General features: G+C 41.0%; 2 protein-coding genes across 5 annotated transcripts; both read right to left on the bottom strand.

The window, feature by feature from the left end:
• Positions 1-15835: 15835 nt before the first annotated feature.
• On the bottom strand, positions 15836-24154 carry AMER2 (APC membrane recruitment protein 2). Of its 2 annotated transcripts, XM_032314995.1 has the most exons (2): positions 23165-24145; positions 15836-22786 (listed from the first exon to the last, which is right to left on the bottom strand). In XM_032314995.1, the coding sequence occupies exons 1-2, from the start codon at positions 24042-24044 to the stop codon at positions 21918-21920; spliced, it is 1749 nt and encodes a 582-aa protein (XP_032170886.1). In that variant the 5' UTR covers positions 24045-24145; the 3' UTR covers positions 15836-21917. The 2 variants fall into 2 exon arrangements, with proteins under 2 accessions (XP_032170886.1, XP_032170885.1); XM_032314994.1 differs by having other exon boundaries at positions 15836-24154.
• Positions 24155-88974: 64820 nt separating this feature from the next.
• On the bottom strand, positions 88975-128011 carry MTMR6 (myotubularin related protein 6). 3 transcript variants are annotated; one of them, XM_032314662.1, is made up of 15 exons: positions 127752-128011; positions 114087-114203; positions 110337-110499; positions 108686-108843; positions 108025-108153; positions 104546-104680; positions 103789-103902; positions 102283-102415; positions 100974-101083; positions 100435-100560; positions 97700-97749; positions 97080-97280; positions 95003-95134; positions 94791-94917; positions 88975-92330 (listed from the first exon to the last, which is right to left on the bottom strand). In XM_032314662.1, the coding sequence occupies exons 1-15, from the start codon at positions 127773-127775 to the stop codon at positions 92070-92072; spliced, it is 1980 nt and encodes a 659-aa protein (XP_032170553.1). In that variant the 5' UTR covers positions 127776-128011; the 3' UTR covers positions 88975-92069. The 3 variants fall into 3 exon arrangements, with proteins under 3 accessions (XP_032170553.1, XP_032170555.1, XP_032170554.1); XM_032314664.1 differs by lacking the exon at positions 97080-97280; XM_032314663.1 differs by lacking the exon at positions 103789-103902 and having other exon boundaries at positions 127752-128009.
• Positions 128012-140546: the final 12535 nt, after the last annotated feature.

Below are 140546 nucleotides of genomic sequence, written 5' to 3'. Positions count from 1 at the left end.
TCCCTTGATTGGGTCAAGGAAGCGCTGAAGACCCAGATGGGTCTCGGCCGGGCCCCTGCCAGGATTCAGGCCCCCGTCCTGGAGGAAACCTCGGATTTTTTGTTGCGCTTGATCCCACGAGGCGTCCGTTGTCAGGGACTGGGCAGTGCCATTTGAGAATCGGAGCCAACGTTTACAGAGAGAGGGAAAGAGACCAAGCCCTGATGGCGTTGTTTGAACTCCTCGACGCGGCCCTGTCCTTGGACTTTTCACTGCATGAACCGGGCGTTTCTTTTTTGTTCCATTCGGTTTGAGCAAGGTTTTTTGTCACCTGCTGTTGGCCGAGCCTGACACATCCCAGTGTCTTTCTCAAGCCCCGAAGCGGCCTTCGTGGTTCATGCAGAGACCCTGTGAGGACCCTGCTCCCGTCGGCAGGTGGTCTGCCTCCTCCTCCATCGAGAGAGAGAAGCCAGCCTGCCCAGAGTCCACACTTCCTTCTGATTTCTCAGATATCTGCAGCTCCGTCGCTGCTGGAATATTCTCAGAGGAGGACGTCCTCCTGTCCACAGTGAGCTGGACCGCCTCTGCTCTGGATGCCTGTCCCCCGGCCCTCCTCTGGGACTGGGCTTTCTCAGTGACTCCCTCTTCCTTTTCTCTCCAATCTCTCTGCTCCAGTGGCTCTTATCTTGAGTGTATGGATTTAAAAAGAAAGAGAAGAAAGAAAAACAACTTTCCTTCTTCCTGAACATCAGTCTGTCATCCCCGTTCTTCACTTGACAATGGGTTTGCCTCCAAAAATATTCTCTACTCCCTGTACTTTCTTATCATTCACTCACTTCTCAATTCACTATGGCAATTAGAATTCTGCCCCTCTGCTCTCCTGAAACTGCCAAGTGCAGTGGCCTAATTTCAACATTTCACTCCTCTGCAACAGTTGATCCTACTGATTTATCCTCTTCTAAATGGCCTGTTGAGCTCTTCCCTCATAGATCTTACTGCTCCTTTTCAGGGGTTCTTCCTCCATTCCCCAACCCCCACCCCAAGCCAACAAATGGGTTGCCTTTTCTGGACAACAAAACCTGTTGAAAAATGGACAAAGCTTATGGTTTGTTTCCCTAGAAACATGTACTTTGCATGGTATGGATCAAGGCTGTTCGTAACAGACTGGAGAACACACTCCAGCTAGGAGAATCAAAAGGGGCTTTTCCTAAGAGCACAGACAGTTCACATGAAGGTTGGGAGCGCGGAACTTCCAGGAAGCCTAAACATAAAATAGAATGGCTGTGCCCCTGCCGGGTGAGAAAACTCCCAAATAAAAGCCACCACCGAGCTGCTGGCACCAGAACTACAGCAGCTCCAGCAGGGACTTGTGACAGCAAAGAGGTGCACTGCACCCCAAGCTTCTTTCTCCATGTCACTCCCTCTAGGTCAAGTCCCTCACAAGGTCCTCTGTCTTCGGGTGACCCGGTTTCCAATCAAGGTCTCTCCCTAAGCTTGTCTTCCTGGCAGAGCCTAACCTTCATGCAGAAGCCTGGCTTCAAAGGGAGTGGGACATGTCACTTCTAACTTTCCAGCTCAGCACCGTGAAAAGGGGGGTAAGCAGGATAGTGTCAGGCTAATCAATCTGCTGCATCATCACGTGTTTGCAAAATTTAGAGCCTGAAGTTTAAGAAACATATCCTCAATGTCAATGTGAAGTGCTTTTATCATGATTTTTTTTTTAATTGGTCACAAACAAAATTTTGTGGTCACAGTTGTAATTGCCTTTAATAGGAGAAGGAATTTATTGGCTCAGACAAAAAGTTCAAACACAGAGCTAGCTTTGTCACAATGTGCCCATGGTCTTGGGTGCCAGAGTTTGGTCACTCAGGAGCTATCTCATTCTTGTAGCTCTGTTCCCACTGCTCCTCTCTCAGGCAAGATCTCCCTGCAGTGACTAGTTACCAAGAGCAATTCCATGCTCATATTCCCACCACGACAACACCCCCAGCAGATGGAGAGCCCCTTTTCCCAAATGCTTTTAGCAGAAGATATAGAATGATGTCTCATCGGACCAGTGAGACAGGCATTCCTCCTTGAATCCACCATTGTGACTGGGGTGCAGGGCTCTGGCAGACCCTGTTTGAGTGGTGTGCCCAATCCTGGGTCCAGAATGTAGGGCCATCTCTATATGAACAAGCTGAACTGAGGGATATTGGAATGGAGGTGCCCTCAGAGGAAGTAGTATGTTGTTAGCCAAAGGAGAGAATGGATGCTGGAAAGGCAAATTCAAGGGCTGTCCCTTATACCAGAATTCTACTTCCTGCCTTCTGTTCAGATTCCAGATAATCTCACCTACTTCTATGGCTTCAACTACTCACTTGGCTTAGGACCCTTGGGTCTGGCAAAAACCTTACCTTGATTATTTTCATCCAAAGGAATAGAAAGCTCAAGTCAATAAAAGATATAGTCCATTTGAAAGGAATTTTTTTAAAGGGATTTTTTAGAATGAGGAAGTACACTGTCTTTTTTCTTCCCTGTCTAAAAACACGTTAAACAACATTCAGAAATGACTTGCATTGCTTCTGGTCTCCTACTGAAAAAGGAATTGTTCACTGTCAGATAATCCAACTAATTTTGTCAAAATGGTGGGCACGGGTATTTTTTATCCACAAAGGAAATATTTTAAAAAATATATTTATTAGGGGTGCCTGGATGGCTCAATGGGTTAAGCCTCTGCCTTTAGCTCAGGTCATGATCTCAGGGTCCTGGGTCCAAGCCCTGTATCTGGCTCTCGACTCAGCAGGGATCCTACCTCCCCACTTTCTCTCTGCCTGCCTCTCTCCCTACTGTGATCTCTCTGTCAAATAAATACAAATCTTTTTTAAAAAATCTATCAGGGCGCCTGGGTGGCTCAGTGGGTTAAGCCGCTGCCTTCGGCTCAGGTCATGATCTCAGGGTCCTGGGATTGAGTCCCACATCGGGCTCTCTGCTCAGCAGGGAGCCTGCTTCCTCCTCTCTCTCTCTCTGCCTGCCTCTCTGCCTACTTGTGATGTCTGACTGTCAAATACATAAATAAAAAATCTTTAAAAAAAAATCTATCATCTATCTATCTATCTATCTATCTATCTATCTATATTTGTTTTTCTTCTTTAGGAACAGATTCTACTCTTTATTCTTGGGATCTTCAGTTGAGATCTTCAACAATCCATTTATTTCATCTAAGGAAGTTTCAATAGTTTTATCTAATCTCAATTGTCTTAATTCCCAGCAAGCATGATTTTGATCAATTCTGTAGAGGTTGTATTTTCTCTTCTCTTTTGTGTAGTTTATCTTCTGGGAAAGAGGCACACAGATTTAAGTAGGTGACTATCTTACAACCAGTTTCTTAAGACTTGTTCTAGGGATAGAGGAGCAAATGAATTATGACCTAGTGTTATCTGCTGGTATCCAAAATGTTCTCAAGCTCTATTCCCACCCAGACTGAGTTTCCTATCTTTAAAGGCATTTTCATCTCAAGGTCCTGAAAACATTACAACTCAACCTACCTCAAATGAACTCATCTTTAATATTTGCTTTTGGGAGGTACCTGGGTGGCTCAGTTGTTAAGCATCTGCCTTCAGCTCTGTCATGATCCCAGGGTCCTGGGGTTGCTCCCCACATCAGGCTCCCTGCTCAGCAGGAAGCCTGCTTCTCCCTCTCCCACTCCCCTGCTGTGTTCCCTCTCTTCGCTGTCTCTCTGTCAAATAAATAAATCTTTAAAAAATTAAAAAAAATTGCTTTTTGCTCAATATTGCCTTTTATAATGAATTACTTTATCTTTTAACAAATCAGAAATTCCTGAGTTGTCTGTCATCTATCTCCCTCTCTCTCTCTCTGTCTTTCCTTTCATACCCAATTGGTCATCAAGTATTGCTACTACTTCATGAATCTCTCTTGAACCTGTATCTTTCCATCCTCCCCTGCACCTCCTGAATGAAGAAGACCCTCTCCAGGAATTGTGGATAACTTACTCGGACTCGTAACAAAAGCCTGAAATGCTTTTCTCCATCCATCCATCACTGGAAAGGAGAACCAGACAAGCACCTGACTTCAGCTCTGGCTGTAAACCCGTCCCCTCCCTCACCACGGAACCTCACTCACCAGCAGGAGATCATTTTTCCATCTTTGGACCTCAGTTTCTTCATTTGTAAAATAAAGGGGTTAGACTACATTCTCTCCGAGGCCTTCCAGCTTAAAAGTTCTGGAATTCTAGCTCCAAAAACTCTGTCCCCAGCCGATTTAGCTCACAGGGTTAGTGTGAACATTAAAATGATTGTACTTTCAGTGCCAGTTGGCAGTGACGCTGATGAATTCGTAGTAATGAATCCTATGCCTAGAGATTTAAAACCTCATAAGTCAGAGGTTTCAAACACAGTCACATATATTCAGCCCAGCGAGCAGGGCTATTGGAACCCTCTCCAGCCAATAGCTTCCAGGCAGGCCTGGAGAGCTAGTGCCAGTCTGGCAGGCAGAACTTCAGAGAAGGTTGTGGATCTGAGTCATTATTAGCCTCACAGACACAGACTCCCGGGGGACCTGTGTAGGGCTCTGCTAGCACCTGCCACAGCCGCCCTCTCTTCGCTCCTTTATTGTTTGCTCTTCTTTAATTATTTATGTAGCGGGGGTGGGGTAATTGTTTTATAATTTTTTTTAAGATTGTATTTATTTATTTGACACAGAGAGAGAGAAGACAAGTAGGCAGAGAGGCAGGCAGGGGGGGCGGGGAAGCAGGCTCCCTGCTGAGCACAGAGCCCAATGCAGGGCTTGAATCCAGGACCCCGAGATCATGCCCTGAGCCGAAGGCAGAGGCTTAACCCACTGAGCCGCCCAGGCACCCGGGAAATTGTTTTAGTAGCTTGCACCAGATTTCTAACAGAGAGACACCTGTTTAGGAAGACCCTTGAACCGGCCTCTCTGGGGATGGTGGGAGAGCGTGCTCTTTGAGAAGGTGGGGGAGCCAAGGGGCAAACGGGAGCAGGTAGTGTATAGAAAAAGAAACCCAGATGGCCAATGAATACAGAAAAAGCTGCTTGGTCTCCCAGTTAATGGCTGACTAGTGAGGAATACAGAAAGCCTACTGGCCTCAAAGTGGGATAGACTTTGCAGTGAAATACATTCTCTTGAGTCCCTTGTGGGATCAGGCTGAGAGAACTTTCTTGAAACTACTTCCTTGCTTAACTGGATTTCCTATCATAGGAAAGATGGCATTTAAACTTGGAGGACCAGGTGACCCCAGGTGTCACTTACATTATGTTAGTAACAACACAACTGCGGGGCGCCTGGGTGGCTTAGTCGTTAAGCGTCTGCCTTCAGCTCAGTCATGATTCTGGGGTCCTGGGATCAAGCCCCACGTGGGGCTCCCTGCTCAGTGGGAAGCCTCCTTCTCCCTCCCCCACTCCCCCTTCTTGTATTCTCTGTCTCTCTCACTTTCTCAGTGTGTCTCTCTCTGTCAAATAAATAAAATCTTCAAAAAAACAAAAAAAAACAAAACACAACTGTGTTGCTTTCTGACTTTTTAAAAATTAAAAATGTATCAAACCTGTATATTGACCTGTGTTCACTGCTACATATCACCCTAAGATCCACTGAGATTTATTGTGTTGGTGCTATTGCTCTGATTACCTAGCAGCTCCTGGGGAAGGAAACATACACATTGATTTTTCCTAATGTAAACCAGGGAGGACAGCTGAAATTACTGGGTAGTCTTGAGTTTCCCTAAAATACCAGTGAATTTCGTGTGAGATTCATGGGGCCTTCATGACCGTGTGAAGAGCTGGGGCCCCCAGGCTCTTCCTCTCATGGTGCCATGGGAAATGAGATATTCACACTGCATGTGGAGCTAAGCAGACGGGAGCCAGGGACAACTCTATGGGGCTTGGAAAAACATGACATTTTCTTCATATTACATCATACAGTTAGGTCAAGAAAAATACGATAGGAAGTAACAGACAAAATATTTAATGCTGACTTTCCAGAAAACTCTTCAATAAAACCCTTCTAAGAACTTTATTGAGAAATTGGAGTGGTCTCTCCTTGTACATGGCGTGCCTCTCTCAAGGTCTACACCTTAACCATCCCACCTTCCTTTTCTACCCCTTGATGGTCACCAAGAGGAGGAACCGTGTTCACCCAAATGGGTGATAAAAAGTTGAAAACCGTTTTTGCAAATCTTTCAAACATTTTTAACAGTTGAAATTAGGTTTAAAGAACCTTATTTTCTTTTCTTTCATGGTGGAAGTTCTTTTCATCAGGGCAAATGCTCCTTGGACCCAATTGGACTTTTTGACCCCAATGACTTCACAAATGGAAGGTCTCCCTTGTGTCTCTCGCCTATACCAGAGCAGTCACTCAGAGGACAGCGAGTCTGCTAAGCCTTTTCTTGGCCAGAAGTGGGCTAACTGGGACACCAGACATGGCAACCCAGCCAAGCCCTCCCCTGCTCCACGCTGGGCAACACCTGGGGTATGGAACCCTCCCTCTTTCCAACACAGACTCCACTCACATCTCTACCCTTTGTCCATCAGGTGGGCAGCAGTGGGGGAGCTGTCTTTCCAGGTGTTGGATCACCTTGCTTGCATTTTCTAGCATGGTTGGGAGTCCCAGGTTTTTTCATCTCTTCTCAGGCCTGTGAATACCATGGGGTGATGTTAGACCCTCTCCCCTCTGCCCAAGCCACTCTCTGGATCCCCAAACCAGAGTATGGCCAGCCACTCTGGGCCCCGTAGGAGATCAGCCCCTCCAACCACACCTTCGAAGAATGTCCAGTTAAAGCCACAAGCAGGGAGTGGGAAAGTAACTCTTTAAAGGTTCAGAGAAACAGCCTCATAAAATAAGTAGGAAGCAAGTGTAGCTGGTAGATCAATGGGGCATGTAAGTTATGAGATTTTGTATCAATTTTTATTTCTTTATTTATACACTATAACATAAATAACTCTTTTGAAAGTGTTTCTTGGGCCTGATAAGATTAAGCCCCTCATTATTGCATCTCTGCAGTGCTGTAATCCAATTTTGATGCAAGCAACTCCCAGCCAGCATAGATTCCCCACGTTAAGAGCATGGTCCCCCGCTGTCCTCATTTCAGATGCCTGCCACAGCTTTGGTCACCTGCACTTCTGACTAACTAGCTACCAGTTTGGGGGAGGGGGTTCCCAAGAACCTCTCAGGTTTGATAACTCATTAAAATGACTCATAACCCAGGAAGGTGCTGTACTTACAATTATGATTATGAAAAAGGATACAAATCAGGACCAGCCAAGTGAAGAGTCACATAGGGCAAGGTCTGGCAGATCCTAGGCACAGAGCTTCTGTGTCCTGTCTCATGGCATTGGGGTTGTCACCCCTCCCAGAGCAACACTGTTTCTCTGGTGGTCTTCATCACCAGGAAGCTCCTCAGTGTGCAGAAATTTTATTGGGGTTTCATTACTTAGATGTGATTGATTAAAGCATTGGCTTCAAACTTGAACTCAATCAATCTCCAGCCCCCTTCCCCTCTCTGGAAGTGGGACCTCAGGCTGCTGTCACAAGGCTTGGAGCCCCAGGCTTCTGATCACATAGTTGGTCTCTCTGGCAGAACCAGTACCATTCTGAGTTAAGTCATTAGCATAAGCTCCGGTGTGGAGGAGGGGCCGACCATGAATAACAAAGACACTCCAGTCTTTCGAGAAATTCCAAAGATTTCCAGGTTATCTTTCAGGAAGCAAGACCAGACTAACTCTATCACAGTCCCTAACAACACTAGTTTATTGATGCAAGACTCTCAGGATAATCCTCCCAGAAAAAGCAGGTATTATGTGGATTTTCCACTATAAGATAACAAACGAACTGTTGGGAAGCTAATTCTGGGCTAAATGTCAGTATGAGAGCAGGTTATTAGGAGAACAAAAAACAAAGATGGTAGGAAGAAGGAAAGCTTAAAACCAAAACGCACAGTCATAAAAGAAAGATCAAAAGATGCAAGTCCTTGGGGTGGAAAAACTATAGACCATCAGAAAGAATGGAGCCAAGTGGGTTTCACCTTTCGCGACTATCTAAAGACCTACAGGTTGAGAGATACCATCATGGGAAGACCAGTATTCTCTTGAACAAAATGTAGGACCTGGACTTGCCAGTTGATGGGGCTCTCCACTCAGAAGAAATCTACCTAATACCCACCAGGCAGGCGCAAATTGATGGATATGGTCATGCATCAGGCCTGCTTGCATATCTGTCAGGCTGAGAAAATAAGATGTGACAAGAATCTTCTGAAATGTAGTCCCATGGGAAAAAGAAAGATTTAGAAGCTTGTTAAAAAACACATTACCATCTGGAAGTAAGTGCAAGACATAGATCTATGAGAAATTGGTATCTTTTGGGAAACACTGAGGTGCTAGCAGAGAAAGATCTTTCTCGATTATCACTGTATTCTTGCCTGCCAACTTGGAGGGCCTGGTAAGCAAAGACGTCGGATGTACAGGTCTTCATTTTCTTTGAAGTGGGAGGCTTGAAAACTGACCCAGTATAAATGTGAAGTTTGTTCATGTTCATTTCATGATAAGCATATAATTCTGTGCAAAAAGGAATAAGCAATTTTCCTAAACATTGAGACCTTGATTGTATCTGTTTGATTTGTTGTTCACTAAATATTAGTTGCTTCCCAACATATGGACATTTGATATCTGTAGACCCAAAATTTAGATAACCATATTTTTTCACATAAAGCTTCACTTAACTGGTAAGTGAAGAATATTATTATTAAAACTTTTGACAAATACACCAATATTACACCCATCCTAAGGTGCATATTTTCACAATTTTACATCTCTAAAACTGGGTACATATTTCAATCAGTGGTATCTCACAATTATAATTGCTGGAATTGTTTTTTTCTTTATGACACATAAGAGAATGTGCATCTATAAAAACTTAGACTCAAGGAAATATGGGCAATGCTTAAATAATGTTATTAGACAAAACATTGCAAGTTTTTAAAGAACCCCATTGTCTTAAATGCTTTAAGAACATGACAGGAATTAGGTGTCCAAATTCTAGAATTGTTAAAGAACTTTAAAAAGCACCTTCAGGCAGGTGTATCTACAGCTTTAAGATATATGCTTCTCCTTTAATCTCTTCAAGTGGTAAGTTACAGTAATAGACTTTTTTATGTTGAACCATATTTGCATTCCTGGAATAAACCCAACTTGATATGATGAATGTTGGTTTTACAGACTACTAGATTCAATTTTCAAGTAGCTTATATGGAAATGTTGAATTTCATAATAGAGATATGGCTTTAATTTTCCTCAGGTATATGTAACAAGGAATGGTTTCTCTTTCTTTTAAAGAGATTGTGTTAGATTAGATTATTTGACCATTAGTTGTTTGGTAGAACATTGGTTCTGCCACTTGGTTTTACCATCTTGTTTGGAGTGGAAGAGACAGATTTCATTACCAATTTCATGCCTTTGTAATAGTTTTAGGACTTTCTACGTCATCTATTTCTTCTCAAGTCACTTTTGGCAATTTATACATATTTCGGAATTGGCATATTTTGTCTAAATTTTAAAGTTATTGGCATAGCTTTATAGCATTCTTTATCTTTTTATCTTTGGCACACAGAAGTTGTGCCCATCTTCCCATTCCAAATCTTACTATTACCTTTTCTTTTTCTTAATACATATTACTAGATGATTTTCAGAAGAATCAATTTTTGTCTTTGTTGATCCACTTTAGAGTATCTTTGTTTCCAGCCTCATTATTTCTGCTAATTTATATTACTTCCTACTTAACACTTTCTATGGGTTTATTCTGTTATTCCTTTTCCAACTTCTTACATCTGATTAAAATGGATTCTAAACTCATTAATTCATAGCCTTTTACCTTTTCTGTTTTAAACATTTTAGGCTATAAAATTCCTTCTAAGTAACCTTTAGCTATATTGCATGTTTTTTTTGTTTTTGTTTTTGTTTTTAAAGATTTTATTTATTTATTTGACAGAGAGAAATCACAAGTAGATGGAGAGGCAGGCAGAAAGAGAGAGAGAGAGGGAAGCAGGCTCCCTGCCGAGCAGAGAGCCCGATGCGGGACTCGATCCCAGGACCCTGAGATCATGACCTGAGCCGAAGGCAGTGGCTTAACCCACTGAGCCACCCAGGCGCCCCTTGCATGTTTTAATATATGTCTTCATAATTATGCACTTCCAATTGTTTTCTAGTATCCATTCTCATTCATTCTTTGATCCGTAAGTTATTGAAAGGCTCATTTAAAATTTTTTCCAAATATATGGAGTGGTTTTGGTTGTTTCTACTAAATTCTAGCATACTTGTAGTAAAAGAACATGTTCTGTTTTTTTTGTTTTTGTTTTTTTGGGTTTTTTTTTTAAGCTTAAGACTTACTTCATGGCTTAGGATGTAGCCAAGTTTCATAAATTTTATTTGTACTTGAAAAGAACGTGGAGTCTTTAATTGTTTGATCCAAGATTATATATGTATCCAAATATATAAGTGTTTCTCAAATCTTCATCCTTACTGACTTTGTGCCTGCTTGCTCTTTCAATACCAAAAAGGTCTATAAAACATCTCTTCTGCTCTGATTGTGGATATAATTGTCTTCTCTTTGGCCCCCATCCCATTCTTGAACCATGGAACTGAAAGTTCTAGGCCTCCACAAATCAGTGTGTAATAACATCTGGGGATTTCCAGCCTCCCTCTTGTGATAGCTCAACAATGCGTATAGAGAAATGAAAATGAACTTTGTCTGCCATTTATAAGTGTTCTGTACAAGGATATTTTAAAACTCTATCTAAACTTCTGTATTGCCAGTAATATGTAAGATCTCCAAACCTCATTTTTTCATTGGAAAATGGAAATAATAATGTCTGAGGTTGAGGGTCTCCAAGAAATGAGTGCAGAGATCTGCACTCAGGGAATTTGTTGGGAAGTTTAACTGGCCTTAGCAGAGAGTGCTAGGTCTCACTCATTCATACCTACCAAGCTGAGCATGATCCCAACACGTTAAACAGTCCGTGGTTGTTGAGCTAAACCAAATGTCATGAATCTATTTTCTGCTGCATACAACGGATATAACTTTTTCATAAGATGGAAAGCTGCAGCTAGACTATGACATAAGATGTGGGACCATGGGAGCGCCTGGCAAAAGTTGTCCCTGACCTGCCTAAGAGAACCAGAGTTTTCTAGAAAGTGCCTACATCCCCTGGGCAACAAAGCCAACATGCAGGCAGACTCTGGCACCAAGAACAACCATCAAGGACTCTCAATTACTACTAAAAGGCCACTTTTATGCAGGGCATGGGGAATCTAGAAATCTCAGGAGCTGAGATGGAAATTAAGCTCTCAACTTATAGATCTAGAAGACAAAAAAGCATAAAATCTTAGATGATCTTAAATGGGAACCCCCTCCTTGATGGAACACAAGTACATACTTTGCTGCTTCTACCTGGAGAATAACAAAGATAAAGGGATCCTGGTCCTGGTCCTCATCCAGATTTCTACTTTTTCTTGGGAATATGCTTTTCTTCATTTCCCTGCTGGCTCATGAACACCTGACATATCCTGGAGCGGGCGGGAGTCTGTGAGTACAAAGCATAGGTGGATAGGAAAATTCATTGGCAGTTTTCCATTGCTTTGTTCTCTTGGTTTGGATTTATGACATTAAGCTCTTCCTTCTGAGACACACGTTTTCACTCCCCTTTGGTTCACATTTATTTCCTTGGGATTCTAAACCTTCAGCTTAAAGTTCTTCACACAGTGAAAACAATATAAAAGGAGAAATTTGTGTATGCCCTTGAAACTGTCCTGTGCAGGCTCACAATGGAGACCAATGTATCTCAATATGTTCAGTGTGGCCAACTACTCTGTGTCAGAATAGATGGGTTTCTCTGACTGAGTTTGGCTGCTATGTCATATGAAAATAGTGTAGTCATTAAATCCCAGATTCCCACATCCCACTCAGGGCAAAGTGGATGCTTACTCTGTGAAAAGTGTTCAGGAACTGAGACTAATTCAGAGCACAGAACTTGTTCATCCATTGCTTGCAATGGTAGAGGCAATTGCCCTCTTGCTTAAATTACTTTTTTCTCTCTCAAACCCATATAGATAATTTCCCCCCCAGGTTAAACACATCAATGATCTCTCTCCATTTAGTGGGTATACTAAACCGCCCAGCTACCTGAGGTACCCAGTATCTCAGTTATGGTGGTGATGTCTCTTACAGCCTGTTGATTGGTATCTGGGGGAATAAGCTCGTTTGTGATTTTAGTGCCATTGTATCTGGTCATTGTTGTTTTAGTTGCCAACTCTCCAAAAAGCTCAACAACTCTTCTTGACTTCTTCCATAAAGACTAGGCTTTCCCTCCCTAGTCTCTCCTAATTGTTTGCAGGCTTTTCATTTCAGAATAATGTGTCTCAGAATAAGATACCACCTTGACTCCCATTGGTTTCCTTGTTTGTATATAAGCATACTTCACCACTCTACACCCCCATCCCAATCCAAGAGGTTCATATTTATCTGTGTACATCAAAGAAAGTTCCCTGTTCAAGAATATTTCAACTCCAGCCCTTGAGGTTTTAATTGTTATAAATGCTTTTTTTTTTTTAAACAAGAGGAATTATATGAACATATGCAAAAAAATACTATCTTAGATACCTTTCTTTCTTTCTGAAAGTTAATAATGGTACAAGTACCCTCCAAATTAAATCTTGTTATCCTCATTTTATAGAGTAGGAAAGTGTGGCTCACAGAAGTTAAGGAAATTGCCCAGAGGGCAGTTAAGTCCCCAAACCAGAATTCAAACCCATTCTGTTTGGTTTCCAAGCTTTATACCACAACTTCCTGTTTCAAAGACTTTAGGGTCAGTCTCCCAGCGTCTCTGAGCTTTAGCCTCCTCATTGCCTCATTAAAGGAAAATCAAGTTCAGTTATTTCGAGTTGCTTCCATGTTAATTCTAGGACAAGAGAAGAAGAGAGGGGGAAGTCAAAGGGGCTGGGAGAAAGGGGGAGGTGGGACAAAAAGGGAGTAGAGACTTTGAAAGTTTTTTATCTCCCTATTTGTGGTTCTACTGATGTATATTTACTCTGCTTGCTGTAATGAATCAGATCTCCCTTTGGAATATAAAAAGGCACAACCTCACTAGTCTTTACGTTGAGTTTCAAACTATTATGGATTTAAACCATTAGACATACAAAGTGAAAACATACTTCTGTTCCAAAGAAAATCACAGTCCAAAATGGCAGCACTCAGGCCAAGTCACCAAAGCAGGACTTATTACCTAACCTGTGCCTCCCCCAGAAAGTGTAAGTGTTAACTGCTTAGTCAGGAATTTTCTGATCAACTTCAGAGGTAATCTGCCACATGGGCCCTCTCCATCCCCCAAAGGAAGATGAGGTCAGCCACCTAATAAAACCCACTGCCCTTCCCACTAAGGGAAGGTGACCTTGCCTGAAATAATCCTTTTTATTTCTTTTACTAATAGCTCTTTGCCCCACCCTCCTTCCTATAAAACCCCCTCTATTTTGTACAACTCCTCAGAATATCTCTCTACTTGTCCAAAGGGATGCTGCCCAATTCATGAATTGTTTAATGAAGCCAATACGATTTTCAAATTTACTCAGTTGAATTTTGCTTTTTAATAATGCCACTCACCCCCAAACAAAACAATAGAAGCCAGAAAACAACTTTTAAAAAACTCTGGGGGCACCTGGGTGGCTTAGTTGGTTAAGAATCTGCCTTAGGCTCAGGTCACGATCCCAGCATCCTGGGATCGAGCCCTCAATCTGGCTCTCTGGCCTGCTTCCTCCTCTCTCTACCTGCCTCTTTGCCTACTTGTGATCTCTGTCTGTCAAATAACTAAATAAAATCTTGAAAACTAATAAGAAGAAAGAAATAAATAAAAGACTCCAGTTGGCTGCTCCTAACAATCACAACAGATTAGCTGGCCTCTTGTGCGTGAGCTTATGAGGAATGGAGATTTTCTGAGTAAAAGGCTCAGAAATCTGGTCCACGTCGGAATAACAAGGCTTTTGGAAGTCAACTGCCCAAACCAAACAATAATTTCTCACTTGTTTACAAAGTGTGGAAAGAAATACAGGTCCACCATGTGTTTTTCCACCACTATCATACATACACATCACCTTGCCATTATCACCATCATTAGTGTCAATTCTAAAAACTGAAAAGCCTGGAAATAAAATTCCTCCTGGAAAAATAACAACCAACAGATTTGACTTTAAATGTAAAGGAACAACAAAATTTATTGACTGAATTAAACACAACAGTTAAAATGGCAGTGTTGTATTTGCATTTTAAGATGTTTGAATGAAACAAGGAAAGTGCTATTAGTCCAAGCTTCTTACATTCATTAAAAGAGTGACTATCAAAAACAGCAACATGCACAATGATACATATGCACAAAATGGAATTATATCAACAAATATACAAAATACCCAAAATAAAATATTTACAGGTTTAAAAATATAAACATTGGTTCATTTATCCCATTAAATCATTGGAGTGGAGAAAGGAGAAAAGATCCTATTGCTATTTAGAATCTTTTGTTAAAACAAGTTTTAAAAACATAGAGTAGTTCTAGGAGACCATTTTTGATGTTTGGGGGAATTTAACATTCTATTATAAAAATAATATCTATAAACCTACTAACAATTTTCCTCCTGTGCACAAAAATAATATAGCCAAAAGCTTGTCCTCAAAGACATGCCTGACTTTCAGGAAAACTAATTATAGAAATGGAGTTTCTCATCTGGATCTTCTTTGTCATTATTTTCAAATAACCTGCAATGCCCTATATTACGCTGAGATATTCCATATAAATAACTTGGTCAAAAACCTGAAGTTAGCAGTGAGCCTGGTAGATAGCTGGAGTCAAGTAAAAATGGCAAAAATTTACTTTGCCTGTAACATTAGAACCATTTTCCCTGATATTCTTGATAAAACGACCTCGCTCAGATCCTTCATGTTCAGTTAAATTTATTCTGGAAGCCATAAGAATTTGTCCTGTATTACTTTATGAGAATCTCTCGTCCTTTCTTCAGAAATAATTGTGTAGTGGGGGAAAAATGGCTGCGATGTAGATATTTGAGAAAGTTCACTAATTCCTTCAGGCTACTTAGGACCATTTCAATACTGTGTTACAAGTATTTACTGTGTGTCCACTCTATGCCCCTATGCAGGCTGACCAGCTATTTTTCCAGATCTCTGCCTTAGCTTACTAGATGATCCAGGTAGGTATCTGAGAAAGCTAAGTATGTCTCTGACAACCAGTCACCTTGGCTATATTTTATTAAAAATGTTATCTTCTCACACAAAGCAGAAAGTTACTCTACCGATTATTAATTACCACAAATTACTCCAGTTTACATTTTAATAGAATGACCACCTGTTATTGAAATCTTCCACTGTGTCTCATTAAGATGAGGTCGCAAATTGATTTTAAAAGCATTATACCGGGCGCCTGGGTGGCTCAGTGGGTTAAGCCGCTGCCTTCGGCTCGGGTCATGATCTCAGGGTCCTGGGATCGAGTCCCGCATCGGGCTCCCTGCTCAGCAGAGAGCCTGCTTCCCTCTCTCTCTCTCTGCCTGCCTCTCTGCCTACTTGTGATCTCTCTCTTTAAAATAAATAAATAAAATCTTTAAAAAAAAAAAAAAAAAAAAAGCATTATACCAAGTGTAGGCAGGTCATATATTAGGAAAATAACCTCCTTAATTCTGACCATGATGCAATTTCAAATGGATTTTCCCTAAATACTGGGAGTATTAACAGAATCAGAGTGGGAGGAAACAGAGGTTTCATGCTGCTGGATTCACTACTGAAATTGCTTTTGGTTTTATTATTGGCAAAACAGACATCAGATCACAAAATCTGTACGTAGACCTGCTTATATGTAACTCTAAAGTAATTGATGAATATAGTCCACAATTTTGACTGGCCCAGGTGAGAAAAAAACCTGCTAGTCTCTGAGCTCTAAGCTAGGCTTGCATGTATAAAAGCCATCAAAGAATTAAAAACAAAAACAAAAACAAAAACAAAACACAAAAAAACCCCCCAAAAAACCCCACAAGTTCATTTTTAACTAAAATAGCCTTTAGTTGGACGGTACCCACAAATATACACATCTGGTTTGGCTCTTGCAGTTCAAAACTTTGATCAGTTTCTTACTTAAAACAAGTTTTACAGAAATTGAATCATATGGCTAAAAATGTATAATTGAAGCAGAAGCTATAGAGTTAGGTTTCTCTATTCAGATTCAAATTCTGCCCATTACTTAGGAAATGGGTGACTTGGGACAAGGTATTTCACCTTTGTGAGCATCATTTTCTTCCTATGCAGGATGGAGCCAATACCCACCCTCCATGGTCCTTGTAACAGTGGCAATAACATCATCAAAGAAAGCACAGAGCATCATCCCCCACAGAGAAAACACACAGTATGTGTTAGGTATTTCCCTTCAATATAAAATACTCAAATTCACGATGACTGACTTCTTGGTCTTTAACAAATATTAGTCGAATGAATTAATGAATTAGAAAATATGAGCCAGGATGCAATGGCCACAGACAGAATGTAGGATGCACTACTTTGGAAAGAGCCAGGAGCTTATCTCTGAAGTTCAGAATTGTACCAAGGCAAGGTACCACTCAGCGAGTCGCCATTTAAACAAACCACGTGGAACAGCCAGAGTAAGCCTAGACTGGGCTCATGGTGGAGAAGCAAGGGCAACGTGTTTGGAATGACCGACATCCTACAGGGAAGAAGTATTACCATGACAACAGGAGAGACTTCTGTCTATATTTTTGGTGTTAATCCTGAGAAGGAGAGGACACTGTCAAAGGAAAGCAGAGTGTTTGCCTATTTGTCTCAGACACACACCAATTTTCAGCTTCATGGCATGGGTTAGCTTTGTTTCTACTGCAGGTGAACTGGCCATGACATGAAGCAGTTCCTAGCTTTTATGTTACTCTAACTTACTAAAGAGCTTATGGTACCATCCCAGAAGCTAGAGGAAAAGAGAGAGAGAAAGAGGAAAAAGGAAATGGGGAAGGGGGGAGATGAGATGGGATGGAAACAAACAAAAAGAATGATTTAAAGATGGCACGTTAGGGAAATAATATTGCCTAATCCACGTGGCTGCTAAGAGGACCACGTGAATGTCTGTAAAGCTCCTAGCGATCACTGGCACTTAGCAAATACTCAGCAAATGTTCATTATTGTTATAATTGCTATTATTATTTTGAGAGGAATTTGTGTGGCTTAATCCATACCACTCCTTTTCAAGTTGACCCCCATTCTTCTCCACCTCACAAACCATAGACAACAAATGAAAAAAAAAAAAAAAACTAGGAAAAATAAAGATATTTTTCAGGAATGTTAAGAAAGTCCAATCACAGTATAGCTATGTGTGAGCCCAGACTGAAGGGGTTTTTATGAAGTATTAGAAACAGTATGTGCCTCATGAACACAGGTTGCCTTGAATTAAAGTAAACGTCGGTCGTGAAATGTGCCCAGTTTCCGTTCTGAAGGCTTTGTGACTATTTTAATCTTTCTTTTTTCAGTTTGAGAAAGAACACTTTTCCATAATCATGAAACTATCATTCTGAATCACTCCTTAACAGCACTGTCTGGAGTGAGATAACATTCTTTATAAGTGGCTATAGTTGCAACAAACCATCTCCTTTAAAGAATTAGCACAGTGCAAAGGCTTTTATGAAGTAAATGCTGACCTCTTGCTTTCCCACACAGAGATATAAACCACCGGTCCTCCATGCTAGCTTTGGGTCCCAAACAGTCAGAAGTATTTGTGCGAAAGCCATCAAAAATTCTTAAGGCCGAGTTTCCACAGATAAGAACTGTGCTGTTCATCCCTTGGTCTGTCTGGCAAAGAAGCAAGAGGGAAATGAGTAGGCCAAGGTATTTGGGTTTCTCCTCTTATTTCATGCAGGTACTTTTAACCGGTCATTCCCAGTGGTGATAAGAGGCAACTGTGATGCGTTCTCTTTTGGTTTAAGAGTCTAAAATTCTTGAATTAATTTCTTAAGAATGATAAGGGGAGCAAAGTATCTGTGAAGATATTGTAACAAGCCTTCGTAGAAACCCAGCACGGGGACCAAGGCCAGATTGTCATCATTCAGGAGAGAAATCTGGAATGACTACAATCAGGAAATGTATTCCACTATGCAAGTGTCAGAAGACGCCACCATCCTAAGAAGTGTCCCCTTACGGCTATCTGAGGGCACCAAGCAAACATCAAACATGGTGGGTACAAAGGGAGAGGAGAGAAAGCTACTTTAATTGATCTCTTCATACAAAGTTAATGGTAAAAAGGCTCTGAAAACTAATCTGACAAAGATGTAAATAATGAAAACACAGAAAGATGTTGAAGAAATCTCGATACCTAATATAGTCTTTTTACCTCGGTAACTGTGTAAGCAAAGGGTTATTTGAACATTTGTTTAAAGGCAAATACTTCAAAACTACTTCTGAAATTAAGGAAGAAACACTTTAAACCCAGTAAGTCATCACTCTCATAGATGTTAAACACTTTGTATTTAAATAGGCAGATAATTTGTGGAAAACATATCTAAAGGAAGCCCTTACTGTCCTATATGTCATTGTTGTTATTAGGTGAAATAATAAAAATCTTTTTCCTCTTGCCATTGTTGACAATGCTATAGTAAAATTTCTTCCAGTCGGTGCTAATGTAAAAGCATCCAACTGCCTTTAGTACTGATGTCAGAGTAGTTCAAGGAACATTGTCTGTGTAATGTAGTTATTAAAGTCAGGCTGTCTTTGTGCAAAGCTATTAAACTCACTGATAAATTCATGGTCAACAATTGATTTGACTTTTTCCCCCTCTAATTTGTCCAGCTCTCTGACTAAAGAGACCTAATGAACTAGCATCTCAGAATCATACACACACAGCAAAGGTGTCATCAGCTCATATTTAATCCTTCCCATTACAAAAAAAAATCAGCAAATATGGCCGAATTAGGAAATGTATTAATAATAATTGGAATATAAGTCTATTAAAATGCGGGGGTGAGGGGAAGCAATCTCCAGGAACATGAATGGGAGAAAGTAGCCCTTGGCACAAAAAAAGCAACTGTGAACCCTTGTCTGTGGGTGGAAAAGGTTAAGACGCAGGCTTTCTGCATGGATCCTGATTTCCCAGCTAGCTACCGAGGCCGTTTAATTAATTGCCTGCATCCTTCACTTGCCTGGTGTGGGTGGAATTCTTAAAGACAGAGAGTTTCTTAAAAAGTGGAAAACATATGGAAAAAAGAATGAAAAGAGAAAATATTTTACATCTTGTATAACTGGTTAATTGACAGGTGGGGGAAATGAAAGGGAGCTTTGCTGACATTTCCCTTTACTTGTAAAAAGAAGACACAGCATAGTGGTAAAATGGCAGGAATGAGCCCCCAAAACTGTGAAAGCAAAAAACAGTTTGTCTCAGTGCTAACAAAATAGATTTACCGATAGATTGCATTTACCGTTAGAATATTCTCATCTGTACTTCAGGTACTTTTAACTTTTCTGTACCATCGAACAAATGAACAAATAAAACTCTGTCACGGATTCACACAGAGGAGAAGATAACCTTCACAAGAAAATGCACAAGAAGAAAATAAACATCCTTTGTTTTACGGCCAGAAATAAAAATTTATATTCTGTACATTCACTGGGGGAAGATGAATGCATGTGGAGTCTAAATAGTACTATCAGCATGAAATTAAATTTAAATCCCTTTCTCAAGACAGAAATAATCTGTAAAATATTTCCAAGTGTACAGTACATGCCTTTGTCTGTTAGTTTGTGCACAGTTGAGTGCATAAGCACGTGTGAGTGTGAGTGGCTTTATGAATTCCTGGTGGTGGGTTCAGAGTGCCTAAGGCTATGCCTGATTATAGGACCTCATCTATATAGGAAATTAAATATTAAATCAGTACTTTAACATTAAGGATCTGACATAATGCAATAAAAGCCAGTAATCTGACTACTAAAGAAATTCAACAAATCTCTACCACCTCTTCTAATTGAATCATTGCAAATTTAAAATGGGGAACGATTTGCTTTATGCTACTGGCTCAAATTTGTTTCCCTTTGGGGTCTGTTTATTTTGTTCCCTTTGTACTATTAAAATAGGTTTCCATATACTTAACTTGTCTCTTTCCTTCCTTTAAAAAATAGAAAACAAGCTTAGAAAGCACATAATATTAGCTCATTACTTAGGCAATCTCTCTGGAAAATGGGAGTTATATAGAAATGTTTGTGCCATTTGTATACATGTAGTTTTGCTTGAAAATGTCTAATCTTCCTCATATCATGAATCAACTCCTAGTAGAAGCTGCAGTCTTTTGATTAAACACACTGAACTGCATTTCAAAGAGGATATTATATAATCATTAGATGCTAATAGCATTCTAGGAACTGCTTCAGTTAATCACTCAAACTATCCAGGCATATGGTAACCCGTTCTGAAATAAATGTCTCATCTAAAATAATAGAAAATATACATATAAGGAAACCACTTTTCAAAAACAAATCTTGACATAGAGTGTTTATGATACATAGGCTTGCCAGCATCCTATTCTGAACATACCTGTCTCAATCATGAATCTATAAAGCAAAAGTCAAATAACATGAAAAACTGTATTTTTCTTCTGGATTTTTAAAACACGTTCCTCATTTGGGACTCCCCATGTTGTAGAATGGTCAAATCCAAAATTTGTATAACCAAGATTAAAAAACTCTGAAAACCAGGATTGGGAGTGAGAAGCAAATAGTCTCTTACCCAAGACAAGACAGAACCTATTCCTCTGGGACATCAACACAATAGACTGTTTTTTGTTTTTTCCTGCATTGAGAGCCAGAGAACCCATATAAAACAAAAACAGAATTGCTTTAGGCTACAGTACATAAAAGAACATCAGTGGTTCAGGGACAGTTATCATAACTTGTTATAAAACCAGATTTTAAATTCGAGGTTACTGGCAGATTATAAAATGTTAACAGCTGGATAAACTGTAAAATATGCATTATCTACACATGAAAAGGTTACAGTTTATAAACACTAAAATACTGTGTCTATTGGCATTTTAGTGAAATCTTTCCCTGATCCTCATTTCTTCACTGGGTGGGAAAGAAAAAGAAAAAGAAAAAACTAGCTCTGCTGAGCTTCTTCTTTCTCCCCAAACACATGATCTAAACCAACCAAACCGAAATGCTCCTTTATTGTCCTGGTGGTAGATACTGACCTATAATGCATACCCAGCAACCAAAAGTAGGCAAGTTTGGGGCCAATCAATGATCGCCTCTGCTCATCAGGTAAATACCTGGCTCTTTCAGCTTTGCAGGTGTTTTCCACACAGTGATACAGCAAAGGGTCTTTTTCTTTTCTTTCTCTCTCTCTTTCTCTCTCTCTTTTTTCCCCCTGTAAAGAAAAAGGAAAAGAAGAAAGGAAGGATGGAAAGTGTCATGGGAGAGGAGGGGCTCCTCTGGTGTTGGCAGTGGTTTCTCTAGGCCCTCTCTGGACCCTGGCACAGCCGAGTGTCATGGCAGGATGCTTACTTAGGTTGTTTTCTGCAAAGGCAAGTAAAGGTGACTTCCAAGTGTTCAGCGCATCAAAGGAAAAAAAAACAAAAACAAACAAGTGATTTTTTTTTTAAAGGTAAAAAATTAAAAGTGCTTGAAAATAATTCTCAGGGAACTTATCTGAAGAGGAGAATCCCATGTGTAGCTCCCCCTCTGGTGTATCCTGCCCCTGCTAGCGGCCCAGACACCTCCTCGGTCTAGGCTCTGGAGCAGGGATGGTCCTAAAAGCCTTTCTTTAGGAGAAACAAAACTTATTTGAGTGGTTTCCAGGGAAAGTTGTATTCCTTGACATGGGGTCCATCACCTCGGCTTCGGAGACCTCACAACTTTTTGGCACTGTCATGGCACGCCGCTGCCCGGAGGGTGGTCCCGGCCAAACCCCGGTTGCTGACCCTGCGGACCAGCACTTTGGAAACTGGGATTTTTGTTCTGGGCATCTCACTCCTGACTGGTTGCTGGTGCACTACGGGATGGCTGGATGGAAGGTTCGCGAGGTGCTTGATGCTGATAGGGATTTTAGAGTCCTTCAGCAAACTGCCTGGTGTTCGCAGTGGACAGGTGATGGTGACTGGAGACACGGGCTTTAACCGCGACAAGCAGGACGTCTCCTCGTTGGCGGGAACGGCGGCCGGGCTTCCATCCGGATCCGCGTAGAGATCGTAGAGCGCGTCCCCGCTGTAACTATCCCGGGGGATGCCCGCCTTTTTGCCGCCGCCGGTGCCGTCTTCCTCCGGCCCCGGAGTGGTGGAGTCCCAGTAGCCCTCGTCACTATTGGGGATGCCTTCCTGCTGCTCCTTCTCGGGCGGTTTAGCCTCCTCCTTGGGATGGAGCTCGATGGGAATCCGGTTGAGCCTCCTGTGCTTGCCCAAGGACACGTCCTTGACCCCTTCCGCACACCTGGCGTCTTTGGACGTCTCGGCCACCACCTTGGTTTCCAGGGCTGCTGCCGCCTTGGCCGCTCCCTCTTGGGGCCCTGGTCCTTGGTCCTCAGTCTGGGAGAGCATGTCCCAGAACTCCTGGAGATAGGTGTCGTCCAGCTCCTCCGGGCTCGCCATCTCCTCCCCTCCTCCTTGGTAGGCCACCACGCCGGGGTTCTTTTTAGAGAGAACTGGCTTGCCTGGCCCGGGGGCATGCTTGTCACAGCTGGGACCTGCCTCGTCCTCTTGGTCTGCAATAATATCTCCACAGCCTGTAAGAGAGTCAAAGCTTTTCAGTGAAGTCACGTCAGAAAACATCAAACAAATACGATCAGCCGATGGGTCTGAGGGTGGATCAACAGCGGAAGGGTCAGGGACGGCCGCCGCGCGGCCGCTGCCGCATTCCGAGTCGACAAGGGGGACGGTCTTTACCGGAACGTCACCTGTCCTGGAGGCATCCTCGGCCGTCTGCACCTCCCCAGCGCCCAGCTCGGGGGCTGCCCGGGGCTTCTCGGCGCGCCGATGCCCCGCGGCGTCCTCTCCCCGGGCGCTGTCGGCCTTAGGGACCCCGGGGCTGTGGGCCTCTCGGCGGTCCGGCACGTGGGCGCGATCGGCGGAGGCCGGCTCCGGCTCTCCCCCTCCGAGCTCACCTGCTGGGTCTCGCGGCGCGTCCCTGCTGGGCTTCTCCGGCTCGCCGGCGGGTCCGGGCGTCTCCTCCTTGACGCACTCCAGGCTGGCGGTGAGCGAGCCCGGCAGGATGAGGCCGCCTGGGGCCCCCGCGCGCTCGCCCTTCGCCTCCGCCTTGGCCCGCTTGTCCTTCTTGTGCCAGCGCATGCTGCTGAAGAGCCCCTTCAGCCCTCTCTTTTGTTTGCCGCCAGCCTTGCTCGCGTCCGCCGGCTCGCCCTTGCCGTTCTCCGCTCGCCCGTTCTTCTTCAGCAGGGAGAAGAAGCTGTGCGACTTCGCCACCGAGCTGTTGGCCAGGGAGCCCACGCCCGGCCCGGCCGCCCTGGGGGGACCCGGGTTGGGCCGCCCGCCGCCGCGGCCACCCCCGCCGCCGCCCCCGCTGTCGCCCCCGCCGCGCGGCTCCTCCTTCTTGCTGCTCTCCAGCACCACCACCTCGGCTAAGCCGTCGTGGGTCCGGCTCCTCACCATGCCCGTCGGACCCGAGCCTTTCCCATCCCCTTTGTTTTTGACCCCAAAAATGCTGGGCATGGTGCCACCCGATTTCCTCTTCTTGAATAATTTGAAAGCAGCTTTATTAATCTTCCCCGACGGCTGCTCGGCGGCCGGCGTTTCCGCAGCACAATCACAATGCAAGTCCATGTCTGCCGCGAGGGTCCCGGCCCCGGCCTCCTCCTTCCTCCTGCAGACCCCCGCGGACGCGCGATCGCCGCCGCCGCCGCCGCCGCGCTCGCTGACAGCCTCGCCGCCGCCGCCGCCGCCGCCGCGGCTGCTCCTGCTCGTCTCCATGGAAACCGAGCGGGATAAGCAGCTTTCGTCAGCCGTGGGCTCGCGCCAGGCTACTGTCATCCGTATTCTAAATCAACCTGAGCCACTCTCGCTGCTGCCGCCGCCGCCGCCGCCGCCGCAGCGAAAGAAACACACATAAAAGACCATCTCCCCTCCCGCCAAGCGCTTATATAATACCCTAACCCACTTCGGATCCGACTTGGCTTTGTGCTGCATAGTTTTTTGTGTGTGTGTGGCGAGAGCAGGCAGCAGAGCCTCGAGTCGATTGCAGAAATTAGCGTCGTCTTTATGGAATTCAGATTCCATCCAATCTTCGCCACCTTCTGATTCCTCCTCTAGATAGGCTCTTTCCAGAAGCCCGATCGAGGTTCCCAGGAAACCCCCAAAATGGACAAAGAAATTCCACCCAACACAAAATGGTTATTCCTCTGAGCGCCTATCCTGGACTTCATGAGTCTTTATGTCTTTCCCGAGCCTTTCATGTCTGTCCTTATCATTTGGGCATTAAGCCCGCAAGCATGGAGCTCGTCTGTTTACATCTGTGTCTTGTCCACTACTGAGCACAATCTCCAGGTCGACGTTGGATCCTTACTAATGCGGTTCTGATTCTTGCTGCAAAAACCCCATCCATCAGTCGAATATCAATTAGCAACTCTGCAAGGAAAGTGCAGCAGTTCTGTAAGGTGGAAGTTGACTGGCCCTTGGGGACAACCGTGGTTTTTAATCCCAGTCTCCAGCTCCTGGGACTCAGGTCACAGAAGCCACTCCCTAGCCTGCATTTGGTCACAATGGATGAGTGGAGGACCGAGGACACAGTTTGAGAATCTCAGATCCACTCCACAGGTGGTCCTTGGAGTCCCGGGTCTGCCTTCTTTCCCACTAGGCAAAACCCAGGCTTTACTCCTGTACCCATTCTGCCATCCCCTCTCCCCTTCACTATCCCCCAGGACTTCCTACAGCCCCCTTCCCCTAGGGGACTTGGAAAAGCCTGGCAGGGTCCCTGAATGCCCAGCAGTCTCTGCAACTGCTCTGACCTACATAATCTGGGGAAAACAGAAACTTTGTCCCAGGGAACAGCCCAATCTGGGGATCTTTTCTGTAATCTGATTTTGAAGCTGACTGCTAATATTCTTACCTTGACACCTAATTTCCTCATCCATTGTAATTACTCCATTATGGTATATCCATTATTATTATCATTGCTAATAAACCAAAGGCTTATTAGCAATAAAAGAAGAAATTTGGAGAAGCATGTGCATATATACGTTATATATGTATACGCGATGTATATATGTTTAATATGTAAAATGTAATATTTGATAAAGATGTAATATTAATATATCATTTATTTTATTGATAAGAATTATTTAGCAATATGTGATATTTACATATATGTGAATATCTGTCTTTTCCCTAATCATCTCGAGCTTCATTTTTTATGAGCTCCTTGAGTTATACCCAGAAACTCCATTCTCTCTTGGTTGAAGTCAGAGTTTTACTAATAACATATTGGTCATTGCATGTCCTATAGCATGGAAAACAGTTGGTTTGAATTTAGGCCTGCAGGTTGCCCTTTTCTGTTGATTTTTATTGAGAACGTTGCTTTATAAAATTTAAAAAATAAGGAGTTTGGATTCAGGAGAGGTTTTCATTCTCAGCATTATTTTTTTAAAGATGTATTTATTTATTTATTTGAGAGAGAGAGAGAGAGAGAGCACGAGTGGGGAGAGGGGCAGAAAGAGAGGGAGAGACTCTTGAGTAGACGCCCTACTGAGCTTATTAGAGTCCTACTTGGGGCTCCATCCCACGACCCTGAGACCATGACCCAGAGACCATGACCTGAGCTGAAACCAAGAGTTGGACGCTCAACTGACTGAGCCACCCAGGTGCCCCCATTCTCAGCATTTGAATCTGACCCGGTCTCTGCCACTGTCAGCACATGTCTCCAGGACAGGGTGTAAGACTGAGACCAGAGAGGCTTTGGCTAGTTCTAACTGACCACTTGCCATGATGAATTAGGGTCCTCATTGCCACGGAAGGAAGGAAGATGTATGAAGAGCTTCAAAGATAAATGCATTTGTTATTTCTTCACAAGCTTTTGAAAGCAGTCGAAAATATTTTTCAGTTCTTTTACACACACATACAGTTGCTCTGATTGGTGGGGTACTACTTAACTGTGTCAATCCGAAGGAGTTAATGACTGGGATCAGGAATAAATGAAGTCGTCCAAAAAAAAATCTTCTCCATCCCTGAGCCTGAAATTGAGAGGGGGTGGACTGCTTATCCACTGCAGAGCTCTAACCTACCAGGAGAGGCCACTGTGAGTGAGTTTCATTTACATGAGAATCCTTGCCCTCCACACCCACCCCACTTCCAGGAAACCGGTGGTGAGGACTTTGGGATGAGTATCATTCCTTTGAGACACGACCTCAAACAAAGAGAAAGGGAAAAGCAGTCTTCAGTCTGGGGATGGATGCAGTGTTGGCAAGTCCTTGGCCTTGAGGCAGAAGAAAGCAAGGACACTCAGTATCATCCTCACCCGAAGGCCAAAGCCAAGGAGAGCGTTAGAAGCCGTGGTGTGAAGGGGGACCTTCAAATATTCTCTGAGCCAGGATCCTTGTTTTGTTTTACCGGAAAAAGGAGAGCGTGACCAGCCTTCAGGGATCTTACAGAAAAATCAAGACACGTTGGGCGGGGTGGGGGGTGGGGGGGTGCGGAGAGCACCTCCTTCTCAGGGCCCAGGAGCCAGCGAGGGATGTGGATGGTTAGAGCTCCAGCCCAGCTGCTAGGTGGCAGGCTGAAGCCAAAGGCCATTGTTAGGAACCATCAAAAGTGTTTACTCAAACCTTAAATTGTTCTTCACAGTCGAGAGTCAGCAAAATCTGTCCTTGCACAAAATGGTGACTTTTGAGACAGATCATGACGGTGAATATAATTTTACCAGGGAGGATAATTTTATTCTTTTTTGGGGCTATAGTTTCCTCTTCTGTTTTTTCTCCCCGACTCCACCATGGCCCCCATCTGCCCCCCAAACCAGCCATTTGAGAAAGCAAACAGAAAATTAGAGTAGAAAGGAGCTGAAGAGAAGCGTTTCAGAAAAACGCTGTTTCAGAGTGATAGGATGGTTTGCAAATGTGAACAGCAAGCGGATTTTGCTGGAGACATGTGCATGCTTTTCTTTTTTGGCACAAGGGAGTGTTTATTATTCAGTCAGGGCCTTTCTCTCAGGGTAGCGAGCATCTTTGGAGGAGGATAATCAAAACACGAAAAAAAGAGAAACACAGGAGGAATCATTTGAGAGCTTACCTCCATCATCAGCATCATTGTCATCAATTCCCTTTCCAGGGTGACTTCCGACCAACCTAGCTCCAGTCTGTGCCCTAAGCTTACTGGGTGATGTTTTTTTATCTGAGGGGATTCTTCCAGAACATTCTGCAGAAAAGGCTGGGGGAGCAGCTACCCTTGAAGCCAGGTGCAGCTGCTACTGTGGACCCCCACCCCCACCCCTTTGTCACAGCACTCCCATTAAGGAGGCTGCTGGCTTTACCTTACTATGGTCATTAAAGGGATGATGTTTAGTCAATGACATTCGGAAACAGTATTTGAGCTAGGAGCCACACTGCCCATTTCCAGAGCACTTAGGCTGCTCTGGACCCCAGCCCAACTGGCCATGTTGCCTTCCTGCTCTTGTCCTTCTCTACCCCCACCCCACGCCTCCATGAAGTGAAGACCCTTCACTTGATGGTTATGAGGACCATCAGGAGGAGCTCCAGCTTTGCCAGCCTTGACCCTCATCTTGCAGTTAATTCTGTCCATGTGACCAAGGTCTATCCTTGCCCTCCAAGGGTCTCACACACACTGAGAGCACAAGGTGAAGTGCACAGTTGCCAGGATAGAATTGTGTGAATGGCCCTGGCCAGGGAGCCCAGGGGTCCATGCTACTGGCATTTTTCTGTACCCTCCTTTCTTCGATGATGGCTCTAGGCGAGAACTTGGCAGACGAGGACTCGAGAGGTCTGAGCACCGTCAGCTGAGGCGAGACTGAAATTCTTATGTTCTCATTTGCGTATTTGGATTCCTGATCTGTCCTGAACATCGGCTTTCAATGTGGGATAATAGCTGTTCTGGGTATACGCTTACACAGAGGAGAAATTCTTTTCTAATTAGTAACATGTAATGTAAAAAGCACCCCCCCATTCGTAATTTTCCACATCAACCTCAGAGCACAGCTGAGGCAGCTGAGGGGAAAGAGCTCCTCTCGAGAGGGGACAGAATTCCACCTGGGCTCTGGATTGGCCAGGAAGCTCAGGGGGGTGACATGTTCTGGGTTCCACAGGTCACCACTCCTAAGATGTCACCCTGGCCCAGCCCCCGCCAGTTTGTACCCAGACTGTAGAGCAAGAAGGTATGAAGAAAAGACCAAACTAAAGCAAATGAGCCCTTGTCTGTAATGTCGAGGGGTCTCGGGCGGCACAGGTCTTGCAGAAGCGGACAATGCTAACGGTGGGGTAGCTCCGGGGCCTCTCTCCTGGTTTTTGGTTCTTGCTGGCCATCATTGACATCCCCGGGCTTCTAGAAACATCATTCCCAGCTGCCTCCATCTTCACATGATGTTCTCCTTCAAGGGTCTGTCTGTGTCTCCTCGCCTTTTACGAGAGCACCAAGGGCCCACCCCACTCCAGCATCACCTCATTTTCATTTATATCTTTGTCACAAAAGCAAAGATCCTATTTCCAAATAAGGTCATGTTTGCAGGTATCAAGGGGTTAGGAGGTCAATGTATCTTTGGGGGCCACAGTTCAACCCACAGCAAGCACCACCACGAGCAGAGGTGACAGCGTCCCCTCACCTTTACCCTTCAGCACAGCACTGTGCCCTTGGCACAGACTGTAATATGCTTAGACTCGCTTCCATGGATTCAATCTGGGCGGGGGCTGCTCTAGCAAGTGTGGACCCCCTGCAGACTGTAAGGTCATGGATGGCACTCCTGGGGTTGCCAACAGTAAGGGGGCAGCACCATTGGCAGCCAGAGTGCCCAGGAAAGAAAATGACATCAGCCAAGACTAGCTGTTGGCACACACATGTGAAATCCCTGGGGTCTGTTGGGGCTATCTAGGAAGAACCTCGAGGGCTGTCTGGATAGGAAAGAATAAGAGAAACACTGTGGTTAGTACTGCTCTCCAATTTTCTTCATGTAAGCCGGGGGTGGGTGCTGAGAAACCGGTTATACCTATAACTGTTGGTCTGCGCCTCTCCATAGTTCCCTTTTTTCCTGGCCCACTCTTTGGCCAGACCTACTCTTCGAAAATGTTCCATCTCAGATTGCAGAGTGGGGTGGGGTCCCTTCAAGCTGGCAGTGCCAAGGTGGGTGCAAGGAAGCCAAAACCAGGCAGAACAAGGTTGGACAGCAGAGGCCATGTGGACACGATGCCAGGGCTTTGGGCATGGATGAATGAACGTTAGGGAGCAGCCAAACTCAGCGGTGGGAATCATCAGATCCCAGAGAGGGTGCAAACTACAGCCAGAATTCAAGAGGTGGCCCACAGGTGTTAGTGAAGATGCAAGGCACAGGAATTCAAGAGGGAGAGCCTAGAGGGGCTGCAAGAAATGAATTAAAGCCCAAGCACCTGCCCCCTTGGGTGTACTTTCTCTCATCTAAAAGAAATTCTGCTGTGTCTCTGCTTCTTGACACAGAGCTGCATCACACACAGGGTTGCTCCCAGCAAGTGTGGACCCCCTGCAGACTGTAAGGTCATGGATGGCAGCAGATAGACAGTAAGCATGAACCAGCCCGTGCAGGTACGGGAGGCCCTTTGCTCAGGTATGTCCTTTCCGCCTGGTTTCCAGCCACACGAGCATCCCGCTCTCTGCCACGGCATCTCCTCATCACCACCATGACATTTTCCCGATCGTCGGCTCCATTTCTCAGCTAATTCAAACTCAGTCTCAGAAACGTGAAGAGTTCCCTTGCTTTCCCATGCCACCCTGTTTTTGCCCCTGCCCCACATCCTAACATCTTCTCCTGTGTCCCTGCCATGATGGCATGGGGGACACACATAAGGGCTCCAAACAGATAGCAGCAAGGTCCAGCCTAGTCAGCTCCTAAACTCATGGTGACACGGGGAAGCATGTCTCATGCCCTCTCTTCTGGAGATAACCTGGATGGACCCTGCAGGGAGCAGAGCCCCTTCTTATTAAAGACCCTGGCACTCTTTCTTCCTCTCCAACTTCTTTTCTCCCATCCCCAAAGCTTTAGGATCTAGGCCAGCAAAATATGTATGTGTTCTATTAAATTTATAGCAGAGGCTGCAACCTTGGCTCTTAAAGTTTAAATGACCCTGCTTCATGAATATAGAAAAACTCTTATACCCAAAGATACTGCCATGGGCTTTAAAAGTTTATTTTGTATTTCAAATGTTTCTGTTTTCTTTTTTCTGCATCTCTGCCTATGTCTTCTACTCTAACTTACCACCCCCATCCACCCCCAGCCCCCTACACGCAACACATAAACACACTTGCTCTCCAATCTCTATTCCAACAAGTCCGAGCAAATTCCCTGAATATGTCCCTGTCCACCTGCTTTGTACACACTAGCTATCACTTGGGGAACTATGGCTCCCTCCACGTAGCTCATGTACTCTGTGCATTTCCCCATGTCACAATGGTGTCGCTATGAGGTGCAGCAGATTCCCGTGACACATCACACACGATTAGGCATTTTCTACACAGCCTCCAACATCGTGGTGCCCCAGGGCCCACTTCCCATAAACTGACTCTGATTTGGAAGGACTGAGCATTGTGTTGACACGGAAGAGTAGAGTTCTTCCCCCTGCGACCAGCAGAGCCTCAAGTGAGTAGCTCAGTCATCTTAGAGGCTGATAATTCACTTTCCGGAGCCATCATCTCCCCTTTTTAAGTTGCATGAGATGGAGGGGGTTACTTATCTTGATATTCTAAATGTTACTTAGGATGGTGTTAGCTTCTGTAACAGGTCCCACCAAATAATGACTCAACCCGACAGAAGTCTATTTCTTGCTCACCTGCCAGTTCTAAGTAGGTATCCAAGTCAATAGGGCAAGGGTTTCTTCCATGTGGCCACCCAGGGTCTCAGGCTTCATGTATCGTATCTCCCCTGGGGTCCTGTTACTGTTCTCATCTAGTCGGTTGTTGGGAAAGTGATCCTAGAAGAAGCTTCAACTCAGACATGATGCATATCACTTCCTCTCATATTCCAACAGTGACAACTAGTCATACGGCCACATCTGGCTACAAGAAAGCATGGGAAATACGGTCTAACCATGTATCTGGCCACATCCCTCTTACTATGGAAGGAGAGAACAGATTAGCACAGAGAGTTAACAGAATTTGCTAACAAATCAGCCCACTCTGCAGCCATTTTGGGGAAAGGACCCCCCCACCGTATCCCCCAGAGGGCTGACTTTCCTCCATGCTTCCTCCTGCCACAAGACAGTGCATTTGGTCTCCAGACCTCCACATTCCAGTCTCTATCACCCACTCCCAGCTCTCTCCATTTCCTTTAGCCTTCTCCTTTGGAGAGAATATTTTTTTGGTTAGAGCAAATATATTTAGCAGGTGTTTGAAATAGACTCAAGTCAACGAACACCTGACCACAGCGGCCACGGCCACCACTGGACTATTTTAGGAAGGGCCTTCATGTTGCCTTAGCTGCGTGCATTAGCTTTTATTGAGTGCCTACTGTGTGCTGGGGGCTGTCATGAATAAGCTGTGACCCAACCCTCGATGGCGACTAGGAGACTTCCCAGTGTGAGAAACCTCCAGCCAACCAGACTGACAGCAACTTTGTTTCTTCCCAGGTGCTAGACCAGTGTGATCAGGCCTCAGCAGTTTTTGTTTGTTTGTATGTTTTAAAGATTTCATTTATTTATTTGACGGAAAGAGAGATCACAAGTAGGCAGAGAAGCAGGCAGAGAGGGAGGGGGAAGCAGGCTCCCTGCTGAGCAGAGAGCCCGATGCGGGGCTCGATTCCAGGATCCTGAGATCATGACCTGAACCGAAGGCAGAGGCTTAACCCACTGAGCCACCCAGATGCCCCAGGCCTCAGCAGTTTAAGTGTTTGGTTTTATCTCTTTGGAGAAAAAAAAACCAAACATATATCTATGTTTTCCTCCATGATGGGATAATCCACAAATAGCCAGGCTTACTTCGGTCCCAGTGCCTAACCACCTACTGGGTTTTCTGTGTGTGCTTTAGGTTTGGTCCCTGATCTGACTTCATGCGTTTATGTTTCATTTCCCTCTACCACAACAAGGTTACTTCTTTCAAAAGAGAAATCTCAGCAGATGTATTCATTCTGGGATGTTTCCTGGACACACACCAGCGAGCTCATTAGCCCAAGCTAACCATGAAGCTTTTCTCCCCCTCTTTTCTTCTCCTTCCTTTTTCTTTCTTTTTCCTTTTTTTTTTTTTTCTTTTTTTCAGTTTGCAGCACAGAGCAAGATCATGTGGTCCCCTAGCAGCTCATTCCTGTATGCACAGGGAGCAGGGACTGAAATTACTCCCCAAGAAAGAGGGCTGTGCTTTCTAAACATGCACACTTCTTCAGAGGGTCTGCTTTTGTTTAACAAAGGCTGAATCTCAAATGGGGAATTTCTAGGTCAGCTACACTTTGCTCTAATAAAGGGAGAGCCTAGCCAAAAAGAACAGCAAAACTATGGCCTGAGCTTTCTGCAGTGTCTTGTCTGATTACCCAATTATTATATTACAGCTCAGATTAGGAAGGGATTAGCCCCCGAGGTTGGACAGATGGAGAGCACTATTAAAATACCCCATGTGGGGTTTCAGAGAGAGTAGCAAAGTGACCACCTGTCCCTGTTTCTTGGGTCAGTCTGTCCTCATTTAGAGCCCCAAGATCGCTGTCTTTGATGCCAGTGTGTGGAGAAACTGAATAGCACAGGAAGCGAGCTGGGGCCCCGCCCCCGGCTTGCCCAGAACTTCAGCCCTCTTGTTTATTTCTCCCAGTCTTGTGCCCTGCCCTAGAATGACCTGGCAAGAAACAGTCAGCTGAATTGGAAGTGACTTTGGGGTTGTTATCTCTCAGGGACCTTGGGAGCAGGTCTGGGACATTTTATTAGTTCATAACAGACAGGACAGTTTCTACTGCAGACCTCCTTTTCCTTTGTTAATTTCTGAATGGGCAGCTCCTCCTTTCTTGAACTTCTGTAATTCAGCGGCTACGTGGGGCTTCTTCTTGAGCTCAGAAGCTGGAGAGATGTAAGAGCTGTCCTGTGTCTTTGTGCCTTTTCGCCCCTGTATTGGGAGAGCTCGGGATGGTCTCGGTACCACCTTGCTGGGCAAAGAAACTGAGTGGCTTGGGCCTCATGTTCCAGCCTTGAATTCATAGGCAGAAAGGTGCTCTAAGCAGTTCATTCAATAATTAATAAGCCATTTAGCTTTTCTGCCTCAAGTCCTTCATCTTACAGGAATGGTGATGCTGACCTCATAAGGATGTGTACAGGAACATTAATGGCTGATGAGAAAACATTATGCCAAGTAAAATATGTTGGTAATCTCAAAATTGTAATGATCTAGCTGGATGAGTATGTCTTTCTTCTATATCTAGCTCAAGTCAATTCAAGAAAAGTGTATTGAACACACTGAGTGCCTCTTCCATCAAAAACTTGGCCCCAACATGACAGAGCATAGAGTCATGGGTTGACAGGGTCATCAATCCCCAAACTCTACAAACAGCCACCCATTCATGACTGGAAACCCATTCATGACTGGAAATCTCCAGGGAAGGGGGCTTCACCACATCCCCAAGCAGTTTACTTTATGTTTGGACAATTCTATTAGAGAATTAAAAAAAAAAAAAAAAAGGGTTGAATTATTTTGTATCTTCACAGATTGCCCCCCTTAATTCTATCACTGTGTTAGTACTGACCACTTTTTATGGGCCAGGAATTATTCCAAGGGATCATGCCTTATTTAATCCTCACAAGCATCGTGAGATTGGGCCTCCCTTTTTTTTTTTTTTTTTTTTAAAGATTTTATTTATTTATTTGACAGACAGAGATCACAAGTAGGCAGAGAGGCAGGCAGAGAGAGAGAGAGAAAGAGGGAAGCAGGCTTCCTGCGGAGCAGGGAGCCCGATGCGGGCGGGGCTCGATCCCAGGACCCTGAGATCATGACCCGAGCCGAAGGCAGCAGCCCAAACCACTGAGCCACCCAGGCGCCCCGGGCCTCCCTATTTTATAGAAAAGAAAACTGGGGCCAAAAAAGCTAATTGATTTACTCAAGATGTAATAGCTAGTAAACAGTCTGACTCCACAGTCCACCTTCTTTTTTTTTTCCTTTTTTTTTAAAAAAAAAAATTTATTTATTTACCTATTTATTTGAGAGAGAGAGAGAAAAAGAGAAAGAGAGCACGAGCAGGCGAGAGGCCGAGGCAGAGGGAGAAACAGACTCTCCACCCAGCATGGAATCCTACGTGGGATTGGATCCCAGGATCCCAGGACCATGACCCAAGGCGAAGACAGACTCTCAACGGACTGAGCCACCAAGGTGCACCCATAGTCCACCTTCTTCTTTTTTTTCTTTTAAAGGTTTTATTTATTTATCAGATAGAGATCACAAGTAGGCAGAGAGGCAGTCAGAGAGAGAGAGGGGGAAGCAGGCTCCCTGCCGAGCAGAGAGCCCGATGGAGCCCGTTGCGGGACTTGATCCCAGAACGCTGGGATCATGACCTGCGCCGAAGGCAGAGGCTTTAACCCACTAAGCCACCTAGGTGCCCCATAGTCCACCTTCTTAATCACTGTTTTGGGGATCGGTTGCTGAATACCACTCTTAAACTTAGTGTTTCAAACAATGACCATCTTATTTGCTCAGAATTTCGTGGATCAGATATGTTGTCAGGGCTCGGTGAGATGAATCTTCCACTCTGCCTGGCATCCACTGGACGGCAGTGTGATGAGGGTGCCTACAACTGGACCCTGAAAGCGAGCATTTCAATCAGCAAAGGTAAAACCTTCCTACTGGTAAGGCCATCTTCAGAAGTTACGTATCACCATATCCACCACATTCTATTGGTCAAAATATGTCCCAGGGCAGCCTGGATTCAAGGGAAGAATAACTAAATTTTACTGAAGAGCGGCAAAACCATAGGATAAAAGAACATGCGAGATGAGCAAGCTTATTATGACGGTTAGAGAGAATACCATCTGCCAGAATGGCTGCAACTTCTTTTTTGTTCCAGAAAATAAGTTCATACATACTTCCAAATGACTTGTCTTCTGGAAACTACTTTTCAAGTATCTCCAAGTCTGATTTTTTAGGGTAGCCTTCTTTGTTCTTGAGCTGTTCCTTATCGTGCTATCATTTTCCTGTGACGGACCCGAGAATTTAGTGCCCTATTCCAGGGTGTGCCCAGGCTGGCACAGAGAAGAATGACCATCACTTTCTGTTTTCTAGATATGGATATTGAGTCAAAGAGGAATTTTTGACTGCCTCAGGGCATCGCATAGAAATTCTGTCCCCTGGAACGTGTTGCCCCTCACGCCATCCCTGCGCAATTGTTTTGAGGGACCCAAGTTAAATTCCATTTTATGGAATTTGGTCTGACGCTCTGCTTCATCAGGCCTTTCTAGATCCTGATTTTGTGTTCCACTGTTTTTACGCTCCTCCGCTGCTTTCAGCCTACATTCGACTCCTGACTTACCTCTTTCTTCCTTCCTCATCATCTTCCAAGTCCCTGACAAGACTGTGGGCCCATTTGGAGACCAGAAGGAAGCTCTAAGGAACGTCACTTAAAAAACGAAACAGAACAGAAAAAACCTCTCTCCATGTTAACATCTGGACACTGATCTGCACGTTTGCAAACTGATAGGGCAGATTTGTTCAGCCAGTTGTGGATTCACCAACTTGTCTTGCTTTGCAACCAACCCCCCTTTTCACACCTCATCTCAGGAGGGTCAGAAGAACCGCTGCTACCACCAGGTTCCGGAGACTTCCAGCTCTTCACATATCTCTGGTGGGCCATCACCAGAATACTGGCAGTGGGAGAAACTAGGTCAGTCTGAATGTTCTCACTGAGGCCCTGCTGACGCCTGGGGATCCCAGCGCCTCCCCTTCCGGAATCATTCTGCTGCTAGAATCGGCCCCACCTCCCCTATCTTTGGCCGGTTTCTGAACACCACCACACTGTTCACCCATTCTCAGCCTTCTGGCGCTTCTCTGCTCTCCAGACTTCGCAGTGATCACCTCAGCGGTGCAGTCATGGAATTAAATTGCAACACCCCCCTTAGAACCTGATCCGCTTACGAATCTGGGTCAGGAGACACAAAGCAAGAGTGTCAGGTGCTGCCCTCAGTGTTCGGGCAATGTGGGGGGCTGCTACCGGGTAATATTCACGGTAAGAACGGCAGAGTTTGCCTTCAAACTGCTTACAGTATAGTTCAAGGGGGACGTGTGTCTGCTAACAACAATAATATAATCACTGCCTTGAGGGGATGAAAGTGAAGCGTTAGAAGGTTTATAAGACAAACTAATTCCACTTGGGCAGAAAACAAGGGTTCTTGGAGGGAGCGGCATGTGGAGTAGATACTAAACAGCCGGTGAGTGGCAAGGACAAAGGCTTTCACACTCCCTGTTTGCAGACATTCTGGAAAGCAACCAAGTAAGTGGTGGTGTAACAGGTTCCTTTAAGATGCTTATACCATTCGACCTAGTGCTTTCAGTGTCCCAGGCATTAACCCAAACACAAAGTTACTCAAAATGTTATTTAAATGATAATGCCAGTTAATGGAACACTAGGCAACCATCAAAAGACTGTGAATGTCAACCTGATATCAGCTCGGGACCAGAGGCTCTCCTCTACCGGGAGGCCCTCCCCTAGTCTCACGGATATCTGATTAACAGGGCCTGATTCACGGCTCCACAATTTGTGACAAGGCAATTCTTTCCCACTAATTGTGTAGATTACCAGGAGCTTCCTTCCTTCCAAGTGCTTTTTTCTGCCAATGCTCTGTCAGGGCCGCCTAATTCAGCTTCCACTCTCCCCACAAGCATTTTGGGATTTGGATGATTTACTGTGATAAGGAGCCGTTGGGGGGGTCTCAGAGTATGCAAGTCGGCTCCCCCTCACGCTCACAGGCTTGCTCCCTCCGCTGCCCGGAGTAACTGACAAAGAATGCCCCCTGCTCCTCCCCAGAGCTTTCTTCTCGATAAGGGCGAATTTCTCCCTAAAAGGAATTCTTGTATCAGTTGCTAATAATACACACCCCCCCACCACATTACTGTAGAAAGAATATTTTATGACATGAGAAAATGCTTATGATAACACAAGCTAAGCAGGAAAAAAAAGCAAGATACCATCTTAAAATTCTACCCAGTATCATATCAACTATGTAAAACAATATGCATCCAAGAGCAAATTTAGTGGGACGAGAGCAGTGGCCCTCTCTGGTAATGGGGGTCTGAGGTTTTGGTTCTTCCTTATGTACATTGCTGGATTTTCCGAGTCTTTAAAGATAATGAAAATATTTGGAGCCCACGTTCTTGGGAGAGTAATATCATTTGGAAAAATTAAGGTCAAGAAATGAAGAAAAGCCAGTGTGGGATGGAAAATGCCAGCAACGCCCTCTGCCTTAGCGCAGCTGCTGGCTTCTAAATGATGCCCGGTGCTCCTTGCCTTGTGCCAATAACCTCCAGCCTCCAAGGGAAAGCTTGACTAGTTATCCGACTTCTTCTCATCCTGTTTCAGACAGCCTCTGTGACAGCTGGCGCCCAGGCAGGATTTCTGGGAGGACAGAGCTTCCACCGGTGGACCAAAGGACACTCCGGACAGCAATGTACGGGGTACACCTGCTGGTTTCCTCCTGGGGCTCAGGTGGCAACTTATCTCCCTGTGGGCTTGATGGCCAGGGGTGCTGTAACATGTACCCCGCTTGCCTTCTTTTGTAAGCTTAGCAAAACTAAGGGAGTCACCCAGGAAAACTCCCTCCCTCCCTCTCTCTCTCTCTTTCTCTTTTTAACCTCTGCTAAACATTTAGCTTCTGACTAATCCATAGCCATCTCCCCAGAAGTAAACAAGGAGCCTGTATGCAGCTCGGGCACCTGTTTCCTGGGGAAGCATGAGGATCTGTGAGCACAAGGAAGGACCACTGGTATTTCTGTCTAAAGCCATTTCTCTGAATTTTCACAGAACTACCTCACAGCCACACACAATCTTACTGTCGTGGATGTGTGGGAAGCACACCAGCTATTCACGGCTCCTCCCAGGATAGACGGAGAGCTCGTAGGTGGGCGGCACCTCAATTCCTTTCTCTCTTCTCTTCCTCCCTCCAACAACATGAAGCACTAGAAGAAAATGTTTTCCCCATTAATAATGTGCATGAAATTGCTTGTAGGTGGTAGGAGCAGACACTGTTCTTTCATGCCTTTAAAGCATTACAAGAGGTTGGTTCTCTGCATAAGCTGAGAAGAATCTCTTCTCGCCCCTGTGAGAATGATAGTGCTCCGTCACTCCCACTGAGGGGGATTGTCCTCATTCATGTGTGAAACGCTGTGTTTCCAGAGTACGGCTCCTCTCACTTTATACATAGATCTCCTGAGCTCGCTTCTGCTCCCCGCCACTGCCCTCCTTGCGGGCAGGAGCAAGAAGCCGGGCAAGAATTCTCTTGGACAGACTGAGGGAGGTACTGGAAAAGAAGTGGACGGCGGCTCTGAGTGCAGCCCCAGGAAGGAAGAGGGAGGAAGGCCAGGGTAGCTGCGAGTCAGGAAGGAACCATCACAAAAAAGGGAATGCGGACAGAGCAAGAGGGGGAACCCTCCGGTAGATTCCAAACCAAGGTAGATTCTGCCTCCTTTCTGATTCTTCTCACTTGAAATACTCCAGCGGGGAACCAGGTCCCAGCAGCCATGTGATTTGGGAAATATTTTACCTTTCTCCATCAGCCATCTGGAGTAGCCTCTACTCTTTACCCTGATTTAAAAAGCAGTTTTCTTGGGGCACAAATATGAAATCCAGACAATTCTGCTAGCCTTCCTTTCCAACCAGATTTCTGGCCTAAGCGCTTCATCTATAGAAAGTCTGGAAGGTTCTCAACAAGGAGGTGATGAGAATTGATACTTTCAGAACACCTCCTGGTCAACATATGGAGGTTAGATTTGGAGGACAAGGAGGACATGGGGTGGTCAGTTAGGGGCTATTCAGCAATGCAAGAGGGCTGCTGGTAACCTTAGCAGACTAAGGTGGGGGCAACAGAGACAGGGGGAGGTGGCAACATGTGCTAATGGACTCAGCTCTCAGCCCTCATAGTTAGTGACAATTGCAAAGCTGGATTTGACATCTGTAATGACCACATCTACATTTAGTCACTACTATTTAGTCAACAATTTATTGAGCTCGGTAAAGGAAATTAAGACAAAAGGCCTATCCTCAAAGCTACTTATAAAATCTAGAACCGAAGCATCTGCATCTCACCGGATGTGACGAGCTCCTTGAGAAGTACAGCACAGAGGAATTAAAACCTTCCAACGGGGAAAACGATCCCTACCTGGGACAATCTAGGAGTGTTTTCATGGAGCAGGCCCAGATGTGCTGAACTGTGAGGGATGCGGGTCTTGGTGAGCAAAAAAGGGGAGGAAGCCTTTCTTGGCAAAGTGCTGGCAAATGGGATAGGAACACCAAGGGGACAGGAAAGTATCAAGTGTATTCAGAAGTCACCAGGGGTGGTTTGGGCTGGAGGGTCAGATCCACACAAAGGAGTCCTTTCTGGAAGAGAAAATCTGAAGGTAGATGAAGATCGGTTTCAGGAAGCTATAAGTAGAAGTGAAAGACTTTACTCTGTGGGCTGAGGGTTTTTGAGCAGGAGAGTGTTGGAGCTGAAGAGAGTTAACTGCTATAAAACAGTAGGTTTTACAGGTGGCTGAAGGAGGCAAAGCCAGGACTTGGAGGTGGGTCACAGGTCTGGCTCTAGATGGGAAAAGAAACTAGATTCGAGAACTCCTCTGGGTGGGGAGCCATTATTGTCATTATCTGGTTGAAGGTGAAGGAGAGAGGAAACGAGAAAAGGGAATTAAAATGTGCTGAAGTTTCATGACCAGGAGAGTGGGGAGCTGCTATCAGCTTCTGACTGAATTCCAGGTGCACCCGGCACCCAAAGGTGGAGGTACCTTGCAAGCACATGCAGGTGCACGACTAACACCCAGAGACACCAGGGCTGAGTCTTCTTCTTGGAGTAAGACTCAAAGCACGGGAGTGCATGAAATTGCCAAGAAAGGATAATGTAGAAGCAGAAAGGAGGGACGGAAAAAAGGCTGCCGGTAAGGAGCTATAAGGAAACAGGTTATCAAGATAGTTGGTTGATACTTTGCTTAACTGACTTTTAACTTGCTTGGAACCTGATGCCACCCTGACACATAGCTGGTCTGATAACGTTCCAAATGACCTTCTAGCTCACTTGTCTGGGTATTCTGTCTCTACTTCATTGGATATTATCATGCCTAAGGAATAGAATTTACTGTTGCTGAGAGAGATCTTTGACAAAAAAAATCTGTTGTAGAATTTGGCCCATGAGCTTGCTAAGCCTCGCGTGTTTTTGTTGTTGTTGTTGTTGTTGTTTTTGCTTTTGTTTTTTAAATCATATGATAGCTCTGCATTTTTAGGTTTCTGAGACTCTATAAATGGTATTTATGTTTTCCAGGCTATCTCAAAGTCATTCATTGATAATCAAACCCTAGGGTGGCGTACCTTTTGGTATTTTTTGGTTTGTGGTTGTGTTTTTCCTTTTGTGAATACTACTTCTAGGGATTGTATCATTCTGTATTTATGTATATCAAGATTAAAGAAAGTGATGCCCAGCTGGTCAATAATCCAATCGTGTATGCATTATGCACAAAATGCACTTACAGCGGACCTCAGCCATCATTTCCTGAGTTCAGATCTTTATTCACTTACAGTGGGGTTATGTCCCAATAAACCCATCATAAATTAAAAATATCATAAATTGCAAATACATTTAATATACCAAACCCATCAAGCATTATAGCTTTGCCTAGTCTACTGTAGAAGTGCTCAGAACATTTTACACGATCCTCCAGCTGGACAAAGTCATCTAACACAAAGCCCATTTTATAACAAAGTTATTGACTATCTCATGTAATGTATTGAGTTCTGTACTGAAAGTGACAGATAGCGTGTTTGTCTGGGTTCAGAATGGTTGTCAGTGTATTGGTTATTTACTCCAGCGATGGCTTGCCTGGACAAGGGGTTGTGGCAGCTGCCTGGCATCGGGCGAGAGGATCTAACTGCATATCCCTAGCCCAGGAAAACTCAAATTCGAAAGTCAAAGTCCGGTCTCTACTAAATGCATATTGCTTTCACACCATCGTAAAGTCAAAAATCATTATGTTGAAGCTTCGTAAGTAGGGACCTATCTGTAGAGGGAATGTGAGAACCAGAGGTGGGGGGGAAACACATCCCAGATGGTAAGTTTGTGAACGGTTCAGAGGGAAAGGCAGGGCCAGCTTCTGGGCGTGTCCCACTGCACAGGTTCCATACTGGGCTCAGGTCCTGCTGCTGGGTCTTGAAATGGTAAACACTTTTTGAGCAGGGAGCCCTGCATTTTTATTTTGCACAGGGCCTTGCGGATTAAGCAGCCGTCCTGTTGCAGAGCTAAACACATGTTTCAGTGATAATGGAAAAGGTCAGTGGGGTCTCTGCTAGAAACAATGCTTGAAGTGGCCCTTTAGGTCAAAGCAATGCAGGACCTTAAAGATGCCGCCCCATGGGCTTCCCGCAGTCCTTCACTGAGGTCAGCCTTGAGAGGGCCAGGGGCTTGCCAGGCCACGCTGGGAGCGCTACCTTTGAGGCTGGCGACTGGCAACAGCTGCTCACCCTGAGTGACTGAAGAATTTAGCTGCAAAAATCTAATTTGGGACTCCCTAATTAAGCTAATGAAGTCAGATCATTTTAATCTGTTCTTGGTCTAGCCCTATGTCTAATCCCCAAATAAATAGATAATTGTGACTTTGTGGCATATGTGCCCTATTTTGTAATAGATGAGCCAGGCAACATCTTTCTATGATTTTTGTCAAAGAAAGGAACTGATTTTCCTTAGCCAAACTGAATGTTTCAGATGAGACAAAACTGCAATGCCTTTAAAATAAATCAGTCGTGTTCCCATTTCAGGACCTTTTGGTGACTACTTGAAATAAGCTGTGTCCAAATTGCCCCTTTGTCCTAAGAGATCCTATATGAGCCTAGATTTTTCTTGTTTTATGAATAATAAACGGTACCATATACAGATGTCTCTTGAGACAGGCACAGGTAGATGGACTGGAGACCAGCCCATTTGTCTCCTTTGGTCTCTTGTTCTATAAGCCAGAGAATTCAATACTTCACCTTTAAGCTATATCAGATTATTTCCCAGAGACACATACATCTTCATAACGGTGGGAAAGCTTCTAAAACCCGGAGACAAAAGGGACCGTTCCATTTAATCCGTCCACCTTCTTCTAGTCAAGATTGTTCTTTATGAAGTATTTCCACCACCTTTTCAAAGAACTGAGATAAAGTCATTCTTCTCTTTGGAGTTTTTGGATTCATTTACTGAATCTTTAAAATAGTAATCCAAATATCAGGCTATTTTCACACATCATCTAGTCCTGTCTTCAGAGGGCCTTGTGTTTCACCCATGTAATTTGATTTCTTTTTCTTTTTTTAAGATTTTATTTATTTAGGGGTGCCTGGGCGACTCAGTTAAGTGTCTGCCTTCAGCTCAGGTCATGATCTCAGGGTCCTGGGATTGAGCCCCACATCCGGCACCCTGTTCAGCAGGGAGTCTGCTTCTCCCTCTCCATCTGTCCCTTCCCCTCCCCCTGCTTGTGCCCTCTAAAAGAAGATTATATTTATTTATTTGAGAAAGAGAGAGAGAAAGAGAGCACTCTTTTTTTTTTGATGCGCAGTAAAGCAAAGTTTATTGAACCATAATAAAAAGCTCCCATAGAGGGAGGGGCCTGGAGAGGGTTGCCTTCACGTAATTTGATTCTAAACATATTAGAAAACACAGGCCCCATTTACAAATAGCCTGGTTGGTTACTACTACCACTAATAATGATAAGGGGTAATGTTGAGTGCTTGCCCGGTACATCAGGAGCTATGGTCACACTTTGTTTATATTATCACTTAATTCTTGCAGATGAGAGGCAGGGACTCCTGCTGTTGGACATGAGGAAATCGAGGCACAGCCTGTCTCTGCCTTTGCCCAGGTGTCCAGCTGGCCAACAGGGGAGGATCTGAGCCGGGCTGTTCCAGAGTTCCAGGCACCCCTTGAGTCTTTTACATAGGAAAGATCTCTGTCCTATTGGCTCCGATTTACCTCTCGCTCAGTTACATCCTACATGCAAGATTTCCATTTAAGAGCGCTGCTGAGACAGTGCGATGGTCAGTCTGCACTACCAGAGGGAGAAATCCTCCCAAATCATCACTGAGCCTCTATTTGCTGTGTGTGAGGCTGGAGACTCCATTCAGGGGATACAGAGGTCAGGGGAACACAGACCCTCCAAGGAGAACATACAGAAATCTTCCAAATTTCCTTTGCAGAGGTAGCAGCCAACCATCCTGGTTTGCCTGCAACTGAAAGATGTATGACTTTCCATTTTAAAATCAGGAAAATCCTTGCCAGCCTAGAATGAGTGGGTCAGTTACTGCAACAGAAGAATAAGTAGTGTCATGTGTATTTTGAGACAAAAATACATGCACTCCTGTTTTGGACCCTATGTGAACAAACTGTGGCTTTGTTCACCTTTCTGTGGTACCCCAGGATCACAGAGGCTGACTGAGCCACCTTGATAAGCAGTATGCTCAAGACCCCGCATCTTGAACATTGTGAGTCCCTAAGGATTCCAAAGTGAATATAATCAGACTCAGGGAAAGACAAGCTCAGAGGAAGATGCCACAGAAGCCCTGTGGATGGGAGGAAGAAGAAAACATGGAGCAGTGGTGCCTGCATGAACGGGAGTGCTCTGGGAGGAGCGGGATTGCCCCAGGACCACCATTTTCCTCTTCTCTCTCTCTCTCTGGACTCACCTCTACCAGCCCATAATTCTCCCCAATGACACTTGATTCTTTCAACAGCAGACAGCAGGGAACGGCGCTCTGCTTGGCCACTCCAGTGACTCCTGCCAACCCCCCTTTCTCCTACAGCAGCATTGTTTCTAGTCTTGGCCTATCTCCCCACTCTCTGCTACCTCACATTGAGGCAGCTGGACCAAGTTCAATAGGGCAACATGCTGGAGGAAATACATTTTCTCCCAAGACAGAGGCTACTGTGTCATTTAGGTGGAACATTTAGGTGGAAACCAATATGGTGGAGGATCTTCATGAAGACCCATGAAGGAATCGTGGGAAACTACAGAGAACAGAGAAAGATAACCAACTTTTTCCCCCTTTTCTTTTGATATTTGTTGCTGAATAGCTCCTTGTTTACAATCGTTTGGGCCTGCATTCAGTTCCTATGACAATGCCTATGGCAGAGCCAAAATGTGAACTCAGACTTATTGTCAACCACAGATGTGCTGCCAGAGTCTGGGTGAGGCCATGCAGCGAAGGAGTATGGCATCAGCTGAGCACGCAACCATCACACTAGTCCAGATGGGGAGCTTTTCACTTAAGGTTTGAAAATCCTCAGTGGAGAAAAGAGGAGAAGGCAGTTGAATTCGGGTCACTGAACTTAGTCCGATTTCAGAGAGAGACAATACTTCACTGCTGTCGAGTCATTTGTTGAGCCAAGGACATGTACTTGTGATCAGGCAGTGGACACATAGCAGGGTCCTCTGGGAGACAACAGATGCCCAAATCATATTAACGTGTAAGCTGATTTAAGATTCATATTAGCTCGGGTTAAGTGTGTCACTAGACTAATGATTTTTTACTTCTATTTTAATTCTGAGGTTGAAATGGGAGCAATTGGAAACAAGCATGAAATTAATTTCCCTATAATCTCTCAGTAGGAATAGACATCAATATCATCCCTTGCACTGAAGGAGTATTTGGTTCAATAAAAATTGAGTGTCAGGCGCTACATTAATCCTGTGGAAGGGCGAATCTCCTAGTAAAATAATAATCCCATGTAATTTTTATACCCTGGTCATCTATGTTCATGGCTGGGCTGCAAATTTCATGAGAATAAGGGCCAAGTCTGTCTGTATCTCTTACGCTTCCCACAGTGCCTAGAGAGCATACAGTAGCCACTCAACATATGTTTATCAAATGAATGAACATAGTTCAAGTTAGGCAGGATCTCCATCCTTAAATTGTGGTAAAAGAAACAAATATAATAAAAAAAATTTACACAACCTGACTGAACTAATTGACAAATAGCAGTACCTCACATTTATGCATTTATTTAGCCAATAGATACTTAAGAACAGGGCGCCGTGGTAAGTATTGGGAATGGAATAGCAACAAAGAGACAAAAGGCCTATGAAGCTCTGTGGAGCTTCTATTCTGGTTGGGGAAACTGGCAAAAAGCAAATAAATGAAGAGGGCATAGAGCCTATCAGATCTGAAATATACCATGTGAAAAAAAATCAAGAAACCAAGGAAGAGAAAGGGAGAACTGAGAAATGGGGAGGCAGGAGAGGGTGCCATTTTACAAGAGAGAGCCAAGAAAGGAGCAATTTGACCCTGGGTGGGGGAAGTACCAGGGAAGGTGGGCGCGATGGAGGTGGCCGCGGAGGTTCAGAGGGTTTGGAGTGGGTGGGAGGGAAAGCCCCTTCCAACTGTTGGAGCCTCTCTGCTGTAGAAAGAATGGTTCTGGAGGCAGCTCGAGAAGACAAAGCAGGGCCAGACTGGAGGGGAAAATGAAACTCTTGATGGGTCTTCCCTGTGACTGACAATCTGAATCTGTGTTCTTCCAAGACCTTGGCCCAGTCATGCCCAGCTTGCCCTCCTTCAGGCCCCTGTCATGCTGGTCTGGTATGGTTCCTCCTCAGGGCAGGCAGCTGGGGAAGGGCAGAGGAAGGAGAACAGCCAATCATGATGCTCGCTGGAATGTGTGTGTGTGTGTGTGTGTGTGTGTGTGTGTGTGTGTGAGAGAGCACCAGCAGGAAATCCTCCCCTGCTCGGGCTCCAGCAGTGGAAGGCAGCGCCCTCCCACCACCCACGGGTGATTAAATACTTTTCAACCTTGGAACCCAAATCTTTGTGCCACATCCTGCTGCTATGGTAGCCCAGTGAAACGCCCACCTGGTGCTCTTTCATTCCTTCCAAACTTCCCTTCTGACCAATTGCCATTGTCCTAGATTCACCCTTTGTCTCCAATTACCTTCCTCTTCTCTTCCCACTCACGGTCCACCCCTCCCTCCTCTTTGCCTCCTCTTCGGTTTCTGCTTTCTCTTCATAGCACTGAATATTCTTTCAGACTCTAGTTAATAAAAGACTGGGGCACCTGGCTGCTCAGTCAGTGGAATACGTGACTCTTGATCTCGGGGTTGTGAGTTTAAGCCCCCAGAGGGTGTAGAGATTACTTAAAAATAAAATCTTAGAACAAAACCCAACACCATTAAGGCACTGTATACCAAAAGGAAAAAAGCAAACAAGAGAGAAAGAAAGAAGACAAAAATTTTAAGTTAAAACCATAAAAGTGGGGCACATGGCTGACTCAGTCAGTAGAGCATGTGACTCTTGATCTCCGGGTCATGAGTTTGAGCCCCACACTGGGTGCTGAGGTTACATACATACGGAAATAAATAATTTTTAAAATAAAGTTTTAAAAAACCATAAAAGTACCAGAAAAAAATCATAAGTGATTTTGATTAAAAATGTACCAATACCATTTGGTAAAAATTCTTGAAGAACTAGGAATAAAGGAGAACTTCCTCAATTTGATAAAGAACGTCACAAAATGCCTATGGCTAACGTCACCCCTAATGGTGAGAAACTAGAAGCTTTCTTGATAAGATTAGGAACAAGGCAAGTATGTCCCTTCTCACTACTTCTTTTCAACATTGTACTGGAAGTCCTACTTAACACAGGAAGATAAGAAGCAGAAATAAAAAGTATGCCAACCAGGAAGAAAGAAATAAAACTATCTCATTCACAGATGACATGATCATCTAGGTAAAAAATCTGAAGAAATCAAACAAAGCCTCTTAGAACTAATATGCAGATAGAGAAAGGCTGCAGCAAACAAGGTACAATCAACCCTGTTCTATATATCAGCAACAGACAAGTGGGATTTGAAATAAGGGGTGCCTGGCTAGCTCAATCAGTACAGCATTATGACCGTTGATCTTGGGGTCATGAGTTCAAGCTCATATTGGGCCTAGAGCTTACTTAAAAAAATGAAGTGGAAATGCAATACCACCTCCCAAATGAGGTTTAAATCTATACCCCCAAATGAGGTATATATGTAATAAAATATGTACAAGATCTCTACGAGGAAAAATACAAAACTCTGATGAAAGAATCAAAGATTTAAATTAATGCAGAGATATTCCATGTGCATGGATAGAAGATATAATATTGTCGACGTGTAATCCCAACCAGAATCATAGTAAGTCTTTTTGAGCATATCAGCAAGCTAATTCAAATGTTTATACTGAGAGGCAAAATGTTTATATTGACACAAGAGTCAACACAATATAAAAGAGAAGAACAGAGTCAGAGGACAGACAATCTCTGACTTTGGGACTTACTGTAAAGCTACAATGATCAAAACAGTGTGGTATTGGCAGAAAGAAAGAGAAAAGAAAAGAAAGAAGGAGGGAAGGGAGGGAAGAAAAAAAGAAGGAAAGAAGGGAAGAAACGGAGAGAGGGAGGGGGAGGAAGGGAGGGAGGAAGGACAAAGACAAACAGATCAATAGACAGAAGGAGCGATGGCAATGCAAGGAAGCAAAGACAGTCTTTTCAATAAGTGTCACTGGAACAACTGGACATCCACATGCAAATATATGAATCCAGACACAAATCTTGCCCCCTTCACCGGAAGTAACTCAAAATGGACCACAGACCTCAATGTAAAATGCAAAGCTATAAAACTCTTAGAGACAGCACAGGAGAAAGTTTGATTTTTGGTATGGTAGTGAAACTACTGTGTATGATGGGGGCATTATACCTTACACGTGGGTGTAGTAAATAGATTATACTCTGGATAATGGGGATACATGTCATTATGCATTTGTCAAAACCATTAGAATGCAACACCAAGAGTGAACCCACCAAGAGTGGCCGCTCCTACTCTGTGTAGGTCCTCATCAGACACCCCACCAGGCTGCCCTAGTGTTCAAGGTAGTGGCAGCTGTGAGGAACCCTGACCGAAATTCATGAAATACTGGCCTTGCCGATCCCGGCACCGCAGATACTAGTGTGCTCCCCACCTTCTCCCTCAGCCCAGAAGGCTGGCTCCATCTGCTTCTTCAGGTGTGTAAGAGTACACCTGTCATTTCCTCTCCAGCTCAGTGTGTCCTCAGGCTGGAGAGCCACTGACTTGGCATTTGTTAAGGGTCTTCTAGCTGGCAGTCAAGTCAGCCTTTGCTGTGGAGATGATCACCACCTTCCCTCGTTCTAAGTAAGGCTTGGGATGGTTAATTTTATGTGTTAACTTACCTGAACCATGGTACCCAATATATGGCCAAACACCAGTCTGGATGTTTCTGTGAAGACGTATTTTACATGAGGTTAACATTTAAATCAGTAGGCTTTGATTACCTTCTATGACATGGTGGGCCTCGTCTAATCAGTTGAAGGAGTCTAAGGCCTGATGCTCCCTGAAGAGGGAATTCTGCATCCTGTCTGCCTTCAGATTGAAGCTGCAATTTCCACTCTTTCCTGTGTCTCCAACATGCTGACCTGCCCTACAAAAATCATCTCACCTTTCAGAAGTATCAAAGGCTTTCTGGGACTGGCAGGTATTCAAAGCTGACTTTTTTGGAGTGTGGGGGTGAATTTTATGTTAATATTTAGACACTCTTCTTTGTTGGAGTTCCTTCACCCACAGGTCCTTTAATGTGGACAATGCTCCCATAGGCTGACAATTTGTTATCTCCCCAGCCCCACGGGTTCCAGATTTCTAGCAGAGCAACCCCCATGCACACATACATAGACTGTCTGTTACTGCCCCAATGTCATTGCCTTGGCTTTCTCAGATGAAGTTCTTTTTAAGGTGGCTCCAGACTGGTTCTCTCTTCTGTGTAGACCACCTCTCATTCTAGCCCAATGCCCCAGCAACAAGATATTAGATGTCCCTTAACTTTGGGGCCTCTTCATTTGTTTCCTTTCCAAGTTCTCCCAAGAGAGACAAGTAGGTACATTTGACTGATGTGATAATTTGGAATGGGGTGGGGACAGCAGCAGATGCTAAAATTTCTTGGGGGTGAGGGCTACTGCTATTTCTTAGCAAATGATTATCAAAAAGGAATCTGTTCCATCTTTTCCTATCATCCTTCCTCTCTGCCATGTATGCAACAAGGTTCTCCAGACTAAATTCACCACTGTGGGCCTCTCCCAGAAGGTCCAAAGACATGTTGGTACCTAATATACCAGTCAAGGACCTTTTGGCAGTAAGTAACAGAATATCTGACTAAGAGTGGCTTGAACAGTAACGGTTTAAGACTATATATAGTAAGTAGAGAAGCAGGCTCTAGGTCAACGTCTCTGCATTCTCTTGATATCTTTTTTGTGATCCTCTTGGTCACAAGATGGCTGCCATAGTTCCAAACATCACATTATCCACCATAACATATGAAGACAGGAAGGAAAGGATAAAATCACTTCATATACCGTTGTTTTCTTCAGAATGGAAAATATTTCCCAAAATTCTCTAACAGACTTTCCTTTCATCTCACTGGCCAGAGCAGGGTCACATGTCCCCACTCCTCTCCTACCCAGACCCATTCACTAACAAAGGGAATAGGGTTAGTTTTAGACTAGTCATGTTTCATCCTCTGGAGCTGGTTCTATTTTCCTTTAGTCAGCCAATCCCAGAACAAAGTTGAGACTTCTGTAACAGGGGAAAGAAATGACTGGATGTTGGTAGACCAGCAGATTGTCACCACAGGCACCAAAGACAAATGCCACCTCCTCCTCCTTCCCCGGGGGGCAAATCAGGAGACAGCATGTATCAGTCCTTCTGAGAAACGGAACATGAATGAGTTCTGCAGTTTAAATAGGCTTGTTCCGACATCATATTGCCCCTTTGAAGTCCCTGAACAGGCTGCATCAGAGAGCAGGAGCCATCGCAGGGGCGCCACACCAAAACGCACGCCCCCAGGCTGCAGAACCCTCTGCCTCACCTGGGAATCCATCTGCCAGACCTCTCTCTCCCTCCGACTTCTCTGGCCGGAGGGGGGCGCTGCTGAGGACTCACAGAGCTGCCCCGCGGTTTAAGAGACTACGCCGAGGAGAGAGTGGGAAGAAGGAGGGCTGGGCCAGACTGCGAAAATCAGCCAGAAGCAACGTGAGGGGTGTTGGAGTTCTGACAGCCCAGGGCACTTGGCCCCGGTGGGAGGATCTGTAGCCGGTCGCCATCTATCTGGATGGAAGCTAAAAGGCGGAAGGAGGTGGAGAGCAGGAGCAGGCCTCTTGCTGGGAGAGCTGTGGACGTGACTTCTAGTTCTGCTGCCTCCTCTCTGGCTTCTGAGGAACACTTGAGTAGGTCAGCCTGTAGCTTGTTTTAATTAGGTTGAATATCCATGCTCTGGGTTTGGGGGTTCATTTAATTCTCACCACTGTCAGAGATTATCCGGGTCTACTCTTGGGGAGTTTGAATGCTAAATACAGGAATGGACTTAACAGAAGATAGAGGAAGCCAAGCGCCGGAGGGAAGGCAGGCATCAGGACCACCCGCAGGGCAGGAGCCTGTGAAAACAATGCAGGGGCCGAAAGCAGTTGTTCTGTGATCAAGATGAGTGCTAGTATGAGAAACCAAGAACTGATCACCTGGGTACCCAGGCAGGGGAACGAAACTCAGGGCGTTCTTGCTGCGGGCCAGGCTGTCCTGTTCTGAGAGCTGCTTTTCATGCAGAATGAGACAGCCCGCCTCCCACCCTGTCCTCCCGAGTCCCTGTTGAAGGACACGTACCTGCTTTCTTTACTTCCCTACGTCTACCTTTCATAAGCCCTCCTCACACAAAGTAATCAGGTGGTACTTCTTCTAGCTCATTATCATCGTTGTTCAGTACTTAACTGTTCCTTAACCTTTTTCGATTTATTGTTTCTCAATGTTGACCTCCAAATCAATAAGAACATTTTTCTGATAGTGAGATAAGTTCCAGGTCTCTGTAGATGAATGCTGTCTTCGTGAGGGTTCTGGTAGGAACGGTGTGTGCCTGTGTGGCCAAAATATGGATTCATTCGTTCGTTCATGGCTTCATCCAACACATATTTAATCGGCACTAGGTGCCAGGTTTGAGGTTTTGGGAGGAGCAACATGGCAGGAATATGTCAGCGTTCTACCCGGAGTATTTTATACCTTAGAAAATAGCATAGAAAAACTAAAACCAAAAACAAGTGAACTATAGAGGAAGAAAGATTACAAAGATGTTCACTGGCCTTAGGGAAGGAGAAAGGACCCCAAGGCCATGTGCCTCCTCGTGGGGATCGGAGAGAAATGCAAGGATCACCTGGGGCTGCATGTTGGGTCCTCGAGGGGCAGATGACAGCGCCCGTCCTCAGTGCCACTGGTCTTCTCCAGACAGGCAGCCTGGCCTCAGGACACCGCAAAACTCTCCTGCCAGCACCCCCTGGCCCCGGGCCTTCCAACACATGGCGGCCAACCCCAAACCAAGCTCTCTGCTTCTGGCGGGGGTGTCAAAGGCCCAGGCAGCTGAGACAAGGTCTACATTCTGGACACTGGTGGCCATGTGTTTGGCTTTTAAAATTGAAAAATAATGAAGGTATGTGAGGCCAAGTGCGACTATAACACTGTCATAAATGATTTCTCCAAAAGAGCTGTGTAGATGTGAGAGCTTTTGTGTGCCAGGGTTTCAGATGCATTCCAAGGAAATGAAATGTGACTTCTACAAAGGTGCCAGGATTTTTTAGAATGAGGGATTGTGCCAAAGCATTTGCTGGTTGTATTTTGAATAATCAAGAAGGGTCAGCTGCCGCTAATTGGCTAGCTGATTCAAGGCCAAAATCAAAGACTGGATGCTGTGTTCAAGTGCACATCACTGAAATTATTTTTTTAGGTAGTGGCATCATTCAGAGTCCAATGGATTCATGTGTTCTATCAGAATCCTTCACATCTGACTTGAGAAACATGTTCTTAGCACACCTTCAAAAGGAGGAATGACTTTTTCTATTTTTTGCCCTACATTTTGAACATTACACTCCAAAAATTATTATGTGCTCATATTTACTATTATTATATCACCACTGCCCGGGCTGTTACACACTGCATGGCAACCACCCAAAGACAGTGGCAACTGTAATCATCTGTGAAACACTTTATTCCACACCTCCCTCAACAGCTCCTTGTTAGTACAAGTGAGAAGAATTTTACCCAGCCTGAACTCACTCATGAAGAAACATGGATCCAGGATGGAAAATTCCTGGCAGGAAACAAAGCCTTGACTTCCGACTCACAAGCCTAAAAAGAAATTATCCTAATAATCTGAATAAAACAAAAGAGAGCACAAAAATAAGGCATTTAGATAAAGAAGTTTAAGAAGACTTTATGAAGTTTTTTTTTTTTTTAAAGATTTCATTTATTTGACAGACCGAGAGAGAGAGATCACAAGTAGGCAGAGAGAGAGAGGGGAGGAAGTAGGCTCCCTGCGGAGCAGAGAGCCCAACGCGGAGCTCGATCCCAGGACTCTGGGATCATGACCTGAGCCAATCCCACTGAGCCACCCCAGGCGCCCCAACTTTATGAAGTTTTTTGACTCTCCACAAGGACAAAATTCTCCTCACCACTCTGGCTGAGTTAATCTGGCCCCAGCTTTGCTTCATGTCCTTCCAGAATGTATTATGCACGTGGACAGGGATGTTTCATGAGGGGAAATTGGCCCAGCTCTGTTTTTCCTTATATTTTGTATGTTGACAGCTTGGACACTTCTCTCTGTGAGGCAGAAACGGCCATTGATTTGCAGGGACAAAAGTCACCACTGGTCTCACCCGGAAATTCTCCTTGCCCCCCGCCCGCAACACATCCTAAATGAGAGAGGGAGGGTGTCCAATTATCTGAATGAGAAATGGGGGGAAGATACCCACAAAACAATTGTTTTTTCCCCACTCAGTCATTATGTCATTATGTCACTACCTGCAGGACGGACTCAGTAAGTTGTTGAATGAACAACTCACCATTCCTCATAGATGACTGTCCCAGCCCAGTTAGCTGCAGCCAGTTCCTCTAAGTGAGATGACCTGTATAGGGGGCAAAGTGGTCCCATGGAATGGGCTGGGCTTCCAAAGCCAGGAGGGGTCACAGAAGCTCACTAGCAGCTCCTTCTTTTCTAATTGGTCAGATTCTGGGAATAAAACCCCTCTCCTGCTTACAACCAGCTAGTCATTTCCCAGTTTTCTTAGAACGATCAAGTCTGAAATCCTTAACGTTGTCCATATATCCTGCCGACACGGCCCTCGGCCCTCCTTCCTACCCCACTTTCTGCCACCGTCCCTTTGTCCACTAGGCTCCAGCCACTTGGCCCCAGTGCCCACCCGCTCCCGCCTCAGTCTCCCACACACTACCTCCTCGCACCCTCTCCCACTTCCTGCTTCAGGTGAGTTTGGGTCTCACCTCACAGCTTGCCAACCCCGAGAACCTCCTCTAAGAAGGTCGCTTGCTAAAATCTCTCATGCACCCCGTACCTTCGTGGCATGTCCCTCCATTGGAAACAGGTACTCGGTGGTAAAACAGTCCTCTCCTTTTAGACTCTAAGCATTGTGAGGCACAACCTCATCTTTCTCGTTCATCTTCACCCCCAGTAATTAGCACATGGGCTGCCCAGTGCAGGCGCACAGTGAGTACTGGGCGGGAGGGAGGAGAGAGGAGGGGGTGAGACGCTCTCTCTCTCCTACCCACTGACTTATGGGCATAATCCAGAGGGGCCAGGAACAAACTGATGGCTTCAGCAGATGACTCATTTTATTATATCCCCTGCTCTACAAAGAAATAGTCTTTTTAGGAAATTTTTCTCATGAAACTATTGGTGTTAGCATCTTAATTACATTCTAATATTAGCCTGTGTCGTTAAAAATGAATGTGCTCCACCAGAAAAATTCCCTGGTGTGGACAGCAGTGTTAAGCCTCTTAAATAACTCATTTCTATAAAATAAGTAATTTCCACAAACTGAGCATAATGCTGTAGATTCTCTGAAAAGAGAATAAACATGGGTGGGGCACCTGGGTGGCTCAGTCGGTTAAACATCTGCTTTCAGCTCAGATTATGATCCCAGGGTCCTGGGATAGAGCCCCACATTAGGCTCCCTGCTCAGTGGCGAGCCTGCATCTCCCTCTGCCTGCGGCACCCTCTGCTCATGCTGTCAAATAAACAAATTTTTAAAAGAAAGAGAGAGAATAAACATGGGTCTGAGGAACCTGTTTTCCCCTAGGTTTATGTTCAGAAGCCACCTGGGCTGGTTCTGTGTAGCAGATGAGGGCTATAAAACCAGGAGCTACTGTCCCTACTGGGCCTCACCATGTGCCTGGCACCCTGAGAAGCCAGACGGACCACTTGTCTACCGCTCCACTGATAGGTGACCTCAGGAAGGGACCTCTCCCCCCTGAGTTCCAGGTTTCTCCTTTATAAAGTGAGGATTATAATACTGCCCCTCTTCGGGGGTTGTAAGGATCAAGTGAGAGAATTCATGTCAAATCTTGAGCCCGTGGGAAAGCTCTCGATGGGAGATAACTGGTATTCTTGTTCAACAAACCACTTTATCACAGCCTCATAGCACACTCAGGATGGATGTGTGTGTGGGCGTGCACAAGTGCATCTATTGCTTATACCCCCAGTGTACCAAGGAGGAAAGTGAGGTTTGGGAGTGGGAGGGAAAATGAACTTTCATGAAGTCAATCTGACCCCATCAGATTTTTAGGGTGACACTGGGATGCTCACACAAACTGATTAGTCCACCACGCTCTGTCCTCCATCACTGCAGGAATCTGGAAAGAGAAGAGAAAACAACCCCACTGACAAAGTGGGACATGAAATGCCAGAACCAGCAGCCCCTCAGTCAACCTTGCTATGCCCAGGTGGCAATTTGCTCTCTCAGGAGACGGGAGATGGGCCCCACGTAGCACAGCTGGGATCCAGGTTCATTACTCGCTTCAAACTGGGAAACTGGTCTTTCTGAGTTTTCCATGCTTTGACTCCAAGGAGAATAACCCTTCCGGCTGTACCTAGTCTATAGGATCATGGTAAAGGGGAGCCCTGGGACACCTGTAGCCACCCCAGAACAGGACCTCCATCCAAATCTCAGGACCCCTCAGGTTTTCCTACCCCACTTGCAACATGGGGGTCAGCGCACCCCCTCCCTGGGGGAACTCTGTAACCCTACTACTCTACCTGGAATATCTGACGTCGTTACTCCCTACTGGGGGGTGGGGAACCCAGTTCTGTTGTTCTCCCTTCCATGGCACTGTGAATTGCTTTGCCGTGTGCCCCCAGGGCAGGAGGGAGAACTGGACCTACCCCAGTCATTTTTTCCAGTTCCATTTCAGACTTCAGCTCTTCTGTGCACAATACCGTTGCTGACGGAGCAGAGTGGAAGCCAGGGAGGGTTTCCTTCCTGGGGACGGCTCTCAATGCGCCGACTCCTGGGGCCAAGGGAAGGAGTCCAGCTCCTCCGGTCTTGCCTGTTTCACATATAGTATGAGGCTCCATGCGTAACGCGGATCTCATGAGAGCAATTTCAGAGAGAAAATACACGACTGATAAAATACTTCTGGAATAGTGATTCCTTAAGCTTTGATATAAAATAATATTTATGAAATATTCTAGGCTTTGGGTTGAAAGTGAAACATGAGGGTCATAAATATATCATCTAACTCATTAGGCAAGCCATGGAGCTCATGTCACATAAAGTAGGTCTATAGCTCTGCACTCCATTCATCACATTATTCGGTGATTATCTCGAAAAGAGTGGTGAGTCCCTTTTGTGGGAGTGATGATTAAAGATGAAATTTATAACTCGGAAGCACAGAAGTCCATCTATACTGCCGATACGTAAGGAAGTGCTGGGAATGTGAAAGTTAAAAGAACATGGTTTTGTCCCCCACCTCCCATAGTTGTGACAGAGGATGAACACTATACTGGAATGTACCATCTTTGTAGCAGGGTCCACGTTTGCCCCTCTCCCAAAATGAAACAGAAAACTGGCCTCTGCCTTTCTCCTTTCTTGAGCTGCTCTGCCTCAGAAACCCCCTGCCCTGCACGGAGGAAAGGCGGGGAGCTACATTTCCCCGGACTCCGTAAATTCAGTCTGTGATTCAGTAATCATTTAAACATTACTTTTGCTATATGCTCAGTCTCTTAAGTAAAATGCTGAGTCTCTCAAATATTTCCCCCTCTTCCTGCACTTCTTCAAGACAGCGAGTGAGAGGTGGGGGTAGCTAATGACAGTGTGTGGTGGTGCTGAGGAATCTGATCTCCCCGGGCACCTTGCAGGGCCCCTCTGGTCAGGACTACAAGAGGGGCTAATGGGGCCACTTTCAGATTTGCTGAGGCTCACAGGACCTGTCTGGATTGGGGGTGGGGCCAGGATGTGCCATCACCCTCCACAGGGGTCCTTGTTACTGCCCCTGGTACTAAGTAGGCTTGCACCTGTCAGTTGACTCTCATCAGCTAGGAGGGCATAGCTGAGTCCCCGGCACACTCTCACAGGGGCCGCTGGGCCATGGCCACATGCCATACCAGAAGGGATCACACTGGGGACCAGTAATAATTAGAAAGATACCTTCACAGAAAACGCACCTGTTTCTCAGCAATGGCAGTGGGAAGACCGACATCATTGTAAGCAGCATATCCTATGGCAGATGGCGGATCAAGGATAGTGGTGCAAATGAGGACAAGCAAAGGGTGTTGGGGTTGCTGTCCTGGGTCACTGTTTGGGCCCCTTTCACTCAGAGAGGCAGGTTGAAAGAGAAGATAAAGGGAAGATCCCAGATACGAGCTCTCCCCTGAAGTCTGCCTCCGTCCCCGGCTCAGAGGGAGCACGAGAGCGTGTTCACCTTGCCTGGCCCTCAGCACAGGGCTCTTTCTCCCAACACCATCACCTAAACATCCACAAACAGTGCAACCTTGGCCACAACACTGGCTTTCCTGGTGATCACCCCAGGTTTCCTCTCCCTGGTCCCTCTTCAACAGGTGGAAATGTACTGAGGTTACGACTGTCTTTTGAGCCAAGTGTCCACCTGGGCCCAAAGGGGAGTCCAGCTCCGCCACTCACTCCTGAGTCTGGAGCCAGGTGGGTTTGGGAGAAGACCACCCCCTGCCATACTTTCTAGCCATCCTCTCTCCAGCGCTCTGGTCTCCACTGCTGCACAAGACAAAAATGCCCTCCTTGACAAACTCTCAATCAGTCTCCACAGCTCTCTTTTCAACTGGGCTTCATCCTTGGCCCCTGTCCTTGGTCTCTTAGTTTTGGTCCCTTAGTTTTACTGACGACTCTAGTAATTTTCCATCCGCTGTCTCATCCTGCCTGTTGTTCATAAATCCCCACTTGTTCCTATTGTATTCCGAGTTGCATTCAATCTTTCTTCCCCACTGCAATAGTCCATTCCATTTGCAATTGTTTGAATAAATGCTTTATGCCATTTTCACGTGTCAGAATAATTTTCTCTTTGACAGTTCCTAGACTACCCCCAAACTTACTCTCTGGAAATAATCATTTGATTTTGCTCATAGCACAGGAACGACACAGCTGAACAAATCTGTCTCTGATCCATGGAGAGTCCGTTGGGGAGATAGAGCTGGAGGAGCCTCTTCCAAGACAACTTCTTCACACCCACGTCTGGTACCCAGGCTTCCAGGCCTCTCCTTCACTACCTGGCATCTCATCTCGAGGGCCCTTCGTTGTGCTTGAGGTAGTTTCATGGTTGTCAGATTTCGTACTTCCCAACAGAGGGACATTCTACAAAATACCTGACCAATACTCTTCAAAACCATCAAGGTCATGGAAAGCAAGGAAAGAATAAGAAATTGTCACAGACCAGAGGAGGTTATGAAGACATGACACCGAAATGGAACATAGTCACCTAGATAAGGCTCCTGGAACAGAAAAGGAACATTAGGAAAAAAACTAGTGAAATCAGAGTAAAGTATACAGTTAAATAGTGACACCCAATGTGACTCCCTCGGTTGCAACAGATGCGCCATAGTAATGTAAGAAGTTAATAGGTGATGCTGGATACAGGGATGGAAGTCTCTGGGCCATTTCTGCACTTCTTCCATCAACCCAAGACTACTCTGAAATCAAATGTTTTCTAAACAATTAGATGAGCTTAAGCTCTAGCAATATTAAGTCATTTATAGAAGACTAAGGAATGGAAAATTGACAAAGTCTAAGCCTCACAACACCTGGATCCTGTACCTTCAAAAGTAGTGAAGATGACACAAATGGAATCAACAGAGGATAATGACATTACCGGATGCTAATTACCTCAGATTTGGGACTTAGGATTTTGAAATGATCAGTGACAGTACACGGAGTAATTAATTATAAAAGATTAACTAGACTACGATTCAATTTAAATTTGGAGATGCAGACTTTGCTTCTTTCGCTCCTGGGTAACCCCAACGGAATACATCTCTGAACTGTGAATTGCATTGGCGATGACACCAAAGGAATGTGAGTCAGGATGTTCTCCTCCATGAAGATGACTGCATTCAGGAGAGGAGGGCCAATCAATCCCTTCTCTCTCCTGCCTTCAGGCTACTGGATGAAACTCACCGTAGGCGGCAACTCATCCTAGGTTATGAGAGCGGAAGAGGGGATTTAGTCTTAGAGCTTTAACTCCAAAAGTGCTGGTGGAGATGGTATTGGGGATGCTGGTTAGAGCAGCGACATTTTCCCACAACAGTTTCCCAGTGGAGATGGTACCCGGAGGCCCATCTGGCCATGGCAACGGGGTTGCTGACTTCTAGTCACGCCGCCATTTGAGTGGCAGCTCAGTGGGGAACCCAGCTCAGCACAATGACGGCCCTGCTCTTCAGCGCCAGCTCAGTCTTAAACATAGTTCTTTTCCCAGGCCTTCTGAGGAGAGGAGAGGCCAGGCCAAGGGCTCTGTGAAAGTGCCCCTTCTTTCCGCCATCCCACTGTTTCATTTCCCATCGCTGTTTTTTTCAATGAGCAAGCATTCATACACCAACAGTGGTAATATCATGGTTTTGACAGTGTATTTGGTTTTACGTTCCTAAGAAAGGATTCATGGTGAGGACAAAGGTTCTTTTTATCACATTCTAGCACAGCACGCAAGGAGACAGGCAGGGAAAAGGCTGCATATGCAGTGAGGGGGTCAGATTTTATTCCAAGTGCACTGGGGAGTCATTGGAAGGTGGAGCCATTCAAAGACAGCGTGTGCGGGCGAACTCAAAAGAACTGCCTGGAATTTGGGGAAAGTGTATTGGCTCTGTCTTCTCCCTCATAAATTTTAATGACATATTAGAAAATTGGGGTAAAAAAAAAAAAAAAAACAATTTCCCAAAGTCTTGGTTTCCTGAAAGGTTTACCTTACAAGCAGCTATTTCTCATAGGATCCCACCATAACACAGAATCAAGGCTTAATTCAAGAATAGGATCTTGGCACTCTGAGTCATCATGCAGCACTTTTTCATTTCATCAGTTAGTACTGATTCAGTACTAGCAGTGTGCTAAGCACTGTGTTAAACACCAGGAATAATGATCAAGACTCAACCCCTGTCTTTGAGACACTTAGTGTTGGAGAAAGGCAGGAATGGGTACTTGTTGGGATTGACTCATTCCAATTTCATCTGGCTTCTATACATTCTACAAACTCACCCCAAGTTAGACATCTAAAGAATGATACCCAGATTTTCCCTGGTGTTGAGATCCAGCAGCTTTTTATGTGTCAGATCTTCCTTCAATCATGTTTAAAGTCTGTGTGATTTAAGAACAATGTCTTTGGTTGATGCTAGTAATTTATCAAAATAAACACCCCTCCACTCAGATGCCTAGAAGGTTGGGACACTGATGAAGTTTAACATGGTGACTTCCTGTGCATATTTCTATATGCTTTCCATTCTCTTTAGAATTCCAAACTCTCTCATTGTCCCTATCTCCACTCCAGCCTCTCAGGTGAGAATCTAAAACTTACCCACACTGGAGTTTAAGGAAATGATAAAGCTCAAAGTGTGTTTCAATAGGGGCAAAGTTGTTGTTTTTGTTTTTGTTTTTTTAGTTTTGGCCAAAGATCCACTAAATTCCATGGTCAGTAAATATATGTTGAATAAAGGAAAAAATGAATACACAAGCAAACAAAATAAAATAAAATGAGATGAGATGAGATGTATTGAAAAGAGCAAAGGGAAGAGAAGAGTTAGGCAGACAGAACAGTAGCATTCCACGACTCCAAGTAAGGTCATTAAACAATTAGCAAACAAAAACAAAGTAAAGAGATTGTAACAGCTACAAATGTAGAAATGACATGTTCTCAGAAACAAAGATCATTCATCCCAGGAAAGAGTTCGCAACCTGATCCAAACACATATGTACATACCACGCTGTCCTTCGATCATCTTGTCAAAGACTGAGAAAAACTTATGATGGCCTGAAGCGAGCAGCGGCCCACAGGCTAGCTGGTCTTTGGGGCCACCAGGCCAGATGATGCTCCTCCTAACACAAACTATCTTTTTAACTAGGAGGAAAAAGCAAGTGTGATGTGGAAACAACAGAGTTTTTCACCCAATGTGTGTGCTGCTCTTTTCTTGGAAGCTGAAGCCTCTGATTTGCAATGCCTGCTACAGCACAAGGTAGGGACTGCTAAACTCATAGTCTTCTGATGCCTTTGCTTGGGAAGAGGGTGCCACTCTTTTTCTTTGCCTCATAGGGTTAATCATTTCCAGAGATCAATTAACTTGATTTCTTTTTCCAAAAAGGAACACTTAAAGGTCTTAAATTATTCAACTTGTACCAATTGAAATGGACTCCTTTGGTAATTCTTTTTGCAAGCCACCCTTTCCACAGCGTAAGAACACTGTGTTGTATGTTCACCCCCCTGTGCCTCCCCCTTCTTCCCCGCCAAACACACACACCTCTACTTTATCTAAGTGGCTCTTACCTTTAAGACTTGGAACTGCTTCCTTGGCCTCCAAACTTCTCTTTTAGGGTAGTGGTATGTGGTAGACTTCTTAGAACAAGGAAGAAAAAACAAAACCACAAACAGTGGGGAGTGATATTTTCTTAGTGAAGGCAACTCTGGTTCCACTTGGGAATTATGACAAACCTCTTTAGGCCAGGTAAAGAATGCAACAATTTGCTGGTATAGAAGTAAGCTACCAATTTTTAGATATATGTCTTATATTCAGCCACTTGGCTGATTCTTTCTCAAATGAAATGGGTCTTTAATTGACTATCTGGCACTTTCTCAAGTAGACAATATTGACTGAAATTTTTTCCTCCTTTTAAATAATTATATATCTTAATTATATTTGATATTTAATTGTATTGTCCAGAACTTCCAGATAATGGTAAATGATAGTAACACTAGACATCCTTGAGGTTCCCCCATAATTCTAACAGAAATACTTCTAGGATTTCTTATTTAAATTAACTGTTGTTCAATAGAGTTATATAGTCTATCCCAAATGTGTATCCTCATATCCCTAGTGTTTTAAAGATTTTTCTTATCTCAATAAGAAGAGCCTTGAATTTTACAAATATCTTTTTAGCAGCTAACAAGATAAACTTTTTCCTTTTTAAGTTATTGATTTGTTTATTAATATATTTTAATGTAGTTATTCTTGTATTTCTTAATAAATCCTACATTATCATAATCAATTGTTCTTTAAATGTGCTGTCAAATTGAATTTATTAGAATTTTATGGAGGATTTTGCATCTGTCTTAAAAGTGAGTCTGGGGTGCCTGGGTGGCTCAGTTGGTTGAGTATCCAACTCTTGGTTTCCACTCAGGTCATGATCTCATGGATTGTGCAATAGAGGCCCACACGGTCCTCTGCGTTGGGCAGTGAGTCTGCCTGCAGTTTCTTTTCCTTTGTCTCTCCCTCTACTCACATGTACTCTCTCTCTCAAAGAAATCAATCTTTTTTTTTTCTTTTAAAGATTTTGTTTATTTGACAGAGAGAGACACAAGAAGAGAGGGAACACAAGCAGGAGGAGCGGGAGAGGGAGAAGCAGGCTTCCCGCTGAGCAGGGAGCCTAATGCGGGACTTGATCCCAGATCCTGTGATCATGACCTGAGCCAAAGGCAGATGCTTAATGACTTATGCCACCCAGGCGCCGCAAAGAAATAAATTGTAAGAAAAAAAAAAAAAAGAGAGACTGTTCTACAAATTTTTATTCCAGAATTTGGAGGAAATACATTTTTAACAAAATTTTTAAATGTACTTTTTATTATTCAAGTTTCCCCTTTTTGTCCAGTTAAAAGATTTTTTATTTATTAACATTTACTGCTTTTAAATAATCTTTCAAAATTTCTCTATACTTATTCATTTCTTTCTTCATTCAACAAATAACGGTTGACCCTGACTTTATAGATTCAATTCATAAGATGTCTGCTAAGGAGACTTCACATTTAGGGATTTAATCACTGTGCCTGATGCTGATTTAGCTGCTGGTGACACAGTTGTGAATGTGCCTTGAGAAATCCTTTCCATTAGGAGCTTACATCCTAGTGGGGGAAACCACAGATGAAGTCAACAGATTGACTGCGCTGACACAATGATGCTAAGACCGTGTGATGGACATGGGCAAGCATGCCTGCCTGGAACACAGCAGCCAGAGGAGCTGCGATTTCACAGGAAGCGGGTTTCCAAAGGCCAAGAACCCACATTGCCAAGTCTCCAAAGTCAGAATAAGCATGTCAGGGTAAAGAGCAAACAGAGGACAGGAAGAAAAGGCAGGCAGGTGATGATAAAGGAGGCCAAAAAGGCAAGCACAGGTGAGGCCAAAGAGGCAGGCACAGGTGAAATCACATGGCCATAGCACCATGGGAAGATACTAGAGGGTTTGATGCAAGGTTGGGCATGATCCAATGTATCTTTGGCGGATTTGTTTGGCTGTTATTCAGAGTGTTGGGGCAGGGAACAAGAGTGGCAACTGAGAGACTAGTTAAGGGGTTCGGTGGCTGCCCAGGCAAGAGGCGAACGTGTTGCCATATCCCTTTTCGCAGTGTGTTTGAGATGTCTTTTTCCCCTTGAGTTGTCTACTTCCCCTTGAGTAGATACTCTGGAAGTTTGCCTATTTGATTGCTTTTGTCTAAAAAACAACTCCTGGATTTCCTGACTTACTTTTCCTATGTTCTCCTGTCAATCATTCATTAATGGTGTTTTGACCTCTGTGATTTTTTTCTTCTATTTTTCTTTAACTTCTTGTCTTTTTGCTCTTTTCTGATTCTTAGCTCATTTGTTTGTTGCTTTCTTTAAAATCAAGGACTTTTAGAGATGTCAGTATATCCCATAAATCTGATAGGAAGCAAAATCTTCATTTCATCAGACGCTGCCAGTTGGCATACTAATGGCATCATGTCAGTGGCTCAGATTTCACCAAGTCAAGGTTCCATGTGGACAGTTGTTATTCCTTTTGAACGCTGTCATGTTTGAGGAACTTTTTACCATATGAAACACAACCTGTCTATCCTATTTTAAATGGAAACCCTGGGTACTCTTGCATTAGGACACAGACATTAGACTCTAAATTAGAAGCCAGTGCCAGGAAGTACTGGTGGCTGTGAGAGCCCCAGTGAAACCAGGCAGTGAGGGCCACAACCACATAGAGTGACAGAGGAACTTACAGAATCTGACAGCAGAGAAAGCTCCACGAAGAAAGGATGACTACACATAGTTGATATTCCTAGAAAGCTGGATAAAGGGAGCGATGAAAGCTGTCCATTGGAGGTGACAACATGGAGGTTGGGGGTAGTTGGAAGCTAAAGCCACTCTTTCTGATGGCACCTCAGTGAGCAAAGTCAGGTCATCTCCTGGGAGGAGGGAGGTATAAGGGAATGTTGGAGGTTTGAGGAAAGGTGACAAGTGGGCCCACAATGAAAAAGAGACCATCAGCTACTGTGGTTGGCATCGTTTTGAGATTTCTTGTGCATTTGAAACTCCGACATTTCAAAATTTTTGTAGCAGTCAATCCTCATAGCACGTGTGTGTTTTTATTTCAGAGGATGTAAGAATCAAGCAGAATAAACTGTTTTGCACCCTAACGGTGGTACTGAGGGAGAACCCCAGGTAGCTAGAATGCTCTACCAGATGCCCAGGCTCTGCAGAGGGAAACGAGGATTGCTCAGACAGACAGACTGAGCAGGCTGAGCAGTGGGTCACCCAGCAGGGACCACACTCCTGACATTCCCAGACAAACCAGAAGCCCCCTCCTAGATACAGACTCAACTTCCAGAAGGAAATTGGACTTAATACATTTGGAAATTATATGAATTTCACTGCTGTGGACCTCCAGTATTTTTCTTCTCCCATATATCCCTATAATTGCAAAAACTAGTGAAGCCTATTTTACATACTTGCTTTTGCTTTTACTGAATAAAACATGTTTTTACTGAATAAAACATGTCTCTTCCTTCCTGAGAACACATTTTTAGTGTGCCCCATCAGGGACTTCAACCTTTCTCTGCGGTTTAAATGCTTATCTTTGAATGTACTCCTCTTCTGTGGGTGAGCTGAATAAAAGTCAAGTACATAAATATTTGAGATGGCTAAAAGCAAGCTCTCCCTATCAAGACAACTGTACTTTACCACCCAAAGTGAATCCCAGAACTTAAAAGCCTTCCTTGTAGCCTGTATGCCCTGATCGTCACCTCTAACCTTATCCTTTGGCTTTCTGATGACTGACTGCCACTCTTAAAAGAGTGAGACATTTTCCTCTTGCACATTCCCTACAATGTCAAATCTCTATGACAGATACCTAGTTATGAGTTGAATCTAAAAAGTGAGTGCCAGAGACTAGAATCCTAGATTAAGTGGTTTCACCCCATTACTATTTATGAAAAGACATTTGACCCTCTTTCATTTTCATGCCAATGTGAACTATGAGTAGCATACAATGAAAAAACAGACACAAGAAGTACATATTCCAAGAGTGAGCTACTGAATTTGATTTTGGATGCGAAGCCACACCCAGTGGGGATGTTTGCTGCATTTGAGCCCTGCATTTAATAATTTGAGAATTATTAAAAATAATTCTTTAAATAGCTTATTCCCATCTATTTTCCAAACACACTAGTAAAACCCTTGTGGAGAGCAATGAAACATTCTCTAGGTCAAACATTCTCTATGTTTATTTATGATACCATAAATAAACAGAAGTTGACAAAAATAGATAATTCAAATAAATAAGAGCTCTTTAGAGCTTTAATTTTAACAGGGCCCATATTAAATCAAGAGACAGAAGCCAGAGAGATAGCCTTACCCGAGTGAATAAAGTGGCCAGAGGAGGATGAAGATGGTTTAATTTCAGAATCACACAGGAAATTTTATTCTCAGAAGTTTTTTGTTTCTTACCAAAGCCAGAGGTTCTTTTCGGGCGTATTTTCTTCTGTCGCTCTGTTGCATTTCCCATTGTGGATCATTCTCCTTTCTAAACCTTGCTCCCTTTTGACTTCCTGTATTCACTCTTTCATTCACCGAGTCCCGGACTGTCCACTCTACACCAAGCCCCTGAGTTACATCACACACACACACACACACACACACACACACACACACACACACACACGAGAACATCCCTGTCCTTGTGGAGCAGATACATTCAAGGGAGCTAGCTGAGAGTTTAAGAGGGCTATGCTGCAAAGGCATGCAAATGGATGGGCACAGGAGGGGGCACACAGAAACCAGTGTCTGCTCGCACCCACCCTCACCCTTGCTCCTCAGGCCTAGCAGGCAGCTCCTGCCCCTAGGCCTTTCTACTGATGGCCAGCTCCTCATCCCCTGTCCGTCTTTGCTCCCATGCCACCTCCTCAGGGAGGCCTACTGCTATCACCCTATGCAACCCACAACCTTCCCCTCTTCCTAAGCCCTATTTTTTTCTCATAACGCTTACCAGTTTTTAACCATACAATACAAATTACTTCCAGTGGTTCTAGTTTCTTGAGTACCTCCTTCCCCCCAGCAGCTCCTCCGGGGTCTCCGGCAGTATTCCTTGTCCTCCCTGCTCTTCACATCTTCCCTTGGGTGTCATACTCGGGTCTTTTCAACAATGACGTAGTGCCTGTGATGCGGTAGATATGTGGGCACTGGGGGTACAAAATCGAAATAAGCCTTGGCCCCTGTCCTCAAGGAGCTTATAATATACATGAGGCAGACATGTAAATACTTGGACTGCACAGTGCTATGCTGAAGATAAACAGGGATTTATCAGAATTGCTGGGGGATCACAGGTGAACCTCTCCTGTTTGATCAGGAGTTCAAGGGTTCACTGGCCTCAGAGGAAATTTGAAGGATGAGAAATTAGCTGAGAAGAATGACAGGGGGCAGTAAGGACAAGGGTTACAGTGACAGAACCAATAAACTCCCCCAGTTCCAGGCAGGTCTCAGGTCCCTGGCACATACCATCCTTGAATGGCTGCATTCTCCAATGACTTCTCAGCACGCTTGGAATAAAACCCAAGCACCTAACCTGTGAACTTGCCTCTCTGGCCTCTCTCCTTACTGTACTGCTCTCAAATGTGATCAAGGGACTTTATCATGAGTCACTTTCTTAGGAAGACTAAATTCAATTAGGAAACTATGATAATACAGCTTTTAACACGTGAACACTGTCTTAGTAAAACAAAACAAAACAAAAGCAAAACAGTGACATGAAGGGAAGTTAAAACAAAGGGATGCAGGAAATAGGGGTATTTTCGGGGCACTCAGCCATACCCTGCCCTCTCCTCTCAAAGTCTGGGGAAAGAGCTACATTTAACTGATAGTAGACCCTCAATAATTGTAGGTGCCCTCTCTTTCCTGTATGCTCATGATTCACAAAACTCCCAAGCACAGAACTCTTTCCTAAGCTCCAGATTCTTGAATCTAACTTCCTACTAAGCATCTCTACCCATGATTCCCACAATGCCTTAAATTCTTCACATGGAAAGTAGAACCCATATTCTCCCCCACATACACCTGTTCTAAAAGCTTTATTTCTCAAGTTGTTTAATGACACTACCATCCTTCTCAGTGATTTAAGAGACATCAGAAATCCTTCCTTCTCCACCCCACACACTGAATTGGCTATCGAGACATTTCCATTCTCACTCCTACAAACTTCTCATCTCCTTCCCCTATTTGGCAACATGGCAATTAATATTTTGTTTTGATCCTTTATCATCTTCACCTGAACTACTGCAAGATCTTCCCCTTTGGTTGGCTTCTGTCCCAGCCTGGGTGTCTCACTTCCTGCCCTAAGGCAGAGTTTGATTAGAACCTGCTCAAGGCAGCAGGAATGAGGGATCTGGGAGAGTGGTGAGAACAAAAGCCAATATAAGGATAAGTGACTAAGATCACCTCTGTGGGTAGCTTGGGCTTGATTGTATTCACAGACATAGGCAGACTTGCCCTCAGAATTATTCACTGAGGAGAGAACAGAAGAAGCATGTAGCCAGTGGCTCCCATTCCTCCCCATGATATTGTTAAATCTCCTATTCTTAGGAGCCAAGGTGAGGGGGAGTGGGGCCAGGTACCTATCCTGTTGAACACACCTTTCTTTAAAATGTCTTTCTAGATATAAATCTGATTATGTGAACAGAATATACAGTCTGCATCATCAGGCCACCACAGCCTTCCTGACCTCCCCCCCACCTACCCATTCCCACTAACGCCCTGGGCTCCAGCCCTACCAAAGGGTCCCCCTGGACTGGTCATGATTTTTCTCTCTCCTCATTGTTCCATCTTAAATGTTGTCCTCTACCATCTAAAACCCAACGCAACTCCCGTCTGTCCTGTACAACCTTCTTGATGCCTATCATATATCCCCTGGTTGGCCCACAAAGAAAGACCGAAATCTCCCCTCTTTTCTCCTATAACAGATAATTACAAGGAAATGTTACAGGGGAACAATGTACACACTTAGTAATTCCACCTACCCTCTTGTTATACATGTCTACCCCCCTTCCCCACTGTCTTGTGAGGCCCTTGAGGTCGAACTATTATGCCCTATATAATTCTCTGTTTTCAGTGCCTTAAACAGTGTTTGACCCAAAGGTCATTCACTAAATATTTCTTGAATAAAAACACAGCCACTTAAATAAGCATTTAATGCGTGTGTCATATAAGTACATGGAGGAATCAAAAACTTGCCCAAATACTGTACACCGGAAATCCTGCCATCACGTGGTCAGAGAATGGGTAAATGAACAGAGTCAGATATAAACAGCTGATGGTTCCATCCCTCTACGGCTGACCCTGCTCTACCAGAGACAGCAGCTTGCTCTCTTTCCTTCTTACATTTGACACTTCTCATGTACGGTCCTGTGAGAGCAACTGCTGTCAATGTTACTAGTTCAGAGTCCCCGGAAACTTGAAAATGGACATCAAAGCAGTGGCTTCAGAGACAGCACGGGAAAGGGCAAATGGAGACAATGGCGATGCAGAATAAGAAACTGGATTAAAACGTTCATTGGGAACCATCAGGGAAAATAGCGCCAAACACAAGGTTTTCACAAAGAGGACAGCACTTTGTAGCAGCTGCGCAGGAAGGAGGAGCATTAAACATTTATCAGTATTGCCCATGTTCAGAAACCATTTGGCCAAGAGCCACCTGGCCTGACTCCTGGAGCAGTGGCCCCAGCCCTGCCTGCTAGGAGACTGGCTTCTGAGCACACGGGCCTTCTAAGTGGAGTCTCCGCTGAAGGGCACAGGGTTCCAAGTGCCCTTAGCTCTATCCCTGCTAGAATCCGACATTCTTACTGTCCAGTAGCATTATACAGATTTTAAAATCCTAGCTCACTTCCAAGCTCTAGAAGATACTAAAATATTTAGATTAAATATTCACATGGAATTATAAGAAAGGGAAGGGAGAACTCATTAGAAGAGAGAGGGAGAGAACAATCCTGGCAAACTGGGGAAAAAAATGGGCTCTATGGAAATTAAAAGCATCATTCTTGGTATGTATCAATATTTTAACACAGTTCCTTGTAGTCCCTTTTCTTTTAACTCTATCTGAAATTAGAAAAAAAAAAAACTTAAAAATTCTGGGCCTATAAAATTAATTAATTAATTCTGGGCCTTCAGATCCATCCATCCATCCAATCCAAAAATCTCTCCTGCACAATCGCTGGGCACCCGGCAAGATGCTCACAGGTTGCCGATAAAAGGAGGAAGACACTCCTTGCTATCAAAAGGCTTATAGTCTAGGACCAAAATCCCCTGAGACTTCTTTTTCTTTTTCCATGTACATTCCATAGGATATGTTCATTCAGGTTTTTAAAATCAGTGATCTTTAATATACTTTGATTTTTAAAATAGTTTTAAAATTTTCTTTTTCCCAGTTATAAGTATAGTCTCTAGTCATGGTCTCTACTAGCTCACTCCAATTCAGCCATAAAACCATTTAAATCTGATTTCTGCCTCCACGATCTCATATTAAAACTGCTCTTGCCAAATGACAAGTTCATAGACAATTTCTACTACAAAATTAAAGGACCTCTATGGCATTTGACACAGTAAGTAACTTCCTCAGGCTCTTCCTCCCTGGAGCCTATCCGACTCTTTGGTTTTTCCAATGCTGTCTCTATCTTGCAATTTTGGGGCTTCTCTTCTTCTGCCTCCTTCTCAAGGTCTCAATCTTCAATCTCTTATCTTATTCTAAGACCTCCTGATAAATTTTATAAACACCCATATCTTAATCCTCCACTAGAAACTGGTGGCTTCCAAACTTTCCTTTTCTAACTGAGGTCTTTCCTCTTAATACCAGCTTCATATTCCTATATTTTAAAAATATATTCACTTAGATGTCTCAGTAACATCTCCAGTGTAATATAACTAAGCCGATGAGCATTTTTCCCCCATGTACCTGATTCTCCCTCTCTCTTCCCCACCCAGATGAAGGGTTGTCCCACCCTACACAGTCACCCTTCCAGAGAAATCTGGAAACCATCACCGACTGTGCCTATCCACACACTCAGGGCTTCAGCAACGTATTGGTCAGCAAATCCAGTCTATTCTAGCTCTCTATTCAGGTCCTGCTTTATCCTTCATCAAAATCTTATTTTGAGCCTCCATAACTTCTCTCTTGTATTATCTCAGCAACCTCAACCTCCTTTTGACCCTCTCCTTTTGATTGCTCCCATCCAGAGTAATCATTCTAAAATACAAATCTGAACTTATGTCACTCTTGCTTAAAAACAAAACTTCGAACTGCCTTTCCATCTTCTTCAACATCCAATATCAACTCTTACTACCTTCTAGTTTAAATACTTTTAATTATGATCATATTCTGAACTATTTGGAGTTCCCCACCAAAGCCACATTCTCCCATATTTTTGTGCCTTTGTTCTAAATAGATAACATTCCCCTTTTCTTTACCTGGTCAAACCCTATACATCCAACCCAAGCCTACTCATTCATGCAAACAGTTCAAAATGAAGCCTTTGATGGTCCCTCCACAAGCTGGGCTATGATTTCTCTATGCTATGATGATGATAAATCACAGCAGCAGCAAAAATGAAACATCTAATATTTACTGAGCGCAAACCAGTCGCAGTGGTTCTCAAATCTAAATGTGTATAAGAATCACCTGGGAATGTTAAATGATGGTCTCCAAAGCTCATTCCAGTATTCAGATTCATCAGATTTGGGACTGGAATCAAGAACTTACATTTGTAACAGAATATTCAAGCTGGTTCTGACACAGTTGACCTAGGAACTGTATTTTGAAAAATGCTGAACATCAAACTGGCTTCCCATCAATTGACTTAATACATTGCCACCAAATTAATACTCACAAAGTACCTTTTATAATTTTAAAGCATCAAGTACTTGGCATCAAACACAATGATGTACTTCACACATACCTGTCAATTATCTTAAGATTGGTAAAGTTGGTATTATCTATAGATAAAGAAATAGAGGTTATGGAAATTCATTTGATCAAATTCACAAATAGGTATGATAGGATTTAAGTTTGAATCTTGTTCCAGGATACCATATTTTGAGTCATTCACTGACCTATAAAAGCAATGACCAAATATTTCAATGGAGTCTCCATGACATTCAACTGAATTAAATCCTTGACCTGGGTTTGAAGGCCTTTAAGAGTCCTGCCTCTTGTGATGGTTAATTTGATGTGCCAACTTGACTAAACTAAGAGATGCTAAGATAGCTGGTAAAACACTATTTCTGGGTATTTCTGTGAAGGTTTTTCCAGAAAAAATTAGCATTTCATTTGGTGGACTGAGTAAAGCAGATGTTCCTTCCCCATGTGGGTGGATATCACCCAGTCCTTTATGGATCCAAATAGAACAAAAAGGCAGAGGAAGGGTGAATTTACTCTCCTTTCTTGACCTGAGACATCTGTCTTCTCCATCAGCTTGAGCTTTCACACTGAGTCACACCATCAGCCTCCCTCTCCCCCTTTCTCACATCTTTGGACTCAAAACAAATTACAGTACCAACTTTCCTGGTTCAACAGCTAGAAGACAGCAGACTGGGACTCCTGGACCTTTCCTACTACATGAGCTGCCATAATAAATTTCCATATTCCATATAAATTTATATCTCTCTATATAAACACACACACACACACACACACACACACACACACACACACAGAGGCATAGCTGGGAGATATTACAGGTTCTGTTCCAGACCACTGCAATAAAGTTAATATCACAATGTAAGTCAATGAATTTTTCGGTTTCTCAGTGCATATAAAAGTTATGTTTGCACTATACTATAGCCCTTTAAGTGGACGATAGCATTGTATCTCAAAAAAAAAAAAAACATATACATGCCTTAATTTAAAAATATTGCTAAAAAATGTTAATCATCATCTAAGTTTTCAGTGAATCACAATGTTTTTGCTGAAGGAAGTTCTTGCCTCGATGTTGATGGTGATTGCTGAAGGCTGGGTGGTTGTGGCGATCTCTTAAAATAAGACAACAATGGAGTTTGCTGCATTGAGTGGCTCTTCTTTTCATGAATGATTTCTCTGTAGCTTACGATGCCATTTGACAACACTTCACCCACAGTAGAACTTCTTTTGAAATGGGACTCAATCCTCTCAAACTCTGCTCTTCTTTTATCTACTAAGTTGATGTAAGATTCTAAATTCTTTGTAGTAATTTCAGTAGTCTTCATAGCATCTCTACCAGGAGCAGATTCCATCTCAAGAAACCACTTTCTTTGCTCATCCATGAGAAGCAGCTTCTTGTCTGTTCAAGTCTGATCATGAGGTGACAGCAATGCGGTCCCATCTACAGGCCCCACTTCTAATTCCAGTTCTCACTGTTTCCACCACCTCTGAAGTGACTTCCTCCAAGTTCTCTGTGAGGGTGGGAACCAACCTCTTCCAAACTCCTGTAAATGTGGTTATTTTGTCCTCTTCCAATTTTTTGTAATGGCATCCCATTTCCAGGAAGGATTCAGTTGACTTTGCCCAGAACCCATTAGAGGAATCACTCTCTATGGCACTTACATAGCTTTATGAAACATATTTTATTATTTTACTTATTATTTTTATTATTTTATTATGAAATGCAAGATGGATATTGTGTTGGCAGACATGAAGACAACATTCATCTCACTGTACATTTCTGTTAGAGCTCTTGGGTGACCAGGTGCATTGTCAATGAGCAGTCATGTTTTGAAAGGAATCTTTTTTTTTTTCTGAGCAATAGATTTCAACAGTGGGCCTAAAATATTCAGTAAACCATGTTGTAAACAGATGTGCTATCATCCGGGTTTCATTATTCCATTTATAGCGAATAGACAGAATAGACTGAGCGTAATTCTTACGGGCCCTAGGGTTTTGGGAATGGTCGATGAGTTTGGCTTCAACTCAAAGTCACCAGCTGCATTAGCTCCTAATGAGACAGACAGCCTGTCCTTTGAAGCTTTGAAGCCAGGCATTGACTTCTCTTGTCTAGGTATGAGAGTCCTCGATGCCGTCTTCTTCCAGTAGAAAGCTGTTTTATCTACACTGGAAGCCTGTTGTGGAGTGTAGCCACCTTCATTGCTGTCATAGCTGGACCTTCTGGAGAACTCGCCACAGCTTCTCCCCCAGCCCTTGCTGCTTCACCTTGTACTTTCTGTTATGGAGCTGGTTCTTTCCTTCAACTTCACCGACCAGCCTCTGCAGCTTCAGACTTTCCTCTGCAGCTTCCTCACCTCTCTCAGTCCTCCCAGAATTTAAGAGAGTTAGGGGCTTGCTCTGGATTAGGCTCTGTCTTAAGGGGATGTTGTGGCTGTTATGATCTTTTAGCCAGACCACTCAAACTTTTTCTGTATCAACAATAAAGTTGTTTCACTTTCTTATCTCTCATGTGTTCAGTGGAGTAGCACTTCTAATTTCCTTCAAGAACTTTTCCTTGGGACGCCTGGGTGGCTCAGTTGGTTAAGCAGCTGCCTTCGGCTCAGGTCATGATCCCAGCGTCCTGGGATCGAGTCCCACATAGGGCTCCTTGCTCCGCAGGGAGCCTGCTTCTCCCTCTGACTCTGCCTTCCACTCTGTCTGCCTGTGCTTGCTCTCGCTCTCTCTCTCTCTGACAAATAAATAAATAAAATCTTTAAAAAAAAAATATTAAACTTAAAAAAAAAAAAAAAGAACTTTTCCTTTACATTCACAGCTTGTCTACTGTTTGGCACAAGAGGCCTCATTTTCAGCCTGCCATGGCTTTTGACTTGTCTTCCTCATGAAGCTTAATCATTTTTAGCTCTTGATCTAAAGTGAGTGACATGCAACTCTTCCTTTAACTTGAACACTTAGAGTCTACTGTAGGTTTATTAATTGGCCTAATTTCAATTTTGTTGTGTCTCAGGCAACAGGGAGGCCCAAGGAGAGAGAAAGAGATAGAGGAAGGGCTGGTCAGTGGAGCAGTTAGAACACACACAACAGGGGCGCCCTGGGTGGCTCAGTGGGTTAAAGCCTCTGCCTTCAGCTCAGGTCATGATCCCAGGGTCCTGGGATCGAGCCCCGCATCGGGTTCTCTGCTCAGCGGGGAGCCTGCTTCCTCCTCTCTCTGCGGGCTTCTCTGCCTACTTGTGATCTCCGTCTGTCAAATAAATAAATAAAATCTTTAAAAAAAAAAAAAAAAAAGAACACACACAACATTTATGGATTAAGTTTGCTGTCTTATATGGGCATAGTTTGTGCTATCCCCAAACAAATTACAATAGTAACATCAACAATCACTGATCACAGATCACCATAACAGATACAATAATGAAAAGGTTTGAGACAATGCAAGAATTACCAAAATGTGACCCACAGACACAAAGTGAGCAAATGCTGTGGGTGCCAAGAGACTTGCTTGACACCCACTTGCCACAAACCTCCAGTGTATAAAAAACACAGTATCTGCAAAACAATAAAGCAAAGTGCACTAAAGTGAGGTAAGCCTATATATCCTGTTGGTTCTGAGTCTCGAGAGAACCCTAACACTCACTATTTGGTACCAAAAGTGGCTCTAGAGGAACAGAATTCTAGAGATGAGTTTTCTGAATTGGTATTTTAATCTGATTAGGTTTAAATATGCTAATGAATCTATTTCCACTAGAGTGGTCTAGAGACCACTGATGGTATGAACCATTTATAGGAAGATAGAAAACATCTGCATTAGATCTCCTGATTAACTGGTTATAAGAAGTAAGACACTAAATGACTCCATAGATGATACTTAAGGATATTTTTGGACAACTAAGGCAACAACATTGGTTGGTTGATTTAATGTCACTGGACAAAGTGCTGAAAGAAAAGGATGAGCCATTTAACCCCTCCTATACTCCCATAAGAATGTCTTCTAATAATTTTCTGGTCAACGTTCACTCTCCTGTTGTTTTATATCTCTTCTCTAAATGCCACAGATATTCAGATCTTTCTTAAATAAAATTGTAAGATCTTAGAGCTTTAAGAACACTTAGTGAGCACTGCCCTTTACATTACATGCGAGGAAAGTGAGACTCTGCTGGGAGGAGTCTTGCCTGGGGGGTACAGTGGCAGAGCTAGGATTAGGGCCTGCTTCTCCTGGCCCTTGGGTCAGTGCTCCTTCCACATACAAGACTGTCTCCCTTCATTTATCAAGAAAACAAAAACACCTTGTTCTTAGTAAGAAGGAGCTTTATGGAGTGATGAAGATGTTCTGAAACTGGGTTAAGGCGGGGGTTGTACAACTCTGTAAATTTATTAAAAATCATTGCATGTTTAAAATGGTTGAATTTTAGAGTGTGTAAATTATGCCTCAATAAAGCTATTAAACAATTAAATCTTATCCTTAGGGAATGGAATTTGGTCAGAAGCAGGTTCTAGCACACAACAGACAGCAGTAAATTACAGTTATTGCCTTTACTGTTTCCTCCTCCAGTGGAGGTCCCAATCCTTCCTTTAGTATCAGCCTTCTTGCTTGCTGTTACTAAAAGGTAAGCTTCTCAAGGGCAGGGTCTTTTTATACCTTGTTCCCTTCTATATCTGCAGCTCCTAGAATAATCCTAGAGTAATCTCTGGTACATTATAGGTCTGTCAAATGTTTGCCAAATGGATAAATGAATGAAAAACACGCAAACCTCTATTTTCTTATTATGCACTCTGTCTACTACATAGAATTTAACTTCTTCCTCCAGGGAGGGTTTGACAACCAGCCCAAAGTCAACAGATACCTATGGACTTGGGGGCAGAGCTGGGATCAGCCAGGCTCCAAAGTCTGTCCACTTAATCCCTGCTCTATACGGCCTTCCACAGCAATGAGTAAATGTTAGGTGCTCCTATCACCAACTCTGCAAATAACTAGTTTCCCTACGTCTCAAGAGATAGCCAAATTGGCTTGTATTTTTTCATTTAAAAGAGGGATGTGTAAATTTTTTTCTAAAGAATGAGAAGGGTTTTGGGACAGCAGAAAGTGTGCGGATTTTGGAATTAGAAAGGTGAAGTGTGACTCCAGAGCGTTAACTGTCTGATAGTAGGCATGTCACCTAACTGCTCTAATTTGTTCCCTTCACAAAATGTGGACAATGTCACCATCCTTATGAGGTTACTGAGAGACTTTAATGAAACAATGTCTGTGAGGTACCCAGCATCCTATCTGGCTTGCTCTAGACACTCGGCTAATGCCAAGTGCCAGAAAGAAAAGAAATGGGGAAAAGCATTGAAGTGGGGGAAAGCCATCAAAGGAAAGGATAGAACAAAGGCAGCAGGAGTGAGACAAAGGTAGGAAGAACAGGCAGGAAGAAGCGCTCAACACATTTACATAAATGTAAAACACACACAATTTTTCAGGACAAGAATGACACCCATTAAACACTCTGGACTGGTATTTGGGGAGTCGAACATAAGCAAGGTAAGAGGGAAAAAGTTCAAGACAGGGACCTGTGTGAGTTGCGGCCGCTGTACACGTGGCATCCAGACGCCATGGTCCTGCAGACTGCACGCTCACGTACACATACCTCCCTTTACTCACACATGGGCAGAGAAAGAGGGAAGAAAGGCCAACTTCTCTGCCCACTCAACTTTTGTTCCCAATCTCCCTGATGTTTTGTTCCCCTATCTACCAACTGCTCAAGAAATCTACCTCCTGCTGGATCCAGTGAGCCTAAAATCCTCAACAAATTCCCTTAGGCCCTCACCTGCCACAACTACTTAGCTACCAGACCTCTGTCCCCCTCCACACATGCCAAGATTTCTTGCCAAGGAGTTGTTTCTTGACAATCTGTCCAATGTCGACTATTTCTAAAGAATACGTCATTAGATAAAAACTTCAAGATTGATACCTTCCTACAGAACCACTTTGCAGAAGAGCATACTGTTGGTCTGTTAAGAACAGAAAGCAGAAAAGCTAACACTTACATCTGTCAAGCTCTGGAAAATTAAGCTGAAAAACAGATCTGAACAAGTGAGATCTCACTGTTTAGGTTTTACTGCCCAATATGTTAGGCACATGTGACTACTAAGCTTGTAAAATGTGGTTGGTCCAAGTTGATATGTATTGTAAATGCAAAATATACCAGATTTGGAAGACTTAGTACAAAAAATATGTTAAATATCACATTCATAATTTTTATATCAATTACTTGTTAAAATTATATTCTAGATGTATTGGGTTAAATAAAATATATTAAAATTAATTTCATCTGTTTCTTTTTACTTTTTTAAATGTGGCTCTTAGAAAATTATAAAATTACACATATGGTTTGCATTATATTTCTATAGAAGAACATTTTAAAATATTTTTTTAAAGATTTGTCTATTTATTTTAGAGAAAGAGAGAGAGAGCATGAACAGGGGGAGAAGCAGAAGAAGAGGGAGAGGGAGAGAATCTCAAGCAGACTCCTTGCTGAATGCAGAGCCTGACCTGGGGCTCCACAGACGGCTCAATGTAGGGCTCACCTCAGGGCTTGATCATCCTACCCTGAGATCATGATCTAAGCCAATATCAAGAGTCAGATACTTAATAAACTGAGTCACTCGGGCTCTATAGGAGAGTATTATAGAAGAGTATTAATCTGGACTTTCCTCATAGCTGTTTCTCATTCACAAATTTATCACAGGAACACTCTCTGATAATAACATCAGATGATATGGTAACTTAAATAGCAGCTTCTCACTCACCCAGTTTCATACCCATGTACGCTATTCAGTTTACCTCCAAATGCATTTCCTTTACAATATTCTGCGTTTGCTTTTGGATGGTTATGAGTTTAGAATTTCTCATATATTTTACATGATCCTTTTAGCCACTTTATTAATTTAATTTTCATATTTTTGGTAACCATATCAAACAACAATTTAAAATGAGTTGAAGGATGATGGCTGTTAATGCAGCTAAGAAATGCTTTTCTTTCTTCTTCCTTGCTGAAGTATCAGCTTTTCATGGTGGTCACTCTTGCTCTAGTTTTTCAACCTACAGCCAAGCCAACGCTAGTGAATGGCTGGGCCAAAGCCAAAGACACCATTAATAAAAGAAAACTAGAGAGCAAAATGCCTTATGAACATTGATGTAAAAATCCTCAACAAAATAGACTAGCAAACTGAGCTCAGCAGCACATTAAAAAGATTATAGACCATGACCAAATGGGATTTATTCTTGGAATGCAAAGGTGGTTCAAACATACAAAATTGAATCAATGTAAACCACATTAGCAAAAAGGGAAGAAAACTGCATGATCATCTCAATTGATGCAGAAAATTCATTTGACAAAATTCAATGCCCTTTCATGATAAAAACACTCAACAAACTAGGAATAGGAGGAAGTTTCCTCATTATGGTAAAGGCCATATATGAAAAACCCATAGCTAACACCACACTCAATGGTGAAAGACAGTAACCTTTTCTCCTAAGATCAAGAACAATAGAAGGATGCCTGTTTTTACCATTTCTATTCAACATAGTTCTGGAAGTTCTAGCCAGAGCAATTAGACAAGAAAAAGAAACAAAAGTTATCGAAATTGGAAAGAAAGAAGTAAAATTTTCTCTCTTCACAGATGACATCTTACCTGTATAAAATCCTAAAGATTCTATACACAACCAAAACAGTTAGAGCTAATAAATGAATGTAGCAAATTTTCAAGATGCAAAGTCAACAGACAAAAATCATTTGAATTTCTATATGCTGGCAATGAACAGCCTCAAAAGGAAATTAAGAAGACTATTCCATTTGGGGTGCCTGTGTGGCTTCATTGGTTAAGCATCTGTCTTTGGTTCAGGTCATGATCTCAGGGTCCTGGGAAGCCACATCTGGCTTTCTGCTCAGTGGGGAGTCTGCTTCTTCCTCTACCACTCGCCCTGCTCATACTCTTTCTCTATGTCAAATAAGTAAGTAAAATCTTTTTTTAAAAAAGAAAAGATATTCATTCATAATAGTATCAAAAAGAACAAAATACTTAGGAATAAACTTAAACTAAGGAGGTGAAAGACTTGTACATTGAAAACTATAAAATGTTGCTGAAAGAAATTAAAGAAAACTCAAATAAATGGAAAGACATCCCATATTCATGCATCACAAGCCTTACTACTGTTTTTTTTTTCTAAAGATTTTATTTATTTGTCAGAGAGAGAGAGGGAGAGAGCGAGCACAGGCAGATGGAATGGCAGGCAGAGGCAGAGGGAGAAGCAGGCTCCCTGCTGAGCAAGGAGCCCGATGCGGGACTCGATCCCAGGACGCTGGGATCATGACCTGAGCCGAAGGCAGCTGCTTAACCAACTGAGCCACCCAGGCGTCCCCTTACTACTGTTAATATGTCAGTACTATCAAAAGCAATCTATAGGTTCAATAAAATGTCTATCAAAAACCCCACAGTGTGTTTTGCAGAAATAGAAAAACACATCCAAAAATTCATGTGGAATTTCAAGGGATCCTAATAACCAAACAACCTTGAAAAAAGAACCAAGTTAGAGGACTCACACTCTGATTTCAAAAATTACTTCAACACTATAATAATCAAAACAGTGTTGTACTAGCATAAAGGCAAATATATGGACTACTGGGATAAAATATAGAGCCCAGGAACAAAGAAACAAATCCTCACATATATGGTCACTAGAATTTCAATAAGAGTTCCAAGACTGTTCAATGGGGAAAGGACATAGTTTTGTTTGTTTGTTTTTAACAAACAGTGTTGGGGAAACTGGGTATCCACATGCAAAAGGATGAAGTTGGACCCTTATCTTACCATATACAAAAATTCACTCAAAATCGGTCAAAATGAAAAATATATTAAGTGAAATATACCAAACATAACAGAACATAAACTGCATGATTATACTTATACAAAGTAACTAGAACAGTCAAATTTATAGAGACAAAGTAGGAGAATGGCTGCCAGGGGCACTGGGTTGTTATTTATTAATGGGTACAATTTCCATTTGGGATGATTAAAGAGCTCTTCAAATGGACAGGGGTGATGATTTCACAACATTGTAAATGTATTTAATGCTACTGAACTGTACATTTAAAAACAACTGGAGGGGCGCCTGGGTGGCTCAGTTGGTTAAGCGACTGCCTTCGGCTCGGGTCATGATCTCGGGGTCCTGGCATGGAGCCCTGCATCCAGCTCCCTGCTCAGCGGGGAGTGTGCTTCTCCTTCTGACCTTCCCTCTCTTATGCTCTCTCTCCCTCATTCTCTCTCTCATAAATAAATAAAATCTTTAAAAAATAAAAAATAACAAAAAATAAAAACAACTGGAATGGTAAGCTCAATGTTATGTATATTTTACCATCATAATAATATAAAAAGAAAAAATGGGGGACTTCTGGGTTGCCAAGGGCTAATGATATCTACTTCTATTAGTTTGGGTTCCATAGAGAAACAGAGCCAATAGGGTACACATGGAGAAAGAAATTTATTATGAGGAATTGGCTCACATGATTATGGAGGCTGAGAAGTCCCACGATCTGCCATTTGCAAACTGGAGACCAGGAAAGCAAGTGATATAATTCAGTCCATGTCCGAAGGCCTGAGAATCAGGGGGACCCAATGATGTAAACCCCAGTCCCAGGCCTGGAGAGGACCAGTGTCTTAGCTAAATTACTCAGGCAGAAGAAGGTATATTCTCTCTTCCTCCATGTTTCATTCTACTTGGGCCCTCAGTGGATGGGAGGATGTCTACCCTTACTGGGGAGGACAACCTGCTTTACTGATTCCACCAATTCAAATGTTAATCTCAGAAATACCATCACAGAACACCCAGAATAGTGTTCAGCCAAATAGCAGGGTATCCATGACCCAGTCAAGCTGACACATAAAACTAACACCACAAACCTATGCCCTTGTCAACTTAGCACCCATACATGTCTCCTTAAACCATAGTTAATCTCCAAATAAGAGAAATGGATCATAATTCTGCCTAACATGATACAACTCTACTCCATACGACTGAAAAAGCACTAACCACTTCCCCAAAAAAGGAAATAAAATCCTTGAGGGATGTTTGCTCTTTTCCTTGATGTTCTGTCATTTAACTACTATGATATAAAATTAATAGTACTTAGATACAACAATACAGTCAATACATTATATGTTATATAATAAAGGAACAAGACAGGAAAGAAAAAGATATTTGCTTCATATATATACATACAGAAATGTATTCATAACAAAATAAGAAGGAAATACTCATGACAATTATAGTCCTTAATGTATAATTGATCACATGGTAATTTCTGGTATACCCACTACACATTCTGTAGTCTCTTTGCCTTCAGCCAGCACCTCAGCTGGTCATGGTTTACCTGGTGGAGTGACCCAAACCTATATTCCTGAAGGGTCTATGCCGTTAGTAATTCTGGCTGAATTGGGTTGTTGTAGTTTTTCATTGACCTTAATCACAGGCCATGGTAATATTAAGAGATGTTCCTGAGGATCTCCTGTATTCTAGACATACTTTTCCTTACCTCCATTGTGTCATAACAGTCCAATATCCTCTTTGTAGCCGGGATCAATCACTCAGCCAGCACAGTAACTCCCTTCTTTGCCTGTTTATTCAGAGGCATGAGGAGCCCAAAGTGACTGGCTGGCAGTCTTAACCTCTAGCTCAATGAAATCATTGTTGTAACTCCTGGTGGAAGCACTTCTCCTTCTCAAACTAAGACTGTGCAGACCAGGGGCACCTGGGTGGTTCAATTGGTTAAGCATCTGCCTTCTGCTCAGGTCACAATACTCAAGTCCTGCATCAGTCCTTGTTCAGTGGGTTGCCTGCTTCTCTTTCTCTCTCTCTGCCACTCACCCTGCTTGTGTGCTCTCTCTCTTTCTCTCTCTCTCAAATAAATGAATATTATTTTTAAAAAGACAATGAAGGGGTACCTGGGTGGCTCAGTGGGTTAAACCTCTGCCTTTGACTCTGGTCATGATCCTGGGGTCCTGGGATCGAGCCCTGCATTCAGCTCTCTGCTCAGCAGGGAGCCTTCCCCCTGTCTCTCTCTGCCTACTTGTGATCACTATCTGTCAAATAAATAAAATCTTAAAAAAAAAAAGACTATGTAGACCAGTAGGGCAGGATATCATGGGGAAAGAAAGCAAAAACTTTGGTAGTGGGTCATTAGGAGTAATAGTGAGTGATGCTAGTCCCATTTTAATCCCTTGATTCCTGAAATCATGAATGCTGGTTATAGGAGAAAAAGCAGCTTATATTGGACACTGATTCAGAGCACATACAGCCTTCTGGAGAACCTTGTCCCAACCCTGCAAGGTATTGCCACCTTGCTGACACTGCAACTGAATCTCCAAAGGCCATTCCATTGTTCTATCTAGCTAGCTCTTGCAGTATGGTAGGATATATGACAAGATCAGTGAGCATAAACTTTTCTATTTATACAGAGCAAGTAAGAATTTAGTAGGTTTCCTATCTACCTGACTTCTTGAAACACTAGTATCAACTAGCCAATGCCATAAGTCTTTACAAGTCAGACTATCCTGATTGCTGTTTTGAGTCTGCTGTCCATTACAGTAACCATGCCCACCTTGCCTTTGGCGGTTAAATGCAGCCACTTGACCCCTGTCACCCTTAGAGCCATTACTTCCATTAGAAATTCCACATACTCGGAAAACCCAAAAGACTCCTCTCCAAAACTGCTAGAACTTGTATAGGAATTCAGTAAAGTATCAGGATATAAAATCAATGCACAGAAATCAGATGCATTTCTCTACACCAACAACAAGACAGAAGAAAGAGAAATTAAGGAGTCAATCCCATTTACAATTGCACCCCAAACCATAAGATACCTAGGAATAAACCTAACCAAAGAAGCAAAGAATCTATACTCAGAAAACTATAAAGTACTCATGAAAGAAATTGAGGAAGACACAAAGAAATGGAAAAATGTTCCATGCTCCTGGATTGGAAGAATAAATATTGTGAAAATGTCTATGCTACCTAAAGCAATCTACACATTAAATGCAATTCCTATCAAAGTACCATCCATTTTCTTCAAAGAAATGGAACAAAAAATCCTAAAATTTATATGGAACCAGAAAAGACCTCAAATAGCCAAAGGAATATTGAAAAAGAAAGCCAAAGTTGGTGGCATCACAATTCCAGACTTCAAGCTCTATTACAAAGCTGTCATCATCAAGACAGCATGGTACTGGCACAAAAACAGACACATAGATCAATGGAACGGAATAGAGAGCCCAGAAATAGACCCTCAACTCTATGGTCAACTAATCTTAGATAAAGCAGGAAAGAATATCCAATGGAAAAAAGACAGCCTCTTCAATAAATGGTGTTGGGAAAATTGGACAGCCACATGCAGAAAAATGAAATCGGACCATTTCCTTACACCACACACGAAAGTAGTCTCAAAATGGATGAAGGACCTCAATGTGAGAAAGGAATCCATCAAAATCCTTGAGGAGAACACAGGCAGCAACCTCTTCGACCTCAGCCACAGCAACATCTTCCTAGGAACATCGCCAAAGGCAAGGGAAGCAAGGGCAAAAATGAACTATTGGGATTTTATCAAGATCAAAAGCTTTTGCACAGCAAAGGAAACAGTTAACAAAACCAAAAGACCACTGACAGAATGGGAGAAGATATTTGCAAACGACATATCAGATAAAGGGCTGGTGTCCAAAATCTATAAAGAACTTAGCAAACTCAACACCCAAAGAACAAATAATCCAATCAAGAAATGGGCAGAAGACATGAACAGACATTTCTGCAAAGAAGACATCCAGAGACGGCCAACAGACACATGAAAAAGTGCTCCACATCACTCGGCATCAGGGAAATACAAATCAAAACCACAATGAGATATCACCTCACACCAGTCAGAATGGCTAAAATTAACAAGTCAGGAAACGACAGATGCTGGTGAGGATGCAGAGAAAGGGGAACTCTCCTACACTGTTGGTGGGAATGCAAGCTGGTGCAGCCACTCTGGAAAACAGCATGGAGGTTCCTCAAAATGTTGAAAATAGAACTACCCTATGACCCAGCAATAGCACTACTGGGTATTTACCCTAAAGATACAAACGTAGTGATCCGAAGGGGCACGTGTACCTGAATGTTTATAGCAGCAATGTCCACAATAGCCAAAGTATGGAAAAAACCTAGGGAATGAATAAAGAAGATGTGGTATAGATACACAATGGAATACTACGCAGCCATCAAAAGAAATGAAATCTTCCCATTTGCGATGACATGGATGGAACTAGAGGGTATCATGCTTAGCGAAATAAGTCAAGCAGAGAAAGACAACTATCATATGATCTCCCTGATATGAGGAAGTGGAGATGCAACATGGGGGGTTAAGGGGGTAGGAGAAGAATAAATGAAACAAGATGGGATTGGGAGGGAGATAAACCATAAGTGACTCAATCTCACAAAACAAACTGAAGGTTGCTGGGGGGAGGGGGGTTGGGAGAAGGGGGGTGGGGTTATGGACATTGGGGAGGGTATGTGCTATGGTGAGTGCTGTGAAGTGTGTAAACCTGGCAATTCACATACGTGTACTCAGGGGGATAAAAATATATTATATGTTTATAAGAAATAAAAAATTAAAAAAAAAAAAAGAAATTCCACATACTCATCGATGTAACTGTAAAGATCCACAGGAAGAACTAATTAAGTCCCTCTTGGCCCTCACTTGCAGCGTAACTAAGAGAATTTTAGAGATTTCAATTTAAATGTGACTGGGGGACATAAAAATCTCAGACCAGTAGAGTTGATTCCAGTTTCCAAAGTACACACCAAATACCAATGAGGTTTCAGTGGTGATGGGACAGTTAACACCAACAACAGTTCATTCCCATAGACAGAGGGTCCCTCTCTAAGTGAGGAAATATTGACAGCATATCTGAAACTATAGAGTCAAAAAGAAGGGGCTTAGAACATATGTTGTGATCTTAGGAGGATGCTACCTCTAGGGGAAAGAAAGCATTCTGAAAGGTGGAGACCCTGGGAAAGAAGAAGACAACTAAAGATGAGCCTTCTATTGAGACAAGATATTATAAATAAATCAGAGGACAGACAATAAAGGCACATTTATTAAAGAAACTGTACTTCACTACAGCAGCAGAAGAGGAAGGTCTTGAACTAAGAAACCTGGTAAGATAAACTAATTCTTCCATTCTTCTTCATTGGATCACCTGCTACAACTGTTCCAAGAACAGCATCTAAGATATTTAGTGAAAAATTCTAGGGTACAACAAAACCGAGGATAAGGGTGGAAGGATATTTCGGTAATGTAATATGCTCTGACAAAGGAAAAATAAAACACAGCTAAACAAGGCTGAAGAAGTGAGAGAGAAAGGGAAGAGTAGAATCAGCTCATTGATTGACATGTAAGTGACAAAGGAGAGCCAAGGATTATTACATATAGAGGCAAAAATCAGAAACCTCAGTAAGGTAAAAAATGAACTGGATGCATTATATATAGTATCACTAGAAAGGGAACCACTTGAATACAAGTCCCAATATGTAATTACTAAAAGAAATGTTTACAAATTTTAAATTTAAAAAGTCTACATAGTAAAAAGATACAGTAAATATAGAAAGTTTCAGTAAATATACACACGATGAAATAAGAAATTATGACAATGCTAACACCAAAGATGAGTCCATGTTAATGTAAATAAATGAATAAATTGAAAATTTGATAATAAAAAGGATCGTTTACATAGGCTCAAAATACTTTCCCACAAAATACTAATTAGTTTTAAAGAGGAAAAGTAATTTTACACTGAAGAAACCTGGGACATACCACTCTTAAATTATTTGTTTGCTTGCTTGCTTGCTTTTAGAGAGAGAAAGGGGAAGGACAGAGGGAGAGAATTTTTTTTTTAAGATTTTATTTATTTTTTTCGAGAGTGAAAGCAAGCAGGGAAGGGCAGGGAGAGGAAGAAAGAAACTGAAGCAGACTCCAAACCCAGAATGGAGCTCAGTGTAGGGTTTGAGCTCACAACCTTGAGATTATGACCTGAGCCAAAACCAACAGTCAAGGGCTCAACCGACTGAGCCACCCAGGTGCCCTGGAACATACCACTTTAATCAGGGGATCATAATGAATATCACCAGTGGCAGAATAAACTGATTTCACCTGATAGTACAAAATAACTCATGAAATTCAAGAAAACACTGAGAAACTGTTTGAATTGATTGCAGAAGCAAAGAGACTGGAGAACCAAATTCAACATGTGGATTCAACGGCTGGATTGTCTTTTCAAATAAAGATAATTTAGGGAACAGCTGGAAAATTTGGGGGTCTGAGGATTATACAGTGGTTAGCTTTCTGGTTTTGATGGCTGCATTGTGGTCAGATGAAAATGTCTGTAGGGAAAATACACTAAGTGCCCACTAAGGGGATAAGGCAACATGTCGGCATTTTACTATCAAGGGGGTTCAGGGAAAAAGTTCCTTTTGTACTTGCAACTTTTCTGAATAGTTGAGATCGTCTCAAAGTAAATAATAAAAATAAGAAGAAAACCCTGAGAAAGAAAAGTGACAAGGCAGGGTTAGCTTTACCATATAGCCTTGACAAATACAACTGTATGGCTCTGGTACACGAATAGACACACCAATTCTAAGGAAGAGAATCCAGAAGTACATAAACACAATGTCTCACATCACTGACAAGATGAATTTACTAATAAATGAATGAAACAACCAGATAACCAGGTGAGAAAAGATAAATTTGGGTCCCTATTTGTTTGTATATACCAGAACAAACTCCAAATCAATCAGAGTGAAATGGAGGCAGGTGGGGGGGGGGGGTTGGGAAACCCCATAAGTAAAAACTAAAAAACACATAGGTGAATTCTTTTATAGATTAAAATTAGAAAGTCTAACTATAACTCAAAACAAGAAGCAACGTAAGATTAATAGAATTCCACCTCCAAAATATAAAGCTTTCTTTTGGGGTGCCTGGGTGGCTCAATGGGTTAAGCCTCTGCCTTCGGCTCAGGTCATGATCTCAGGGTCCTGGGTTCAAGCCCTGCGTCAGGCTCTCTGCTCTGCAAGGAGGCTGCTTTCCCTTCTTTCTCTGCCTGCCTCTCTGCCTACTTGTGATCTCTGTCAAATAAGTAAATAAAGTCTAAAAAAAAAAAAATTCTCTTTCATGGCAAAAAGCACCAGAAGCAAATGACAAACAAGAATATATTTGGCACATTATATCATAGAGAGTCTCCCTAAAATATAGAAAACTCTTAAAACAAAATAGAACCTGTTCAGAAATAAAATGGGCAAAAGACATGAACACACAATTCACAGAGAAGTTCAAATGGCCTTAAATATATGAAAAATAAAAAATATGTTGATGTTTTATCCATCAACCAACAGTATTTACCATACCTTCCTATCTATCTATAATCTATCTACCCACACACACATTTTGAACTATTTGGGTAAAATGTCATGTCTGAAATCTGTTTGAATATATGCTAATAACAAAAAATGGTGGAGTATCAATCAAATGTGATTAGCAAACTGCCATTAATAATTGGTTCTAGAGAGATACATGAAAGTTCATTATACTACTCTTGTTTTTGAACTTTTGGACATTTGCATAATAAAAAGTTAAAAAAATAGGAATGACTTGAAGTAACTAATAAAGAATCTATACAATGAAGTATTATGCAGCCATAAACAAAGAAGAGCCTCAAGAGCTACAAGTTACAGGACCTTAACTGGATAGGAGTGCAAAAATAAGGAAAAGGCCATCTAGAGTTCATGAAAGACTGGATTTTAGATGAAATCAGATGATTATTAACTTCTTAGGTGTGCTAATGATTTCATCATTCAGGATGAACTAGGTTATGCTACAGTAATAAAGAACCCAGACTCTTAGTGGCCTAAAACAAAGGTTTATTTCTTACCCCTGTTGTGTAGCTGTTTTGTAAGTTTGATGCCCCCAAGCTACTGTTCTTCATACAGGAGTAATTGTGCATTTCCTTTAAGAACAAGAGGGATGCTTACTGATTGGGGTAGGTGGTTTAGAGTGTGATTCTTTTACCTTCTGCAACAGAATCTCCAAAATATTGTTAAATGCAAACGCTTCTGAAGTTGCTTTCTGTTACCCATTCTACTATTTTACAAAAGTTGCTGTGCAAAGGGTATTTTACTTCCTTAGAAATAACTAAAGTAGCACTAATCTGTTTATACAAACAGAAGAAATTAGTGTTTTATTTTCTTAGAAGACAAGTAGTATGGTATATATGCTGTTCTTCAGATATCCAGTGATTTTAGATTACAGTTGGTCTTTTTCTAGAGCCAGATTTCTACAGCTTATAGATATGTATTTTTAAAAATAGGTTCTACATTTTAACTAACCAAAACATGTTAATGCCATCTGGAACTACGGCATGAAAACGCCAACAAAATAGCTAAAACTTGGCCAATAAAAATGGATCAATACCACTACTCTACCAAGCCTGTAACTGCTTTCAATAGTTTTGCAAATGAACAGAATTTCATCCAACTTAGAAGGCCAACTGAAAATTTTTCAGTACTCTCAAACTGACCTGGAAAAAAAAAAAAAAAAGAGGTCAGAAAAGGCTATTTGAGTTAACAAAATGCAGAATGCTGGCAACACTGAGCACTGGTGAGGATGTAGAACAACAGGAACTCTCTCATTCACTGCTTGTGGGAAATGGAGCAACCACTTTGGAAGACAGTGTGGCAGTTTCTTACAAATTAAACATGCTCTTACTACATACAACCCAGTGATTACACTCCTTGGTATATACACAGAGGAGCCAAAAACTTTTATCCACACAAAAACCTGCACACAGATATTTAAAGCCAACTTTATTCACAATTGCTGTAACTTGGAAGCAAGCCAGGTGTCCTACAATAGGTGAATGAACAAACTATTTATCCAGACAATGCAATGTACATCCAGATGTTGGAATATTACTCAGTACTAAAAAATGAATGAGCTATCAGGACATGAAAAAACAGAACCTGATATGCATTTATTAAGTAAAAGACATTGATCTGAAAGGCCATACACTATATGATCCCTACTATGTGACACTCTAGAAATGGTAAAACTATGGAGACAATATAAAGATCAGTGGTTGCCAGGGGCTTGAGGATAGGGTGGGATTAATAGGCAGTGCACAGTGGATTTTTGGGCCATGAAAAATACCCTGTATGATACTATAAAGGTCATTACACAGTGTCCAAAACCCACAGAATATACAATAACAAGAATTGAACCCTAAGGTAAACTATGGACTTGGGGTGAATATGATGTGTTAGTGCAGGTTCATCAATTTTAACAAATGTACTACTCTGGTGGGGTATATAAGAAATTTCTGGACCTTACCTCAATTTTGTGGTGAACTTAAAACTTCTCTTAAAAAAAAGTCTTCAAAGAAAAAAGGAGGGGTTCCCTGATACTAACCCCCTGCCCTGCTACTCTACCAAGTAAAGAGAACTTTAACAACAACAAAATAGACTTCCCTCCATCTTTATTTAGTTAGGGTTCCCTGAGCTACTTCTGGCCTAGCTAACCTTTCAAAAACACTTCCATATAAACTCTTTCCTGAAAGTCATTTTCTTCATCATGTTTATCTCCCGATCTACATTTTACCTTGAATTACATGTATATATTCACTGGACACTGCCTTCCACGAAAATTAAGTGACATTATCAACTATATCTGCTGTATCTTTTAGCCCACTATGCCTATTTTAATATTTTGGAAATTATTTTTTTTGGAAATTATTTTTATATGTTGTTACTTATCAACATTGTCAACCTTTTGGAAAATGACTTGCTTAAACCTTATAGTGTTATGATTAGTATAATGTGCAGGTCCATTTGCCTAAGTGAGGAAAGAAAAAAACAATCACAACTTGATCCCGTTTGTTGTTTTTTTTTTTAAAAGAAAAACATCCAAAGTAAAATATGAACATTTAATTACCTTTAAATAATATGTAATAATTTACATGCTATACATTCCCAAATACACTGAACGTAAATTTTTCTAAGACATATACATAATCCGCTTTTTGCCAACATATACCCCGTAGGTCACTTAAGATGTTAACTGACTTCTCAGTCCATGTGTGAGCACATAAACACATGTATATGCCTGAAGTTGAAGATATTAAACAACAACAAAAAAACACTTGAATATAAGAAGTCTGCCATGGAAGATTCTAAAACCATAATCAGTAACTAGAACCAAGTAACAAGGCACAAAAGTTTCCCTTTGTGGTCACAAAGATTAAGATTCCTGTCCCAGTGCTTAAGTATGGAAATAGGCTTGGCTAAATCACAAACTATATTTTATGGTACATTTCTGTTACTGTTTAAAAAGAAGTATTTTTCTTATTACATAATACATTACACAAAAGCATTGGAAAAATAAACAGATTAGTTAAGTTCTCATACAATAAAGCTTTTTTTCCATTTGAAAAAGATATTTATGCTCAAAACTAATATAATAGATATAAGTACAGTAAAGAGAAGCATTAGGGATTCTACCCAGGTTTCCTACTACTCCTGAATCATACCTCTTGCCAGTCATGTTACTTAAACCTTCAATTTTAAAGCCAGCTGGGTGATACCATCAATTGCATGTGAATTGTTGGTTTTGTTTTTTTTTTTTTGCCTTTTTTTTTTTTTTTTGGTCATTTAAAGATATGTTACTAGCACACAGAACAGTTAATTTAACATGGCAAAATGAAACTTTTCCTAGCATTTAAGTTGTTTTTGCTAAACATTAACTTTGTACTAGGCTATTCTTAATTTTCCTTTTTTATTCCTATGTTAACGGAGAAGAAAAAAAATGTTCCACATAGAAATGGCTGCTTTAAAATTCATGCAACCAAGCAAAATCTAAACTATCAGTACTTCCCTTTTTTAACCCCCAAATTTGGGGGGAACGGAGTTTGTTCTAGGAAGAGCAACTCACTGAAAGATAAAACAGTATGTGTGTGTGTATACACACACATTCTTCATTTCGTCTAAGAACAGTTTTAGAGCCTTGGCTTTTTAAAGTTACACAGTTATCCAAAGAATAAAGCCAACTGAAGCCACCAAGTAAGAATTAAAAGGATGCAGTAATCCATACATAAAAGATACTCAAATATGTTTGTACATATTCAAGATATCAATAATCTAAGTTGTAAATAATGTCATCAAAGGTAGTACTGCATAAACTGTAATCAGAATAAAACCTTCAGTTTCGTTAATTTTGAATATGGACGTGGGAGCAGCTGACCATGAACTTAACAATGTACGTGCACATCTGTTTCCACAGGAGTGTTGTAGCATGCAGCCCCCGTAGTAACGACACTGCAATTCTTTCCAAATTGACCAAAAGAAAAAAACCCAAAAAACCAAAACCTGCTCTTAGCTATAAAACTTAAGGGTAAAGAATAAACCGAGATTTTAAGGCTTTCTTAAAGTATTTTTCATGGCACTTCAACGTTAACATTACTAATAGGCAAAATATGTAAATACCCATAGTTACAGAGTTATATAATCAAAAGTACATGCCATGTCAATTATTAAGTAAGGGAGAACTTTGTCGAGTTTCGTTTCCTGACAATTATAGTTAAGGAAAGCTATTCATGTTTGGCTGTAATTTTAACATATAAATCATACAGAAATGTCAATTCACTAGTATACAGTACAAATTGTGTTTTGAATGAATCAGCCACCACCACTCATTTCTTAAAGAACTGAAAGTCATTCTCTGCTGGAAATGCAATTAAACTGACTTATTTCTCTCACAAGAGCAGTTATTATCCTTTCTTCAACTATTAAGCTCTAAGATCATTACTTGACAAATTCCTTTTGGTCACGTGCACAGATCATTCTCACAAGAATCCACGTCTTGCATTACAGTCAGTCCAGAAAATACTCTGCAGATCTAACAGGTCATTCTGGCCACACCATACTCCAAGCTAACCACACCAGGTTCCGACTTGGAGAACTCTTCAGCATATTCCCTGTAACGATTATCTGCTGGGTTGCTGCCCTCTATAGTTCGAAGAGCGTGATTCACAGGCAACAGAGTTTGCTCCTTGAAACACAAGGAAGTTTTGAGGGTAGGTGATTCAGGATGAACTGAAGGCAGTAACTCCTTGGTGAGAATTCCATCTGTTTGCTTATTTTTACATTGCTTAATTTTCTAGAACAAATCCAAATTTGAAAACAATTACTAATTCCACACACTACATGTTCAACATAGCTTAGATGAAAGAAGAAACCATGCTTTTGTAAATGTTCTCTCTTTATGAATACAAAGTTAAATCTCAAGAAATAAAGTCTACTGCAGAAGAGTAAGATGGTTGAGAATCCTAATAGTTTACAACTTTTACAGTGGAAAATGGTTATTATGCTTGACTGCAAAAGATCATTAAGTCTTGATATTTAAAAAAGGCACAGATTACCTAGGAAGTATAAAAAGACAGTATTTTATAATAAAAGAAAGGTATATAAGACTTCACCCTGAATCATAATTGTATAATATAGCAAACACATACTTACTTACCTAAAGAACTTTCTTACATGGTTTTCTTACAATGATTTGTTAGGTGAACATAACCAGCTTTAGAACACAACAGAATTTTAAAATATTTTTAAATTTTTTTTTTAAGATTTATTTACATATTTTTGAGAGCAGGAGAGCAGGGGAGGGACAGAGGGAGAGGAAGAGGGAGAATCTCAAGCAGACTCCCCACTGAGCGCAGAGCCCAACTCCAGGATTTATTTCACAACTGTGAGATCATGACCTGATTCGAAACCTAGAGTTGGACACTCAACTGACTGAGCCACCCAGGTGTCCCAACAGAATTTTTTTTCAAACAGAATCTAAGATTTTAAAAAGTATTCTTTGGCAGAGTATCATGCTCTCCAAATCCCTGGACTGATTTCTGGTCACTCTGCTTATATTTACCTATGTCTTGGATCTGCCTCTCTTTTTACACAACCCTCCTATCGTTTCCTCATGCAATCATTAATTACCTTCTTATGCAAGAGATGACTAAGGAACAGCCCTGCCTGACAGGCAGATACGACAGTGAGTTACCCAACTGTCTAGGATTTTTAAAGTATGTACTCACTGATCCTTTTTGTTTGTATGTGATGACAGAGAAAAAAATTACAAGAAAGTCTTACTGTGGAGAGAAACTTTTTAAACAAGATACAAAAGAAGGTATAAAACAAAAAGACTGATCAATCTGACTGCATTAAAATTCATAACATCTATACAAAACATACCATACATAAAATGGAAAAGACAAGAACAAACTGAACAAAACCACTAGTGATATATATTTAGATATATATCTATATGTATCTATATCTATATATATATCTAACAGAGAATTAATATCTGGTACTTTAAAGTAAAGAACTTTTACAGATCAATAAGGAAAAGGCAAATATACCAACAGAAAAATGAGTGGAGGTTTGGATAGGCCATTCAGAGAGCAGGAAAAATGAAATGGCCCGTAAATATTGAAAAGTCATTCAACTTCCTTTGTTATTATGGAAATCCAAAACTGAAAACCAGTTAAATGTTCTGTAGAGGCTGAACAGACTGTGATATATGCATATAAGAGAATTTTATATAGTAGTTATTAATAAAACACATGAGTTAAAGCTCTATGTATCAACAGGGATAAACTTCAAAACAATATGGATAAAATGAAGCATGACAGTATAACCATCTTTATATAGTTTCAAAACAGTTCTGTAAGCTGGGTGAGGGGTACATGGCCATTCATAATCTGTTGGCTCTTTTATACCTTATAAAAATATATTCCTTTGTACTTCAATATAAAATAAAAATATTTCAAATCACATAAAATAGTATTATAAATTGTGGATAAAAACATATATAGTAGAAGTAGAATAATATGCACGGGAATAATTAACAACAAATTCAGCCCAAAGTAGATGGGGAGGGCTACAGAGGGGTAAATTTCTTCAAATATATTTCATTTCTTAGAACAAAAACATGAAAGATCTAAAGCGAGTATGATAAATGTTAAAATCTTACAAAGCTAGTGGTAGATTCGCCGGTATTTATTATGTTCATATCTCTACTTTTCTCTATACAGTTGGCCCCTGAACAACACAGGGGTCGGAGGAATCAACCCCCTCATGCAATAAAAAATCCACATATAACTTTTGATGCCCCAAAAATATAACTACTAATAGTCTACTGTTGACTGGAAACCTTACCAATAGCAAAAACAGTCAATTGACACACATTTTTAAGTTGTACGTGTTAATACTGTATTCTCACAATAAAGTAAGTGAGAGAAAAAAATGTTACTAAGAAAATCACAAGAGAAAATAAGTATATTTATAGTACTGTACTCTATTTATCGAAAAAAATCCACTTGTAAGTGGACCTGTGCATTTCAAACCTATGTTGTTCAAGGGTCGACTGTACTTCGAATACTTCAATGCTAAAATTCAGGGAAAGCAATTCAAACTAACCTGAAAGCAGAGGAGATCTGATTTTGAAACAGTCATGTACTTATGAGGTTTCTATATATACAAATTTACACAGAGAACATAGGAAATACACTAATTTAATATTCCAAGTATATTACATTAGACACTTCAGAATACTTACAGATTCTAAGTCTTTAATGTCTTTCTCTAACTGTTTATTTTGCTCATCCATATCCATAATTATATTAAACACGGACTGTCTAGGATGCAATGTTCGATCAAATTGGTGGTACATGTTTCTCCAAAACCTTTATGACAAAAACAAAAAACAACAACTCAATAAATTGTGTTTGAGAAAAGTCAAGTATAAATACCTCAATGATGCCAACTTACTTAAAATTGAAAGATACTGTATTTGGCTCCAAAACTGAAAATTCCGGAGATTTAGAACTGTAGAGAGGATTTAAGTACTTCTTTTGGTCATCCAGGAGAAATGGCCACAGGGAGTAAGTCTTTTCCTTTAACCTTAATGTAATGAGAAAAACAAAGATCTTTTCCACAGATGCTAATATTTATTTTTATAAATCAGGCAATTGTTTCCCAGGAAGATTTAAGTTTTAATTTTTCCTTCTCTTTGCAACCGAACCTCACCTTGTCTCTGAATTGTGTATTCTCCCTTTTCTCCTTTCACTTACAAGGATGAAATAAATAAAACCATGTCTCTCTGAATATAACACAGGTCTACCATTCTCTCACAAGCATACACACTAAGAGATTCCTTTCAACTCACAGTTTCATAAACATGGTCTCTTATACCTATTTCAAATCACCATACACATGTATACAGAGCAGACACGGGTATCACTCTTTGGCCTCATTCTCTTAGCCCTATATCTGGGTTGTAGTAACATGTATTATTAAAGCAGGGATAAATTTAAGCGTGAGAGAGTAGCAAAAAGGGAATTAGGAAAAATCAGAATGTTATTCAACAGTAAAAAGATGCCAATCATACTGCAACTCTTAAGAGTAAGTGAAGTAAGTGGATAAAGGGTAGAATGGTTTAGATAGTATATTTACCAAATAAACATAAAATAGATAGGATTACGGGGAAAAATGGAGTTTGATCATTTTTCTATGACCCCTAAGATGACCAATAAATAAGTTCTTAAGAGAAAAACCACTAGGAAATAAATGCTTTTATTATCATCTTCCTTTAGAAGAGGATGTGTGGCCCAGACTGAGACGAGTTATTCCTAAAAGAGCTCTGTACTCTTAACAGTCCTCTGGTCTGGGACGCCTGGATGGCTCAGTGGGTTAAAGCCTCTGCCTTCGGCTCAGGTCATGATCCCAGGGTCCTGGGATCGAGCCCCGCATCAGGGTTTCTACTCAACAGGGAGCCTGCTTCCTCCTCTCTCTTTGCCTGCCTCTCTGCCCACTTGTGATCTCTGTCTGTCAAATAAATAAATAAACTTAAAAAAAAAAAAAAAAAGAGTCCTCTGGTCCTAATTATGATACACTACTGTGATTTACTATAGCACAGAGCTAAAGTCTGAATGCTCTTGGATTTGTTCACCTCTGTCATACTCTTGTTCCACTTGTAATTCCCTTTACACATCTTTAGAATCTTCCAAATGCTCTCAGTTCTGCCTTCAACTCTGCTGAGAGTTGAGAATATGTGGCTGTCTTCAAACTACTACCAGATTTAGCTTCTCTAATATGTCACTTGGACATTCAAGAATCTCTAACTGCTCTTTATTGACTTTTAAGAAATCTAAACTCAGAAACCCAACCTAAAAAAAATTTATATTTAATCACTTCTCACAGCCTTACCCCACATTTCCCTTGCATCAAAATTTAGCCAGAAACCTCTATTACCAAGACTTGTTAGGAAAGAAGAGGTATGCGACCCAACTCAGGGACAGACACACTACAGCCAGCATAGATCTATTTTCCCCAAAGAATTATCTGCTTAGAAATGTGAGGAGAACTATAAGGCCTCATTTTACCTTAAAACCAACAGTTTTTAAATTCTTTACCAAACCTTAAAGCTTAGTGACCAATACTTTCTACGAAATGAAATAATGTTAAGATTTTTCTGTTCTAAATATATATGCAGAATAGAAAGGAGTAGGATGGTGGTTTCCAGGGTGTTGATAAGGTTTCTTGTTCTGGGTGCTGGTTACATAGATGGATGAATTTCAGATTTACTAAGCTTCACACTTATGCCATATCACTTTTCTGTATGTACGCTTCATTTCAAAACAAATTTTTAAAACGTGTTTTTACTATTAACCTCAGGATATGAGGGATAGAGGGTACTTAGCTTCAGAAATACCAGACAATAAAATCTTCACAATAAAATTAAGTTCTGTTATATACTGCCAAGATATTTTATTATATTCCACTATGATTTATGTTAGACTTCAACCAAGTAGGAAAAAAAGAGCCCATTTTATGCAAACTATCTTACTTGAGCTCTTCTCTTTCCTTCTGACAATTTCCAAGGAAGTTTCCAAACTGGCAAGAATGAATATGTTCATGGATCTGAAGAAGAAACTCTTCATTGAATTCAAAGGCTTGTGGGAACTGTTCGGTCAAATGCCACACACACTCCAAGAACTGAGTAAACACCGGTGAGACTTCCTTTGGGTCACCATCCAAATGGCCACACCTAGCCCCCCAGAAAGTACAAACTTTTAAAAATGCCTCTGAAAGAAGTCAATTATTCAGGTATTGTCAAATTTAAACACACACACACGAACCTAAAACTCAGTATCTACTGTCATGAAAAAAGCATAATGTTTTTATTTGAAACAATTTAAATCTATGAGTTTTTCAACCACAACTTTAAGGGGTCTATTACCTTCTAAGTACCACAATCCAGACAAAAAGGAAGGTAATAAACTGCCACAAAAATTAACAAAGGTCTGAGAATTGAAAGAAATCACAGAAAAAAATTGAATCAGTTTTCATACAAAAACAAACAAACAAACAATAGCACGCTCACCTACGCAAGTTCATGAAGAACAGAAATATTTTGGCACTCTAAAACGGTTTTACAAAATATATAAATGTAAAACTATGACTCACCTCTCTGAAAACTTATGTCCAAAAGAGATCCAATCCTTTTCTATTAAAACCTTAATGAGAAAAAGCAAAATCCATTTTACAACTACTTTCAATTTCTTCTGTTTAAAATGGATTGAGCCCTATTATCTTAACAGCATTTACACTTTTAACTTATGGTTGCAAACAAAACAAACTTTTGTGTAATTACAGGCAAAAGATAGCAAGAACCTGGATTAGAGATTGGTATAACAAAGGGTAGAAATGACACTTAAAAGAAATACAGTAGTTCTTTGACTTAAATAATTTAGGTTGTATTTATTACATTTTAAGTGCAAACTACATGTTATAAAGTGCTAACACATTTACATTTCTGTATGTCTAATGATGGTATCTGCATAGAAGAAGGCTAAGAAAATGTAAATCAGAATGTTAACAATTAGCTGTGGGTGGTAGACTAGGGTGTATGCTTTAAACCTTTTGGTTTACTTGTACATTACTTACACAGTACTTACCAGAAAAAGAATGATAAAAACACCAATAAAAAGTGTATATTCAAATTCAGATGGTGATATCTAACCTCTTGAATGGACTATCTTTATCTGTTTTCTCTGTCACAGCTCTACTGAAGTAATAGGCTTCTAATTTTTTTCAGTCTAATTTATACAACATATCTTCTTAGTATTTAACATATCTCATAATTTCATTATATAATCACCAAGTACATTCTTTACAGTGTCAAAACTGCCACCTTTGGGGGGAAAGCTAGATGGCAGCAGAGTAGGTGGATCCTAGGCTGGTCTTGTCAGCTGAACACAAATAGGTAATTTACCAAATCATCCTAAATACCCAGAAATCGGCCGGAAGACTGACAGGACAAAGTCCACAACTAAGGGGAGAGAAGACTCATCAAAGATGCACCGAGAGGCAACATGATCTTTACTTTCAGCTGTGCACACTCTGGACAGGGAGGTTAAATTCCCACTGGACAAAATGAAGACAGAGAAAGTCACCCCAAAAGGAGCAAGGGAGGTAGTACTCACTGCCAGGGATTTAAAAAAACAGCCACCTTTAGCTTCTCCTTGTTGTAAATCTTTCCAGAGGCGATATAATGATAGGGAAAGATACAGTTATCTGGAACCATGTTGCATGGGCTCAAATCCTAGCTCTGCCACTTCCACACCTGTGGTCTTCAGGCTTGGACCACAGGCAAGTGGTCTTCAGGCTTGGAGCTCCAGATTTTACTGTGGGCTCTCTGCCTGTCCTCTACACACCTACCTCTAAAACTCAACTCAGTATCTTTCTCACTGCATTTAGACTTCTGCTTCTCTCAGTAGGGAGCAAGAGAATGCCCACCCATCCTAGCAACTGAGTCCAGAGATGTTAATTCATCCTGGAAGAGGCCTCCTCTCTTTTCCATATCCAAACCAGAAATAATTCTTACTGATTCTACTTTCTCAACATCCCTGGAGGTTGAACCTATATACCTTTTGCATTCATGTGGTATGGCCTTACTCCTGGCCCTCTTTTCTCTCCTGAGTTATCTTACCAGTTTCTACACTGGTGTCCCAGCCTCCATTTCTACTACCCTCCACCTAGAACACCAAGCTGTCTTTTTACAAAGCAAATCCAAGTAAGTTTCTGTTTCCTCTATTTAAAGTACTTTAATGGCTCTCACTACCCGAAAAGGTTAAAGGCCAAATTCCAGTCTTCTCTTACTGAAGCCTTCATACCACCATATCCTTCTGCTCCCAAGTGTCCCATTCTAACACCCTGAACTCCAGCCATCACACATCACCTGCATTCAGCCTAAGGAACTATGCTTTGGTTCTCACTGTTCCTTTTGCCTGGGAAGCTCTCACATCGTCCCTGGGCATTTATTACATGATTTCATTTGAATATCTAGCAAGCAATTAAAGCCAAACATGGCAGAGAAAGTATTCCTCATCTTACACTCTTTCGGTAAGCTGCACATAATTTTATTAGTGGCACTTCCATTCAGCCTGTCCAAGACTCAGTATGTTAGTGCCAATGGTGCTGAAAGGGATCTGGTGATGTTAAACCTTGCCCTGCTGTAAGATGGCACTGCATTTCATTATTCTAAACCAATGAAAACTTTCTACCATCTCTTCGCTTACTTTAGTTGCCATGAATTAAGATGTAAATTTTGAAAACATAAGTTAATCTGATCATGTGTCAAAAGACAAACAAAAAACAGGAGGCAGAGTTTTAGCTTCACAAAGCAGAAAATCTTTTCAACGAGAAATTTAATCTTCGGATATAAAACATGCTTCCTAATGTGTAATTACAATTAACGAACGAAGGCATTTTAAACAGAAAGTATGCTCTAGAACATGATTTTTAAGTACGCTTATTTGTGCCTTGTTTTACATCACTCACATTTGTCGGATAAAAGTGAAGGAGAAAATACTGAATATTTCTACTATAACATTTTAGGAAAAAAAACTTTTAAATTTAAAACTTGCTGTCAAACAGATGGCACAAATGGAAATCAGTCCAACTCAAGGTTGTTCAACCACAGCTACTACACACACTTTGGGACAGTTAGGTCTTTGCTACGGGGGCTAACCTCTGTCGTACAGAACATTAGCAGCATCCCGGCCCCTACCAGCTAAGTGCCAGTTGCACTCTTCTCTTTGTAACAACCAAAACTGTCTCCTAACATTGCCAAATGTCTCCTGGGAGGACAAAAATCACTCCTATTTGAGAATCACTGGTCTAGCCAAATCACTCCTTACCATGAATCCTTTGATTGTTCTGTAGTAGGAATCCAGTAAAAGAGAGCCAAGGGAACAAACCTGGGAAGTCCTATCCCAACCATCAGAACAATGTACCAACACACTTGCATTTTCAACCATTATTGCCTGAAAAGAAAGATCACATACTTAGATTACAGCAGAATACATTTCTGGTACATCAGTTAAATTCTACTTATTCAAAAACTACACTAGCAAGTATTGCATTACACAGAAGAGCAAGGACTGTAATGATAATGCTGTCACAGCATAATTTCCAAAGAACAAGACAAAACACACAAAAAAAACAAAAAACAAAACCAAAATTGTTGTTTCCAAGTGTCTGGTGATTTCTTTTTAAGTCCTTACATGAAGTGCTATGTGATCTTTTAAAACTCAAATTAAAGTAAGCCTCATTAAAGAGGTAAAACATAAAAGTTCTCTGACTGGAAAGGGTACCAGCACCAGCAGCCAAGAGAATAAATTCATTCCTTCCTAACGATTATAAATCCCCAAACAAAATATGAACAACGAAGAGTTACTTTGGCTAAGAAGATTGCAGCGTCCATAACAGCTTTGATATGGCGAAGCCATCCTGAGCTCTCCAAACCAGAGTAGAAATCACTGACAGAAAGCCCTTTGGTACCATTGACTATGAAGGGGAAAAAAACATTTCATTAGAATGAGGCGAGCGTCTCCACTTCTCCTATTCAAGTTCTCTTTGAGTAAATTGGGAGGAAGAGGACAAAATAAAAAAAGAGACTGTATAAATGAAAAGATGCTATTAGGACCTCAATATTGGATTTTTCAGGTACATTTTTTTTGTCATTCCTTGTGCTTAAAAAAAGCTCCAATCTCTCAGGACACCTGGGTGGCTCAGACGGCTAAGACTCTGCCTTTGGCTCAGGTCATAATCCCGAGATCCTGGGATCGAGTCCCATATCAGGCTCCTTGCTCGGCATGGAGCCTGCTTCTCTCTCTGCCTCTGCCTGCCACTCTGCCCGCTTGTGCGCTCCCTCTCTCTCTTCTTCTTCTTCTTTTTTTTTTTTTTTATTTTTTTTTAAAAGATTTTATTTATTTATTTGACAGACAGAGATCACAAGTAGGCAGAGAGGCAGGCAGAGAGAGAGGAGGAAGCAGGCTCCCCACAGAGCAGAGAGCGCCCGATGTGGGGCTCGATCCCAGGACCCTGAGACCATGACCTGAGGCAAAGGCAGAGGCTTTAACCCACTGAGCCACCCAGGTGCCCCTTTCTCTCTCTCTTCTGACAAGTAAATAAATAAATAAAATCTTTAAAAGAAAAAAAGAAAAGTTCCAATCTTTTTTTTTAAAAAAATTTGGAGTTCAAAGTATTTAAAAGTCTGATATTTTAATTGTTAAAACTCCACACCACAACTGGAAAGATATTTTAATACTTAAACGGAGCGTTATTTTCAACTAATCTTCACTGTACACACTAAGCAAGCATATTTATCTAATAATGACCATTTTTTTTTTTTTTTTGCAGAACCATTAGAACTGTCCTGTCCAATACAGTAGCCACTCCCCAAACTGACACATGGGTGGTATAAACTGAGATGTGGTTTAACAGTGTAAAATACGTACTCATCAATTTTTTAAAACTTAAAGGAAAAAAACTAATGTGTCATTACTGATTTTTTATACTGATTATATGTTAACATGTTTTAATACATTATGTAAGATAAATTATTAATATTAATTTCCTTTTTTTTAAACTTTTTTGAATGTGCATATAGGGAAATTTTAAATTACATCATTTTAAATTTTATAATGTGCTAACATTTTATTTCGATTAGACAAAGTTGCCTCAAAGGCAAAAAATAATCATACCTTCCAATAATTTTTGAAGGCTGGACCGCATGACATGAATATTTTCAATTCCAACAAACTGAAATCTAATGTTAGAATAGTTGTCTTCATTTTCATAACCTTTTCCAGCTGCTCTGTTGGCCATTGCATTCAGCTAAAATATAAAGTTTTAGAACTTTAGAGACAAATTGCTTTTATCACTTAACCTAGTTTACCAAAAATCATGAAAATACTAAACAAACTACATTTTAGCAGAGTTTAAAGAACTCCGAACTGAATATGTTACCATTTTTTTAATAAGCAAAAGTGTCACATATGTTATTAAGAGTAAAAAAGGACACTTTATATAAAGTAACAACATGATTGCTATATAATGGAAAGGTCAGACAAGAAGTTCCCCCACATATAATTTATGAAACTAATTCACTTGTGTTTTTACTCAGTTTTCCGCATGTTTGTAATATTTCGAAATTTAAAAAAGAAAGAAGTATCTCTCATCTGAATCCTAAATGATTCAGAGATGAGCCAAGCTGGGAAGTTTCCTGTTACTGAATGAACCTATTAGATTCATTTCAGAGCAAGCCTGGGGAACACATGATCATTCAGAGAGCCACAGGGACCCTGAAAAATCAGATCTGAAATACACGTCAGATTATCTGAGATCCTCCATATTAAAAATTACTGGAGGCCCACACAATATATACCATGGCATATAACCCCCTAGCTTGATACACCTCCAAGAACTGGGCTAAAATTGGTCTCTAAGGAGAAAACAGACCGTCTGTAGGTCACTAGATCAAATGCTATCAGAGGCTCATTTAAGATTTGGTATGTTTAATTTTTTCAGACTTGGATTTCATATTGTACATTATTACAGTTTACAAAATATTCTTATGAACTTGGATGAAACAAAATCTAAATTGGAAGACAAAGTAGCTTTTCATTCAGTAGATGGGGGCCCAGGTTGGTAACAAGAAAGTTCAACTCTACCTACTGACTCACTGGTTATTCAGCACCTATGATGACTAAGGTGAGAGTTAGATATTAAAATGCTTCTGCCTTATTACTAGTTAAGCTGAAGTTTAAAACAGTATAAACCAAGCAATCTATGAAAGGCCTGTTTTCTGTGTAGAAGGCAATTATACAGATAAGAGGTACTAGGTCCTGGGAAACAGATCATCCTCAGGCTTCATATTCAGAAACTTGTATTATAACCAGCTTTTATATCTATTATCACCTAAAAGTAATTCTGACCATTGAATCCACCAGATTAAAAAAGGAAGAAAAATAAAATTTGTCTTACAAGAGATATCACCAACATTCTTGACTTCTAAGAAAGTCTTTTCTTATTAACAATATAAAAAACTATCAAATTCTAGTTTTTAATACTTCTTAATTTACTCAAGTTAATCTCATCTTGTTTCCTCCATTATCTTTTGTGAGAATGAATAATGATGAGAATAACTTCTAAAATAGCTACCATTCCTTTCAACAAAGCTGCCTAGAATTGTGCTCTATATTGCTCACTCGCTTTTTCTCATCGCTTTCTCTTATTTTCTCATCATTCCAGATTTTTGAAGAAATCCTCACTATAATTCTGCCAATGTCCTTTTGTGTAGCCCACCAGCTCTGCATTCGATGCTATAATAAAAATTAAAAGTAATGTTAGCTATTACCATTGAAGATTTTAATTACTTTAGTTTCAGGATCCTATATGCATTAGTGGCTTAACGGTGTTTATAAAAAGAAAAGGGGATTCTGACATTTGTCTCAATGACAAAAATTGAACCTAACATTACAGATGCCTAACAGAACAACTATTTCCTGTTCACTATTTAAAATTCTCTAGTTCAATGTTTTCTGACTCACTATTTTCCTTATTTTCTTGAATATTTCAAGTTAACGCCCATTATTTTAACATGAAGTGTTCTGACAATTAAAAATTCTACTGAAAAAATTAGAAAGATTTTCTAATTTTTCACAACACACTATTTAATATTTCTTCACAATAATATAAGACTTCCGCATGATCAAGAGTTCCCAACATAAAAATCTGTTTTTCTAAATTTATACATAAATCAGAAGACATAAGATATCACCATCTGGGAAACAGGTCTCCTAAGTTGGTATTCTTTTAAAGACTGCTTTCCTCAGTGTCATTAGCCTCAGTTAATTTAAAACTGGGATTCAGACAGGTTAAATATGGGCAAACTGATCAACTCTCATTAATTAAAGTAACAAAGATAATTAAACTAACAGACTGTACCAGATTCAAGACACATACTTTGGGCCTGGTATCCATGACATACATATAGCGATTGACTGGATTGGCTTTACTAATGGCTTGAAGCAAATGTTCATCCTCCAGGCACCTGGCACTGAATCCTGATAGTGGTTGACTACATCGACAAATGGCAGCCTAATTTTAAAGGACAGAAAACAACAGATTATCCAAAGATGTCTAAAACATGTCTTTAAAAAATGCTTAAAAGAAAAACAAAAGTTCAAATCAAATGTGTAATCTGTTTAAAAGTTGGCAGGACAATTCGAAGACATTAACTTTGAAACCCTATTTTAATTCAACACTATGTGAACATCTTGATGTTACATAAGTTTTCCCAATATTCTCTTCTGAAAAAGTGAAATGCCTCCTTAGGTAGTTTGATGAAAAAAATCTTAAGTCCTAAGAAGCAACACTTCATCAATTCTCTATCATGTATCCTACTAAGATACTTGCATGCTATGCTCCAGATTACAAAACACTTTCAACTCAAGTTCAAGTAAGGGATTAATCAATAAAGGTAGAACAGGATTTTTTAAAGTAGTAAAATTTGAGCTTTTATATTCCAAAAGTCTTCAGATCTCTATTTAGGAATCAGCAATCTTTATATAAAATGAGAAAAATGAACTTTAATTCAAGTTTGTGTTAAAATATAAATCTAAGAGGACAAAAATATCTGTTAGAGAAGTAGTGAATGGTGGATTAGATATTTACTCTTGTTCCAAGTCTTAAAAAGAGATTAGCAGATTTAGACCCACATACTTTTTCTCCAATCTCATCCATACCAACTCCAACTTAACCATAGCCCATCATTCCAACCATAGTATCATTAAGGGGAAAAAAAAGTATACATAAATTCACACATTTTAAATTCACACACAAAATAAAACTATGTGAATTAAATAAAATAGAAGAAAATGAAATATAAAATATAAAATTCTTTTCAGACATACTTTCTCATTTGTTAAGTTAGGCATTGACTATCTGTTTTCAGCCTAGCTTTCCAATAAACAAGGTATACAAACATGGGTGTGTCAAACAGAGGCCATAACCAGTCATCATTCTCTATGACTTTTTTATGAAGAAGAGATTAGGAATTTCTGTTTAAAATTTTACTTTTTACCTCTGGCTCCCTTCTAAAAGCCAACTAAAGTTCTAATTGGTACATCTAAAATGTATAAAATTAAAAGGTCAAAGAGAATGATAAAGGAGAGAAAAATAGAGATGTTAACAAAATTTCAGGACATGAAAACAGATTGAGAAGTTAGTAATGATCAATTTACCAGAAGAGAGAAAGTTGTCAAGTTGTTAGGAGTCAATAATAATAAGCATTTTGAGCAGCTAAATCCCAGAAAGGCTTAGGATTTGGTACCTCTAAAAGCCTGATCTGGAGTATAACTGAAAATAGAATTGGTTGAATATCCATACAGCGACTGGTTAAGGCTCCCAGATCTTCGCTTGCCCTGAACACAAAGTTTACTCTATGAAGAGGATTAACCTGAAGACTCTAGACAATATGCACAGATATAGGTAGGAGCGAAGCTCTATACCAGCCCCCACCCCCCCAAAAACAAGAGGATGAAGTAAAGCCTACAAAACAAATTGCGAAATCCTCCCATCCACCTTCCCACACTTGAATCCTAGAAAGAACTAACACACATATTGGGATGAAAATTAACAACAGAAAGAATCCAAAGATAGAAATCACTCCTGCACACAAACTTCTAAAAATCTTGTGCTACTTCACTTTTTAAGTACAAGAGCCTAGCCAAGAATCAGATACTTGAAAGACATGAAAAACAACAACAACAACAAAAAAAACAAAATAAACAGAAAAAAGGAACTCTGAGCAACAGACAACTAATGTGGGGAGTGAAAGAATTCTTTTAAAAATACCCTTAACATCTTCAGAGAACCCAGTCATCATAGCCAAGAATAGAAAAATGTCTAAAAAGTTCAGAAAATAGGAAGGAGAGCTTAGATTTTTAAAAATGGAATAGCAAAAATAAAGAGGTGGATAGGACGCTTGGGTGGCTGAGTGGGTTAAAGCCTCTGCCTTTGGCTTGGGTCATGGTCCCAGGGTCCTGGGATCAAGCCCCGCATCAGGCTCTCTCTGCTCTGCGGGGCGCCTGCTTCCTCCTCTCTCTCTGCCTGCCTCTCTGCCTACTTGTGGTCTCTCTGTCAAATAAATAAATAAAATCTTAAAAAAAAATTAAAAAAAAAAAGGGGTAGACTGGAAACAAAGTCAAGGAAATCTTCTAAAAACTACAAAGAGGGGCACCTGGGTGGCTCAGTGGGTTAAGCCTCTGCCTTCGACTCAGGTCATGATCCCAGGGTTCTGGGATCGAGCCCTGCATCGGGCTCTCTGCTCAGCGGGGAGCCTGCTTCCTCCTCTCTCTCTGCCTGCCTCTCTGCCTACTTGTGATGTCTGTCAAATAAATAAATAAAATATTTAAACAAAATAAATAAATAAATAAATAAATAAATAAATAAAAACTACAAAGAGATGGAAAATAGAGAAAATTAAGAAAAACGGAGGTTTACAAAAACCCACTTGCCAACTCACACACACACAAAACACAAGTACAAAGAAAAGTAACAGAAGAGAGAAAGTTACCACAGAAATAGAGAAGTAATTTCCCAAAAGTGAGTTTCTAGATAGAATTTTAAAAAAACACACCAAGGACTTCACTGTGAAATTTCAGAATACTGGGGAGAAAAGATTTGAAAAGCTTCCTGAGAAAAAAATCAGGTCACAAGCATTGGGAGTCAGAACTAAACTCCACAACTGGCTGGCTGTTGATATAGGAAAAGTGATTTACCATCTCTTTACAGGTTGGAAGTTACAGGTAATCAGCAGAGCCTACCTTATAAAATTATCATGGGACTTCTTGCATATAAAGCATCTAACACATAGTACCTTGTGACCTACTGTTCCAAGCTACAAAGGAAAATTTTGCTGTAATGAGCAATCCCTATTACAGCATCTCAGTATAAAGATGTCTCCTCCACCTCTTTGTACCGCAAAATCCTTCTGATTAGAAGTGCTTTCTATAAAAATTGTGAGCCTGAAATACCCTTGGCTCTCTTCTTTTTCCCAATAGTTGGTTTGTCAAAGCTATCTTCTCTTCCCAAATATAAGCAGGATCAAGAGAACCACAGGAAAGAAGAACCTATCTATTCACTCATCTCATTATTTTCAAGTCCCTACTAAAAGAAAGGAAAGGCTGAAGGAGGGTGGAGGAGGAAAGAAAGATGAAAAGTATTAAAGTTTCTATACATCAGGGTAATTTTAAAATTTCAAAAACGTAATCAAGAGAAAAGCCAACACTTCTCTATCAGCAACATTATAATAATGACCTTCCTATGTAAAAATGAGTGTTCATTTGGACACTTAAACCTGAAGAGGGGTTATGCCACATTTGTATAAAAAAAAAAAAAAAAGAAAAAAGAAAAAAAGAAAAAATATCTTCTTTTCTTACCTCTTTATTGTGATGATAATAGGAAAGAACTGGGAATCTTCCCTTGCTCCGGAATTTGGAACTACCAACAATTATTGGTTTGCTTGCTATTCGGGGAACATAAAGTTCTCTGGGATAAGTTTCACAAATCTGTAAAAATCAAATAAAACATCCATTCTACACACAGTTCAAAAACTATGAGGTTAAAAATCACCTTTAAAAAACTTTAAGACTTATTAAATGCAAGAACAGTACATAGCAATATATAGACAACTTACTACACTACTATGACACTCTCCATCTTGGTACTAACACGTTCTGAATTTCTCCAAAGGTTGCTAAGTTGAAATAAGTCAGTCAGAGAAAAACAAATACCATATGATTTCACTCATTATGTAGAATTTAAGAAACAAAACAGATGAGTAAAGGGGGAAAATGGGAGAGTGTGGCAAACCAAGAAACAGACTCTTAACCATAAACAACAAACTGGTTACCAGAAGGGAGGTGGGTGTGGGATGGGGGAAATAGGTGATGGGGATTAAGGAGTGCACTTGTAACATGCACTGGGTGTTGTATGTAAGTGTTGAATCACTATACTGTACACCTGAAACTAGTATCACACTGTATGTTAACTAACTGGAATTTAAATAAAAACAAACAAGCAAAAATGTTGCTGAGTTACCTTGTATTCTCGGTTGGCATCAGACAGCTGCCAGTTTGAATTTGGCACTCCCATCCTCTTATATTCCTCAGCAAGATCAATGAGCTCCCAACCTTGTAGTCGTTTCGAATCATTTTGTTTGGGATTGTAAGAGAATGCATAGAGATCTTCGTATTTTGCTATCGTATACAAAATACATAAATGTTATGATGCAACTTCTAAGACTTAAAACTCTATAAATAACAGTAATTTTTCTTTTTTTTAAAAAATATTTTTCTTTAAAATTTTCAAAGAGATAACTAATACCCGAACATATCTAGACTCAATTTATTTTCTCTGTCCTTCAATTCAAAGGATCATATCTAAAGGCATACACATTAAACTGAGATTCAATTTATATAATCAGCAAAAGCTAATAAACAATAATTTTATATCAAATACTCTAATGTAATACTTCTTTTTCCTAAAAGTATAATTTTAATGACACAGACGCAGGTACGTCTCACCCACCACGCTTCCCAAATGATACATAAAATGGAAATACTAAATGCTGAGATAAAAAACTAGAGGTGGCCTATAGAACATGAACTTGCATATACATTCCTATAGGACAGTGGCGATGGTTGCACAAAGCTTCAGAGAGCACTTAGTCCTGAATAATATTAAGCCCCTAAAGTGACAGAACCATCTTTACTCTAAGATCTGGCTTAACTTGGGACAATGCGTAAATGCTACAGGCTTTATGTGTTAGGAGAGAAGGGTGTGCAGACCCCTGCTCCTAGACACTACCCTTCTCTCCTAGATCACTGCAGTCCAGGTGTTCAACAACAAAGTAACATTCAGTAACCAGTGTGCTATGTCTCCTGGAGAGATCCACATAATTCAAGTCACGTTGCGGGGGGGAAGCCTCCAGATCCCAAAGGCATAGTGACAGGATTCCTTTCTCTGGCCTACACTCTTCTCATTCCTCCTACTACCTACCTCCTAAAGTAGGATTCACCCTCTCTTTTCCCTCTGGTCATCTCTCTTATGCTCCACTCTGATCAATTCAATTCATTGGTCCCAGTGCTACCAGAGGAGCTTGACCTTCCTTTTCATTTAACAATCAGTTCCCAAGTTATTCCCCATGGTTGTGGATACCCACTTGGGGGGTGGGGGGTGGGGAGAGCTGCACTGCTGGCCACCGACAAACTTTAAAAACAGTAATATAAATCAATAGTTTTTAAAATCTGTATTCTAGGGGTACCTGGTGGCTCAGTGGGTTAAAGCCTCTGCCTTCAGCTCAGGTCACGATCCCAGGGTCCTGGGACTGAGCCCCACATCAGGCTCTCTGCTCAGCAGGGAGCCTGCTTTCACCCCTCTCTCTTCTACCTGCCTCTCTACCCACTTGTACCCACTTATTTGACTCTGTCTGTCAAATAAATAAATAAAATCTTTAAAAAAAACAATCTATACTCTAAATGCTTAACTTTTTTCCTTACTCTTACCCCTTCTTTGGAAATTATTCTAAAAATTTAGAGCAGAAGCATCTAATTATTTCCAAGCCAAATTTTTTGGAATAGAGTACACAAGAACTTAAGGGTAACTTCAATTATAAAGTAACAATGGCATATTACGTATCTTAGATAATCCATCTCAAAATTAAGTAAGCTTTGGTCTCTAAAAACAGTACCTTGTTTTGATAGTTGTAGCAAAGAATTGTAAATATCATGGCAATCTCTTTCTCTGGGAACAATGAAATGCACAATCCTGAAGTTCTTGCACTGAATCACAAGTGGGCATCCAGAAGTAGTCAAAGCTAGTTTCTCTACTAAGGCAATATGGTGGTGCAATATCTACAACATGAAAAAAACATGATCATGATCATAAAAAAGGGCTAAATATCATATTCTCTTCCAGAGCACATGCATGTTAAATGCCCTCTTCAAACAAAGTACTCAAAACTTGTGACTGAATGCCTAAGCCAGAACTATGCTCTCTGACTCTTTGTCCATCACTCCACATACTCAGTACATCATCAAACCCTGAGAACTACATCTCCCACATACCTCTGTAACCTCTCTACTTCTCTCCATGTCCACTGTCACTCCCCTAGCTGTAATGCTCCCATTGTAAGTAGCCTCCTAAAAGTTCTCCCTATATCTGCTCTTGACCCCCTCTAACCCATTCTCTACAGGGCAGGTGAGTGACCGTTAAAAAGCAATTTAAAAAAAAAAAAATAAAGGGTAATCTAGTCATGTCATTTACTAGACTCTGGCTCTAGACTCATTTCAAGTCCTTCCCCACATCAAGTTTGAGTGACAGAGTCCTCTCTTTGGCTCCTCAAATGCACCAACCTTCTTTACATACACTGAGTTGCTCCTACTAACTGGGAAATTATAGATATACTTCTTCATCTAGGAACTTCTAGTATTATTTCTGGCCTTTGTTGTTTAAACCTCATCATCAAGAAGAACAGCCTGAAGACCCCCATTGCCTTTCCCAAGTAAGTTAGATCCCTTCCATTTTCTTATGCCTATACTTTTCCTTCACTTAGAACATGAGTAATTCTTTGTATAGTGAACGTCTATTTCTCTAGCCAGATGCTGGGAACTTCGTAAGGAGCAATATTACCACTAAGCTGAGCATCATTCTATCTCCAGCACTTACCACAGTATCTGGAGCATTATAATCACCCTATTCAAAAAAAAGTTACAAATGTTATACCTTACAAATCCAAACTTAAAATTTGACCAAATGAGCACTACAAGTGTCTTTGCTTATACCTCTATCACAATGTTTATTGAATGAACAGAAAGTCCTACTATAAACTCAATATTTTTAAATATGATTAAAAGTTAAATATGATTATCATTCATACCAGTTCTAATATTGTTTGCTACTAAAAATAAAAAGCTTTCTTTTTCTCAATCCCATTCCTATGAATTTAAAATATTTATAAGAAGTTTTTCTAGAAAGTCAAAGATCTTAGAGTCATAGCAGGTTCCTGAGTGATAAAACTCAATCATGGCAAGAAATCAATGCATCACAAATTAATCTAAAACTTTAATACAAGTACAGTAAAAAAATCCCAGACTGCTTCTTCCTTTTTCTGTGGCAGAGTAAGAGATGGATGATTATATATACCACACATATATATTATATGATTATAATATTAAATGCTAATATTAATATTAATTATTTGTATTTTCTAAAGTTCTCATGCAATATTAAGTGCATAAAATAATGAAGAAAAGCTTAAAAAAGATTAATAAGAATTTGTTCTACAGACATAAAAAGTATATATAACACAGATATTTAGCACTTGCTACAAATAACCCAGCCGGTGGCTAAGATTTAGCACTGACATTTATATTAGTAGGCCTGTGCCAAGTTATTCAAAATGATCTGAATAATAGTAACATCAAAATAGAGAATAAGAGACAATAAGCTACTACATCACTATTATGTTTCTAATTAAAACCCAATACTATTTGCAAGAAGAAAATGTTGGAGAGACCTGGCTCTGCCACTAACTAGTTATGTGATCTTGAAAAAATAATAATCTGTAAAATAAGAAAAATATAAAGTTAGTAAGCCTCCTTCTAGATCTAAAATGTTCATTTTTATGGACCAAATGTACTAAACAGATTTTATTCAGGAGAGACATATGGGAATATACTGACAAAAAAGCATTTTAAAGACAATAATCAGAGAGATAATACAAACTTTTTTCGCTGCTCCCAAACTATGTTCCCGACATCTGCAAGAAGAGGTCCATTGGGGAACTTCCCTGTCTATCTCTAGGAGATAGAAAACATACTGAGAAGATACTGAGGCAGATGGACAAATGAAGGGTAGACTGAGTGAATGAGAATGAATGATCTGACAAGGCCCTGCTTGGTGAAACCCTTGACAGGTCCTGGGCCAGCACTGGATAGGGAAGAGCTCCAGTGCCTTGAGGGAATACATTTCTGAGATCAACATCTCAGGTAAGTATCTTGACTTATTTAATGCAATCACATATAAACTGGATGGCGTTCCTGGGGAAATCAAGAAAGTACAATAAAAGAGAAATTGTATTAAAAAGCTAGAGTCAATAAAGCAGTATGCTCCTGTAAGTGGAATCAATATATCAAAAGAATAGAACAGAGTTCAAAAGCAAACTCTCAGTGTATTTATAACAGAGTTGATAATGCACTGAAACTGTCGATAAATGGCACCAGTATCCATATAATAATAAAAAGAATAAAAATAAAAATGAATCCCTAAATTATATCATCAAAGAAAATATTTTCCATATTATTAACAACTTATACTTGAAATGCAAAATGTAAACTTTTAGAAAAAAATACAAGAGAATCTTTATGACAGTTAGAATCCCTAGTTAGAAAACAACATAAACCATAAAAGAAGAAATGAAAAATCTAATACACTAAAATTTTAAACTTTAATTCAAAGACATGTATACATTCAAGATAAGCCACACACTGGGAGAAATTATCTACAAAACACATACCAGACAAAACATTAAAAACCAGACTCCTATAAAACCAATAAAAGGACAAACAGCCCAAGAGAAAAAGAAAAGGAAATCTAAAGGCCACAATATCTGAAAGGACAACTTCCTTGTAATCAGCAATTTAAAATCACAATTGCACATCCACCAGAGAGGCAAAAATTTTAAAGCTAACAATATCAATGGTGCTGACGACGGTGGACAAGATATCACACTCTACTGATGAGAATATTTTGAGACAACTACTTGGAGCGGGGCACATTTAGTGAAGGAAAATACATACTTATCTAAGCACCAGTAATTTTACTCCCAGGCAAATACAGGAAGAAATATACACAAAATATCCATTACTATATTACTTGACCTACAATCGATTAAAAAACACGATAATTGCAATTTAGTATAAAGATACTATGGATCAGGTGCACTTTTATTCTCTCAAATAAATAAATAAAATATTTTTTAAAAATACCATGGACTATGCCATTTAAACTATTAAATATTAAACATGTACATCTATTACTTACATTTTTAAAAATTGAAAGGAACAAGCAGGTATTTTATAATTATTAATGCAGATAAAGAGTCTTGCTATCTCCTATAAAAGAGCTCCATATTCTCCCATCCAAGTACTAACCAGGCCCAACCCTGCTTAGCTCTGAGATCAGACGAGATCGGGCCCGTTCAGGGTGGTATGGCCGTAGACAAGAGCTCCATATTCTACACGGTATCCTTGTTTTATTAGGAGAGAGAGTAGATGTGATCATGTGACTATGAAAAATTTTTTTGTTAAATTTTTTGTACTGATCAAAATGAAATCGCTTCTCGGCCTTTTGGCTAAGATCAAGTGCAAAATGAAATACAGCAATAGGCTAAGTCCAATACTGTAAGTATGGTAGGCAGTACAGCAGATGCCCTTCTTACCCAGGTTTCTTTCTGATGAGAGTCTATAAATAATAGATGTGTGGCTGTAAGATAGAGTGTTCCTGTTAGCGACTTGTTGCTGGTACTGAATCGGTCAAGTAATTTCACTTGCTCAACCTAGAAAAAAGGAAAAGAAAAGAAAAAAAAGTTATTTGTCATTTCAAAAATCATACAAATTCTTTGTTATCTCATGATTTAAATGCACCATTTTCAAATTTTTCCCCTTTCTATTAAAAAACATGAGTTTATTTAATGTTGAACATTAAATTTCACATATCTTGGGGAACATGTAAACCACAAATAACAGGTACAATTTAGAGTTAGAAATACAACCCATAAAGGAACTCTGTAAAAAAAAACAAAAAACAAAAAACAAAAATACACAAATACTAAGGGGAACAGGAAAGAGGCACATGATAAACAACAGTTTTCATATCCAAGAGCCCATACATTTTTTAATTTAAATATTATTTATTTATTTATTTATTTATTTTTTAAAGATTTTATTTATTTATTTGACAGAGAGAGATCACAAGTAGGCAGAGAGGCAGGCAGAGAGAGAGAGGAGGAAACAGGCTCCCTGCTGGGCAGAGAGCCCGATGTGGGACTCGATCCCAGGACCCTGAGATCATGACCTGAGCCGAAGGCAGCGGCTTAACCCACTGAGCCACCCAGGCGCCCAAATTTAAATATTATTTAACATACAGTGAATACTGGTTTCTGGAGTAGAGTTCAGTGATTGATCACTTACATACAATACCCAGTGCTCATCACAATTGCCCTCTTACATATCCACCACCTATCTAGCCCATCCCCCACCATCTCCCAATATCAACCCTGAATTTATTCTCTACCATTAAGAGTCTCTTATGGTTTATTTCCCTCTCCTCTATGTTTCCTTTCCTCCTTCCCATATGTTCATCTGTTTTCTTTCTTAAATTCCACATATGAGTCAGATCATAAGTTATGTATGTTTCTCTGACACTATTTTACTTAGCATAATATCCTCTAGCTCCATCCACATCACTGCAATTGGCAAATTTCACAATTTTTGACAGCCGAGTAATATTCCATTGTGTATATATATACATTTTCTTTACGCATCAGTTGATGGACATTTGGGCTCTCTCCATAGTTTGGCTATTGTTAATAATGCTGCTATAAACACTGAGGTGCATATGCCCCTTTGGATCTGTATTTTTATATCTTTTGGGTAAATAGCTAGTAGTGCAATTGCTGGATCATAGGACAGTTCTATTTTTAACTTCTTGAGGAACCTCCATACTGTTCTGCAGAGTGGCTGCACCAGTTTACATTCCTACCAGCAGTTCAAGAGGGTTTCCCTTTCTTCACAACCTCACCAACACCTGTTGTTTCCTGTGTTATTAATTTTAGCCTTCTGACAGATGCAAGAGTCCATATATTTAAGTTAGCAAATCAAGTAATATATCCAGCATCATGGAGGTAAACTATCAGAAAAATTAAATCAAGAAACACTTAAATGGTTGCAAAGTCCAACTTAATTTCTATATTTTCCTCACCACTCCACCCAAGACAGTGTTCTGTGGTCAGCTCTGTGCTTTTACTCATACTCACACTCATTCTCCCTTCTTAAGACAGTTTTTTCTGCTTAGCCAAGTGCTAAGCATTCTTCGGGGTTTGATGATACCCTTTCTCCTAACTGGAATCCTCAGAAAATTAACTGACTTCCTTAATGTCTCAGCTTTTTAGTTAGTTCCTCCTGGTTCCGAATTCCATTACAGATTATATCATGTGCTGGCTCTATGTCTTCTAGCAGCTGAGACGGTGAGGTACATAGTACTTCTTCTTTAATAGTGTACATACACACACACACACACACATACACACACATGGCTGCCACTGGAGAGTGGGGTTAGAGTTGGCCAGGACTGTGTAAGGGACTACTGTTTTGAAAACACAATTATTTATTGCTGTCCATTCTTTTCAGGAGGGGAAAAAAGAGTAAAACAACCAACATAAAATTTTTAATTCATAGCTATAACAGCAGGTTGTAGATAGTTCTTTAACTTGTATGTCTTCAAAACCAGATTACTAACAATTATCTCATTAATTCTGTACTTCCCCCCCACTTATATTTTCTTTTTCCTTACTAAAATAGAAGTAAAATGTCCCTCATTATGAAATTATGATTTCCAAAATAATAACTACCATGTAAAAAGCTAATTAATTCCCCCAAAGAAATTTAATTCCAGAGCTTTTTTTAAAATTTAAGATAACAGCTCTTCAAGTAAGTTAAAATTTATTTATTATTATTATTTTTAAAGATTTTATTTATTTATTTGACAGACAGAGATCACAAGTAGGCAGGGAGGCAGGCAGAGAGAAAGGAGGAAGCAGGCTCCCCACCAAGCAGAGAGTCCAATCAGAATCCTGGGATCGTGACCTGAGCTGAAGGCAGAGGCTTTACCCCACTGAGCCACCCAGGCGCCCAGTTAAGTTAAAATTTAAATGTAAAATTAAAATGCCTAGGGGCTACTGGGTAGCTCAGTGGGTTAAGCCTCTGCCTTTGGCTCAGGTCACGATCTCAAGGTCCTGGGATCGAGCCTGCATCGGGCCCTCTGCTTGGCGGGGAGCCTGCTTCCCCTTCTCTCTCTGCCTGCCTCTTTGCTCATTTGTGAACTCTCTGTCAAACAAATATATAAAATCTTTAAAAAAATTAAATGCCTATATTTGATACAAAATTTTATTTGTATGGGGTGAAAATGAATTCGAGTTTTAATACTTTCTTTTGGAAACTTAGAGAGATATGACCTAATTTATGTAGCTCAGGTCTAACAGTTGATCTGACACATAAAAATTGTCAGATCAGGGTGCCTAGGTGGCTCAGTGGATTGGGCCTCTGCCTTTGGCTCAGGTCATGGGTCTCCAGGTCCTGGGATCAAGCCCCGCATCGAGCTCTCTGCTCAGAGGAGAGCCGGTTTCCATCCTGTCTCTCTGCCTGCCTCTCTGCCTACTTGTGATCTCTCTCAAATAAATAAATAAAATCTTTAAAAAAATATTTAAAAATTGTCAAACCATTATACACATTGTCCTTTAAGCTAATAGGAAAACCTCCTTCTTATAACCAGTATGAAAATTTCTCTTGGAGATCAGCATTTACTTACTTCATTGTCTAGGGCCATTTCTTCTTTAATTAAAAATCTAACTTCATTATACAACTCACTTTGAAAAAAAACCTTAAATTTAAACCCTTTTAAAACAATGGAATTGGGGCACCTGGGTAGCTCAGTGGGTTAAGCCTCTGCCTTCGGCTTGGGTCATGATCTCAGGGTCCTGGGATCCAGCCCTGCATCAGGCTCTCTGCTCAGCAGGGAGCCTGCTTCCCACTCCACTCCTCCCCCTCTGCCTACTTGTGATCTCTGTCAAATACATAAATAAACTCTTTAAAAAAAGAAAACAATGGGATCAATTACTGTTGACTCCCCTTCAATTGCACTAGACTTGAAACTAACCAACAGCAATACCATAATATAAATCTCATCTGCCTTATCTCTGAAGCAATTAAAGCAAAGTGTTAATGGCTCTAAAGAAAAGAGAATTAATGAATATATATGGAAATAAAGGTTATTATAAAGTATCAACACTACTCAATTTGTGCCAACATCATTTTGTAGCACTTCACAAACTACTCAAAAGTGATATAAAAAAGGATATTGGCAAGTAGTTTAAAGGGAGTGGTGGTTGATGTTTACCACTTACTTAACTGAACAGTAAGGTTGCTTTTTTTTTTCCCCCAGCGTAACAGAATTCATTGTTTTTGCACCACACCCAGTGCTCCATGCAAAACTGCCCTCCTTAATACCCACCACCTAGCTCCCCCAACCTCCCAGCCCCCGCCCCTTCAAAACCCTCAGATTGTTTTTCAGAGTCCATAGTCTCTCATGGTTCACCTCCCCTTCCGATTTCCCTCAAATCCCTTCTCCTCTCCATCTCCCTATGTCCTCCATGTTATTTGTTATGCTCCACAAATAAGTGAAACCATATGAAAATTGACTCTCTCTGCTTGACTTATTTCACTCAGCATAATCTCTTCCTGTCTCGTCCATGTTGCTACAAAAGTTGGGTATTCATGCTTTCTGATGGAGGCATCAACATGTGTTGGAGAGGATGTGGAGAAAGAGGAACCCTCTTATACTGTTGGTGGGAATGCAAGTTGGTGCAGCCACTTTGGAGAACAGTGTGGAGATTCCTTAAGAAATTAAAAATAGCGCTTCCCTATAACCCTGCAATTGCACTACTGGGTATTTACCCCAAAGATACAGAAGTAGTGAAAAGAAGGGCCATTTGTACCCCAATGTTTATAGCAGCAATGGCCACGGTCGCCAAACCGTGGAAAGAACCAAGATGCTCTTCAACGGACGAATGGATAAGGAAGATGTGGTCCATATACACTATGAAGTATTATGCCTCCATCAGAAAGTTTGCCTTTTTTGAAGTCCAAATGAAGTTTTTTAATCTGTGGATTTTCAAAAGATCGTAAACATTTCTTGTTAGGCTTCAATCATAAGCCATAAATAACTTCTTGGCAACACACAAATTCTCTACACACAATTGTCTACATGCAAAACAACCACACCACTTTCATTTGGATTTTAACCCTCTTCTGTCCATCCCCTATTCATTACTATTCTTCTTCAGGAGCTCCATTTTCTATAGGCATCTTATCCACTGTCATTATTTTAACCTATACGTTAATGACTCTCCTAATTAAATGCCCAACTCTGAGCTCTCCCGAGTTCACACTGCCTGCGATACACATAATAACAATAATAATTCCTGACATAGTATTGAGGTCTTATTATATGACCAGTACTAAAAGTGTTTAACATACATTATTTCTTTTAATTTTCACAATTCCTATGTAGTAAATACTATTAATCTCTATATGGAAACTGATACTTAGAGAAGTTAGTTAAATGTCCCAACACCACACAGCTAGTAACAGTAGTAAGTTGAATAGCATAGTAAATAACCCTATGTCATAGGTCTGATTCTTGAGGTAGAACACCGTCCCACCATACTAAGACATCTACTCAGATGTCTTAAGAATCATGTTAAGCATACAGAAAATGAAACTAATTTTCCCTCACCCCTCATAAGTAGGTTCCTAATCTTGTATTTCTGATTAGAGTTAATATAACTCCATCCTCATCCAGTCACCCACATTAGAAATCTGGTAATCATCTTACGACTTCCTCTTCACCACCAATATTCAATTAACCACCAATTCCTATCAAATTTTATAGCCTAAATATTTTTAAAATCTGCACCTTCCACTACTGTTGGAGTAGTTCCTACATTGTAAAGCATCTGTTCACGTGTCCATCTCTTCCACTAAAGCTGTAACACACCCCAGGACAAGAACTGTCTCTTATTTATGTCTGACTACCGAATGACTGATACAGCACCTGACACAATAAATGTTTGTTGAACTAGAGTGAAAGGCCATAGAAACATTTCCCACAGGGGGAAAACAGAAGGTGCCCACAGCTTACCAGTGGTCTCTTGCTGAAATCACTCAAGAGATTTATTATATCAAGTTCTTCTTTGTAACATTTACTGCCACCTTTTCCTTACATAGAAGGTGAATAGTAAATATTCAGTAATTTACGAATAAATGAACAAACTTAAAATAAGCAGAAAAATTACTAAGAGTGTACAGCTATAGTTCAGCTTTTTTGGTTTTTAAATACACGTGTGCACTCTCAGTCTGCTATTCCCACCCCATCACCCAATTATGACAAAGTCACTCTTCCTCTAGAGTTGCATAACACTACATAGTTCTTTCGGGCTTATCAAGATTGGAAATTCAGGTTAAAAATACTCTTCCTAACACTCCACGCCTATTTCTTGATTCCCCCTAATTTCTACATCCAAAATTATCTGAAATTCCATTTATTGATCTTTAATTCTGGTTACCTACATTCAAGTCCCAAAGCCTAGCCGTTCATTTGAATCATCTCTGAAACTCTGCATAAATACAAATCCTAAACCCCACTCAACTACACTCAGTCATCTCAGGAGATGGAGAACAAAAATTTGCCTTTTTTTAAAAGGTCATTAATTGGGGCGCCTGGGTGGCTCAGTGGTTTGGGCTGCTGCCTTCGGCTCGGGTCATGATCTCAGGGTCCTGGGATCGAGCCCCGCATCGGGCTCCCTGCTCCGCAGGAAGCCTGCTTCCCTCTCTCTCTCTCTCTCTCTCTCTCTGCCTGCCTCTCTGCCTACTTGTGATCTCTGTCTGTCAAAGAAATAAATAAAATCTTTAAAAAAAAAAAAAGGTCATTAATTATTTATTTATTTGAGAGAGAAGGCATGCACACAAAAGGGGGAGTGGCAGAGAGAGAGAGGCAGAAGCAGACTCCCCTCTGAGCAGGGAGCCCCACATGGGGCTCGATTCCAGTACCCTGGGATCACATGTTTAACTAACTGAGCCATCCAGGTGCCCCCAAAGATCTGTATTTTTAAGAAGCTCACAAGGTCATTTTTACACAACTGATACTCCTTCTAATCCCTCTTGCTCTTAACTTTCATTAAGTTAGGTTCGTTCTCTATCTTTATGCTCTTTTCCCAAAATTTAAGGCCCCAGCTTGTGTAGTCCTCCCACTTAAAACTATGGTCCCTTAAAATACACAACTGCATTATGGTTGTATGCATACCCCCCCAACACACATCTTTGAAGAACATCCACATAAATATACATTTTCAGGAAAGAGAGTTTATTGATTCACTCCACAGAAATTTACTGGCTATCAACTAAAGTCCAAATTGTCTGGATCTCATTTTCTTTATGTATAAAATAAGGAAAACAATCTCTTCCTTGAGGGTTCCTTGAGGGTTGTAGTAAGTAAGGTTGGATAATATATGTAGGTACTTTACTCCAAGTTTGCTTGACAAACTGTAAGCTCTCAGACGTTTGCAAAAATGACTACTGTTAGCAAGTTAGTAAGCTGATGAGGTAAGTTCTGTTTTAACCTAATGTTCAAATTCAAATAGAGAAAGGAAGGAGGGGGCACATAGACTTTAAAAGCAGCTGGAAAAAAAAGTTTTCGTAATATAATATTGAAAGCAAAGCTGAACAAAATTTTCTTAACTATAACAAAGAAAATACAGAATTCTCAGTAGAAGAGAGAGAACATAGAAGGGGACAGGCAATAACATTTGATGAAAAAGAAACACCTGTTAAGGTAGAGCATCTATGTTGTAGATAAAAGGATAGAGTATTTTAAGCACAGTAGCCTGTGACCAAAATACGGTTTTACAGTTTTAAAGATCTTTCCAGTGGCCATGTGGAGAAAATGCAGAATAGAGAAGAGACTGGAGGTGGGTAACCAGGTAAAAGGCTAATGATGTTATCTAGGGCTGCCTGGGAGAGATATGATAAGCTACAATAGACAGGATACGATTAAGCTACAATAGACAGGATAAAGAGAAAGCCCATTGAGATAATGAAACCAATGTGAGAAGGAAGGAGAACTGGAGGCTTCTTGAAGATGTTAAGCTTGTCAGACTGGTTGCCATTTACTAAGATAAGGTATTAAAAAGAAAAAATCTGAGAGAAAAGAGACTATAAAGGACTTTAATAAATTGAGGATTATTTATTACCTTAGTAAATGGAAAGTTATATTCAAATCAAGAACATATAATAGAAAATTCATTACATGACTGCTTAAATATGGCAACTGCCATATGTATATGACTGATAATAAAATTAATCTGAACATTATTCCAAAACATTTATTTAATACTTTAGGCTCTGGAGAAACTTTAGGTCCTGAGAAAACTTACTGATTGATTATTCTGTTCTTAGCTGCAAATAAGGTAAATATAAAAAAACAAAAGAAAGCAGAGCTTTTTCTTTGCTAAAATTATCAGCACAGAAATTTCAAACCAGAGACGTAGCCAACTTCTAAGCACCAACTGCTGCCTCGTATTTCCTTTTTTCACCAAGGAACTGTAAATACTTTACAGATGTCGCCACAGATTTATCCCAATGCTTTCCTGGAAATGTTTTAAGTCAGGTATTTAGGAAGCAATCTCTTCCTGGTCACTAGCACTGAGATGCTATGGAAATAGGGTTCGGACCCTTTAATTACAGTTATGATCACGAGGAAAAAGAGAATGGGGAGGAAAAAGAGAATGGGGACGAAAAACAAGTTTTGGGGAAGAGAAAGAATAAACAAAGTAGAAATAGAGTAGGGAGACGGGAGAAGAGAACTGTAGGGTGTAGTAATTATGGTAAGGATGGGGAATGCTAACACATTTTTTGAGGCACATTTAGTTGAACTGTTGCCAACTTTGGGCCTGCACTAAAAGGTACTCTAAACAGGAAGTTCAAATTTCAGCTGATTATACAAAGCTGGAAATGAAAAAACAGACCACACATACTCAGTATCATATCCAGAATATTCGGACATCAAGTGGCCTCTGGGACAAAAAAAGGACCAATGGCCATCTTCAATCAACGTTCGGTAGCCAACAGTTGTACTTTACAACTACATAAAACAAGGGCTATTGAAGCAAAAAACACATTGTCATGGCTTCTCTGACTTGTAAGCTACCCCTATAGCCAGGCACCAATTTGGGACTCATAGTATCATTATTCCACACTCTTTCAAAAAGAAAGAGCATCAGGTTGCCTTTGTGAAGTGGAAGATAACCCTCAACAGGGCAGAGATTTTTATCTTTCTTTGCTCACGTATCCCAAGTTCCTGCAACAGCTTCTGGGTGCATAAATCACCAAACAAAACAGATCATAAACCCAAGGGCACTTTTCAGTCCTATCTTATTTTGTTTTTCTGCAACACTGGACACAGGTGACTTTCCATGAATGGCTTCCTGTCTCAGCAAAGATTTCACATTAGCTTTCAAGGCTTACCCCTGTCCCCAACTTTAATTTCCTACTGCGCTCTCCCCTGCCCTCACTCTGATCTAGCCACACCAGTCTTCCTGCTAGTTTTTACTAACTAGGCATGTCCAACACAGGCTTCTCCCAGCCTCTCCTCCCCACTCCTTGCCCCTGGGAAGACGGCTTGTTCCCTCATCACTTCAGTCTGTACTCATGTCACTATCTCTGTAAGGACTTCCCTAACTACCCTGTTTACAACTGTCCTCCCCCACCTCACCCTGGCACTCTCTATAGCATTCAATACCATCTACCATATTATATATTTGCCTTATTAACTTTGCTTACTCTTATGTCTCCCCCAGCAAGAAAATAAGTTTTGGAATGGCAGGGACTTTTGTCTGCAAACCACCATTTCCCCATACACAGAACAGTACCAGGCCCTAAGGAAAGGAGAAAGCAGAAGAAGGGGCAGCAAAGAAGGAAATCAGAACAGGGAAGACTTCCCTTCTTGTGCTTCACCTCTTCCCTTTAGATCCCTAATACTCTTCCTCTGAATCCTCTTCTTCTGCTCGACCCTTTGGAAGTATTCCTAGGGTTTTAACTTTCAAGCCTTTACAAGTACTCCTTGCATAAACTCATGCGTAAAAGAAAACATCAATGATTGCCTAAACAATGACAACTCCCAAATTTATTCTTTTGGACCACACCTTTTCCCTAACCCTGTACCCTCAGAACAGACTATTTACTAGACCAAATCCTATCACCTAAGTTCCTCTCCCCCATCCCCTACGACCCTCCCAGTCCTACTCATACTGATCTATCTTACTATTCAAATCTATTTATTTAATTACTTTAAAAAGATTTTATTTATTTACTTGAGAGAGGGAGAGGGAGCATGTGCAGGTGCACAAGTCGGGGCAGGGAGGAGGAGAAGCAGACTCCCCACTAAGCAAGTAGCTCCATCTGGGGCTCGACCCCAGGATCCTGGGATCATGACCTGAGCTGAAGGCAGACACTTAACTGAGCCACCCAGGGACCCCTCAAATCTCTTGATTAGACCATTACTCTGTGAGGCAGAGGAGTGTTACCATTAAGAGAACAGGACTGGTATCACAAAGACCTGGATTCTGGGCGCCTGGGTGGCTCAGTGGGTTAAAGCCTCTGCCTTCAGCTCAGGTCATGATCCCCGGGTCCTGGGGTCGAGCCCCGCATCGGGGGGTCTCTGCTCAGCAGGGAGGCTACTTCCTCCTCTCTCTCTGCCTGCTTCTCTGTGACCTCTGTCTGTCAAATAAATGAATGAAATCTTTAAAACACACAAAAAAACAAAGACCTGGATTCAAGTTCCCAGCTCCACCTCATCCTTATTAGAACGAGCTGTTTGAGTCAGGACAAGTTATTTAATTTCTGCAAATTTTCGTTTTCTCACCTATATAATGGGATAATATTAGTGAGTCAAAATAGCACTTCATGTGAGGAAAAGCAGTCAGGTGCTGCTCCCCACAATCTACTGGCTCTTACTCTTAGTCATTCTTAGTTTGTATCTCTTTTCCTCTTTGTAACTGATTCCACATATTTATGTACATAACACCTATGATTGCACATTCTAATGACAAAAACGGGTAGCAAGCTAAGAACAAACTAGGTGTTACTTTTGGAATAATTCAACTTGAGCCCTAATGGGGTCAGACTTTCATGGGATATTCCATTCCTTAACAAACTCTAGAGAGCAGTCTTCCATGTATAGTTTAGGAAAAGATTCTTCCATACTATTCTGTAAAGTTCCATTCACAAGCAGCACTTCACTGGACATCAACGGATGATGTCAGCCAAAGCCCTGGAGCCTGGCAGGGAAAGCAGAAAGACTGCATAAAGAAGAACTGTCTCTGCGTATTTACCATTGTTTCTTGGCAAGACTACCTCATTATGGTGAAATTAGAACTCAGAATGATAGGCAGAGCTTGGAAACAGTCTTTCAGAAATACAAATTCAGACTGGACATCTTTAGTGATGCTATACAGTAAGTAAACTAAATGTGACCAAAACAGGATGGTATTATATCTGTTCCTGAACTTTATCACTATAAAGCCATTTAGTCAGTACTCAGCTAAAATATTTATCTGATAAATCTCTGGTTCATAAGCGGTAACAATTTAAAAAAAAACCATAAACAATACAAAAATGTCAAGAAAAGGGTTTAGAGGGAAAAAAGCTCTTAGAATTATCATTAGGATTCACTTCGAGTATTAATACATTTTAACAATTAGTTTAAAACTAGAGAAGTAACGAAAAGAAAATGATGACAAACCCTAGTTTAAATCTTCACTCTACCCCCTCATGAGGGAAGATTACTTCAACTCTCCAAGCCTATTTCCTTCTCATCTGCAAATGCTGATAATGTACCCAACTGGCAGGGATATTTAAGAAATTAGGACAATTGTGTATAAATTAGCATTACTTGTGAAATTACAAATTCTAGAAAGTAATATTGCGTAGTTAGCTACACTGACATAGAGTTGCTCAAGAAATGGTAATTATTACTTTTCTTTTCTTTTTTTTTAAGATTTTATTTATGTATTTGACAGAGAGAAATCACAATTAGGCAGAGAGGCAGGCAGAGAGAGAGGAAGGGAAGCAGGACCCCTGCTGAGCAGAGAGCCCGATGTGGGACTCGATCCCAGAACCCTGAGATCATGACCTGAGCCGAAGGCAGCGGCTTAACCCACTGAGCCACCCAGACACTCCTAATTATTACTTTTCAAATACAGCTGTCTTAACATAGAACAAATAAATAGTTACATGGGACTTAACTCTACGGTCAATTCTTGATCACAGTGACCAAACTGCATAGTTCAAAATAGCTAAGTAAACTTAAAAGCAATTCATTTTAAGTTCTGAAATACAATCATTTTTGCAGTAAATTAACCATGTCCAAGTGAAGGTTATGGAAAATAGTATAATAATGCAATAGGGTACGTTCATAACAATCTTCTAATAATAAGTCATAATTTGTGAAAATATTATAATTCACACAGCAATTATCATAATGTACAGTGAGACTCATGTCTATCGTGCTCACTGCTCTATAGCCAGTGTCTGTCCTGTGCCTGGCACATAACTGGGACCTAGTTAGTATTAGTTTAAATGCAGCGTACCTACAGCCACTTATGATTATTCAAGACTACTGGTGGTCTTATGCTAGAAGAGGAACTCAAAGTAATGAAAGAGCACAACCTGAAAAGTAATTTAAATAGAAAATTATTCATGAATCTTCTGCTCCTTAAAGTCATAAAGGACCTCACTAAACTGTCAGGATAGGCCCACTGTGAAAAACTACTATATAATACACAGTTGGAACCCTGGAACCAGGACAAGAACCTGATCTGATGCATGATCTAGTCCTCTTTTCCATCTCTGTGTTTTCTACTAGTTTGGTTATTTACTAAACCACCCTTCTACTTTCAAACTTTAAGAGCCAGCAACTTGAATTATAGTTATTTTACCATTCTTCTCCTAAGGAAAAAAAAAAAAGATTCTTCTCTCCCATCCAAGTACCAACCAGGCCCTCCCCTGCTTAGATTCCGAGATCAGACCAGATCCGAGGCGTTCAGGGTGGTATGGCCATAGACAAGGGGGGGAAAAAAAAGATTTTTAAAAAGGGGTTAGTTTTTAGCATCTTCAATTATTATAGTATGTGCAATGTTATAAACAAGCTCTAACAAAAATCCATGACACCTTAAAAAGGTCCATGAAGCATTTTAATGACACAGACCTCAAATTCTTATCAGACAAATGAAGATAAAGTATGTCGCTATTTTTTCTACATGAACTGTAACTTTAGGATGCGCGGCAATAGAGTGATGGCTTTAGCAAATCACGGGCAGTCAGGATTCACAATGGGTTCTCTCCCTGATTTTGTTAGGCTCCAGGCGATCTTAAAATTACATTATTCAGTTCTTCTTCTTGTCCTGATTTATGCTTTCTTCCTCCCAAGGCTGAAGCTGAACCTAATTCTTGGTAACGTAACTTGTTAATATGTTGATGCCATTTCCTTCCGTTTCAGTATTTGTAATGGAATTATACTACTTGTTCGTTTCTAAAAATAAATGCCTTTCACACGGAAAAATTAAGCATGGGATTAATTAAGATCAACTGAAAAAGAGTTCCATCAGACACTTAAAAATATGGGCTAACATGTTTTCCTTCTCCGTAACTCCTCTGTTTAACTGACTATTGACGCTAAAGACAATGAAGTTTCGAAGCACACAGAGACAGCAGACGGAGACAGCCGACCGAGACAACAAAGTGAGGGGGAGCAGAGTGCTGATCTCAGCGCCTCCAAAACTTGCATCAAGAACCTGGGACACGGGACAATTCAACGTGAGCAAGGAAAACCTTACACAATATCACAATGCTGATCTGGGGACCCACCCGTTTCCCGGTCTTTGGGGCAGCGAATGCCTGAGAGCAGCTGAAGCTAAAGCAGCCCCAATTTTGCCCAAGAAGTGCAGCGCGACCAATTTCACGGGACTCAACCCCCAGCTGCCCAAATCGTCCACACCCCAACACCAAAGACTGAAAACGGGACTTCCACTCGCATAGGTACAGGTGGCCTCCGCACCTACCCTGGCCCAAACTGCCCTGCCCTCCCACACGAGGCCCGGGTACGGTCCCGCGGGGCCGGTCCTCAGCCCCGGTCCGGCCAGCCCAGCCACCGTCGCCCCCCACCTCTGCCAGGTCAGACCATGGCTAGTGGCTAACAGTTCTCCGCGTCGGAATACCTTGGTCGTACGGATATGCTCCATCCCGAGCAGACGTCCGCCGGCAGCGCCACTCACAAGCGTACCATGGAGCGAGAGAGCCGGGCGGACCCAAGGACCCAGGCCCAGCAGGAACTACCAGCCGCCCAGCCCCGCCGCCCGTCCGCCCGCCCCCTGGCAGCGTCAACCGCGCAGGCGCAACCGGCGGGCGCGGTCTCCTAGAAACGCTTTCCCAAAGCCGAGGCCTGGGTGGGGGCAAAGACTGGAGGGGTAGAGTGTCCTCCGAGAGAGAGTGGCGTCTGGTTCTTCCGGGGCTGCCGTGGGTCCTACAGCGCCACCTGCTTGTGGAGGCTCGGAACAGGCAGCAACTCCCACCCTCCACTCCCCCAGAAGAACCTGTTAAAGGATCATCAGATTTACTGTACGCTTAATGTGAACAATCAAAATTCCCAATACTAGGTCTCCGGGGTGGCTCAGTCCTTAAGCGCCTGCCTTCTCCTCAGGTCATGATCCCAAGGTCCTGGTATGGAGCCCCGCATGGGGCTCCCTGCTCAGCAGGAAGCCGGCTTCTCCCTCTCCCAGTCCCCGTTTGCGTTCGATCTCTGGCTGTGCCTCTTTGTTAAATAAATAAATAAAATTATTTTAAAAATTCCCAGTACTACACAATTACTTATGTAAAAGTGTAGTTACGTCCTACACACCAGTTATCCATTAAAAATCATGGAGCAGATCTTAAATAAATATACAAAGGGCGAAATATATATTACATATTGTATATATATAATATGCATATATTTTATATATATAGTAGACTCTAACAAGTAAAACCTGAACAAACTGAAAAACCATCAACTTTTCCTAGATCTGCAAGAGAACTGAGGTCACAGGGCAAATCGTTATCCCTAAAATTAGATAGAGGGGCAGGCAAATACACAAGTTAAGGGAATAGAAACTCACAAGCAACAACCTTCCTGGGAGATAGTGCCAAGAAGCAACCTTACTGGGCACCAGTGTTTGGCAGCTTCTTTTACCCACTACATCATGTTCAACAATCCAGAAAACCTTACAAGGCATACTGAAGAGCAGAAAACAGTGTGAAGACACAGAGCAAGCATCAAAGCCGGACTTGGATATGACAGGGATGTTGGAATTGTCATATTGAAAATTCAAAATAATTAGGACTAATATGCTAAAGACTCTAATTTATCTACATAAAGGAGACAACGTGTAAGAACAAATGGACAATGTAAACAGAGAGATGGGAATCCTAAGAAAGAAATGCTAGAGATAAAAACAACAACAACAACAACAACAAAAAAACCCAACAAACAAACAAAAAGCACTGCAAAAGAAATGAAGAAAGTCTTTGATGGAATTATTAATAATTTGGACATGGCTGCGGAAAGAGATCTCTAGCCACAGAGAGCTTGAAGGTATCTCAACAGAAACCTCCAAAACTGAAAAACAAAGAAAACAAAGGTTGAAAACAAAAAACAAAATTGGAGCAGAATATCCAAGAACCACCGGACACGTACAAAAGGTGAAATGCAGACACACGTAATAAATATCCAAAGATGAATAAAAAGGAACATAAGCAAATATTTGGAACAATAATGTCCGAGATATTCCCTGAATTAATGTCATACACCAAAAGTCAGACCCAGTAAGTTCAGAGAACACCAAGCAGCATAGATGTCAGAAAGACTGCATATCATTCTCAAACTATAGAAAGTCAAAGATAAAGAAAATTCTGAAAAAGCCAGAGGGAAAAAACAGTCTACCCAAAGAAGAGCAAAGATAACAACCACATTTGACTTCTCTTCACATGTGATGAGCAAATTTGTTGCCAGTAGAGCTGCCTTGGGGAAAAAAATGTTAAAAGATGCCCTTTCGAGAGAAGTAAGATGATACAGGTCAAAAACTTGAATCTACTTAAGGAAAGAAAGAGCACTGGAGAAGGAAGTATTGAAAGTAAAATAAAAATATTTTCTTATACTTTATTGATGTAATAAAAAATATTTTGTTCAAATCTGTGTGTACGCACACGTGTATGTGTGCATTTATGTATAATTGAAATGAAGGGGAGGACAGCAGTGATTCAAGGGATGGGAGGGAGGAAGAAGGATTTATAAAGTACTCGCACGACCAAAAAAACCCAAAACTATGCTGTAGAAGAATATATTATGTAACAAAAATGTTGATGTTATATTTATGAATGAAAAATATGCTGGCTATAGAATGGTAAGATCAATGTGACTCTGTTTTGTAATTTTTATTTGTATAACCAAAAGTTTACATTTGGGGGCACCTTGGTGGCTCTGTTGGTTAAGTGTCTGCCTTCGGCTCTGGTGACGATCCCAGGGTCCTGGGATCAAGTCCCACATTGGGCTTCTTGCTCAGCGGGGAGCGGGCTTCTCCCTCTGCCTTTCCCCTTGCTTGTGCTCGCTCTCTCTCTCTCTCTCTCTGTCAAATGAATAAATAAAAATCCTTTTTAAAAAGTTTACATTTTTAGATGGGAGGATCGTGGGTGACTTTTTGTAATTCCTGTGTTTCAGTTTTTCTCAGTCTCAAGTGATTCTGCCACTCGGGATATCTGGCCAGCTGTGGAGACATTTTGGGTGAAGGCAAGTGGGTGCATGTGTGGAGAGCGCTACTGACATCTAGTGGGTGCAGGTTAGCTCTGCTGCTGAACATCCTACAGAGCACCAGACACCCTACCCCTCGCCTCCCACCGCACCTCCCCAAGAAGAATTATCCAGACCAAGAGGTCAACTGGGAAGAGGTGAGAAGTCTCCCAGGGGTTTTGTTGCAAGCAGTTTCACTTATTGTAACTAGAAAATGCTCTTTGTAAAACACCATCATCACTTTTACATCATCTTTCTTGCTGTGTTTGATGCTACAAAGGCTTACCACCTAAGTTTTCTTCTCTAATTAAAAATTTGCCAGCATCTCATTTTTATTATTTATTTATTTATTTTTATTTATTTTATTTTAATATTTATTCAACTTGTCTTGGTTTGTTTTGGTTTGTCTGTTTTTTGGTTTTGTTTTGTTATGTTTCGTGTTTTGAATGCCTGCTCTGCTCCAGACAGATTGCCAAAGCAAATGCTTATTAATATCAGCAGTCCTCGTGGTGAAATTACTTACTCCTGTAGGTATATGTAAAATAAGAATAAGATCAAGCCACCTAGACACCAGTGTTGGTAGAGTATCTCATCCAAAAGAAACCCAAATCCTGCTTTAAAACAAAACAAAACACTGAAAACTAATATAGCTCCTTACTGAAGATCTCTTGAGAAGGTAGAATAGGGTGAATTATACTAAATAACATCCATCAAGACTCCCTTAATAAAGCTTCTTTGTATACTGTTTCTCCCACATTTTTTGTCATTATCCCTATTTCCTGCTCATCTGCAGTTTGCCCTCACATACCAGGCTATCCTCCCCCACTCTTTTCTCTTATCATTTCTCCTTTATTTTCTTTTACCAATTTTCATGGAGAGGTAATAACAGTAACTAACACTTACTAAGGGATTATCAGGAGACGGAAAGTGTACCAAATGCATCACCTGTGTTATGAGGAAAATACTGTTCCTTTCCTCAGTTTAAAGATGAAGAAAGTGGAATACAATGAAGTTAAGTATCTTGCCCAATATCACAGAGAGTTAAAGCCTAGATCCATGATGTAAAGCCAGATAGTCTGACTCGAGAGTCTGTATTCTTTTTTTAAGAATTATTTTTATTAACATATAATGTATTATTTGCCTCAGAGGTACAGGTCTGTGAATCATCAGGCTTACACACTTCACAGCACTCACCATAGCACATACCCTCTCCAATGTCCATAACCCAACCACCCTCTCCCTACCTCCCCAACCCCCAGCAACCCTTAGTGTGTTTTGTGAGATTAAGAGTCTCTTATGGTTTGTTTCCCTCCCATCCCCATCATTTTTTTTTTCATTTTTTCCTTCCCTAATCCCACGACCCCTGCCCTGCCTCTCAAATTCCTCATATCAGAGAGATCATATGATAATTGTCTTTCTCTGATTATAGAGTCTGTATTTTTAACAGCTATTCTATACTGATTTCTTTTCCAAAATCTATATATAAGTTCCACTTAGGATAATATAATAGGTTGGAAATGACCCTGCCTTAAAAAAAAAAAAAAGGAATTAAAATAACAAAGTAGAAATCAAGTTCTGTAAAGCACCAGGTAACTGACAAGTTAGTGAGAAGGTACAAGAGCAAACTATAAGAAAGTGTATACCCAGAGAGGTAAGCAGAATAGTAAAATTGTGGCAAAAGGGCCATTTAAATTTCTTACAGGATATGAAATTCAGAAGTTAAAATCTAGGGCCTAATGAATGGGGAGTCTAATGAGGTACTCTTCCTACATAAAGCCAGGGACATATAAAAATACAACCAACCCAAACCATAGAATACATCAGAAAATTTGCACTGGCATTGAGAAATTGCCTGTCTTGGATATATCACAACCACAAAAATGTTAATAGATGGATTTGCAGCCTATATTCTTACTACCCAAAAAACTTCTCCCAAATGTCAAGCTGTGCATATAATTGAAAGTGCTTGAAATTAGTAGTGCCTAAGAATTTTATTACAGCAAATACAAATTCTTTTTGATTGGACTGTCTCTCTATGATAGGTTTCAAATAATTCTCACAATTAGTATTCAAAGGAAAATAATTCATCACAACAACAACAACAAAACTAGTACACAAGGAAACAATTCTCAAGAGATCATTGGCAGTTACAACCTGATGGCAATAAAAGATTTTATAATTATCAGGCTTTGTTTATAAAGCAACTGTTTTATTTCAAGAAATTAAAGACCCTTAAAACATCTGCAGTGTATGGGAAAATGATTTTTGAATGATATAGAAAATATGAAGAAGAACCAAATATAAGTTCTACAACTGAAATACAAAAATTGGAGTGGAAAGCTCATTGGGTGAGTTTAAGAGATGAGACAAATTAGAAAAAGAATTAGAAAACTGGAAGTTACTAAAAGAAGATTATCCACAAAGAAAAGGACTACAGAGAGACAAAAAGATTATATGAAAAGAGGTTAAGAAAAATGAAGGATAGAATTAAAAGATCTAAAGCAAACTTGATCATAGTTTCACAAGAATAAGAGAGAAGGAGAGCGACTGGGGCAAAGATAATATTTGAAGAGACAAAGCCTCATTGTTTTTTTCAGAATGCATGATAGACACCAATCCACGGAATAAAGCAACCAACGAATTCCAAGTATATTAAAAAGAAATCCAACTCTAGACACAGGCTAGTGAACTACAGGTTCACTATGGTGAATTCATTATGGCAACACCAAAGACAAAAATGGGGATTTTAAAACCATCCAGAATAGAAGTACAAATTACCTCCAGCAGATCAACAATTAAACTTCCAGTAGACTTCTTATCAGCGATAGAAGCCATGGAACATTGCAATGGTATCTTCCATATACAGAAAGAAACAACTGACAATCTCAAGTACTTTTCCCAGGGGCACCTGGCTGGCTCAGTCAGTGTGGCATAGGACACCTGATCTCAGGGTTGTAAGTTTGAGCCCCATGCTGGGTGCAGAGATTACTTGGAAAAAAAAATCTTTCAAAAAATGAATATAAATAAAAAATAAATAAAATACTTCTCCCAGGAAAAAATATCTTCCAGAAAATAAGAGTAGGGAGGAAAATTCATTTTTCCAACAAACAAACAAACAAACAAAAAGATGAAGTTTGCCATGATCCATACTAAAGCAAATTCTAAATTTATACTTCAGAATAAGTAAAATGATCAGAGATGGAAGATCTAAGCTACAAACGAAATGAAGATTTTTTTAATGTAAAGAAATGAATAAATGTAAGTAAACACTGACTGCATAAAACAATAATACTCAAGTTTTATAAAATTGAAAAGCAATTTAAATATATGAGTGAGGACTGAAATAAAGTATCTTAGGATCCTTGCATCATCTTGGTAGAAATTAGGAATGCTAGTTAACTTTAGTCTTAAAAAGTTGTGTGTAGGGACGCCTGGGTGGCTCAGTCAGTTAGAGCATCTGATTTTTTATTTTAGCTCAGGTTATGATCCTGGGTTGTGAGATCAATCCTGCTTAAGATTCTTTCTCTTTCCCATTTCCTCTGCCCCTTCCCATATACCCCCACCCTGCTCTCTCCTTCTCTCTCTCTTTCTCAAAAAAGAAAAGAAAAGAAAAAGGCTGTTTTTATTTTTTAATTGCTAGGGAAACTGCTTTTAGAAATAGCATATAAATTCCAATTGAATAGAAGATGAAAATGGAATTGTATTTGCCACAGCATAAAAATAATGTCAGATGTCAATGAACAAATTTAACAAAATATGTGTAAGATATTTATAGAGAATGTTATAAAACTTCATAAATGGATGGATGAAAAGATATGTTGGGGTAGATCTATCTCAATTTCTCTCTCTCTACCTGCCAACACACACACACACACACACACACACACACACACACACACACACGAAGACCTAACTAAATGGAAGGGATGCACTATATTCATGGAATAGAAAACTCAATTTTAAAATATATCAATTCTTTCCAAACTAATCTATCTATAAATTCAATGTATTCCCAATCACTATCCTAACAGGTTGGTGTGTGTATATATTCTGGGGGTGCAGGGAAATTGTCAGTATGTATGTGTAATGAGCTGATTCTACAACCTATATGGTGATGTAAAGGGCTAAGAATAATTCTGAGGAAGAACAAGAAGGCAAGACTTTCCCAAATTATAGTACTTAAGGTGGCATGTTGCAAGAATAGGCAAACAGAATGAGAGTCCAGAAATAAAACCACATATATGTAGCTATCTGGTTTATGAAAAAATGTGATATTACAGATCAGTATGGGGAAACTCTTTTTTCAATACATGGGGCTGAGAAAATTTGCTGTCTATATGGGTCAAAAGATGAAATTTGATTCTGACCCCACAGTATGCATTCCTATGTTGATTGAAGACCCAAGTGTGAAAGGCAGCATTATAAACTTTTGGAGGATAAGTGAGAAGAGTCTCATGACTTTATTATAGAGGAAATTATTTAAAACAGACTATACAAACATTGTAGACAATAAATTGAACAGTACTTAAATTGTACATTTCTATTCCTTAAAAAAAAAAAGACAACAATAAAGCAGTAAAGGACAAACCATAGAGTGTAAGGCAGGTTTTTAAAAACTATTTTATTTGAGAAAGAGAGAGAGCATAGGGGGAAGGAGCAGAGGGAGAGGGACAAGCAGGCTCTGTGCCGAGCACAGAGCCCCACATGGGGCTCGATCCCAGGGCACTGAGATCATGACCTGAGCTGAAATCAAGAGTTTGAGGCTTAATCAACTGTGCCACCCAGGCACCCAGCGTGTAAGGCAGTTTTAATACATATAATATGCAAAGGATTCATATTAAGAAAATATAAAGAACTTCTATAAATAAATTAGAAAAAGGCAGAGGCTCCACAGAAAAATGGGAAAAACATTTAAATAGGACTTCACAAAATAAGACAGACAAAAGTTCAGTAAGCATATGTGAAAGTATTTAACTTTATTTTTAATCAGGAAAATTCAAAAGCGTTGACACTAACATGTTTTGGCAAGGATGTATAACAGCATGGACTCTCAGACCATGGTTGCTGTTGGGGTGTAATTTGTTACAAAACCTTTCAAGAACAATTTATCTTCCTCTTATCCAGTGGAACACATACATAGCCTAGGAACCATCAACTCACTCCTAAATGTGGATTCTAGAGAATTTTAAACATATGCAATAAGATACATGTATAATGTTTATAGCAACCCCATTCTAATAGCCCCAAACTGTAAACAATAGCAACAATAAAATAGGTATATGGTGATATAGTCATAAAATGGAATGCTATGCAGCAGTGGAAAGGAACAATCTTCAGCTACATATAACAAGGATTAAACTTAAACATAAGGTTGAACAGGGATGCCTGGGTGGCTCAGTTGGTTAAGCAGCTGCCTTCAGCTCAGTTCATGATCCCAGCGTCCTGGGCTCGAGTCCCACATTGGGCTCCTTGCTCTGCAGGGAGCCTGCTTCTCCCTCTGACTCTGCCTGCTACTCTGTCTGCCTGTGCTCACTTTTGCTCGCTCTCTCTCTGACAAATAAATAAATAAAATCTTTTAAAACAAAACAAAACAAAACAAAACAAAAAAACATAAGCTTGAACAAAAGATGCAAGGCACAGGGGCACCTGGGCGGCTCAGTCAGTTAAGCATCTGATTCTTGATCTCAGCTCAGGTCTTGATCTCAGGTTTGTGAGTTCAAACCCCACTCTGGGCCCTACGCTGGGTGTGGAGCCTACTTAAAAAATAATTTCAGAAAATATACAAGACACAAAATGATGCATATGGTATGATTCCATTTATATTACAGTTCAAAAATAGTCAAAAATGCAACTATGTTTAGGGGTGAGCGTGTAGGTATTGAAACTGTAAAGAAAAGTGGAGAATATATCCTTACAATAGCTAGGATAATGGTTACCACTGGAGTGTGATTCAGGAAGTCAATCACTAGAAGTCACTTCTAAGTCTCTTGCAGCGCTCAGTTTCTTGATGTGAGTGGTGGTTACAATGTGACATTTAGAGATGAGGGTATCTAGTTATACAGTACTTGTACACTTTGTACTTTCTTCCTCAAGTATGATATTTTCACAATTGGGAAAATCTATGGAGTAGGAAATTTGAACTTTTTCCCAAAATAATATATGATGCTTTTAAAAGTTCAAGAGTATGGGGCACCTGGGTGGCTCAGTGGATTAAGCCTCTGCCTTTGGCTCAGGTCATGATCTCAGTGTCCTGGGATCTAGCCCCGCATCGGGCTCTTTGCTCAGCAGGGAGCCTGCTTCTCTCTCTCTCTCTCTGTCTGACTCTCTGCTTACTTGCGATCTCTCTCTCTGTCAAATAAATAAATAAAATCTTTAAAAAAAAATAAAAGTTCAAGAGTAGCATAAAACTTATAACAAAATGTGGTTATCTCATGCTTCATCGCTATTCCTACTTCCCCCAAAGCACTCATTTTGATTTTTGCCTTTTTCCTCTTTTTTTTTTTTTCATTTCTATATGTCTAAGTAACTTGTTATGGGACTCTTTCCTTTTTTTTTTTTTTTCCGTTTTAGATAATCTTTATTTACTTCCTTCAGTGAAGGTCAGAATTTCAGTATCTTACAACATAGGTACCTGCTCCCAGACTTACACCTATAAAGGTATTCCTATAAAGGTATGCAGACACTTTACAGTGGAGAAGTTTGCTTAGTTAGCATGAATTCAGAGCAAGGGAAAAAATGGTGTGGATCGGCTGTTCTCATTCAGCCAAAGTCTTGATGCATCTGTAAATACTATTGGGAGGAATCAACTGCAGGACAAGATAGTAGTGTTTCTGGGCCAGGGAAACGTCTGGCGCAGCCCTGAAGGTTCATTATTATAGGGGTGTATCGAGTAAGCCTAATTTAGGCTTTATTGCTGAAAAAGTCTCCTTCTGAGGGTCCTGTTGTTTCTTTAACTACACCATTTGGCCAACTAAGTTCCTGTAAGTCATGGTCTAGACACCAAACTGTGTCTTTCTATGGAGTCCTTAAATGTTAGTTCTTTGATTAGTTTTGTTTTGTTGCATCTAGTTATAACTTCCTTTGTCACCCAAGTTCTAGGGGACACCTAAATTTTTCCTTGTATGTGCCAACAAAAACAACTTACAATAGGGATGTGACTATTGTTATTGGATGACTTTAATGAAATGGCATTTTCTTAATTAAAGATGGTAGTTTTTTGCATCAAAAATAACAAACACAATAAAGCATTAAATAAACAATCATGATACTTTGAAATAATGAGGAATCAGAATCTCCTGCATTCCTTTCTCCCTAATGCTTGTTTGTTTGAACACTCTTAAAAAAAAAACCAAAACACTTCCCCTACAAAATGTGTGAGAGTTGTCTGATACTATGATTCATGTGAGATAACATTAATATTTTAAAAGCAAATGTTGTTGCTTTTATAATTATGTTTACTATTTGCCACCTAATGAGATATCATAAGAGCAATTATATTTCTTAATTTGGTTGTTTCTTAAATAAACATAAGTCATTGAAAGAATAAGAATATTTCATTTGACTCCATTTCTGAACTTTTAGTTTTAGGTATATTATTGCAGAAGATGAAATCTATGGTCAGAATTCTTTCTGGAATCAAAGCTATCTAAATTCAAATCTCATTTCTGCTGTTCACTATCTGTGTGAACAGATATTAAATTATTTAATTATTTAATTACCAAATAATTTTCTAGTTATAATTTAATAATAACAAAATTATTTAATTTCTCTAACTCTCGGTTTACTTATTGGTAAGTAGTAGTACTTACCATCATCTTCTCCACTAAGTTATTTGTGTTAGTTAAATGATGTAATGAAGAGAAATGCTCAAGCTTAGTGGCTGGCCTCAACGAATGCTCAATAAATAATAGGTGTGAGCACGTGTGTTTTAAGAATGCATCCCAGAATCCCTGGAGATGTCTGCGTACTTGCTGATCCTCATCCTTCCTCTTCAGCCCTGAGTTTAGGAATTTATATGGATCAGGCTGTGTTCCTTGAGGGTGACAGAATAAACATTTGTTCTTATCAGAGTGACTGTACATTGTATGCAAGTGATCACACTCTGTATTCTATACCTGTGGGTGAGGACGTGCACCTGGCCCAGCAAAGTGCATGTAGCCAAGTTTACCGATATGCCTCAGTCTCATACTTGGAGGGAGAAATATTATATTTCCAGAGGTTAGTATAACTTTCATTGTCTCCAGATTTGAGAGTTTGGAGGCTGGCTTGCTCCTCATTCTGTCATAAAGAAGATAACTCATCATTTTTCACTGTATCCTGAAGGTGTGACTTTCTCTCTGAATCCTTTAGATGAGCAAATATTGATGATTTGCCCAAGTGGTATCCATGTCTGATCTTTCTGTCCGTTCACACTGGTTACTAACATTGGTGGATACAGTGGTCAGTCGTGCTGTATTCTGCATAATCCCTTCATTGAACACTGGATTCTTATGGGGTGAAACAGGCAGTAGCTTTTTCTTCACAGTTACCCTTTAAGGCTCTTTTGTTGGTTCTCCTTTTACCTCTCAATAACTTTGTATGATTACTCTGGGTTTTAGAAAAAACTTATTTTTAGGAGTCAAGAGTTTAGTTTAGCATAAATATAAATTTGCCCCTCTATCCTATTCAAAGACTCTTTTTCCCTAGAGTTCCCTGGTTTGATAACAGTGGGGTTGGAGGTAGGGACAGGGTTGGGGGAAACTGTTCTGCTACGTTTGTTTCACTTTCTCCGCGTTTGTTTACTGGCCTTTTCTCCTTGAGAGCTGGGTCTCAGATTCTTGTGTGGCAGATGCCTGAATGCCCCTCTGTTTCCCTTGGGCACTCAACCAGTTAGTCAATCCTTCCCCCATCCCCTGGGACCTCCAGATCTTCTCAGTTCCAAAATAAGTGCAACTCTCCCCTGTTCATTTCTTATGAACTGTCTAGCTGTCACTTTCTGATATACTTGAGGCCTGGCTATTCCTTTTTGTGGGAGGCCACAATAAGGCTTGAGATGAGGACCAAACCAGGCCCTGACTTGTGCCTCCTTTAAAGGCTGAATAGCCGAACAAAAGTCTTAGGTCGATAAAATCGAGTAGCATTGAGAAAGGGTCTGTGCTATGTGTTATGCGCTCGCCTACCTGACTTCCCACATGCTTGCTAAAAATGAGAACCATTCGGTTGGGGTCATAAGTTCGTGGCTGGTTCTTGCTGCCCTAGTACAGCCCATAAATTACTTTCAGGTTTGCTGTATCAATACAGAACAATTGTACCGGTGTCAGCCATTTGGTGTCACAAAGTCTGCTTATAGTTTATTGTGAAATTTATTATGGGAACTCGTGGTTGTTTAACTAGACACAGATGTATTGCTTCTCCTATTATCACTATATATATGGCCTTAATGCTTTGAATAAACTTAGCACTGTTGGACATCCTCCTCAGCGCTCCTCCTGCCCCCATCTCTCTGCTTCTCGAGTTCTTTTCTTCATCCTCTTACCCTCACGTTCCTGGTCGATTTGTCGCACCGGCCGTGACACCTTTTCCTCTAGATTCACTTGAAACTTCTCTGTATTCCAAGTCTGTCTCCCATGTCTCAATAACAAGACCTACCAGTAACTCTGTCTTCCCACATCTCCCTGCACATGTATACACAGTTGTGCTTAAAATACTTTTAGAGGATTTCTATTCCTTGTAACCAAAAGAGGTCTAATCAAGCAGTGGGAAAACTGGTCAAAGAGAATTGAGGGAAATTTTGTGCATGCTATGGAATAGTCTTGTGAATGTATTTCTGCTCCATGACAGTACATACTGAGTCCATCAGGTACCATGAATTGTTTTGTTAAGATGTGAGAACAATAAATGCAGATACATTCTCCCTCTTTGGCTCCTATGTTTTTGAGACTAGAACTCAACTGTGCTCTCTGCTAGCAGAATAAAATTAGATAACAGGATATTTTGTTTTTGCCTTTATCACTGTATAGTGATCCTATAGATAATGTGGACCTTGGTTCATGATGGCTATTTCCTGTTTCTTCAGTAACACATACAAACTCTATTAGTGTGGGTTCCTACTTAAACTGGTATATTAAGTTTAGCTATGAATAACAGAGACCCAACTATGATAACTTTTTTTTTTAATTTTTTATTTTTTTATAAACATATATTTTTATCCCCA

The sequence above is a fragment of the Mustela erminea genome, chromosome 15 (genome assembly GCF_009829155.1).
Source record: "Mustela erminea isolate mMusErm1 chromosome 15, mMusErm1.Pri, whole genome shotgun sequence".
Taxonomy (NCBI): Eukaryota; Metazoa; Chordata; class Mammalia; order Carnivora; family Mustelidae; genus Mustela; species Mustela erminea.
Note: the sequence above shows the minus strand (reverse complement) of the source record. Positions and strands in the feature narration are given on the sequence as shown.

What these genes read in the sequence shown, in the direction of transcription:
- AMER2 (XM_032314994.1), bottom strand. Translation starts at nt 24,044, where the DNA reads ATGACAGTAGCCTGGCGCGAGCCCACGGCTGACGAAAGCTGCTTATCC.
- MTMR6 (XM_032314662.1), bottom strand. Translation starts at nt 127,775, where the DNA reads ATGGAGCATATCCGTACGACCAAG. An exon ending in ACAGTATCTTTCAATTTTAA is followed by an intron (nt 94,918 to 95,002) that starts GTAAGTTGGCAT and finishes TTTGTCATAAAG; the next exon opens with GTTTTGGAGAAACATGTACC. An exon ending in ACATTAAAGACTTAGAATCT is followed by an intron (nt 92,331 to 94,790) that starts GTAAGTATTCTG and finishes GATTTGTTCTAG; the next exon opens with AAAATTAAGCAATGTAAAAA.